We start from the raw sequence: 132,695 nt of genomic DNA, 5'->3' as shown, positions 1-132,695 counted from the left end.
TAATGCATGGCGTTAGGGAAGAAAATGGTAGTATAGTTAGAGAACCAGAGGATATGGTCCGGTTGACAAATGATAATTTCCAAGGTTTATTTAAGGAAAGGGAAATAGATGTAGAGCAGGGAAATGTGTTTTTAGAACACTTGTCCAGGCAGTTGCCGGAGGACATTAGAGAAGTGATGGAGGCCCAGATCTCACTAGAAGAGGTTGAGAGCGCTCTTAGGAGGATGGGAAAAGGGAAGGTGCCTGGGATGGATGGGCTGCCGGCTGAGTTTTATCTCAAGTTTTGGGGTATACTTGGACCAGTGGTTCTCGAAGTCTTGAAGGCTATCCTTGAGACGGGGGTCCCGGGGGGATCAATGGCTGTTGGTGTGCTGTCACTTTTATATAAGAAGGGGGAAGTAACAGACCTTGGCAACTGGCGGCCGTTGACCATGCTGTGTGTAGATTACAAGCTACTTGCAAAGGTTTTGGCAGACCGGTTGCGCACAGCCCTTCCCTACGTCGTCCATGAGGATCAGACGTGCGGGGTAGAGGGCCGCTCTATTAGATGGAACCTACAGTTAATCAGGGACTCTATCGCTTGGGTTGAAGATAGAGGATTGCCTTTAATGGTAGCAGCGCTTGATCAGGCAAAAGCCTTTGATCGCGTGAATAGATCCTTTTTATTCAGAGTGTTAGGTCGATTAGGATTTGGGGAGACGTTCATAGGATGGATTCGTACATTATATGTCGGAGCGGGGTGCCGAGTTAGTGTAAATTGTCACTTGGGTGACGTTTTGACCTCTCGTCTGGGGTCAGGCAGGGGTGCCCACTCTCGGCTCTCCTCTTCGTTCTGTACATGGAGCCTCTGGGGGCTGCCATTAGGGCAGACACAGGGTTGGAAGGCTTGCTGATACCTGGAAGTGGTGGGCTGCGTGTTAAGATGACGCAGTACGCCGACGACACTTCCTTGCTGCTATGCAAGGACTCGTGCCTGACAAGGTTCCTTGCCATCTTTTGGGATTTCATCTGAGCGTCGGGAGCGGTTCTGAACCATGCAAAGTCTTCCGTCAAGTTTTTCGGAAGATGGCGCGGTAGAACGGATGTGCCCGGGGGGTTATCTCTCTGTGAGGGGGCCCTGAGGATTCTCGGGGTCCATTTTGAGACCTCCGGCTCAGCGATGCTAAACTGGAACATGCGTATCGCAGTGGTACAGAGGAAGCTAACAATGTGGAAGGCTAGGTATTTGTCATTTATGGGCAAAGTCCTGGTCCTAAAGGTGGATGTGTTGCCGTCTCTTTTGTTTTTGGCGTACATCTAATCAGTGCCGGCTTGTCTGAGGAGGCCTCTAGTGAGGCTTGTGTTTCAGTTCATGTGGAATGGCAGGTGCGAGTGGGTCGCCAGGGCACGCATGCTCTGTTCCATCGGGGAGGGAGGTAGGGGGGTACCACATTTCCCCCTCAAGCTGGACGCAATTTTTGTTTCTTTCTTGTTAACAGAGCTTGCTCATCCAGTGATACACCCGTCCGGTTACCTCCTGCGGGTGTTCTTCTCGTATAAGGCGAGAAGCGTAATGATGTGGTCTAACACGGGTCCTCGGGCGGAACAGCTGCCGTGGCACTTTGGTCATGCGGCCAAGTGGCTGCGTGCGCACCCTGAGATTGAAGTTGCCCGAGTAGGTTTAGATCACAGGCACCTGTACGAGGAGGTCAGAAAGGCAGGGAGTCCGGCGCCTGTAGTGGGCATCTTGGAAGTTGTCTGGGAGGCGGTTCAGGCACGGGGTCTGGACAACAGGCTCAAGGACCTGAATTGGTTGAGCCTCCATAAGTGCTTGCCGGTACGTTCCATCATGTACCGGTATAGTTTGGTGCAATCCCCCACCTGTCCAAGATCCTCTTGTGGCAGGGAGGAGACTGTGCGCCATGTCTTTTGGGACTGTGCCTTTGCCGGAGTAGTATGGACTAGGGCACAGGTGTGAGTCTCTTCTCATGAGTCTTTTTAAACGGGGGCTTTGGGAAGCCAGGCAGAACATGGTGAAGACAGGGAGAGATTGGGGGTGGAAGGGATAGTGAGGAGGGTGGAAGGAGATTTGAGGGGGAGGATGAAGAGGGAGGAGAGGAAGTGGGGGCAGCATGCTGCTCGGGAGAGGTGGAAGGGGGTTTAGGGCTGGGTGTTATTTAGATTTGTAAGGGGATAGATTAGGGACGGGGAGATAGGGAAAGGTAGTTTGTAGGGTGACGGGGAGGGAAGATGCTCCCCTGAGGTTTTGTTTGGGGTTGTTGTTTAGTTAAATTAAAATACCATTATTGGAGTATGTATGAAAATTATGAGTTGTAAAGAATGAATGGTATTGAAGGTAATAAATTATTTTTTATTAAAAAAAAAGATAGGCTGTATAGGTTTTCACGTTTCGTTTGTTCTTTTGTATATTTAGTTATTTCATGTATAGTTCATTTTTCAGAATATGAGCAACCACCACGCTGCATTTTGGTCCACTTCTCCTTCAACAGACGAACGCCGTTACAGAATCACCCACCACAACAGGACCAAGCGGCGTGGTAACAGGCAACAGCAGCAGCAGGAGCAGCGTGACAAGACTTTCTGGACTTGGGAGGAAATCCTCGATGGGAGAGGACCCTGGGCTAAACCAGGGAGTGTAGCCGCCAAAAGGTGCAGCAGGAGAAGGAATGGACATGGGAGGACGAATTGTTTGGAGAAGGACCCTGGGATCAGCCTGGAGAATATCGCCGCCCCAAAGAAGAACTGGAGGCGGAGAGAGCTGAGAGACGCTGGTATGAGGAGGCAGCGCGGCGACGCGGACGGAAGCCTGAGAGTCAGCCCCAAAAAATTATTGGTGGGGGCTCACAGGGAGTATGGCTACGCCAGGTAGTATACCTGCGCAAACTTCCTGTGCTTACCGGGGGGCTAAAGAGACCGGGCAGGCACCGTGTTATGCTGTGAAGCGCACAGTGTCTCCAGTGCGGTTGCATAGCCCGGTGCGGTACATACCAGCTCCTCGTATTGGCCGGGCTAGAGTGGGCATCGAGCCAGGTAAGATTGGGCAGGCTCGGTGCTCAAGAGCTCCAGTGCGCCTGCACGGTCCGGTCTATCCAGTGCCACCTCCACACACCAGTCATCCGGTGGCAGCTCCCCGCACCAGGCTTTCTGTGCGTGTCCTCGGCCCAGTACCACCAGTGCCAGCACCATGCATCAGGCCTACAGTGCGCATCGCCTCTCCAGCGCTGCCGGAGCCTCCCGCCTGTTCAGCGCTGCCGGAGCCTCCCGCCTGTTCAGCGCTGCCGGAGCCTTTCTCCTCTCCTGCGCTGCCGGAGTCTCGCACCTGTTCAGCGCAGCCAGAGCCTTACTCCTCTACAGCACTGCTGGAGTCTCCTGCCTGTTCAGCGCAGCCAGAGCTGCCAGTCTGCATGGAACAGCCAGAGCTGTCAGTCTGCATGGAGCAGCCAGAGCTGTCAGTCTGCATGGAGCAGCCAGAGCTGTCAGTCTGCAAGGAGCTGGCAGTCTGCAAGGAGCTGGCAGTCTGCAAGGAGCTGCCAGTCTGCAAAGAGCTGCCAGTCTGCAAGGAGCTTCCAGTCTACAAGAAGCCGCCAGAGCTGTCAGTCTACATGGAGCAGCCAGAGCCGCCAGTCAGCATGGAGCAGCCAGATCCGTCAGTCTGCCAGGATCCGCCAGTCAGCCAGACTCTTCCAGATCCGCCAGTCAGCCAGACTCTTCCAGATCCGCCAGTCAGCCAGACTCTTCCAGATCCGCCAGTCAACCAGACTCTTCCAGATCCGCCAGTCAGCCATACTCTTCCAGATCCGCCAGTCAGCCAGACTCTTCCAGATCCGCCAGTCAGCCAGACTCTTCCAGATCCGCCAGTCAACCAGACTCTTCCAGATCCGCCAGTCAACCAGACTCTTCCAGATCCGCCAGCCAGCCAGGATCTGCCGGATCCAACTACCTGCCTGAGCTTCCTCTCAGTGCTGAGCTTCCCTCAGTCCCGAGCTGCCCCTCAGTCCAGTGGGGTTCTGGGTGAGGACTACTTGGCCATGGTCGGTGGCGAGGGTGGACTATCCTAGGACGCGGGGGGGAGGAACTAAGACATTGATAGGGTGGGGTCCACGTCCCGCGCCAGAGCCGCCACCATGGACAGACGCCCACCCGGACCCTCCCTATTATTTTGATGTGCGTCCGGGAGTCCGCACCTTAGGGGGGGGATCTGTCACGCCCTGGTCGAAGTATATTATGTTTGTCTTCATTTATTTGGTCAGGCCAGGGTGTGACATGGGGTTTTTGTGGTGTGTTTTGTCTTGGGGGTGTATAGCATAGTCTATGGCTGCCTGAGGCGGTTCTCAATCAGAGTCAGGTGATTATCGTTGTCTCTGATTGGGAACCATATTTAGGCAGCCATATTCTTTGAGTATTTCGTGGGTGATTGTTCCTGTCTCTGTGTTTGCCACCAGATAGGCTGTATAGGTTATCACGTTCCGTTTGTTGTTTTGTATATTTAGTTATTTCATGTATAGTTCATTTTTCATTAAAGAACATGAGTAACCATCACGCTGCATTTTGGTCCGCTTCTCCTTCAACAGACGAACGCCATTACAAGTGTTCAGTTTGATTATATTAAAAATCATGAACATTTACCATGCTGCACCTTGGTCCTCACCTTCTTCCACCGACGACGTTCGTTACACGAATGTAATCATAAAAATTTAACTGTATGACAATACATTACATATTTCATATAGTTTTACTTTGATAGCCTGGTTTTACCCTAACAAAGTGGTGTTAGGACAGCGTTCATCAAGTGTTGATTATTTGAATCATCTGTGTATTGCTGGGTCAAAAAACTAAATGTGCACCCCTTGGGGTACGACCAAGTTTGGGAAAGGCTGTGTTAGAAACTCCTAGTTTACAGGATGTGACATTTCTTTTTGTGTCCAGCCAGAGTAAGGACAGTTGGAATTTGTATTCCCCCACAATCTGCATTCAGAATGACAGTGAGGGTTTGGGACATTGGCAAAGGAGACTACCTAAACTATTTAAACTGGAACAACCATTTCGGTAATGGGTGCAATACATCTAACTGATTTAATTAGTTTAGAAAAAATATGTTATTTATCTTTGTGTAGAATAAGATGAATGAATCAATCAATCAATCAATGTGCATGCAAAAACACAGATATTAAAAACAATACTAAAAAATCTACCTGCAATAGAGCATGCTGGCAAAAATGATGGGTGTGGTTTTGATGGTAACGTTCTACTCACAGAGTAAAAATTGACACAATCAAACCCTCACCCTCAACACTGGGTATTAACACCAACATTAGGGTAATTGTATACCACTGAGTGTTAATTTCACACTTACAGAGTTAGTTTGAATCCTGAATCAACACTATACATTTTACACTGAAAAATCCACACTAGGTAACACTGGCTAATGTGCTGTGTACCATGCCAAATTTGTCTGTTTCCGGGCGATGCGTTATTGTTTTGTCCAAAGAAAGGTATCCCATACATGTCTGACCAGAATACACAGAATACACATTTCCACAGAATGCTCCATTGACATACAGGATTGAAATAAAAATGCTTCCAGCTCATCAACAGACAGATCCAAGGCAGTGTCTCAGTACAGCCACAGTACAGCCACAGTACAGTCCCTGATGTGCTGTAGCATACCCATATCACATAAAACAACAAAAGCTGGCGTTGCTGATGTGTTCTTTGATCTCTCAGTGATAATCGGCCTGTAGTATTGTCACAGGTTTGTTCTATTCAAACAGTGCCATCCCATGGAGGGGTAGGTTCAAACTGGGAGTCAGATTCAGAAGCATAATCATCGGAGATGTCATGATTAATTTCTTTCTTCATGACTCATTTTCATTCAGATCTTGTAGCAGCGCTAAGGCAGCTTGTACATCCATTCGTCTTCGTCTTCTTGCCATTGTAAATTACGCGCACTCTCACTGTGTACTCAAGTAGGCCAGAGTAGACTGATAAGACTCATTGGATTTGGTGGACTAATATAGGGTACATACCATTTTGAGATTATAATAAAAACATACTTTAGCAATACAATAGACTGGCCCAGGCTGTTCTTCATACACAATTGCCGATTACATAATTATGCATCGTTCGCTTCTCCTCGCTCATCAACTCACCCATTGTCCCTCTTTCTCCCCATCATACTTTTACAATACATGAACAAAAGTATGTGGACGTCTGCTCGTCAAACATCTCATTCCAAAATCATAGGCATTAATATCGAGTTGGTCCCTCCTTTTGCCCCTATAACAGCCTCCACTCTTCTGGGACGGCTTTCCAGAAGATGTTGGAACATTGCTGCAAGGACACAAAAGCGTTAGTGAGGTCGGGCACTGATGTTGGGCAATTAGGTCTGGCTCACAGTCAGTATTCCAATTCATCCCAAAGGGGTTTTATGGAGTTGAGGTCAAGGCTCTGTGCAGGCCAGTAAAGTTATTTTACACCGATCTCGACATACCGCGTCTGTATAGACCTCGCTTTGTGCACAGGGACATTGTCATGCTGAAACAGGAAAGGGCCTTCCCCTAACTGTTGCAAAGTTGGAAGCACAGAATCGTCTAGAATGTCATTGTATGCTGTAGACTTAACATTTCCCTGCGGTGAACTAAGGAGCCTAGCCAATGAATACCAACCCCTCCACCAAACTTTACAGTTGGAACTATGCATTGGGGCTGGTAGTGTTCTCCTGGCATCCGCAAAACCCTGATTAATCCATCTGACTGCCAGATGGTGAAGCGTGATTCACAACTCCAGAGAACGCGTTTCCACTTCTCCAGAGTCCAATGGCGACGAGCTTTACACCACTCCAGCCGACGCTTGGCATTGCACATGGTGATCTTAGGCTTGTGTGTGGCTGCTTGGACATTGAAACCCCTTTTGTGAAGCTCCCGACTAACAGTTCTTATAGTGACGTTCCTTCCAGAGGCAGTTTGGTATTCGAAAGTGAGTGTTGCAACCAAAGACAGATGATTTTTACTCACTATGCGAGTCAGCACTGAGCTGTACCATTCTGTGACTTGTGTGGCCTACCACTCGTTGTTGCCCCTAGACGTTGCCACTACACAATAACAGTACTTACAGTTGATCGGAGCAGCTCTGGCAGGCTATAAATGTGACGAGCTGACTTGTTGGAAAGGTGCTATCCTATGACGGTGCCACATTGAAAGTCACTTAGCTCTTCAGTTAGGCCATTCTGCTGCCAATGGGTGGACCATCCTCCTCATTGAAATTTCATAAAAATAAAAATAGTGAAACATTAAAATGATCCTTTTCAGATAAAACTATACTAAATATATTCATATGTCACCAAATACTTGATTAAAACACACTGTTTTGCAATGAAGGTCTATGGTAACAAAAACAGCACTCTCTGGTGTAGCACCATGGTGTAACCGGAGGACATCTAGCTTCTGTTTTCCTCTGGCTACATTGACTTCAATACAAAACCTAGGATGCTCGTAGGCCTCACCCCCTTACATAGACCTTCATGGTTATTATAACCACTTCCGGAGGATGACCTCCAACCAATCCGTTTTTTAAGTATGTACTGACATGTTTTCCATCTGATCATAGGATTAGGATCAGAGAATTAACCTAGTGTGTCGTATTGGGATTGTGCAGCAGAACATTATTGGGGGGTTCAATGTGTTGAGCATTTTGGGGGGGTTGGAGGATTCTATGTGTTGAGAAGCTTGGTGAGTGTGACAAGTGATATTATTCAATTCAAAATAGTTTCTTCAAATTACAGGAGACAAAGGTGGTAGATTCTAAATTGTATTCTTGGTTTTAGAACTTTATTCTTGTGTCCAGTTAAGGCACATTTATTTAAATTTGCCTTGCTAACTTCAGTAGCAAGTAGCAGTAGCTAGCCAGCGCAGGTGTGCAGTTTGGCAGAATGACCAACGCTACCGAGAATGTTGTGGACTTTTTGTTGAAGAACCCCTTTCATTCTCTGAGGTAAACGGAATTAAAACTGAGGGTTGTGCGAATTAAAACTGAGGGTTGACTTCTGCCTGAGATCAGTTTCATGAAGAATGATGAAAAGATGAAGGAGTTCGTATTGATTGGTATCAAAAGTTAGCTGGTTAACAGGGAGACTTTCATCAATCCGCCTGTACAGGCAGGCAAGTCTGAGCCATGGGCGAATAAAAATAAATAAATGTAACCTTTATTTAACGAGGCAAGTCAGTTAAGAACATTTTGGGATTATTTTTCAAACAGCACCTAGCAACAAATTTAGCTACTCTTAAAATGTATTTGGAACTTTTAGCAACTGATTAAAAGTGACTCAAACACTAAAATGCGCGCATTTTCCCTCTATTTTCCCTCTAGGTCATTAGTATGGTAAAATCCAGAAACTATCATTTCGAAAACAAAACGTTTATTCTTTCAGTGAAATACGGAACCGTTCTGTATTTTATCTAACGGGTGGCATCCGTAAATCTAAATATTCCTGTTACATTGCACAACCTTCAATGTTATGTTATAGTTACATAAAAGTCTGGCAAATTAGTTCGCAAGGAGCCAGGCGTCCCAAAATATTGCATATACCCTGACTCTGCGTGCAATGAATGCAAGAGAAGTAACACAATTTCCCTAGTTAAATACTGCCTGCTAACCTGGATTTCCATTAACTAAATATGCAGGTTTAAAAAAATATGCTTCTGTGTATTGATTTTAAGAAAGGCATTGATGTTTATGGTTAGGTACATTCGTGCAACGATCGTGCTTTTTTCGCAAATGCGCTTTTGTTAACTCATCGCCCGTTTGGCGAAGTTGGCTGTCTTTGTTAGGAAGAAAGTCTTCACACAGTTCGCAACGAGCCAGGCGGCCCAAACTGCTGCATATACCCTGACTTGCACAGAACGCAAGAGAAGTGACACAATTTCCCTAGTTAAAAGAAATTCACGTTCGCAAGCAATATTGACTAAATATGCAGGTTTAAAAATATATACTTGAGTATTGATTTTAAGAAAGGTGTTGATGTTTATGGTTAGGTACATATTGGTGCAACGACAGTGCTTTTTTTGCGAATGCGCTTAACAGGCTTAACAGGCCTTAACAGGTGAATGTGCTTAACAGGCACCACATCGATTATATGCAATGCAAGACAAGCTAAATAAACTAGTAATATCATCAACCATGTGTAGTTAACTGGTGATTATGTTAAAATTGATTGTTTTTTATAATTCTATGCTGCCAATGACTGGAACGAACTGCAAAAATCTCTGAACCTGGAGACTCTTACCTCCCTCACTAGCTTTAAGTACCAGCTGTCAGAGCAGCTCACAGATCACTGCACCTGTGCATAGCTTATCTGTAAATAGCCCATCAAATATACCTCATCCCCATACTGTATTTATTTATCTTGCTCCTTTGCACCCCAGTATCTCAACTTGCACATTCATCCTCTGCAAATCCTACCATTCCCGTGTTTAATTGCTATATTGTAATTACTTTGCCACCATGGCCTATTTATTGCCTTACCTCTTTTATCCTACCTCATTTGCACATGCTGTATATAGATTTTCCTATTGTATTATTGATTGTATGTTTGTTTATTCCATGTGTAACTGTCACGCCCTGGCCATAGTTTACTTTGTATGTTTCTATGTTTTGATTGGTCAGGGTGTGATCTGAGTGGGCATTCTATGTTGGATGTCTTGTTTGTCTATTTCTGTGTTTGGCCTGATATGGTTCTCAATCAGGGGCAGGTGTTAGTCATTGTCTCTGATTGGGAACCACATTTAGGTAGCCTGGGTTTCACTGTGTGTTTGTGGGTGATTGTTCCTGTCTCTGTTTTGCACCAGATAGGGCTGTTTTCGGTTTTCGTACGTTTGTTATTTTGGTTGTTTAATCGTGTATAGTTTCCTTATTTAATAAAATGAATCACAACTACGCTGCATTTTGGTCCGCTCCTCCTTCCCACAACAAAATCCGTGACAGTAACTCTGTGTTGTATGTGTCGAACTGCTTTGCTTTATCTTGGCCAGGTCGCATTTGCAAATGAGAACTTGTTCTCAACTAGCCTACCTGGTTAAATAAAGGTAAAATAAATAAAATAAGATACGTTTAATGCTAGCTAGCATCTTACCTTGGCTCCTTGCTGCACTTACATAACAGGTAGTCAGCCTGCCACGCAGTCTCCTCGTGGAGTGGAATGTAATCGGCCATGATCGGTGTCCAAAAATGCAGATTTACCGATTGTTATGAAAACTTGAAATTGGCCATAATTAATCGGCCATTCAGATTAATCGGTCGACCTCTAGTATACACACACTCAATCACCCTGTTTTGTTTTATAATTATTTTAATTTAAGAAAATGATTCCTCTCTTTTAGATCTGACACCCCTACCAGACTTCACAGCGGCAATTGTCTGCCCCTTTATCCGCTACACTGGCCACGACAGGTGATACAGGTAATTATCGCATGTATGCACACACTCCCACACTTGGGGCTCTATTCAATCACGCCCGCTTTAGCCGACATCCACATAGTGGTTGTTTTGGAGGTGTCTGAGGTGGAACTGTGTTAGAGCTGTCAAATTCACAAGCGGCTCCTGGCATTATACCTAAAGCGGACATTGCCATTGGCCGCACGGAGTCGCATTAACAGAAATCTCATGCAGCCCTGTTTACAGGTTAGGGCACTGGAATTTGAGATGTAATCTACACCTCGATTCGGCTGATTGAAATCCTCATTATCTAGTTGAATGATTTTGAATTTGAGCGGCATTATTTCTTTATAACCTACACTTTCTCATTCTGAACTTGTTACGAGTTGGACGGCTGTAGTTTTGTGACAATGGTCAAGAGCTGCTGCTTACTGATTTGACAGATCCAACGCAGTGTTGGCTATCGCCGGTTAACGCTTGATCTGATTGAATCAAGGCCTTACACTCAGTCAGTCTATTTAGTTGTATGATTGTTGTCAGTTAAGAAAATTGTGCCTCTCTCTTTTAGATCTGCCACCGCCAGCAGTTCAGCTGCAGTCACAGCAGTCCCCTGCTGTGGTATTTAATTTACCGGCTGCACCAGTTCCTACTACACTGGCCGTGGATGGAGAAACTTTTGAGGATTCCCAGATGGATACAGGTACTTCAGAATTATATTACATATGCTCACTCACACCAACAGATGTGCACACAGACATGTTGTTGAGCTGATTACTTACTGTCACTTTGTGCATCTCTCTTTCAGATCTGCCATGCACTCCAACACTGCCCGACAGCCTCACACAGAAGTGCATACACTGGGCCTAGCAAGACTGACAAAGCAGAGATGGGTGGCTGACAAGGAAAAATAAAACATGCACTCACACACATTATCCACAATGTAAATAAGTTGTAATTGCTTGTTTATTTAATGTTTTCTCCATTTTCTTTTAGGATTGGAGATATCTACTCCTTCATAGCCATTCACAATATCTACATAAGTACTCTAAATATCTATCAAATCAAAGTGTGATTGATAATATTGTAAAAGACTATGGCTTAAAATGGTTACAGTTTGAGGAAATTCTGTGTGCTTTTTTCTGAGTTGAAAAACATGTCTCAATCTCACACACAAGACCCAATGTAAATAAATTGCAATAACTTGTATGCTACATTTTATTTGAGGAAAATATCTGAAATAAAGTACATTCACTGTTAAAGTAATGTCTTTGGTTTATTGGATATTTCTCTGAATACAATGTGTGGCCAGAAGGAACTGGACTGTGTAGGTTTTGTCATCTGGAGATGAAAAATAGAGAGATGGGGAGAGCTAGGGAGGGAGGGGAGGAAAAGTGCAGTTTAAAGGTTTATCATTAACTGACACAATTCAATGATGAATACATATTAGAATAATAATACATTGTGTCACGTTGTACAGTGCCACATTTTCCATTCTAGCGGAAAACCAGAGTTTTTTTTTTCATGGAATAGGAACACGTTAATGTTAGGCAAAATTTCTTAAAATCAGTCCCATACACTACATTTTTTACTAAAGAAGGTTTTAAAGTCTCTAGTACAGCCACTATTGAAGGCAATCAAATGCTTCTCAAAGATGCCCTCTGGTTGTCAAACGAGCACTAACTAGCAATAATGGTACCAGTGGTTGGCACCTAAATAACATGCCATAGAATTCTGTGGTACCATGCACGCTGTGCCGCAGTACACTGCAACTTTTAAAGGACGAACCACTGTATGGCCAGGTGGTGTCAGGGGAAGGCCATAAAAATTGTCAAAGGCTCCAGCCATCCTAGTCATTGACTATTCTCTCTGCTACAGCATGGCAAGCAGTACCAGAGCGCCAAGTCTAGGTCCAAGAGGCTCCTAAATAGCTTGTTCCCCCAGACCATAAGACTCCTGAACAGCTAATCAAATGGCTACCCAGACTATTTGCATTGCCCCCCCCCCCCGGCTCTGGAACACCGCTGCTACTCTCTGTTATTATCTATGCATAGTCACTTTAATACATGTACATATTACCTCAATGCAGGTGCAGAGGCAGGTGTCATTAGTTGTCTCTGATTGAGAATCATACTTAGGTAGCCTGGGTTTCACTGTGTGTTTGTGGGTGTTTGTTTCCGTGTCTGTGTTTTTCACCACACGGTACTGTTTTGGGTTTCGGTCATTCCACGTTTATTGTTTTTGTATTCAGTTGTTCATGTGTACTATTTCTTATTAAAAGAAGCATGGACACTTACCACGCCGCATATTGGTCCTCCAATCCTTTTCGCCTCTCCTCTTCGGAGAAAGAGGAGGAAATCCCTTACAGATGCCTCGTGAGGATCAGCCTTCCATTCTGATAGCTAATGTTCAATCGGCTAATGTTCAATCTGTCCTTTATAATAGTCTTGATATGTTAGTCAAAAGAGAGGTCAGGGTCCAGAGTAACACCGAGGTCCTTCACAGTTTTATTTGAGATGACTGTACAACCATCAAGATTAATTGTCAGATCCAACAGAAGATCTCTTTGTTTATTGGGACCTAGAAATAGCATCTCTGTTGTGTTCGTGTTTGAAATTAAAAAATTTGCCACCATCCACTTCCTTATGTCTGAAACACATGCTTTCAGGGAGGGCAATTTTGAGGCTTCACCATGTTTCATCGAAATGACCGAAACCCAAAACATGATCGATGGGGTCAAAAGCAGCACTACGGTCTAGGAGTACGAGGACAGATGGTCTGACACCTTGGTCTGACGCCATTAAATAGATAATTTTACCATCTTCATGAGGGCAGTCTTAGTGCTATGATTAGGTCTAAAACCAGACTGAAGCGTTGCATATACATTGTTTGTCTTCAGGAAGGTAGGTAACATTTTTGATAGGAATGGGAGATTTGATATCGGCCGATAGTTTTTTTGTTTCTGGGTCAACGTTTTTTTTGTTCAAGAGGCTTTATTACTGCCACTTTTAGTGGGTGGTGGATAGGGAGCTGTTTATTATGTTCAAAATAGGAGTGCCAAGCTGCCTTGGAAGCTGCCTTGGATGGATCTAACATTAAGTATATAACTATTTTGAGATGTGAGATATCACAATCTCTTTCAATAATGACAGGAATGGAGGTCTTTATTCCAGTGAGATTGCTAAGGCGAACACGGCCATGTTTAGTTTTGGCCAACCTAGATTGAGGTACAGACATGGTCTCAATGGGTTAGCTGAAATGACTACACTGACTGTGGTAGTGACAGGCTCCTCTAAGCTGGCAGGCTGGCTGGCTAACAGCCTGCTGCCTGACCTGCACCCTGTCTCATTGTGGAGCTAGAGGAATTAGATCACTGTCTATGTTCATAGAAAATATGAGACAACACCTCCAGCTAGGATGGAGTTCGTCTCTCCTCAGCAGGTCAGGTTTGGTCCTGTTTGTGGGTGAGTACTAGAAAGAGGGCAAATTATCTACAAATTCTATAATTTGGGAGAGGCAAAAAACAGTTTTTAACCAGAGTTGTGAGACTCAATCACTCCCCCTAACTGGGAGGGGGCCAGAGACAAATTGGTTGAGCATTCAGACAGCATTTCCTTCCAGAAGCCATGAGAAAATTGTCCGGCTGCGGAGATTGTGCGAGGGGATTTAAATCACCATCTGTACTTATTGGTGGCACAGGCACGGTTTCATCCTTTCCTACACTTAAATTACCCTTGCAGCATCGCTATCCTCACCATAAGGCAATAATAGTTCTCCTGTATATTATGAGTACAGCAACTGCAATTAGATGGCATAATGTTAATGTTACTACTTAGCTTCGGCTGGTGGAGGACCTGTAGAACCATGCCCAGATAAACTGTTGGAGGTGAAAAAGTTGAACGAAAAAAGTAGAGCGAGGGAAAAATAAAAATGTAAAATGGTTATTAAAAATGGGAAAGTAAAAACCGTAAAGTTGGCAGGTAGCAAAGTAACGTTAGCAACAAACCGCACATTAGCACCTAAACAAGTCCACAAGTTGTGACCGGAAGTCGAGCCTCTTAGGGGATAACCTTAGAATACATCTGAGATATCACTGAGGTGTACCACACGGGTTGTAAAAGAAGTCCACCTCCAAAAACAAATGGTTACAATAATCATTCCTTGCCATTTGTAGTCTCAACTACAATGCAACTAGTAAAATGCTCTAATTATATGTTCCGGTGGGATAACATTTTAGAATTAATTGGTAGGGTATGTCACAGATCCCTCTGGAACTTTCATTGCGCACACCTGGCCCCTATTCCCACTGATTGTATTTGTATATATATGTGCCCTTTGTTCTCTGTTGATTATTGTTACAATGTCCGTTGGTGCGTGTGAGTACCTGTGCTGTGTGTTTTGGCTTTTGTGCCATTGTGGATCGCGCAGTTGATTGCTGGTCTTGTCCCGTGTGATAATCATGAGTTTGTGTATTTATTGTCTTTTTTGTTTTGGGTTTCAAACCTGTGTTTTTGTTACGTGTTTGGTCATTGTCCCAGTGCCTTTACACGGCACGCCGTGATTTGGGCTAAATACAAAACCCTATTACGCATTCCTGCGTCTGTCTCCCGACTCCATTATGGCAACATGACAGGGTAGCTGGTTCCCTTGGGTACCAGTACCAATGCCAGCAACAGTCAGTCCAGCCACAATCAGTAAGAAGGTTAGAGACCTAACATTTCTAATTGCCATTTATTACAGCAACAGAGGCAGTAGTCCCTCAGATTGCAACACGTGGAAGGGAATCTCCAAAACACTCTTCTAATGGTTAACAGACATGCCACTAATAAATAGAACACTCCATTCAGGAGGAAAGTTATTAGAAGTCATGAACCATGATCACACCACGTACAACTGGTTCAGTGCTTATAGAGTACTTTCAACGTTAGGTTAGCTTCTCCGTGGATATAGCTATGAGACACAGCTATGAGATAGACTTCTTCATACCTATCGCCACTACAATTGTGTAAGACACATTGACTTGTAGTAAAACCACTACAGGTCCCCTTGGCATATGACTATAGGTCTGCACCAATTCTTACTGACACACGATCATTGACACGAAATTATCTGATGGAGTCAGACTCATTTTGAACAGGTTGCAGCCTGCTAGGATACTTGGTTTTCTTTTCCTTGGCATATGTGCTTGTGTAAATATAAATATGTACAATGGAACATTTATTGGGGATTCATGATAGGATCACTTAAGGCTTCAAGCAAAATACCAGCCTTGGTAAAGTTGAACATGTACCCTGAGACCTTTGACCCTACAGCTACATTAATCACTAGTTTCTCACTAGAGGTTCATAGATCCTCCCAGTAGACAATCTAAAGCTGGTGCCTTACAGCTGTAGACTTATCATGTAGTTATTAACTTAGGACAGTGCCCTAAGCAACACACCACTAAGTAGGATCGTCCTAGATATGGCATTAGACAAAATGCCATGATCGAGTCATTGAGCCAAGAAAGTGGAAGTACATAAAAGAGTCCATTTAGATGATTAAGGTGTGGCAACTATATTTTGTTGGTTTTATTCTTAATTTTATTTAAATTTTCTTTGACACTTAGGAAGTGATTGAGCCACAAACAAGTTCCTCATACAACCACCAGTTAGTGCCAAAACACTGCCAGTTTGGGGAAGAAATGCAATGATGTATTGCGTGAGTGTTGTGCGTTATTAAAGTCTGTCTAACTTACAGAAAACTTTTGACCTCTGTCATTGCCAACAAAGGGTATATAACAAAGTATTGATATAAACTTTTGTTATTGACCAAATACCTATTTTCCACCATAATTTGCAAAACAATTCATAGAAAATCCTACAATGAGATTTTCTGGATTTCTTTTTCTAATTTTGTCTGTCATAGTTGAAGTGTTCCTATGACGAAAATTACAGGCCTCTCTCATCTTTTTAAGTGGGAGAACTTGCACAATTGGTGGCTGACTAAATACTTTTTTTGCCCCACTGTATATATATATATACAGTCATGGCCAAAAGTTTTGAGAATGACACAAATATTAATTTTCACAAAGTCTGCTGCATCAGTTTGTATGATGGCAATTTGCATATACTCCAGAATGTTATGAAGAGTGATCAGAGGAATTGAAATTAATTGCAGTCCCTCTTTGACATGCAAATTAACTGAAACCCCAAAAAACATTTCCAATGCATTTCAGCCCTGCCACAAAAGGACCATTTGACATCATGTCAGTGATTCTCTCGTTAACTTATTTGATATAGGGGGCGCTCTTTTAATTGTTGGATAAAAAAACGTTCCCGTTTTGAACAAGATATTTTGTCACGAAAAGATGCTTGACTATGCATATAATTGAAAGCTTTGGAAAGAAAACAATCTGACGTTTCCAAAACTGCAAAGTTATTGTCTGTGTGTGCCCCAGAACTAATGCTACAGGCGAAACCAAGATTAATCTTATACAGGAAATGCCCCAGATTTTGAATGAGCTGTATTCCAATGTCTCCTTATATGGCTGTGAATGCGCCAGGAATGAGCCTACACTTTCTGTCGTTTCCCCAAGGTGTCTGCAGCATTGTGACGTATTTGTAGGCATATCATTGGAAGATTGACCATAAGAGACTACATTTACCAGGTGACCTCTTGGGGTCCTCCGTCGACATTATTGCGCAATCTCCAGCTGCGTCCACTTTTCCATTAGGTTCAGAGGAGAAAGGCAACTGCCACGAATGATTTATCATCGAATAGATATGTGAAAAACACCTTGAGGATTGATTCTAAACAACGTTTGCCATGTTTCTGTCGATATTATGGAGTTAATTTGGAAAAATGTTCGGCGTTGTAATGACTGAATTTTCGGAGCGATTTCTCCTACACAAATAAACATTTTGGAAGAACTGAACATTTGCTATCTAACTGAGTCTCCTCATTGAAAACATCTGAAGTTCTTCAAAGTACCTAGGTGTCTGGCTAGACTTTAAACTCTCCTTCCAGACTCATATCAAACATCTCCAATCGAAAATCAAATCAAGAGTCGGCTTTCTATTCCGCAACAAAGCCTCCTTCACTCACGCCGCCAAACTTCCCCTAGTAAAACTGACTATCCTATCGATCCTTGACTTCGGCGATGTCATCTACAAATTGCCTCCAACACTCTACTCAGCAAACTGGATGCAGTTTATCACAGTGCCATCCGTTTTGTCACTAAAGCACCTTATACCACCCACCACTGCGACTTGTATGCTCAAGTCGGCTGGCCCTCGCTACATATTCGTTGCCAGACCCACTGGCTCCAGGTCATCTACAAGTCCATGCTAGGTAAAGCTCCGCCTTATCTCAGTTCACTGGTCACGATGGCACGCGCTCCAGCAGGTGTATGTAAATGTATCTCACTGATCATCCCTAAAGCCAACACCTCATTTGGCCGCCTTTCGTTCCAGTACTCTGCTGCCTATGACTGGAACGAATTGCAAAAATGGAGACTTTTATCTCCCTCACCAACTTCAAACATGTGCTATCTGAGCAGCTAACCGATCGCTGCAGCTGTACATAGTCTATTGGTAAATAGCCCACCCTTTTTCACCTACCTCATCCCCACACTGTTTTTATTTATTTACTTTTCTGCTCTTTTGCACACCAGTATCTCTACCTGTACATGACCATCTGATCATTTATCACTCCAGTGCTAATCTGCAAAATTGTAATTATTCGCCTACCTCCTCATGCCTTTTGCACACAATGTGTTAATTGTTTACTCCATGTGTAACTCTGTGTTGTCTGTTCACACTGCTAAGCTTTATCTTGGCCAGGTCGCAGTTGCAAATGAGAACTTGTTCTCAACTAGCCTACCTGGTAAAATAAAGGTGAAATAAAAAAATAAAAAAGGTAAATGATTTTATTTGAATGATTTTCTTGTTTTTGTGAAAATGTTGCCTGCTGAATACTAGGCTTAATGCTATGCTAGCTATGAATACTCTTACACAAATGCTTGTGTAGCTATGGTTGAAAAGCATATTTTGAAAATCTGAGATGACAGTGTTGTTAACAAAAGGCTAAGCTTGTGAGCCAATATATTTATTTAATTTCATTTGCAATTTTCATGAATAGTTAACGTTGCGTTATGCTAATGAGCTTGAGGCTATGATTACGCTCCCGGATACGGGATTGCTCGACGTTAGAGGTTAACACAGGTGTGAGTGTTGACGAGGACATGGCTGGAGATCACTCTGTCATGCTGATTGAGTTTGAATAACAGACAGGAAGCTTCAAAAGGAGAGTGTTGCTTGGAATCATTGTTCTTCCTCTGACAATCATGGTTACCTGCAAGGAAACACATGCCGTCATCATTGCTTTGCACAAAAAGGGTTTCACAGGCAAAGATATTGCTGCTAGTAAGATTGCACCTAAATCAATCATTTATCGGATCATCAAGAACTTCAAGGAGAGCAGTTCAATTGTTGTGAAGAAGGCTTCAGGGCGCCCAATAAAGTCTAGCAAGCGCCAGGACAATCTCCTAAAGTTGATTCAGCTGCGGATCGGGGCACCACCAGTACAGAGCTTGTTCAGGAATGGCAGCAGGCAGGTGTGAGCGCATCTGCACACACAGTGAGGCGAAGACTTTTGGAGGATGGCCTTGTGTCAAGAAGGGCAGCAAAGAAGCCACCTCTTCAGGAAAAACAACAGGGACAGACTGATATTCTGCAAAAGGTACAGGGATTGACTGCTGAGGACTGGAGTAAAGTCATTTTCTTTGATGAATCCCCTTTCCGATTGTTTGGGGCATCCGGAAAAAATCTTGTCCGGAGAAGACAAGGTGAGCGCTACCATCAGTCCTGTGTCATGCCAACAGTAAAGCATCCTGAGACCATTCATGTGTGGAGTTGTTTCTCAGCCAAGGGAGCGGGCTCACTCACAATTTTGCCTAAAAACACAGCCATGAATAAAGAATGGTACCAACACATCCTCAGAGAGCAACTTCTGCCAACCATCCAGGAACAGTTTGGTGATGACAATGCCTTTTCCAGCATGATGGAGCACCTTGCCATAAGGCAAAATTGATAACTAAGTGCCTCTGGGAACAAAACATCAATATTTTGGGTCCATGGTCAGGAAACTCCCCAGACCTTAATCCCATTGAGAACTTGTGGTCATTCCTCAAGAGGCAGGTGAACAAACAAAAAACAACAAATTCTGACACACTCCAAGCATTGATTATGCAAGAATGGGCTGCCATCAGTCAGGATGTGGCCCAGAAGTTAATTGACAGCATGCCAGGGCGGATTGCAGAGGTCTTGAAAAAGAAGGGTCAAAACCGCAAATATTGACTCTGCATCAACTACATGTAATTGTCAATAAAAGCCTTTGACACTTGAAATGAAATGAAATGCTTGTAATTATACTTCAGTATTCCATAGTAACATCTGACAAAAATATCTAAAGACACTGAAGCATGAAACTTTGTGGAAATTAATATTTGTGTCATTCTCAAAACCTTTGGCCAAGACTGTGTATATATACACTGCTCATAAAAATAAAGGGCACAGTAAAATAACACATCCTAGATCTGAATGAATGAAATATTCTTATTAAATACTTTTTTCTTTACATAGTTGAATGTGCTGACCACAGAATCACACCAAAATTATCAATGGAAATCAAATTTATCAACCCATGGAAGTCTGGATTTGGAGTCACACTCAAAATTAAAGTGGAAAACCACACTACAGGCTGGTCCAACTTTGATGTAATGTCCTTAAAAAAGTCTAAATGAGGCTCAGTAGCGTGTGTGGCCTCCACGTGCCTGTATGACCTCCCTACAACGCCTGGGCATGCTCCTGATGAGGTGGCGGATGGTCTCCTGAGGGATCTCCTCCCAGACCTGGACTAAAGCATCCGCCAACTCCTGGACAGTCTGTGGTGGAACGTGGCGTTGGTGGATGGAGCGAGACATGATATCCCAGATGTGCTCAATTGGATTCAGGTCTGGGGAATGGGCGAGCCAGTCCATAGCATCAATGCCTTCCTCTTGCAGGAACTGCTGACACACTCCAGCCACATGAGGTCTAGCATTGTCTTGCGTTAGGAGGAACCCAGGGCCAACCGCACCAGCATATGGTCTCACAAGGGATCTGAGGATCTCATCTTGGTACCTAATGGCAGTCAGGCTACCTCTGGCGAGCGCATGGAGGGCTGTGCGGCCCCCCAAAGAAATGCCACCCCACACCATGACTGACCCACCACAAACCGGTCATGCTGGACGATGTTGCAGGCAGCAGAACATTCTCCACGGCGTCTCCAGACTCTGTCACGTCTGTCACATGTGCTCAGTGTGAACCTGCTTTCATCTGTGAAGAGCACAGGGCACCAGTGGCGAATTTGCCAATCTTGGTGTTCTCTGGCAAATGCCAAACGTCCTGCACGGTGTTGGGCTGTAAGCACAATCCCCACCAGTGGATGTCGGGCCCTCATACCACCCTCATGGAGTCTGTTTCTGACCGTTTGAGCAGACACATGCACATTTGTGGCCTGCTGGAGGTCATTTTGCAGGGTTCTGGCAGTGCTCCTCCTGCTCCTCCTTGCACAAAGGCGGAGGTAGCGGTCCTGCTGCTGGGTTGTTGCCCTCCTACGGCCTCCTCCACGTCTCCTGATGTACTGGCCTGTCTCCTGGTAGCGCCTCCATGCTCTGGACACTACGCTGACAGACACAGCAAACCTTTTCGCCACAGCTCGCATTGATGTCCCATCCTGGATGAGCTACACTACCTGAGACACTTGTGTGGGTTGTAGACTCTGTCTCATGCTACTACTAGAGTGAAATCACCGCCAGCATTCAAAAGTGAACAAAACATCAGCCATGAAGCATAGGAACTGAGAAGTGGTCTGTGGTCACCACCTGCAGAACCACTCCTTTATTGGGGGTGTCTTGCTAATTGCCTATAATTTCCACGTGTTGTCTATTCCATTTGCACAACAGCATGTGAAATTTATTGTCAATCAGTGTTGCTTCCGAAGTGGAGAGTTTGATTTCACAGAAGTGTGATAGTGTTGCTTAAGTGTTCCCTTTATCTTTGATATATATATCGCACACACACACCCGTTCAAAGGTTTGGGGTCACTTAGAAATATCCTTGTTTTTGAAAGAAAAGCACATTTTTAATTAATTGAAATAGCATCAAATTGATCAGAAATACAGTGTAGACATTGTTAATGTTGTAAATGACTAGTGTAGCTGGAAACGGCAGATTTTTTATGGAATATCTACATAGGCGTACAGAGGCCCATTATCAGAAACTGTCACTCCTGTGTTCCAATGGCATGTTGTGTTAGCTAATCCAAGTTCATCATTTTAGAAGGCTAATTGATCATTAGAAAACCCTTTGCAATTATGTTAGCTCAATACAACTGGCCTTCTTTAGACTAGTTGAGTATCTGGAGCATCAGCATTTGTGGGTTCGATTACAGGCTGAAAATGGCCAGAAACAAATAACTTTCTTCTGAAACTCATCAGTCTATTCTTGTTCTGAGAAATAGCTATTCCGTGCGAGAAATTGCCAAGAAACTGAAGATCTCGTACAGAGCTGTGTACTACTCTCTTCACAGAACAGTGCAAATTGGCAGAATAGAAAGAGGAGTGGGAGGCCCCGGTGCACAAACACCGCAAAACACCAGCATCAACGTCAGCAGGGAAGAGGCGACTCCGGGATGCTGGCCTTAAAGGCAGAGTTGCAAAGGAAAAGCCATATTTCAAACTGGCCAATAAAAACAAAAGATTAAGATGTGCAAAATAACACAGACATTATACAGAGGAACTACTGCCTAGAAGGCCAGCATTCTAAAATGGATTAAATGGTTATTTTTCCTCATCAATCTACACACAATACCCTATAATGACAAAGAAAAACATGTTTACATTTTTTTTACAAATAAAAAGCTGAAAAATAACATTTACAGATGTATTCAGACACTTTACTCAGTACTTTGTTGAAGCACCTTTGGCACGTTTCCTCCAGACGTGACGTTTGGCATTCAGGCCAAAATAGTTCATTCTTGGTTTCATCAGACCAGATAATCTTGCTTCTCATGGTCTGAGAGTCTAATAAGTGCCTTTCAGCAAATTCCAAGCGGGCTGTCATGTGCCTTTTATTCAGGAGTGGCTTCCGTCTGGCCACTCTACCATAAAAGGTCTGATGGTGGAGTGCTGCAGAGATGGCTGTCCTTCTGGAAGATTCTACCATCTCCGCAGAGGAACTTTGGAGCTCCTTCAGAGTGAACATAAGGTTCTTGGTCACCTCTCTGACCAAGGCCCTTCTCCCCTGATTGCTCAGTTTGGCCGGGCGGCCAGCTCTAGGAAGACTCTTAGTGGTTCCAGACTTCTTCCGTTTAAGAATGATGGAAGCCACTGTGTTCTTGGGGACCATCAATGCTACAGAAAGGTTTTGGTACCCTTTCGCCAGATCTCTGCCTTGACACAAGGATTGACACAAGGATTGTTTTTGTTCTGACATGCACATTCAACTGTGGGACCTTACAGGTGTGTGCCTTTCCAAATCATATCCAATCAATTGAATTTACCACAGATGGACTCCAATCAAGTTGTAGAAACATCTCAAGGATGATCAATGGAAACAGGATGTACCTGAACTCAATTTTAGTCACATAGCAACGGGTCTGAACACTTATGTATGTACGGTATCTGTTTTTTATTTTATATAAATTTGCGAACATTTCTAAAGACCTGTTTTTGCTTTGTCATTATGGGGTAGTGTGTAGATTGATGAGGAAAAACCTTTATTTATTTATTTTTTGAAAAAGGCTGTAAAGTAACTAAATGTGGGAAAAGGAAAGGGTTTCTGAATACTTTCCAAATGTGCTGTATGTATGTATGTATGTATGTATGTATGTATGTATGTATGTATGTGCAGTATATACACTAAACAGAAATATAAAATCAGCATGCAACAATTTCAAAGATTTTACTGAGATACAGTTCAGCAAAAAAAATAAACCTCCCCTTTTCAGGATGCGGTATTTCAAAGATAATTTGTAAAAATCCAAATAACTTCACAGATCTTCATTGTAAATGGTTTAAACACTGTTTCCCATGCTTGTTCAATGACCCATAAACAATTAATGAACATGCACCTGTGGAGTAGTCATTAAGACACTAACAGCTTACAGATGGTAGGCAATTAAGGTCACAGTTATGAAAACATAGGACACTAAAGAGGCCTTTCTACTGACTCTGAAAAACACCAATGGAAAGATTCCCAGGGTCCCTGCTCATCTGCGTGAACGTGCCTTAGGCATGCTGGAAGGAGGCATGAGGACGAGAGATACTGTGAGATGCCTAAGACAGCGCTACAGGGAGACAGGATGGACAGCTGATCGCCCTCCCAGTGGCAGATCATGTGTAACAACAACTGCACAGGATCGGTACATCCGAACATCACACCTGCTTGACAGGTACAGGATGGCAACAAAAACTGCCCGAGTTACACCAGGAACGCACAATCCCTCCATCAGTGCTCAGACTGTCCGCAATAGGCTGAAAGAGGCTGGACTGGGGGCTTGTAGGCCTGTTGAAAGACAGGTCCTCACAGACATCACCGGCAACAACGTTGCCTATAGGCACAAACCCACTGTCGCTGGACCAGACAGGACTGGCAAAAAAAGAGCTCTTCACTGACAGGTCATGATTTTGTCTCACCAGGGTGATGGTCGGATTCGCGTTTATTGTCAAAGGAATGAGCATTACACCTAGGCCTGTACTCTGGACACAGGATCGATTTGGAGGTGGAGGGTCCGGCATGGTCTGTGACAGCATCATCGGACTGAGCTTGTTGTCTCAGCGCTGTGCGTTACAAGGAAGACATCCTCCTCCCTCATGTGGTACCCTTCTTGCAGGCTCACCCTGACATTACCCTCCAGCATGACAATGCCACCAGCCATACTGCTCGTTCTGTGCGTGATTTCCTACAAGACAGGAATGTCAGTGTTCTGCCATGGCCAGCAACGAGCCTCGATCTCAATCCCAATAAGCACGTCTGGGACCTGTTGGATCAGAAGGTGAGGGCTAGGGCCATTCCCCCCAGAAATGTCCAGGAACTTGCAGGTGCCTTGGTGGAAGAGTGGGGTAACACCTAACAGCAAGAACTGGCAAATCTGGTGCAGTCCATGAGGAGGAGATGCACTGCAGTTGTAATGCAGCTGGTGGCCACACCAGATTCTGACTCTTACTTTTGATTTTGACCCCCCTTTGTTCAGGGACATATTATTCCATTTCTGTTAGTCACATGTCTGTGGAACTTGTTCAGTTTGTGTCTCAGTTGTTGAATCTTGTTATGTTCATACACATATTTACACATGTTAAGTTTGCTGAAAATAAACGCTGTTGACAGTGAGAGGAAGTTTCTTTTTTTGCTGAGTTTAAAAGGAAATCAGTCAATTGAAATAAATTCATTAGTGCCTAATATATGGATTTTATATGCCTGGGAATACAGATATTTAAAAAGAAATGTAGGGGCGTGGATCAGAAAACCTGAGTATCTGGTGTGACCACCATCTAACTCATGAAGCACAACACATCTCCTTCGTATAGAGTTGATCAGGCTTTTGATTGTGGCCTTTGGAATGTTGTCACACTTCTCTTCAATGACTGTGCGAAGTTGCTGGATATAATACAATTGTGTTCATTGTCCGTAGTTTATGCCTGCCCATACCATAACCCCACAACCATGTGGCACTCCGTTCACAACATTGACTTCACACCTCTGCCATGTGTCCGGTACAGTTGAAACTGGAATTAATCCTTGAAGAGAACACTTCTCCAGTATGAGCATTGCCGAGCTGCAGTCAGGTCAAGACCCTGGTGAGGACGACGAGCATGCACATGAGCTTCCCTAAGGCGGTTTCTGACAGTTTGTGCAGAAATTATTTGGTTGTGAAAACCCAGTTTCATCAGCTGTCAGGGTGGCTGGCCTCAGACGATCCCGCTCGTGAAGAAGCCGGATGTGGTGGTCCTGGGCTAGCGCGGTTGGACGTATTGCCAAATTCTCTAAAACAATGCTAGTGGGGTATTATTGTAAAAAAAAAGTACACTCAATTCTCTGGCAATAGCTCTGCTGGACATTCCTGCAGTCAGCATGCCAATTGCACGCTACCTGAAATCTTGAGACATCTGTGGCATTGTGTTATGTGTCAAAACTGCACCTTTTAGAGTGGCCTTTTATTGTCCCCAGCACATCAGCTTCTTGATATGCCACACCTTTCAGTTGGATGAATTATCTTGGCAATGGAGAAATGCTTACAAACAGGGTTTTAACAGGGTAAACACATTTGTTCACAAAAATTGAGAGAAATAAGCATTTTGTTCGTATGGAACATTTCTGGGACCTTTTATTTCAGCTCATGAGACATGGGACCAACACTTCACATTTTGCGTTTATACTTTTGCATAAAGTAAGTAACCCAATCAACATTAGTCATATGTCGAGATCCCTCCGGCGACCACCCCATTATCTCCTCAAATGTATATGATGAAATCATCTGCTCAGACGGTGGTGAGTTTTCGCATACAATAGTTTCCCGCTGAACTACCATTTTGCTTAAAGATATTTTGCTTTGGCATTCTTTGTTTTGGTTGTGAATGTATGGGGGAAAATGAAGAGGCTCTTCATGAATTATCATTTATATCTATTTATTGAGTGCCTATAATCTATGGACTTGGCTAGTTGGCTTCAGCAATGCTAAACAGACAATAATATGCATGGTACAGAAATGTAGGCTACAAACTACAGTATGAATCAGGTCGTTAGGGACAACCATTAAAATAATTTTAATTCAATGACAACACAGTATGAACAGTAATGTACACAGTATGAACCAGTCTGCTAGCCCACAGCCATTTAACACTAGAACTGCTCAGTCAGTATTTTTGACTGCTCATGAAAAAAAGATATACATATTTTACAGACACTCTTAACCAGAGAAATGTACTGGAGCAATTAAGGTTAAGTGGCATGCTCAAGGGCACAGGCAGATGTTTCACCTAGTTGGCTTGGGGATTCAAACCAGCAATCTTTCAGTCATTGGCCTGATGCGCTTAACCACTAAGCTACCTGCCACCCTCTAGGTTAGGATCAGTGAGTACCCAGAGGTTCCTTTCAAACACAAATATTTAGGAGCTATATCCTAATATAATATGAATTGGACATAAAGGGGTTTGCACAATTTCTCTCATATCTTGAGAATTGAGACACCTAGGACCTCAGCTCAGAGTCCCCTGGGGTAAGTGTGATGGTGAAATGCAGAGCACAGTTAAAGACACTGTGGGAAAGGAGGCAATTCAGTCTAATTTGCGCTCCATAGTCAGGCCTTCTGAGCTTTGGCGAGTCTGGAGCATCTTCTGGACCATGTCCTTCCACTAGTCGTCTGAGATCTCCTGAGCCCCGGTCAGATGGCCAGGGCCCATCCAAAATGCATGTAGATGGCAAAGCGTGTTTAAAAAATCGTCAAAGACGGATTATTTTAACCTCAAGCATTTAATAAAGGCATTTATAGCACAGTATTATGGGGAATGGGAATGAGAGCGCTACTTACAGTGGTTGGGAAGAGATCACAGCAGTGATTGAATGAGGGTATGAGGCATGAGTTGAGGTGTTCAGAGGTTCGACTTCAGTGAAGGACAGGGGGTTGAGGTGTTCATAGACTTTAGTGCAGGACAGGCTCATCATGGATGGATGGATGGTGTTTGGAAAGAGCTCAACTCTTCCACTGAGGGCAGAACAGAATTTGACTGAAGGACAAAAAACAATAACACAACACAGTTAGACAAAAGAGCTAGGATTAAAATCATTGATGTGTAATAATATGATTATGTTTGTATGTGTGATTGACTCTACATACAGTAATGAGAGAAAATGTATAAGTGTACTCAGAGTGCTTGGACAGGAAACATTCAACTTGTCAGTGAATGAGCGGGCAAATGAAACGTGGTTTCAGTTCATGTCCGGAGAGAGATGACAACAGTAGCTGAGTGGTCATCATCTCTTAATAAGGATCAGACCCTTTTTTTCCAATTTCTGCCTAAAATGACATACCCAAATCTAACTGCCTGTAGCTCAGAACCTGAACCAAGGATGTGCATATTCTTGATACCATTTGAAAGGAAACACTTTGAAGTTTATGGAAGTCTGGAAATTTGAAATTAATGTAGGAAAATATAACACATTAGATCTGGAAAAGGATAATATAATCATTTTGAAATGATATAGGATTATGGGTGTGAATTTAGATGTTGTCCACAAGATGGCAGCAGTATGTGTGCAAAGTTTCAGACTGATCCAGTGAAGAATTACATCTGCCAGGAGTTTGCCCAAATGTTCTGAATTGGTCAAATTAAACATTTTTAAGTACATAACTATAGAGAACATACAAAAATGATATGGTAATAAAAACATTTATGTTTACAAGTTCCCAGGAATGTCATACATGATGGATCATTAGCTTCCCTACAGAAAAGACACCTACCTTCACACATCTAGATGGCCGGGAGGATGTGTGTGGAGCCAGGGACAGCAGTGGGGTCAAACTGTAGAACCCAGTTGCTACATTTGAATAAAAAAATGTATTTAAAAAAAAAAAAAACAAACTCAAAACTACATTTTATCTCTGGGACCCTCAGGATGACAAATCAAAGCAAGTTACTGAATGCGAGTTGAGGTGAATGTACCATACCAGTTGCCGTGATAAAGTGTTTGTTGTTGTAGACTATCCTCAAACATTGCATTTTTTTTTGCTGTAATAGCTACTGTAAAGAGTAACAAGAATTTAAGCTTTCTGCCCAAATAAGACATCTATTTTTCTTTAAACCAGGCAAGTCAGTTAAGAACAAATTCTTATTTACAATTGCAGCCTATCCCAACCAAAGCTGGGCCAATTGTGCCCCACCCTATGGGAGTCCCAATCACAGCCAGATGTGATGCAGCTTGGATTTGAACCAACTACTGCAGTGACACCTCTTGCATTGAGATGCAGTGTCTTAGACCACTGCTCCACTCAGGAGCCCATAAAGTTGGCTGTTGCTTACAATGTCATTCTAGTCACATTATCTCATATTGAACAACAACTGTCCCGGTTTAGGGACACTGATCCCATAGAGGTTATTAATCAGGGAACAGGAGGGGAGCTAGCTGTAAATACAAATAGCATATACATTCCATTACAGTTGCAACATTGTATGTTTGGGCAACAGGTTTCTCCATGAATATAAACTCAGACGTTTCAGAAATCAAAGTCAAACACAGACTGAGAAATCAAAGTATGCCAAGAAATGTTCCTGAATAAAGCCCTGATCATCCTGATGATAACTGATAACTGCAAGCAGACTGGTTGCACCATAGGTCCCAAAATGGTGGGGCATTTTTTTCACTTATTTTTTCCTTATCTGTTAGCCTAACCAGGAAAAGTCTGGACCCTATAAAGTATGACAGTGATTAATCAGTTGTAAAAAGGTTTTATATGGTCTATGATGGGACCAGTTTTTTCCTAATCAGGTCAAATGGTTTAAAAAAAAAGAAAAAACCTTGTCAAACTGTAGCAACCGTGTACTTTTTCATGTGAATTATATTTATATTAGATTAAGAGGGGAACATCCTCTACCCAGACAGAGACAACAACTGATAGACAATAGAACTCACAGGGCTGAGCTTGCTTTATGCATGTTTGCATCGTGCAGGCCTATGCAACTGAAAGCCTAGTAAAACAAACTCAAATCTGTCATCAATATTATGTTGATTGATTCATTCCAGTTAATAATTTTGGATTGAAAACGTATAGGCAGCCTAGCCAGCCCAAGCTTGAATATAAACCAAATTTGATCACATTGACTATAAATACATAACTTTACCAATGTGTTTACCATGACCAGATGGACAGGGAGTATAGGCTGTATGCAGCTGCTATTATTAGTAGCCTACAGTTGATCAGACTGAAGAATTGTCTCCTTTTAATCCCATTCAGCATGTCAGATCTCTGTTTAGGTGTAGCCTAGACTGCTGCAACATTTCTGTAATTAGTTTTTTCTTGTGTCTGTGCAGAGTGATTATGTGTTATCTCCTTTGCTAAATAAATACAGAAGGAAAGTGACTGCTGGAATGCGGGCAAAAAATTGCCCTGCGTCAACCTCTCTTTAATCTCACTTTTAATGGATGATGCGATGGAAGCTGTCAAATCATTCTCTATTGATTTCGACATTATTGAAAAGAGAGTCGAAAGCTCCATGTTCAGCAAGTAAAGCGTCGCAACGTGCAATTACCTCCGCAATCTCATTGTAGTTGCCCTTGTTAGCGGAACTTTCCCTCTCATCGTGTCCTCTAAAAGCCAATTATTGCATGCCCAAAAATGCAGTGGTGTCGATAAACCGCTTTACAACATCGCTGTTTCTTTCGACTTTCTCATCGTGTGACGTAGTTTGAATTCATAGACCTTCATCCTGTCACGCCTGCTCCCACTCCTCCTCCCTGGCGCGGCGCCAGGCAACCCGTCATCATACACTCATGTTGAAAACAAAAGCGCAGCTGCACTCATTGGCAGTGTTGCCAATTTAGCGACTGAGTCACTATATTTAGCGAGTATTCAGACCCCTATAGCGACACATTTCAAAAAAACGACTAGCGACCAATCTAGCGACTTTTTCTGGTGGTATTGGAGACTTTTGTAGACTCTGACGTGAAAGCACGTATCGTTCTTACTCTGCTCAACTGACTTGCCTAATTAAATAAAGGAGCATAACATTTCTACACCATAATTGTTGTCTAGCCAATACACAAACAGAGATTCAATGACAATACAAATCTCATTGATTTATCAAGACCAGTCCCCATGCTTGTCTCAGAGCAGTGTGAAACAGTGCTAAAATAGTTGTAAGCTATTGCTTCTAACTTCAATATGCGCTTAAATAAATGAGACCAACACCACTTTTAATAGCACATTACTCAACACTAATGAGACTCATGTCGCCTACGGTAGGCCTACAGTACATAAAAAAAAACATGACGTGACTCTCTGCCAATAATTACATATACAGGCTTGGAGGATTCGAAATTAAAACCAAAAGCCGCCTCGTGTCTCCAGCACGGGTATCGAACCTGCATCTTTAGCGCATTTTGCACGACGGGATCACCAATCCACTCCGGACCCCCGTCCACAAAGTATCAAAATACAGAGAGGTGTTGGTAAAGGAATATTGTCCTGCTAATAGCCCCTAATGGGCTATTATAATACTGTACATGGTGTACAGGTCAGGATAACCAAAACATGTATTTATTAAAGACTATCAGAAAGAATGTTGATACTTATTTATTTTGATCCAAAGCCATGAATGAGTGAGTCACTCAGCTTTATGTAGGTGCCGCTATATGACTGTGTCATCAACTTGATAATACAGTATATAATGATATTTTGGAGGTTATTTATTTTTCAAAAAAATGAAAGACAGGGATTGTAATCTGAATAAATGGCCAAATAATATTTGTAAAGGCCAAAACATTTATTTCTGTTTTTAGAGGGAGAGAAACGCTGGGCCAATTGTGCTCTGCCCGTGAAGGCCAAAAAATATAGCCCTGCTTAATAGCCATAATGGCGCTGTACAATGTGACCGTGTGTGTTTGAAAGAGTATTTTTTTATCATTCTTTTATTAACAAAAGCATAAAGATGCCGATGAAGAAATACAGTACTGTACAGTATATGCTTTTATGTTTGGATAATAAAGCATTTAAAGATAATAAAGCATTTAAAGAATATTGAAGATATAAGCCACCTGTATTTGTTTATTAGGCTACTGTGCAGTCTGACAAGTCAACATTGTCACGAGTCTGACCGAGGGTGGCTCCCCTTCCCGGTCGGGTGGCGCTTGGCGGTCGTCGTCGCTGGCCTATTAGCTGCCACTGATTGTCTTTCCTCCCCCTCCTTGTATGTTTATTGTTAGCACCTGTTAGTGAATCATTCGTGCTTTATTAGACAGCTGGCCCGCCTGTTTCTTTGTGCGGGATTAATTATTGTGACCTTCGGTTATGTAGTAGAGGAACGTGTTTGTTCCTGGTCGTGTATTAAGCTGTACTATTTTCGTCCCTGTGTTTGGGGCATTTTGGTTTTGAGCACCCAGTGTTGTGTTAGTGCATTAAAGAGCACAGTATTGCAATCTCTGTTTCCTGTGTCTGACTCCAAACCCACGCCACCCGGAGCGTTACAGAGTCCCACACCATATTGAATGGAGTCAGCAGGAGCAGCAGCCAACACTCTCCCATCGATGGAGGAACGGTTTCTCCACCACACCACCGTCCTCCATCGGATCGGATCGGTGATGGATCAAATGATGGAGAGAATGAACCGATGGGAGAGGAGTGGTCTCCTCTCTCCACCTTCGGCACCCCCGGCTCCGGACTCCCCATCTCCCGACTCCAGCACCCTCCGTCTGACTCTCCCGAAGGCTTATGATGGAGCGGCGGCGGGTTGCCAGGGTTTTTTACTCCAACTGGAGCTATACCTGGCCACCATCAGACCCACTCCCTCGGGAACGGAGAGGGTGAGTGTCCTCATCTCCTGCCTCATGGGTCGTGCTCTGGAGTGGGCGAACGCAGTCTGGAATGGCCCAGACTCAGCGAAGGAGCACTACCCAGAGAACGACTATTTCATCTCAGGCAGGAGAAGAGGAGCGCCCAGGATTACGTGCCAGACCTTGGCAGCAGGATCTCGGTGGAACGACAGGGCCCTTATTGACCACTACAGGTGTAGTCTCCGGGGGGACGTCCGCAGGGAGTTAGCGTGTCGGGACACCGCTCTTTCCCTGGATGAGCTAATCAATATGTCCATCCGATTGGACAATCTACTGGCTGTCAAATCAAATCAAATTTTATTTGTCACATACACATGGTTAGCAGATGTTAATGCGAGTGTAGCGAAATGCTTGCGCTTCCAGTTCCGACAATGCAGTAATAACCAACAAGTAATCTAACTAACAATTCCAAAACTAATATCTTATACACAGTGTAATGGGATAAAGAATATTTACATAAAGATATGAATGAGTGATGGTGCAGAGCAGCATAGGCAAGATACAGTAGATGGCATCAAGTACAGTATATACATATGAGATGAGTATGTAAACAAAGTGGCATAGTTAAAGTGGCTAGTGATACATGTATTACATAAGGATGCAGTAGATGATAGAGTACAGTATATACGTATACATATGAGTTGAATAATGTAGGGTATGTAAACATTATATTAGGTAGCATTGTTTAAAGTGGCTAGTGATATATTTTACATCCTTTCCTATCAATTCCCATTATTGAAGTGGCTGGAGTTGAGTCAGTGTGTTGGCAGCAGCCACTCAATATTAGTGGTTGCTGTTTAACAGTCGGGCGTTCGAAGAGGGTCCTGTGTGTTCCACCACCCAGCCCCTCCGCTCCCATTCCGATGGAGTTGGGAGGGGCTGTGCCGAGGGGTAGCGGAGGAGGAGGCCTCCCCTGCATCAACTGTGATCGGAGAGGACACACGGCCGATCGGTGCTGGGGGGGTCCGTCTGGGAGTAGAGATGGCAGGCGGAACGCGTCTCGATCACCCCAGGTGAGTCAGCATCAAACTCACCCAGAATCCCCTGTTGGCCACATGTTTGTCTTAACTTATTTCCTTCACTTTTTTCCCTCTTCCCAGCATAGGGCGCTAGTCGATTCAGGCACAGCTGGGACCTTTATGGATCGCGGACTCGCCCTTAAGTTAGGAGTTCCGCTGGTGCCGATAGATTCTCCTTTCCCCGTGCACTCCCTAGATAGCCGGCCATTAGGGTCAGGGATGGTCAGGGAGACCACGGTTCCACTGGACATGGTGATGCAGGGGAATCAGAGGGAGCGTATCAGTCTATATATTTTTGATTCGCCTGTGTTTCCAGTGGTGCTAGGGATTCCCTGGCTGGCCCGGCACAATCCTAAAATTTCGTGGAGACAGGGGGATCTCCAGGGGTGGTCAGAGGAGTGTTCTGGAAGGTGTTTGGGAGTTTCCATCGGAGCCACATCGGTGGAAAGTCCAGACCAGGGTTCCACGGTGTGCATTCCCCCCGAGTATCCCGATTTGGCAATCGCTTTCAGTAAAGTGAAAGCGACTAAATTACCACCTTATCGACCGGGAAGGGATTGTACGATAGATCTCCAGGTAAACGCTGCGCTTCCCAAGAGTCATGTGTACCCATTGTCCCAGGAGGAGATGTTGGCGGTGGAGACATATGTCACGGTGTCGCTGGGACAGGGGTACATTCGGCCCTCCATCTCACCCGTCTCCTCGAGATTATTTTTTGTGAAGAAAAAGGAGGGAGGTTTGCGTCCGTGTATTGATTATAGAGGTGTAAACGCCATCACAGTGGGGTATAGTTACCCACTACCTCTCATCGCTACGGCGGTGGAATCATTTCACGGAGCGCAGTTCTTCACAAAACTGGATCTCAGGAGTGCGTATGGTCTGGTGCGTATTCGGGAAGGGAGACGAGTAGGGCCACTACGAGTACCTCGTCATGCCGTATGGTTTAAAGAATGCTCCAGGCGTTTTTCAATCCTTTGTAGATGAGATTCTCAGGGACCTGTGTGGGCAGGGAGTGGTTGTTTATATCGATGACATTCTGATCTACTCGGCCACTCACACCACGCATGTGTCTCTGGTACGCAAGGTGCCTGGTAGACTGCTGGAGCATGACCTATACGTCAAGGCTGAGAAATGCGTGTTCTCTAAACGAGCCGTCTCCTTCCTGGGTTATCGCATTTCCACCTCGGGGTGGTGATGGAGGGTGACCGCATTAGGGCCGTGCGTAATTGGCCGACTCCGACCACGGTAAAAGAGGTGCAGCGGTTTTTGGGTTTTGCTACTACCGGAGGTTTATCCGGGGTTTTGGCCAGGTAGGGGCTCCCATTACCTCACTGCTGAAGGGGGGCCCGGTGCGGTTACAGTGGTCAGCGGCGGCGGACGGAGCTTTCAACAGGTTGAAGGCGCATCTGGACCCCTCTCTAGCATTCATAGTGGAGGTGGATGCCTCCGAGGCTGGCGTGGGTGCCGTGCTATCACAGCGCTCGGGTATGCCACCAAAACTCCGGCCCTGCACTTTCTTCTCAAGGAAGCTCAGCCCAGCGGAGCGTAACTATGATGTGGGGGCCCGGGAGTTGCTAGCGGTGGTCAGAGCTCTGAAGGTGTGGAGACACTGGCTTGAGGGAGCTAAGCACCCCTTTCTCATCTGGACCGACCACTAGAATCTGGAGTATATTTGGGCGGAGCCGGGAGTGTCGTCAGTGAAATGGGACACACATGGGCTCGGGTGTGTCCCAGGATAAATGCACCTCTTCCCCGTTCATTGAGGAGACTCTCTCCATGCAGACACACAGATTTTGGTTGTGGCATTTTTGTGGCTATTTGGTTTGTTTGCGTTGGCACCTTTCAACATCCCTCATTATCACATGTATACACGTGACCACTCACACTACTGACTAAACACGCACCACTGTTAATTGTATTTACTTTACTTCAGTTAATAAACATATTTTGTTATTCTTTATCTCCACGCTATCTCCCTTTTTGTTACGGGCTTCGAGCCTATTCGTGACACTTACAACATCAAATCAAATGTTATTTGTCACATACACGTGTTTATCAGATGTTATTGCAGGTATTGTGAAATGCTTGTATTTCTAGCTCTAACAGTGCAGTAAATTCCACAACAATACACACAAATCTTAAGTAAAGGAATTAAGAATATAGAAATATTGGCCGAGCAATGTCAGATGAGTAATGCAAAATATGTAAAGATTATTAAAGTGGCCAGTGATTACAAGTCTAGGGCAGCAGCCTCTAATGTGATCGTTATTTAACATAATGTAAGTCTGAGGGCCTTGAGATAGAAGCTGTTTTTCAGTCTCTTGGTCCCAGCTTTTGATGCACCTGTACTGACCTCACCTTCTGGATGATAGTGGGGTGAACAGGCAGTGGCTCGGGTGGTTGTTGTCCTTGATCTTTTGGCCTTCCTGTGACACCAGGTGCTGTAGGTGTCCTGTAGGACAGGTAGTTTGCCCCTGGTGAAGCTCTGGGCAGACCAAACCACCCTCTGGAGAGCCCTGTGGTTGCGGGCGGTGCAGTTGCCTTACCAGGCGGAGATACAGCCCGACAGGATGCTCTCAATTGTGCATCTGTAAAAGTTTGTGGGTTTTAGGTGTCAAGCTACATTTCTTCAACCTCCTGAGATTGAAGAGGTGCTGTTGTGCTCTCTTCACCACACTGTCCGTGTGGGTGGACCATTTCAGTTCGTCAGGGATGTGTACGCCGAGGAACTTGAAGCTTTCCACTGTGGTCCCGTCAATGTGGACAGGGGGGTGCTCCCTCTGCTGTTTCCTAAAGTACACGATCAATTCCTTTTGACATTGGGAATTAGTCTTTTTTTGTTGTATTTTATTAGGATCCCCATTAGCTGTTGCAAAAGCAGCAGCTACTCTTCCTGGGGTCCACACAAAACATGAAACATAATGACATAATACAGAGCATCAATAGACAAGAACAGCTCAAAGACAGAACATACATTTTTTTTAAAGGCACACGTATCCTACATGTCAATGCATACACAAACTCTCTAGGTCAAATAGGGGAGAGGCGTTGTGCTGCGAGGTGAAGTCCAGAACCAAATTGCACAGGGTGGGGTTCAGACCCAGGGCCTCAAGCTTAATGATAAGCTTGGAGATTACTATGGTGTTGAATGCTGAGCTTTAGTCAATGAACAGTATTCTTACATAGGTATTCCTCTTGTCCAGATGGGATAGGGCAGTGTGATGGCGATTGCATCGTCTGTGGATCTATTTGGGTAAGCTAATAGTCATTTAGTTCAGTTACCTTTGCTTTCTTGGGTACAGGAAGAATAGTGGACATCTTGAAGCATGTGGAGACAGTAGACTGAGATAGGGAGAGATTGAATATGTCCGTAAACACTCCAGCCAGCTGGTCTGCGCACGCTCTGAGGATGCGGTTAGGGATGCCACCTGGGCCGGCAGCCTTGCGAGGGTTAACATGTTTAAATGTCTTATGGTGGCCACGGAGAAGGAGGCCGTGTCAGTGACGCTGTATTATCCTCTGAGCGAGCAAAGATGTTTAACTTCCCGGAAGCAAGATGTCGTTGTCTGACATGGCTGGTTTCCCCTTTGTTGTCCGTGATTGTCTGAAGAACCTGCCACAAGTTGTGTCTGAGCCATTGAGTTGAGACTCCACTTTGTCTCTGATGTTTTGCCTGTTTGATTGCCTTACGGCGGGAATAACTACACTTTTTGGATTTGTCACCTTGCTATGGTTAAATGCGATGTTTGCGCTTTCAGTTCCGCGCGAATGCTGCCATTTTCATAGTCACAGTGGGTACAACATCTCCTATACACTTCCTGATAACCTTAAATCAGCTTATACACATTGATATTAATCTCGGCTACCCGGAAAATATCCCAGTCCAGGTGATCAAAACATTCTTGAAGCGTGAATTCCGATTGGTCAGAACCAGATTTGAATAATCCTTAGCACGGGTACTTCCTGAAGTGGGTCTGAACCAACACATTATTACATCAAAATAACTTCATACTATGTAACTGATTGAAATACACACAGTGCTTAATGCATTTATTTATTTGTTAAGACCTTTATTTATTTTAGCAGTCCCATTGAGATCAAGGACTCTTTTGCAACTCACAAAAACCCCAATCATGGCAGCATAGAAAATACCTGAAGTAAATACAAATAAATAATAATGAAGAACTACATTCCTCAGTAAGAGGTCCTCAACCAACAGTATGAGTTGCAGATGATGTTGCCATAGTCTAGGACCGGAAGAGAGGTGGTGAGGAGAGGAAACATTCCTTCTCCACTAGCACATCATCAGGCAAATTACATTTCCCTGGATGGGTTCAGAAGGTTCAGATATATTACATGACTATAAGTTAGAGCTACTATAGAGGCACAAACAAAGAATACAAAGCAAGCAACTCATTTCCAAAGCATTTGTCGTCATGTAGTTAACATTACACAAGGCATGCAGAGATGTGGCTCACAAGAGGTTCATGGTCACATAATTTCTCAGTTTAATTACATGTTTTGCATTAGATCAATTAATAACATAGGTCATACTTACATTTGATCATTAACATGGTCTGATGTGTATGACTAATGCATTCTCTTTCACAACTCACTTTTACTGCTTGATTAATAATGTGTTTGAAGTCATACTGTTGTTGGGGCTTACCTGTCAAATGGTAGAAGTAGTTTCCTCTTATACACTGTGGTAAAGCCCTTCAAGCTTCTTCTGGAGATCCCCCGTCTGACGATCCTGAAGTGTGTCTGTCAAACATGACTCCACTGACATTAATGCAATTATCAAGTTGAGACAGAAACTGTCATTTTTCTACCTGTTGGATTCTGGCTTGAAACATACTTATTCCTGTCATCATATTAGAACGTATTTATTACTTTACATGTTAGGTGTCAATGAAGGGTGAATAGGAACTTTGGGTATGGAAAGTTACTGAGTGAGAAAAGGGAAGTGCAGAAAGTTCATATTCTATTCAAACATGTTATTGCTGAATATTAATATTTCTAAGTAATGAGGCAAAGGGTAGCAGTTAGGTTTCAGTTACTGAAAAGGCAGGCCAGTTTCTGTGGAATTAGGACAATGAGGGATGTGGAACTCAACTCAAGATAAGGTCAGCAGTTGGAGAGAAGATACTGCTGGGAGGGGGGGCCATAGGGGGTCCACCCCGAAAACCATCTGACGACAGTCCTATCCCATACACACTTCCACAAGGTTTCTAGACTCAGGCATCTCCCACCTAGTCGGAAGGTATAAATATGTGCTTGTGGGTAGAATAAACTTGGTTTGAGATTTCTGGTTGTCTGTTTCAGTTTTTGCTCTATTTGTTCAGAACCGAACATACCATCAGGCCACTGCTGGACCTCAGTAATCCACTCCTGTAGCACAGCGGTGTTGATGTCGAGCTCTTCCCGCTTTTCGCGAGGCTGGGCTCCTCCAGTCTTTTGACATTCTGAAAAAATGCAATTCAATTAATGAACAACATGGGTGAAGGTGAAGGTTCTACTTTTTCAAGTAATTACACTAAGATATTTGACTTTAATGTATACAGTCATCTTGATATTTTCATACATCAAGATGACTAATAAAATAAAACGCTGAGCAAGGGTTGAAGACATGTAGAAAAAGAATGAGAAAGCAGATACAGGTAAAAAAATAAAAAATAATAATGTTCATCTTTGCCAACATGCGATGTCACGCCCTGACCTTAGAGAGCCTTTTAATGTCTCTATTTGGTTTGGTCAGGGTGTGATTTGGGTGGGCATTCTATGTTTTGTATTTCGTTGTGTTTGGCCGAGTGCGGTTCCCAATCAGAGGCAGCCGTCTATCGTTGTCTCTGTTTGGGAGTCATACTGAGGTAGCCTTTTTTCCCCACCTATGTTGTGGGATCTTGTCCTTGTATTGTTGCTGTTGAGCCCTTCAAGGCTGTACGTTTCGTTGGTTCTCTCTCTCTCTTCTTTTTGTGGTTATCATTAAATAATATGATTAACCTACCCCACGCTGCATCTTGGTCCACTTCTTCAAACGAGTGTTACATGCAATCCATGTTGGTGAACTTCCTCTTATTCCAGCCCATTGACAGTAGTGTAATAATCTCTTTCCGTACTGTTGGAAAAACATCTTCAGTCAGTGATTCTAATAATTTACTACTGTGTGCCTAACCAATCAACATAAAGATTGCAATTACAGTCGTAAGATAAAAAATTAATTATTAACCTTACATAATATCACAGCATCATCAGTTATGCCCAAAAAGTAAATGTCCTTCACTGTCTGCTTCTCCCTTCAGCAGTAACATGTGTCCAAAAAAAATGTCCTGCTTTGGGACAATTTATTTGGTTTCCATTCGGCAATGTTTCTGTTTTTTTCCGGGATGGGGTAGTTAGCCCCACATGGAGGACCATGGACTGCTTCCTACCTAGGACCTGGCCGGCTTGGTTGCACCTGCCGGGAGTATAAACCCCATCCGGCTTAGCGCGCAGGGTCATTGGAGTATGCAAGCCTCTCCACCGTGGCAAGGTGACAGTCCAGGAGGGGCAATTAGGTTTATCTTATTCATTGAAGTGTGCTGGAGCTCAAATATAAAGGACCACTTAATAGTTCAACAATAAGGGAATTATGTTGCAATCCTAAACCTTATTCAGCATTAGTTATGTTATCATAATACAATTACCAGTCTTGGACATGTAATTTGTCGTGACAGCAACTCTGGATATAAAACTATTCACCTGCCAGACTTCTCTCCGGTTGTGTTGCCGGCACCAGGCTGATTGCGGCCTCTCTATTTGTGCTATACTGCCATAATGAACAAATAATAATAATTTATGTATTAATTATATTATTTAAAAAAGCATTAGAATATCCTTTCTGCATAACACAAAAATAGTCAAGGAAAACAATTACCTCACAAGACCATTCATGTGCCTTAGCATGAATAGCGGAGAGGGTGCCTTTTTAGAAGCTCCTCCAACTCTGGGTACACCTGCACAACTATCTGCAAATATGGCCAGTATTTGCAAGCAACAGTGCAGCAGAAAAAGCCCACCGTGCCAGCAGAAGACAGCCTCTTCTGCAAGTACATTGGCATATATCTCGCTTCTGTACATGTTGAGGGCCTTGAGGAGCACGCTGTGTCGGCAAACTGCTATCTCAAGGCCACCCTCTACTTTGGCAGACTATTTTCCTGACGTCTTTGGCCGCTGTCCACTCTGATGTGCCACACACTCCTTTGCTTGGCGTCTACAACATGAAAATCACAGTGAAGTGCAGATATCAACAGATATCAACAAGCTCTAAACTGGGTGACATTAAGCAGTGTTATAGAAACTGGGAATGATTGGTCTTTGTATGGACATGTTTGATGAAGGATGACACATCATCTTGTTTCTCCAGGAAGACATCATAGAAGCCCTTCTCAACATTCACATAGCCTAGAGAAGTGGGTTGCTGGTTTAAATCCCAAACATCTGACCATGTTGCTCCAACCTCTGTGTGTCTGAGGGATTTGGATAACGCAAAGAGACAAATCACTGTCCCACAATTTCTCTTCATGGAAAATGACAATTAATCTTCTAAAAAGATGATCAACGGCAATATAACAAACATATACTTCATAACAAAAAGACCAGCATGCACTTTAAAAAGGTATAATTATACCCTGAACAAAACACAAAAGGTAGTACAAACCCTGAGGCTTTCTGAAAGCAGTATTGCTTGCGATTCCCATCCACTGATATAGCATGCATCAGGACGATGTAGGAGATCGCTTCCACAAAGCTTGTCTATTTCAAACTGCCCGCATGTCCACTCGAGGAATGCTTTCTGGAACGTGTCGGCACATATCTTTCCACTTTAACATGCAAAACAGAGGTATAATAAGGGGAACATTTTATATTATGGACAAATATTAACCACTAATTCATTCATAGTATCATTTGATTAGTATATACACACTTACCCTGTCAAAGTGCTTTGCTCTTCCATCAAGCATTCCCACAAAGGCTTGACAGGAGCATCCTGGGGCCAACACCTTCATGTCTTCAAAAGACTTGAAGTGGTCCACTGTGAAGATGGTCTGGTGAGTCACGGAGCCTGGCCGGTAGCCACTCTTTACAAAATTCATCCAGACCCACTGTCCAATGTCTCAGACACCCGGGTAACATGTTTCAGGAGAAGACCCAAATGCAAACAGTGTCAAAGTAACACAAGTTTACTCGAACAGGGGGCAGGCGAAACGACAGGTTAAAGGGCAGGCAGAGGTCAGTAATTCAGATCAGAGTCCATACGGTACAGAACAGCTGGCAGTCTCGGGGTCAGCGTAGGGAGAGGTCAAAAATCCAGGCTGGTGTGACAAGGTACAGAACGGCAGGCAGGCTCAGGGAAGGCAGAATGGTCAAACCCGGGAAACAGGAACTAGAAAAAGACATGCGCAAGGGGGAAACCGCTGGTAAGCTTGACGAACAAAATTAACTGGCAACAAACAAACAGAGAATACAGATATAAATACACTGGGGATAATGGGGAAGATGGGTGACACCTGGAGGGGGTGGAGACAAGCACAAAGACAGGTGAAACAGATCAGGGTGTGCCACCCGGAGCAGTTCAGAGCAGGAAGGGACAGGTTGTAGCACCCTGAATCAGGAGTAATTATTAGGTAGTAATTAATTACAACCTGCTTGCCACTTGCCACTGTCAGGGTGCAACCACACAACTGTGGCACAGCCATGGGTAAAAGACAAAGTGAAAACCAAAATGTGACACCAAAGAATCCCAAATGGGGCGGCAGGGTAGCCTTGTGGTTAGAGCATTAGACTTGCAACCGGAAGGGTGCAAGTTCACATCCCTGAGCTGACAAGGTACAAATCTGTCGTTCTGCCCCTGAACAGGCAGTTAACACACTGTTCCTAGGCCGTCATTGAAAATAAGAATTTGTTCTTAACTGACTTGCCTAGTTAAATAAAAATATATATTTGGACTGTAAATTCTTGTAGTGGCAGGTAGCCTAGTGGTTACAGCTGGATCAAATCCTCAAGCTGACAAGGTAAAAATATGTTCTTCTGCCCCTGAACAAGGCAATTAACCCACCATTCTGGGGTAGTTGTAATCATTGTAAATAAGAATTTGTTCTTAACTGACTTGCCTAGTTAAATATGGTTCAATCAATACTGATCCATTGAAAATGGTGCAGCATGACTAAAAAGTTGGTATTGCAGAATGTACTATCAGATTTAATTTGAAACACCAAAGCAATAAGCACACCGTGCTCCTGGAAGGCAAGGGACCCCTCATCATCTTGATGAGTTACGGTGGTTGGGGACAAAGGGCGATAAAACCCTTCAAACCGAGATTCCCTGTTGTGCAAAACCTTGGTGCTATGGGTGGCCAAGTCACATGCATCACAGAGAAGATGCCTCGGCAGGAAATCTCTCTACGCCGCACAACCGCATCCTCACTGTTGCAATACTGACACTGGCCCAACACTGTACCTGAGAGAGCATGCCTCACTCTTTTCAACCACCCTTTTATGCACACAAGGTCTGCATCTCTGCCTAAGTCACCTTTGGGGTTACATGACAATCTGGCCCCGTGAAACTCCCCATCAGCTCCTGTAGGTCCTGCATCAGGGAGTCGTGTGGAGATAAAAAATAATAATACTAAAAAAAACATGACAGAACTCTTGAAAAGAATAGCTGTATGAACATTCTTTAAGGTTGGCATGGTATTTGTTTGACATTCTAGGATACTGTAGCTGTATCTTGTGGGGATAGGTGCAGGAACATGGGTACTGCAGGAGGATGGGTACAGGTACTGGAAACTATTACCTAAAAATGGAGTTATATTTCTTCATCAATGCAACTTAAGTATAACTTACTATAACTGTGTTTTTTGGGTGAATAGATGAGAATAGATAGAATAGATTAAAACTCGTTTTTCAACCACTCCAAATGTTCTTGTTAACAAACTATAGTTTTGGCAAGTCGGTTAGGACATCTACTTTGTGCATGACACAAGTAATTTTTCCAACAAATGTTTAAAGACAGATTATTTCACTTTATCACAATTCCAGTGGGTCAGACGTTTACAAACACTAAGTTGACTGTGCCTATAAACAGCTAGGAAAATTCCAGAAAATGATGTCATGGCATTAGAAGCTTCTGATAGGCTAATTGACATAATATGAGTCAATTGGAGGTGTACCTGTGGATGTATTTCAAGGATTACCTTCAAACTTCAAAGTGCCTCTTTGCTTGACTACATGGAAAATCTAAATAAATCAGCCAAGACCTCAGAAAAAAAATTGTAGACCTACACAAATCTGGTTCAACCTTGGGATCAATTTCCAAATGCCTGAAGGTACCACGTTCATCTGTACAAACAATAGTATGCAAGTAGTACACAAGTATAAACACCATGGCACCACGCAGCCGTCATACCGCTCGGGAAAGAGACTTGTTCTGTCTCTTAGAGATGAAGGAGCGGAAGTTCTTTCACAAACCCAGAACAACAGCAAAGGACCTTGTGAAGATGCTGGAGGAAACAGGTACAAAAGTATCTATATCCACAGTAAAACGAGTCCTATATCGACATAACCTGAAAGGCCGCTCAGCAAGGAAGAAGCCACTGCTTCAAAACTGCCATAAAAAAAGCCAGACTACGGTTTGCAACTGCACATGGGGACAAAGATTGTACTTTTTGGAGAAATCTCCTCTGGTCTGATGAAACAAAAATAGAACTGTTTGGTCATAATGACCATCGTTATGTTTGGAGGAAAAAGGGTGAGGCTTGCAAGCCGAAGAATACCATCCCAACCGTGAAGCACAGGGGTAGCACCATCATATTGTGGGGGTGCTTTGCTGCAGGAGGGACTGGTGCACTTCACAAAATAGATGGCATCATGAGGCAGGAAAATTATGTGGATAAATTGAAGCAACATCTCAAGACATCAGTCAGGAAGTTAAACCTTGGTCGCAAATGGGTCTTCCAAACGAACAATGACCCCAAGTATACTTCCAAAGTTGTGGCAAAATGCCTTAAGGACAACAAAGTCAAGGTATAGGAGTGGCCATCACAAAGCTCTGACCTCGCCCTGTGTGCGGGCAAGGAGCCCTACAAACCTGACTCAGTTACACCAGCTCTGTCAGGAGGAATGGGCCAAAATTCACCCAACTTATTGTGGGAACCTTGTGGAAGGCTACCCGAAACATTTGACCCAAGTTAAACAATTTAAAAGCAATGCTACCAAATACTAATTGAGTGTATGTAAACACTACCACTTAACACACCTTGTAACTCTTCTGATGTCAAGTCTCGCACACCCAAATACCTCTCTGCAGCTGCCACCACAACCTCAATTTTCTGCGACTTACAGTCCATCCCTGCAGTACAGTTGATAACCATTGCTATAAATGCTAAGAATCCAATCTTACTGAAATATCCATCACTTGTTGGCCTACACCTCCGTACTGGTACAGATCCACTACTCACACCACTCCTCTCAGGATCCCTCCCCGTTGACCCATCTTCCTCTAATTTCTTCACTGTCTCAGCATATGACAACATCTGCACTACTCTAACCCTGGAAACCTCAACCTGCCTCTTTTACACAGGACATTTCTGATCCCCAGCCCCATGGGCACCCCTACAATTAACACATACCACTACTTTCCTCAATGCTATACATTTCTTTGTCTCATGCCCTTCTGCACAATTCTCACACATAGGAACCTCCCTCCTGCACACTGCTGCCACATGCCTATAAGATTGACACCTGTAACAACTTAATGTATTTAGCACAAAAGCTTGTACAGGATAACTTATATATACACTACTAACATCACTTTGTCAGGCAAAGACTCAACATCAAAACTCAATGACAATGACTTCTGTTTCACCACTCAAGCCACCCTGTCTGCGTCGCACCAAACAACGAGCATCACAAACACCGGGAATCTTCCCCTTCAGTTGGTCAACTTTAAATGTACTGCTACCCCAGTAATCACTCCTTTCAATGGTGCACTTTAATTGGGAGCAAACAAATTCACATTTCTTGCTCTTTTTCCTTTAACGCGGAGCGCCTTCTCCCTCTTACCAGCAGAAACACAAACAATTATCACAAGACCACTTCTGGTTACCTTCACCGATTCCACAGCACCCCTCTGTTTTCACCCACCCTGAAACCACAAATGGATCAGCCAAAGGGCAAGGGTCTTCCAAAAACTTCACTCCTACTGTCACAGACTCCTCTTCATCCTGACCCTCGGTGCAAGCCTCTGGCTCCAAAAACTTCACTACACCTCTGATACTTCGCCCTCATTCACTTCCTTTTCCCCTGCTGTCTTCAGCTTACTCTGTTTACACTTTCTACCATTCTTCTTTAACAATCCGTCTCCCTTTTTTCTCACAATTTTTAACCGACTCAAGCTCACCTTCTTCCTCCCTCTATCTCTTATACCTCCTCTGCCGCTCCTTTTCCCTACATTCCTCCTCCATAATCCAAGTATGCTTCTCCTTATGATAATACTGCACTTCTCCTGACATACATCTTGTTCTTGCCTTCTCAAGGGACGCCATTTAACCTGCTGTCCTGTCACAATATCCGTACAATAAGCACGAACCCCTCGGGATATAGCTCTCAACAGTGCATCGAACTTATAAAGCAGCGGCTTCGTCTTGCTGTTCTTCTTTATCAAAGGCTATCGCGATGCTTTTCCATTTCAAACAATTGCGCTCTTCCAACCACCACATCTCGCTAAATGGGCTTGATACACTTTTACTTTTTCATTGACAGTCTGTCACTCACTGCCAGACACTTTTAAATCATTAAATAAATACTTCAATAATTCACTAAAAAGTATTTCCATGTTTAATATAACTAAATCAAGTTACAGGCTGACTACACCGTTCATGTCGCATGCGCGAGCGTTGCAAAATACATTTGGAAATCTATATTATTCAATTATTGCATCCACACTGCTCGTGCGTGCCAACAAGCATCTGAGTTGCCAAGGGCTAAAATAGAAGTCAGTTCTATTTGTGACGCAGATCGCGCTGCAAGTCCTGCCTCCATCTCCTCATTGGTTTATAGAAGTAGGTACCAACGTGTCATCTCCTCATTGGTTATACCCACATGGGTGACTGAAAGAGAAACGAGGTCAGTGGCGGTAATGCACCTAATTTATGAATGTTGCAATTCTGTATATATCAATGATGTTGCTCTTGCTGCGGGCAATTCCCTGATCCACCTCTACGCAGACGACACCATTCTGTATACTTCTGGCCCTTCCTTGGACACTGTGCTATCTAACCTCCAAATGAGCTTCAATGCCATACAACACTCCTTCCGTGGCCTCCAACTGCTCTTAAACGCTAGTAAAACCAAATGCATGCTTTTCAACCCTTTGCTGCCTGCACCCGCACGCCCGACTAGCATCACCACCCTGGATGGTTCCGACCTAGAATATGTGGACATCTATAAGTACCTAGGTGTCTGGCTAGATTATAAACTCTCCTTCCAGACTCATATCAAACATCTCCAATCTAAAATCAAATCTAGAGTCAGCTTTCTATTTCACAACAAAGCCTCCTTCACTCACGCCGCCAAACTTACCCTAGTAAAACTGACTATCCTACCGATCCTCGACTTCGGCGATGTCATCTACAAAATAGCTTCCAGTACTCTACTCAGCAAACTGGATGCAGTTTATCACAGTGCCATCCGTTTTGTTACTAAAGCACCTTATACCACCCACCACTGCGACCTGTATGCTCTAGTTGGCTGGCCCAACGGTCCTCTACTCCGACAATTAATCCACACATAAAAACGGTCAACCAAGTCATTTCTAGTCATCTCTCCTCCTTCCAGGCTTTTTCATCGTTTAACTTATATGGTGATTGGCATCTAAACTTTCATAGTATTACCACGACAACCGGCAACAGTTCGTCTGTCAATCACCCACGTGGGTACAACCAATTAGGAGATGGCACATGGGTACCTGTTTCTATAAACCAATGAGAAGATGGGAGAGGCAGGACTTGCAGTGCGATCTGCGTCAGAAATAGGAATGACTTCTATTTTAGCCCTTGGCTACACAGACGCTTGTTGGTGCAATAATTGAATAACATAGATTTCTAAATATATTTTGCAATGCTCGTGCATGCGAGCGGTGTGGGCAGCCTATTAGACCACAGCCTGTCGTTTCCAATGGGAACAGATGAGTCATATTGGGCAGAACAAGCAAGCTGGGAGGGCAAAGCCAAGCATGAGCCTATTGGTTCGATCCTGCATACATATTCATATTTCCGTAAGGGAACGCCTTCTCTGTGGAATACGAGTCTGCAATAACTCAATTCGACTTTGCACTCCTAAACAACGTGATTTAAAAAAAACTTTGACAAAGGCTAAAGTCTACAAAACTTAGTCCACTCTGTTCATAACAGATTCTAGCTTTGGGAACATAAAACAACTGTATTGAGATCAAATGTTTCATCGCTGAGAACATTTACAGAATAATCCATCTCGTTCCATCTTCTCCCACTGCCCGCCAGTGGGCTTCCTCTTACTACCATATTTGGTAGTGAGAGGAAACACCAAGAGGATGCTTCATATTTATACATACAGTGAAATATCTGTCTCATTGTTCTATCGGTGATAATACTGTTGGCCAGAGCGAAAAATCACTTCCTGACTACAAGATTAGCCAGTATACGTAACTGATAAAAATACAATAAATTAGAATTATGGTGGCCGAAATACAGAAAATACTAGATTATGTGTCATTTCTTGTCCAATAACGTACCTCATTCTCACTGTAAAATTGCTCGCTAGCTTCAACTAAATAAGCAGTTGTGCTTATTTGTACTAATAGCACAAACTCAGGGCGCATCGAGTTTAAATAGATTCAGAAGGGGCGTGGCATCAGATGTATCTGGCGTTATTGAGTATGATTCGCCCGCCATACGTTTGTGCTATTAGTACATAAAAACATTGTGCTTATTTGTACATACTTAATAATGAGAGACTGGGTTGAAAATAAGGACATTTTCGCTATTACTTCAAAACTACGGCAAGCAGCAGGGGTACATAGCAACGTTATGAAACTGGGCTACACGGCGGATGCAATGAACTAGTTTTTACTCAGAAAAAAGCGTTGTTAAAAATGTGATGTGTCCAGCCGACCAAGAGGGCAGATAACTAATACGGTGCTTGGCTAAGTAATCTATTTTTCCTGCAAGCCACCTAGCTAGCTGACTTTAGTATAACTACTGAAACATATATTGCTGACATACTAATGTGTTACAATGTGGAGGGAAATCGAATAATTGTTCTGTTTGCTGACTTATCTAGCGAACTAAGTTGGCTCAACAACTACCGCCCGGTAGCCATATCTATGACTAAAAATAAAATAGTTTTTATAATTTGAGATCTTCTGTTTCTCGATTGTAAAACCCATTCTCTTTTTAGTCATAGATATGGCTACTAAACAGCAAGCTATAACCAGCCATCTAAACTAGGTTTACCAGGAAACGTTACACATGAGTTGATGTATGACTTGATTTTTCTAGCAAGTTAGCTTGTAAATGTAATATCTGTGCCTATGTATGCATGTAAACTAGTCTACTCTAATGTTGATGTTATACTGGAACAATTCAACTATCGTTCAAACGGTACAATAGACTAATTTATTACATAATGATGTCTTACAGATAATAAATACTGTGTGGTACCTTTCTGGAGTGGATTCCAGAGACAAAAACAGAATTCCTTTGTCTGCATATGTCATTGTAGCAGAACTGTATTCCTGTCGAGGAATTAGACATTGTTTGATTTTAAGCAGATGACTCCTGAGCTGGATGGCAGTTTGATCATGACAACACTCCTCCCACAACTTTACAAGTATTCCCTGAACATTAGTACACTGACCATACTATATGTTTCTTTGTGAGTGGCATTTTAATCATGACCACCAGTTCTCTTAACTACAGTACAAGTTGTTACCCCAGATAATGTGATTTAACCAAAGATTTTTGGTATCCATTATTGGGAGTTACAGAATAGATCATGTTTGGTGTAGCGCAGAGAATTTGACCAACCTTAGAGAGGTGAAGAAAGAGGAGTCTCAAAATGTCTGTGTCCAGTTGCAAGGGTCAGTTTTTAAATTTAGAAAATGCTCCGTTATTAAAATAAAAACAGTTTTTGCATCATGAAGTAATTCAACAATATGTGTGCCGCCATGTTGTCTATTCCAAGTCTTCTCTCACGGATCGAGACAGTTCTCTATCATCACCTGTCTTGATCAATGAGAGAAGACTTGAAATAGACAAGATGTCAGCTAAAATCTTTGGGTAAATCGCATCTGGTGTAACAATCTGTAGCTACAGTACTCTACACTTGGGTGTACACCTCAGACACACTGAACGACACTGTTCATGCTATATTTTTCTGTATGTTACTTTTACCATAACATTTTTGTTGAACACCCAGTTGTCTTGAACTAGCATTAAATAGTGTAAACACCCCTGTATTTTAGATTGACAAATTAACATTATTTGGATATCTGAATGTCTAGCATCTGTTTGATGCTACAGAGCCTTGTACAGCATATAAATATATTCTGTGAATCCCTCAAGGCAGACACATTTAAGATTGATATACAGTGCATTCAGAAAGTATTCATACCCCTTGACTTTTGCGTTACAGCCTTAGTAAATCCCCCCCTCCAATCTACACACTACCCAATAAAGACAAAGAAAAAACAGGTTTTAGGAAATTTTAGCAAATGTATTCAAAATAAAAACTGAAAATATTACATTTACATAAGAATTGAGACTTTTTACTCAGTACTTTGTTGAAGCACCTATGGCAGTGATTACAGCCTTGAATATGACGCTACAAGCTTGGCACACCTGTATTTGGGGAGTTTATCCCATTCTTCTCTGCAGATCCTTTCAGGTTGGATGGGGAGCGTCGCTACACAGTTATTTTCAAGTCTCTCCAGAAATTTTAGGTCGGGTTAAAGTCTGGGCTCTGGCTGGGCCACTCAAGAACATTCATTGTACCGAAGCCACTCCTGCGTTGTCATGGCTGTGTGCTCAGGTTCGTTGTCCTGTTGGAAGGTGAACCTTTGCCCCAGTCTAAAGTCCTAAGCACTTTAGACCAAGTTTTCATAAAGGATCTCTTTGTACTTTGCTCCGTTCATCTTTCCCTTGATCCTGACTAGTCTCCCAGTTCCTGCCGCTGAAAAACATCCCCACAGCAAGATGCTGCCACCACCATGCTTCATCGTAGGAATGGTGCCAGGTTTCTTCCAGGTGTGACACTTGGCATTCAGGCCAAAGACTTCATTCTTGGTTTCATCAGACCCGAGGATCTTTTTTTCTCATGGTCTGAGAGACTTTGGGTGCCTTTTGATAAACTCCAAGCAGGCTGTCATGTGCCTTTCACTGAGCAGTGGATTCGATCAGGCCACTCTACAATAAAGGCCTGACTGGTGGAGTGCTGCAGGGATGGTTGTCCTTCTGGAAGGTTCTCCCATCTCCACAGAGAAACTCTGGAACTCAGTCAGAGTGACCATCGGGTTCTTGGTCACCTCCCTGACCAAGGCCCTTCTCCCCCGATTGCTCAGTTTGGCTGGGCGGCCAGCTCTAGGAAGAGTCTTGGGGGTTCCAAACTTCTTCCATTGAAGAATGATGGCCAGTGTGTTGTTGGGACCTTCAATGCCGCAGAATTTATTTGGTAACCTTCCCCAGATCTTTTTTTTAGTTAACCTTTATTTAACTAGGCAAGTCAGTTAAGAATTAATTCTTATTTTACAATGACGACCTGCCCCAGCCATATTTTTTTTTAAATGGATTATCTACACAGGTGTACAAAGGTACAAATGCCCATTATCAGCAATCATCACTCCTGTGTTCCAATGGCATGTTGTGTTAGCTAATCCAAGTTTATCATTTTAAAAGCCTAATTGATCATTGGAAAACCCTTTTGTAATTATGTTAGCACAGCTGAAAACTGTTCTGATTAAAGAAGCAATAAAACTGGCCTTCTTTAGTTGAGTATCTGGAGCATAAGAATTTGTGGGTTCAATTACAGGCTCAAAATGGCCAGGATAAGCACAAATTTCCAGCAGTGCTAACTAACATGATAAACTTGGATTAGCTAACACAATGTGCCATTGGAACACAGGAATGATAGTTGCTGATAATGGGCCTCTGTACGCCTATGTATATATTCCATAAAAAATAAGCCGTTTCCAGCTACAATAGTCATTTACAACATTAACAATGTCTTTCTAATCAATTGGATGTTATTAATGGTAAAAGAAAGTGATTTTCTTTCAAAAACAAGGACATTTTTAAGTGACCCCAAACTTTTGAACGGTAGTGTGTGTGTGTGTGCATATAATATATATATATATATTAAAAAAAAAAATCTATTTCATGTAGGTTCTAAATCAGGGCTCTCCAACCCTGTTCCTGGAGAGCTACAGTCCTGTATGTTTTCACTCCAGCCCTAATCTAGCACATCTGATTCTAATAATTAGCTGGTTCATAACCTGGTTCAGTTTATTTACAAAACCCTTGTTCTACATGGTCTTATGCTGAGCTACACTGGCTGTATTTACACAGGCAGCCCCATTATGATATTTTTTCCACTAATTGGTCTTAATCACAAGATTTTTTCACATCAGATCTTATTCAGAACTGATCTGATTGGTCAAAAGACCAATTAGTGAAATATCAGAATTGGGCTGTCTGTGTAAACACAGCCATAGTCCTTTATCTGGCTTTGGTACACTGGCAATGGTGTTGGCATGGTGGGCTGGGGAAGCTGAGATTCTTTGTGCTTATGGCGAATGGTCTTGTACTATCTGTGATGAACAGCCAGCTGGATAAGACTGCCGAAAGTGGTGTAGGGCTTCATAACCACCAACTGTTTGGTTATCTTGCAGAAGATTTGCTGGTACTGCATGTCTCCTGGAAAGACATGATTGTGGTGTTAGCGTTTTATACTTTTTGTGGAAGGGATGTAGGGCCGCATGCCTTTGTTGGTAAAGGTGTTAACCGAATGGGACAGGCTAGCGTATTGTTTCGGGACAATTTGGAACTTTGGGAGCTGCTTTTGAGAGAAAAGATCAGTCAACAAAGTGAATGGGCTGGGGGGCTCAAGAAGGTGTGAAAAGTCTTAGGGGAGCAGTTCTTACACAGTATGAATTGCTGTGAATGGGAGATTTAAGAAATGGCACTTCTCAATCGCTCTGATACACAATACATGTACTGTCTAAGCACAACCCTGCACTACCAAAACCCTCTTCCTCATCTCAAAGTACTGTCTGTGAAGCTCCCCAATCCATTGACTTTGACAGATAATTGTCAATAGTAGCCCTTTGAAGGGTATTTTTGTAGACATGTCTTTTGTATTTAGTTTTGAGAATTCACAGAGAGAAGAATGAGTTGATTGTGTCATCACTGTTGTAGTCTTGATTTCATTATCCCTCGCTAGCTTTTGTCACACAATCTTGTTGTGCTCCATAACCACAATGTGCGTCCACTCCCTCTTGCTCGTGTACCCAAAATGCTGCCGCTTTGGGGTATTTTTCATAATAAGGGCACTACTTTCAGAAATGGAAAGGGTAAAGCCAAAGCAGTGTCTGTATTCTTGGAACTTATATTTGAACATGTTGGGTGGGACAGACATTCAAAAATGAAATGTAGCTATTTATTTCCTACTTATAACATTTATTTACTATTTGGTATTATCAGAGTGGAAGAGGGGCCCAACTCGATGGAAAATATGTCTCCCTCCAGCAGGTGGCGGTTTTTCTTTGTTTTGCCCACCAAGCAAGGAGTTTTTGTATGGAGGTCAATGAGTGTTGATTTTGGCCAACAAAAACATATGGCTAATTTTCTGAGTGAGGTTTATTTGATCGAATAGAAGTGTCGTAATGTTACAGTTGTTACGAGTATGCTGATATAAGTAGGCCACGTGACATCTCGGCAACTTTGAGAAAAAACACTATATCAACATTGTCTCGAGATGGCTATTCGTGTAATGAAGCAAGTAGCATAGCGTCACTCTCCATTAAATACCGACAGTTGATGTCAACAACCCTTATCGATATTAAAAAATATGACAATAATTAGATATATCCATCCAATCCAAAGAAAGGATAGGCGGAGCTGGACAGCCCGCGGTGCCGCTTTGTGGACAACTACTAACATTGTTAGGGCACGGTATATCCCATGGCATTTATGAGTGTTTGTAAATTAAATCTTGAGTGCCAGAGTGCGCTCTGGGAGTTCATAAATTCAGTGTTGTCAGATGATCGTTTCGTAAATTCAGAGCGTTTCGCGTTCAGCGCGCACACGCGACGCTCTTGCAGAAAGGAGAGTTGATTCGAGCGTTCTGACCTCACAACGACAGCCAAGCACCCAAGCTAATTGGCTAGCTACTTTCAGATACAAATAAGAGTCCACCTCACTCTGAACATTTTACTCACCCTACCAAGTAGAGCTGATTAGGCTGTTTTCGTGTTATCCAGAGCGTTGGTGACTGTAACTGTGCTTTTGGAAACAATATAATTACGCATTTTGCCAACGTTTACTGACACCGGCCATATTCAACTGGTGTTGAGCATTCCTAAATTCAGCAGTTATACTGTGGTCTGGCGAGAGCGCTCTGAAATCGAAGTAGATAGCCAGAGTGAATTTATGAACGCACCCTATGTCTCCCATTGTTCCAACCATAAGGGTTCCAACAAATTTAGAGTACCATCTGCTGGTCTCATGTCAAAATGCAAGGAAGCTGTTGTACAATATTAAAATGGTAATATATATATATATATATACATTTGATTTCCAGGGCTATCTGACATGTAGGCTATTCAATTAATTAAATAAGTATCTATTTTCACAGGGTTAGTAGGGGAATTGGACATAACATTTAGCTGGCAAGGTAAAAATCTGTCATTCTGCCCCTGAACAAGGCAGTTAACCCACTGTTCTGAGGCTGTCATTGAAAATAAGAATTTGTTCTTAACTGACATGCCTAGTTAAATAAAGGTAAAATAAATAAAATAAAAATTGTAAGTACAACAAAGATGAGGCCTGGTAAAAAATGACTACAAATGATACATTTTAAGTTTGAGAAATAACATATTTGTTCACCTACAAAACAAAGGCTTTGAACAATATCTGCCCAACAGTCTGGGTGAATAGGTATCTGGATTTTTAGACTATACACATATTAAATTGTAGAGTTTGAATGGAAGTATCAATTTTAAATCTATGAGCTTTTTTTTTTTGTTTATTATGATATGTTCATTTGTAACGAACAAAACAGAAACAATATGGTTTGCTAGGCCGAAACAGAACCGGTGAATGGAGGACAGAAAAAAACAGATTGCGCGTGTGCTTGAGAGATGTGAGTGAGGGGAGGGAGAAAAGAGAGCGAGCCAGCCGCCTTCAAACATGGCGTCTTCATAGGAAAATAACAAAAAATATATTAAAAAAAGAGGCCTACTTCTACGGTCTTCATTGATTTTCGGAATTTAGATTATGGTTTCCAGACCTCGCGATATCGTCGTTATCACTATTTTCTAATGTAAAAAGAGAAGGCAGCATAGCAGGCTTTATAAATAGTAATTCCGTTTTATTTAGATGCGTCGACAGGGCTAGCTAGCATCTGCTAATGTAGCCCACAACAATTTTAGGGTGGGAAGGTATTTTGCATGCTAAAAAAATTCACGATAATATGATATCTTATCGTTTGATACATTTTGCAACAATCGTGAGATATCGATGGTAATTTTTATAAATCTCGGAATATGTTCAGTAGATAAAATAAAGGGGTTGAGACACGGCAGGAAAGAACGCGTTTGATCAAATGTTTCTCTGCAACTTATCGATGATTGACAAATACAAAAGTGTTATCATGATCATGCATAACTTCGTTGCAAATTGGCAATTGTGGAAATGATATTTGGAGAAAGTGTAGGAAAGGACAGACTGATTTGAGGTGGTTAGAGTACACCCCCAGACCCCCCTTTTTTCATCCAGATTTCTTCCCCCCTTCATTTCTCTTTCAATATGCTGTTTTCCATGGCCAAGGACTTGTTTATGACAAGGGGGAAATAGTCTAAAGTCGATCACGGGAAGACGGATACCCCACTTCTGTCATAATTTCTTTCGTCCTTGTCACACACCTCGTAAATTCAAAATGGATAGAAATTACCCGGGAACAGGGTTCGGTGATTTGGGCGCAGGATGGAGTTACGAAAGATCCGCGAAAGCAAGGTAAGCCTCTGATTTAGTCCATATAATGTTTACACACTAGCTAATATATTACATTATCGTTGCTTTTTTTTGTAATCGATTGGGCGTTAATTTGGTACATTGACGTCGAAATGTATCCTGCTTATTGGCAGCATCGCGATGTTGTTACTATTATAAACAGCAGGGAATGGAACAAGCGGGGTGGAAAGACTAGCAAGTAGAACTCTTAACAATGCGATTGACAGACAAGATGCGTGGTTTTAGGTATACAGACAGGGAACGGGAGCAAAATGGGATGGGTTGGAACTAGCTGCTCTTAGCAACGCAGGTGTATTTACATACACTAGCGTTGCTTTCAATTATATTGGGTTGCGCCAAACAGTCCACGGGAAGGCAGAAATTTAATACAATTCCATTTCAATTTACTGTGCCGGTGGACAGGGAATTTGGTCATTACGACGGGGAAATCTGAGAAAATATATTTGCTCGTATTATTAAACAGACATTCCAAACGTGGATCTGTTGTAGGGTCACTTCCTATATGATTACCTCATATCAAAATAAAAGTCCTGTACGTGCGCAATGTGTACAAAAAAATATTAACTTGTGTGGGACGTTTATTTTGAATAGCTTGATGCCCAATTTGTATCTAACCAGTTTTCTTCTGTGACATTGCATGATACCATGTTTCACATAGTAAGAGATCCCTCAGCCTGTGAAGTATCAAAAGTTTACAATTAACATTTTTGAGTGGCAAGTAATTACCATTAGGGAGATTACCTAAAAACACACCACTTCGACACAGTTATGACCGGAAGTGACATTTTCATAGCAGATTAGAAGAGCATTTTCGCTAACCTTAACCTTTCCTAATTCTCCTAGGGTTAGCGAAAATGCTCTTTTAATCTGCTATCAAAAGTTACTTCTGGTCGTAGCTTGCTTTTAGGGAGTCACAGCACGAGGTGCCAGTGGTCGAATGTTGGCAACTCTTATGCTATGAAGTATGATAATGAGAGTCAACACATTGACTCCTTAAATAACACCACAACTTTAGGTTATTGTGTAAATTACAATGCATTACACCCAGTCTTGCTAGTGACCAAAATACGTTAGTTAAGTCTTTATTTACATTTCTCTTATCAGTGTTTTCAACATATTGCCATCAATCTGATAGACCATATGACAGGAACAGGAAAAGGACAAAGCATCAACTGAATGTTAAATGTGTTTCCTGTCAGGTATTTTAATTGTCTGTACTGTCTACTTGTTGAATGTTTGTGAAGACTTGATTTGTAGTTGTTTGTAATGTCTTGTTAATTGGTGTTGGACCCCAGGAAGATGAGCTACCGTTACAATGTTATCTAATGGGCATCCTAAATAAAAATTACCAAAAAATTATAATAATCCATAGGGATCTCTACTATGATTTGGATTGCTAGCAAGGCAACCTAATGACTAGGGCTGACCCCATTTAGTGGACTGGTCAATTGTTTGGTCAATAAGATGTTGGTTGGCAGGGTAGCCTAGTGGTTAGAGCGTTGGACTAGCAGCTGAAAGGTTGCATGTTCAAATCCCCGAGCTGACAAGGTACAAATTTGTCATTCTGCCCACTGAACAGGCAGTTAACCCACTGTTCCTAGGTCATCATTGAAAATAAGAATTTGTTTTTAACTGACTTAAATAAAGGTAAAAAAATATATATATATACAGTTCTGAAACAGTATATACAGTTCTGAAACACATCAATGCACTGTTGTATTGGTGCCTTTTTCTAGACCATGTTGCTTTGTGCATAATAGCAAAGTTAACCAGCATGTTGGTATTGAGAACAATGTGGTGGAGGTGGCAGCAGCAGAGTTAGGCAATGAGAAAACAGCCCTTTGCTTAATTTTCTAAGAAAAGTGAGAAGAGAGGAAACCACAATTTAATTAGGTCTATAATCAATAGCCTAACTGTTAAATGTGCCTTATTTTATAAATCATCCATATACACTACCGTTCAAAATTTTGGGGTCACTTCCTTGTTTTTTAAAGAAAAGCAAAAAACGTCCATTTAAAAGGACATCAAATTGATCAGAAAAGTTGATAGTCATCACGAGGTCTTGTTGCGTTGACCATATTTACCGTCAGTCATGACTGCAGTAAAGTTCTACATGACCGCTGAGTCATGGTAGTCTCCTCTTATGCACTCTGGACAAACATTAGTAGCACCCAACTCGCCTGGTACTCAGGCCTCTCTTGTCTTTCTAACCAGTCTGACATAAATGCAATTAAAAATCACATATAACACTTATCATCAAAACAGTATGTGTTTTTAAAACTCACCTCACTGTGATTGATTAATTTAAAGAAAGAAGTTAAACAACAGGTTGCAACTGAGTGGAAAACATGGTCGTTATGGATGTTGTTTCAAAGCCTAACACAAGAAATGGACAGCACTTTCTAAGGTGAAGGTTAATTTAAAACACCCATATGCATGCATATTAGAGCTGTTCTGAACAAAAATAGTAAAAACTCAGGGACAACTAGAAAAAGCTCAAACCAAGTTTATTCACCCACTGGGTCATACAGCTACAAAGACAGTTTTACACAAGCACATATATTTATACCCTCCTACTAGGTGCAGTCAACTCCTTACACATCTAGACAGCCAATACATCTCTGTTGCTAGTCAGGGACTTAATTGGTTCCTCTCACTAGCGATGTTAGTGCTGACTAGTTTCTATGGAGTGAAGCTGGCCCCTTCCCAACGAGGTGGATGTTTTTACTGACCCACATTGGCAAATGAAACAGTTGTCCTTGACAACAGTTTGCCCCGGCAACAAAACTGCCCACATAGACTGTGAACAAGCGATGCGGTGGCATTCTCTCTTTGTGTCGCCACCATGCTCGATGCTATGTACAAGGACCGCTACTTCGATGCAGACAAGAAAAAGGGTTTATGTGAAATGTTACATGCACAACTGGACAAGATGGAAACGGACACAGCGACAGTGCACACCGAGGAAGAGGCCACGAAATGACCATGGTGGTGGCAGCATCATGCTGTTGGGATGTTTTTCAGTGGCAGGGACTGGGAGACCAGTCAGGATTGAGGGAAAGATTAACGGTGCAAAGTACAGAGAGATACTTGATAAACATCTGCTCAGGACCTCAGACTGGGGCGAAGGTTCACCTTCCAACAGGATAACGACCCTAAGCACACAGCCAAGACAACACAGGAGTGGCTTCGGGACAAGTCTCTAAATGTCCTTGAGTGGCCCAGCTATAGCCTGTAATTGAACCCGATCGAACATCTCTTGTGAGACCTCAAAATAGCTGTGCAGTGACACTCCCCATCCAACCTGACGGAGCTTGAGGATTCTCAAAGAAGAATGTGAGAAACTCCCCAAAATACAGGTGTGCAAAGCTTGTAGCGTCATACCCAAGAAGACTCGAGGTTGTAATCGCTGTCAAAGGTTTTTAACCCCGTTCAGCTAGCGGAACCCCCTCGCCAACAGCCAATGAAATTGCAGGGCGCCAAATACAAATCAACAGAGATCTCAAAAAATCTAATTTCTCAAACATACAAGTATTAGGCACCATTTTAAAGATAATATTCCTGTTAATCCAGCCATTTCAAACATGCTTTACAGCAAAAGCTCCACAAACGATTGTTGGGTCACCACCAAGTCACAGAAAAACCCAGCCATTTTTCCAGCCAAAGAGAGGAGTCACAAAAAGCAGAAATATAGATAAAATTAATCACTAACCTTTGATGATCTTCATCAGATGACACTCATAGGACTTCATATTACACAATACATGTATGTTTTGTTCGATAAAGTGCATATTTGTATCCAAAAGTCTAATTTTACATTGGTGTGTTATGTTCAGTAGTTCAAAACATGCTGTGATTTTGCAGAGAGCCACATCTATTCACAGAAATACTCATTATAAATGTTGATGAAAATTCAAGTTTTATGCATGGAACTTTAGATACACTTCTCCTTAATGCAACCGCTGTGTCAGATTTCAAAAAAACTTAACGGAAAAAGCATAATCTGAGTACGCCGCTCAGAGCCCAAACCAGCCAAAGAAATATCCGCCATATTGCGCAGTCAACATTAGTCAGAAATAGCATTATAAATATTCACTTACCTTTGATGATCTTCATCAGAATGCACTCCCAGGAATTGCAGTCCCACAATAAATGTTTGTTTTGTTCAATATTGTCCATCATTTATGTCCAAATAGCTTCTTTTGTTAGGGCGTTTTGTAAGCAAATCCAAACGCGCGTTCAGGTCCGGCTGAACGTCGGACGAAAAGTTCAAAAAGTTATATTACAGGTCATAGAACTAAGTACATAATCAATCTTTAGGATGTTTTTAACCTAAATCTTCAATAATGTTCCAACCGGAGAATTCCATTGTCTGTTAAAAAGCAATGGAACGAGCGCAACCTCATGTGAAATGCGCGTGACTGAGATCGAGGCTGCCCCCAGGCCCCTTAGTCAAACAGCTCTCATTCGCTCCCCCTTCACAGTAGAAGCCTGAAACAACGTTCTAAAGACGGTTGACATATAGTGGAAGCCTTAGGAAGTGCAAAATGACCAATATCCCACTGTGTATTCGATAGGGGCCGAGTTCAAAAACTACACTTCCTGTTTGGATTTTTTTCTCAGGTTTTTGCCTGCCATATGAGTTCTGTTATACTCAGAGACATCATTCAACCAGTTTTAGTGTTGCACATCCTAAGGCTTCCACTAGATGTCAACCGTCTTTAGAAACATGTTTGAGGCTTCTACTGTAAAGGAGAGGCTCATAAGGGCTGTTTGAGTCAGTGGTCTGGCAGAGTGCCACGGGCTCATGACGCGCGGTCATGAGAGAGTTAGCTCTCGTTCCATTGCTTTTCTACAGCCAAAGGAATTGTCTGGTTGGAACATTATTGAACATTTATGTTAATTTAATCTTCTGCTGAAGATCATCAAAATGCTATTTCTGACTAATGTAGACTACACAACATGGCGGATCTTTCTTTGGCTGATTTGGGCTCTGAGCGCCGTACTCAGATTATTGCATGGTGTGCTTTTTCCGTAAAAAAAAAAATGAAATCTGACACAGCGGTTGCATTAAGGAGAAGTTTATCTAAAGTTCCATGTATAATAGTCGTATCTTTTATCAATGTTTATTATGAGTATTTCTGTGAATTGATGTCGCTCTCTGCAAAATCACCGCATGTTTTGGAACTATTGAACATAACACGCCAATGTAAAATGAGATTTCTTTTGGATATAAATATGCACTTTATCGAACAAAACACATATATTGTGTAACATGAAGTCCTATGAGTGTCATTTGATGAAGATCATCAAAGGTTAGTGATTAATTTTCTCTATTTGTGCTTTTTGTGACTCCTCTCTTTGGCTGAAAAAATGGCTGAGTTTTTCTTTGGCTTGGTGGTGACCTAACAATCGTTTGTGGAGATTTCGCTGTAAAGCCTTTTTGACATCAGACACTGGCTGGATTAATGAAAATTTTATCTTTAAAATGGTGTAAAATACTTGTATGCTTGAGGAATTTTTATTTATAAGATTTTTGTTGTTTTGAATTGGCGCCCTGCACTTTCACTGGCTGTTGGCGGGGTAGGACGCTACTGTCCCAAATATCCCAGAGAGGTTTCTAACACACACACATGGACGCAGCGGACGAAGGCACTGCATCTCCGTGCAAGAGACATCGCTACAGTCCCTGTTTTGAATCCAGGTTGTATCACATCCGGTCGTGATTGGGAGTCCCATAGAGCAGTGCACAATTGGCCCAGCGTCATCCGGTTTTGGCCGGGGTAGGCAGTCATTGTAAATAAGAAGAATTTGTTCTTAACTGACTTGCCTAGTTAATTAATGGTTACACACACACACACTGAGCAAAAAGTTATTTTGTTGGCATTTACGTATGTCCCCATTACCAGTAAAACACATTCAAACCTATGTCTTTCACTTACTTGCTGTGCTGTTTTGTTGTTCATTTGTCCAGGATTTCTCATACTATGGAACGCTATTTGGGTCTTTGACGTGTATCTTTTTTGACCCTCAAATTATCTTTTTGACCAATCAGGGCCTGAATATGACTGCACGTCACATAATTGAATAATTGAACACATTTTTTTTAACGTAGTTATTACACATTGATTACACCATCACTCGTATTTAATATGTCACAACAATTCATCGATGCGTATGCTATGACACTGGTAAGGTTGTCTCACCCACCTACAGTGCTGGTCATAAAAAAAGCTAGCAAGCTCATGGATGCAAACATTGTTCTTCCCCAAAAACAGCAAAATGACATCTGTTTCACAAGCTATACAGTTAGCTAGCTAACGTGTCATCTAAAATAACCCTAATTTATAAGACAGTTCTTATTTGATTAATTGTGGTCGGAGCCATCTGTGATGCTAGCCACATTTAAGGATTAGCCGAACAGTGGACTTTGCGGTTAGCCTTCAAAATTAAAGTACGTCATTGACAGTGATGCAAATGAATTACAAACAGTAGAATTATGGCATAATTGAATAGATCATACTAAACAAGGTTGGAATGTTTTATATAAAATCAACAATTTGACAATCTGTTGAAATCACACTGGATGTATTAGACTTTAGAATTGCATTGGGGGCATACTTTTTTCACTGTACAGCCTTACCTACGGATTGTGGATCAATGACACCCAGTGTCAGTGACACCCAGAGAACATTAGGGTCGTAGCTCTTTTTGCGGCACTCCAAAACAACTGTAAATTGAGCCACATTTGTCAACCTATATGTATTGAACACTATTCCCAAGAAAAAACAATACTGCGTGGATGTTTTGGAGTCTGATAACTCTGAGGAGGATGTTGGGGAAAAATATATTGTGTATTGATTAGACCGTTACCACATTTCATTGATCCCCAATCCTTAGGTAAAGCTGTACAGTGCAATATGAATGTCAATACACACAATAGGCTGACTGGGGAGGTGATTTGTCACAGTCCCACAATAAGAGCACCAACGCTAATATTTGTGTAAACTCTTCACAGTGGGTGTCACCGAGTAGACTCATACCCCATTTCATTGCTTCACATTCCAACCCTGTTTAGTGTGTACCGGCGAAAGCCAACATCACCCACAACGGAGAACGGTTGATTGTCAAGGGCAATGAATTCCATTGTCTTGGCGTTAGTTTATTTCGCCTTTTGAGTTGTCTCGCTGAAATACTCTTACTCTTTCAAATGACTGCTCGACTTGTTGACTGCTCGATCCACACGGGAGACATTGTGGGATAGGTTAGGAATGTTGTGTTGCACGTGCAGCTCAATTTTACATGGCGTAATTACATCATGTACCTACACTACCATTCAAAAGTTTGGGGTCAATTTCCTTGTTTTGTCCAATTGAAATAACATCAAATTGATCAGAAATACTGTGTCGACATTGTTAATGTTGTAAATTACTATTGAAGCTGAAATTGTTTTTTTGTAGAATATATACAGTCGTACAGAGGCCCATTATCAGTAACCATCACTCCTGTGTTCCAATGGCACGTTGTGTTAGCTAATCCAAGTTTATCATTTTAAAAGGATAATTGATCATTAAACTCTTTTGCAATTATGTTAGCACAGCTGAAAACTGTTGTTCTGATTAAAGAAGCAATACAACTGGCTTTCTTTCGACTAGTTGAGTATCTGGAGCATCAGCATTTGTGGGTTCGATAACAGGCTCAAAATGGCCAGAAACAAAGACCTTTCTTCTGAAACTCGTCAATCTATTCTTGTTCTGAGAAATGAAGGCTAATACATGCGGGAAATTGCAAAGAAACTGAAGATCTCGTACAACGCTGTGTACTACTCCCTTCACAGAACAGCGCAAACTGTCTCAAACCAGAATAGAAAGAGGAGTGGGAGGCCCCGGTGCACAACTGAGCAAGAGGACAAGTACATTAGAGTGTGTAGTTTGAGAAACAGACTCCTCACAAGTCCTCAACAGGCAGCTTCATTAAATAGTACCCGCAAAACCCGTCTCAACGTCAGCAGTGAAGAGGTGACTCCAGGATGCTGGCCTTCTAGGTAGAGTTGCAAAGAAAAAGCCATATCTCAGACAGGCCAATAAAAAGAAAAGATTAAGATGGGCAAAAGAAGACAGACACTGGACAGAGGAAGATGGGGGAAAAAGTGTTATGGAAAGACAAAAATCTAAGTTCGAGATGTTCGGATCACAAAGAAGAACATTCGTGAGACGCAGAACAAATTAAAAGATGCTGGAGTAGTGCTTGACGCCATCTGTCATGCATGGTGGAGGCAATGTAATGGCCTGGGGGTGCTTTGGTGGTGGTAAAGTGGAAGATTTGTACATGGTAGACGGAATCTTGAAGAAGGAAGGCTATCACTCCATTATGCAACACCATGCCATACCCTGTGGACGGCGCTTAATTGCAGCCAATTTCCTCCTACAACAGGACAATGACCAAATCACAGTTCCAAACTACGCAACAACTCTTCAGGGAAGAAGCAGTCAGCTGGTATTCTGTCTATAATGGAGTGGCCAGCACAGTCACCGAATTTCAACCCTATTGAGCTGTTGTGGGAGCAGCTTGACCGCATGGTAAGAAGTGCCCATCAAGCCAATCCAACTTGTGGGAGGTGCTTCAGGAAGCATGGGGTGAAATCTCTTCAGATTACCTAAACAAATTGACAACTAGAATGTCAAAGGTCTGCACGGCTGTAATTGCTGCAAATTGAGGATTCTTTGACGAAAGAAAAGTTTGAAGGACACTTATTTCAGTTAAAAATCATTATAAACTTGTCGAACGTCTTGACTATTTCCTATTGATTTTGCAAATACTTTTATGTATGTTTTCATGGAAAACAAGGACATTTTTAAGTGACCCCAAACTTTTTAACGATAGTGGGTGTCATTTACGTCATGTACCTGCGTTTATATGTATGCACGTCAGCTTTGACATTGGTTTTGCACGTAGGCATTAAACTAGACATCGGGCCGATACCGATGTTGGTATTTTTAGCTAATATCGGCTGATTACGATATGTTCACAGATATATTGTGTATCCCTAAGTAATATGCAGTTGGTCCCCACTTTGCTTCTATAACAGCCTCCACTATTTTTGGAAGACTCTCCACTAGATGTTGGATCATTGCTGAAGGGACTTGCTTCCATTCAGCCATGAGCATTAGTGAGGTCGGCCACTGATGTTAGGCGACTTAGGCCTTGCTCGCAGTCGGTGTAACAATTCATCCCAAAGGTGTTTAATGGGGTAGATGTCAGGGCTCTGTGCAGGCCAGTCAAGATCTTCCACGCCGATCCCTGCCAACCATTTCTGTATAGACCTCGCTTTGTGAACAGGGGCATTATCGTGCTGAAACAGGAAAGGGCCTTCTCTCAACTCTTGCCACAAAGTTGGAAGCACAGAATTGTCATTGTATGATGTAGTGTTAATATTTCCCTTCACTGTAACTAAGGGGCCTAGCCTGAACCATGAAAAACAGCTCCAGACCATTATTCCTCCTCCACCAAACTTTACAGTTGGTACTGTGCATTGGGGAAGGTAACGTTTTCCTGGCATCTGCCAAACCCAGATTCGTCAAGTCAGACTGCCAGATAGTGAAGTGTGATTCATCACTCTAGAGAAGGCGTTTCCACTGTTCCAGAGTTCAACGGCAGCAAGCTTTACACCACTCCAGCCGACGCTTGGCATTGCGTATGGTGATCTTAAGCTTGTGTGCAGCTGCTCGGCCATGGAAACACCATTTCATGAAGCTCCCGACAAACCGTTGTGTTGACGTTGCTTCCAGAGGCAGTTTTGAACTCGGTAGTGAGTGTTGCTATCAAGGAGAGACAATTTTAGGTGCTACACGCATCAGCACTCTGTGGTCCCATTCTGTGAGCTTGTGTGTGCCTACCACTTCGCGGCTGGCACGTTGATGGTGCCATCATAGGAAAGTCACTTATCTCTTCAGTAAAGCCATGGAGATTGCATGGCAGTGTGCTCGATGTTATACACCTGACAGCAACGGGTGTGCTGAAATAGCCAATTTCACTAATTTGAAGGGGTGTCCACGTACGTTTGTGTTAATATATAGTGTACATTTTATACACTAGACTCCAATATTGCTTGTTCTAATATTTCTTAATTCCATTCTTTTACTTTAAGATTTGTGTATATTAGATACTACTGCACTGTTGGAGCTTGGAACAAGTGTTTCACCACACCCGCAATAACATCTGCTAAATATGTGTATGGGTCCAATAAAATTTGATTTTAATGCACAGAGATACCGTGACGTGCCATTCATCACCTCATGTTTCAGCATGACAATGCACAGCCCTATTTCGCAAGGATCTGTATACAATTTCTGTAAGCTGAAAATGACCAATTCTTCCATGGCTTGCATTGTCACCAGACATGTCATGTCATGTCATGACCCCAGGAAGAGTAGCTGTTACCTTGGCAGCAGCTAATGGGCATCCATAACAAATACAAATCAACAGCCTGATCAACTCTATGCAAAGGCAAATGGTGGTAACACCAGATACTGACTGGTTTAATGATCCATGTGCCTACCTTTTTTTTAAGGCATCTTTGACCAACAGACGCATATCTGTATTCCCAGTCATGTGAAATCCATAGATTACGGCCTAATGAATTTATTTCAACTGACTGATTTCCTTCTGTGAATAGTAACACAGTAAACATTTGAAATTGTGGCATGTTGCGTTTTTATATTTTTATGTTTGTTCTAGCTTATAGGCTGGATGTTTTAACAAGAATTGCGCCATTCTATCGATCTACTTTAATTCTTGAAATGTTCTTGTTTAGCCCACACTTAAAATTAGTTATTATGCATCGTAATAATAATTATAACATCCCTAGGAGGTGGTACAGGCATAAAGTAGTGTTGGTCAAATATCAAATATAGGAATTGTGAATAAAGAAGTCTACAACAGGCTTTAAGATCTTTTTGATGTTGTTGACAAAGCTAATTGATTATCTTGTTACTGATTTTGTATGATCCATAGCCACATTTTTTTACAATGCCAAGAATGGTGACCTAAAAGTAATTATGCCATATTCATTTTTATTAGGATGGAGATGCACTCTAAGTTGACTGATGTATCTGAATCACTTTTAATACGATTGCAAGGTTTTCTGAACAGAGTGTTGTACTTTGTCAGGACAAACAATCCACTTAGTATTTACATAGTCGTTGAATACATTTGAATTTCACAGCCTCTCCCTAAGATCACCCGTTGGAAAATTTTAATATGAAAATGGACTTGAACGGTTAAATTAATTACCTCTTCTCCTCTTCCCCAGTCTCGTCTATGGGAGCTCCAGATCATCACACCCTGAGTCGGAGCTTCTCCATCGACAAGCCTACGGCACTCCTCACCCTCTGCAGGGCTATGCCACCAATCACCACCCGGGCAGCTCTGGCCAAGGAGGTGCTTGGGGTGCAGGACGGAGTTTGGGTGAGAGACATGTCACACACCTTACTATTTTGTCGCCACTTGCCACAGTACAGGGCTTTCGGAATTATATATGACAGGCCATGCTTTTGGTAGTAAGGTTGCAGCCACTGACAAATGCATTTCACCGAATTCTATTGGAGGCTTTCTCTATGGAAGCCACTTGTGTGGGGGGGGGGAAACGGTATTTGTTTTTACAGAGTAACATAAAGGGCCACATTTTATTTATAACATCTGTTAGGCCTACGCATTATGGTGAAATGGACACTCCTTGACCTATTCAGTACAGTTATACAATTCTATAACATAGGTATAGCTGTCTTTTGTTAATGCCCTGTGCCCGTTTTCCTGATAAAGGTGGAACTTAGGCTTACAAGTGTTTTAACGATGCATCATTCCTACGATGTCTGAAGATGTAACATGCATTTCCCAGATCACCCCGCAGAGAGAACGTTCGCTAAGTACGTTGCTGGATACTGCGTCGATACTGATAGGATCGAAAGAAAGCAGCACTGCTCTCGGATCAGCTTTCTCCATTCAAATCTTACCTTAAAGTGGCAGTGCATTTAATGAGATTTTCCTGTTTTTTATATATTTTTAATGGTATTTCCAAACTAACACTGAAATTGTGAAAATTATGATTAATAACCTTTTTGTGTCAGAGCTGTTTGCAAAAATGGCTTGGAATTTCTGTCTGTTCAGGTGGGAAGTTTTTGGGCCGCCACATAACATCATACAGCGATCTGATTCTAATAGACCAATTCATTTGTTATTTGCATATCCTCCTACACTGCTGTTGGCCCCGCCCGGTCATATTGACATTCCATTCCTCAATGTTGGCACCGTGCAGAGATAATTCCTACTTCAAAGGAAGAGAAATTGTGCAGTAGCTGGCTGCAAGGCAGTAAATGTTTCTTTGTACTGTCTTCCACCTGAAAAGTCAATTTGTCTGATTTGGCCAGAGAAGTTCAATCCATTGTTATGAGCACACTTTACATTGGACTGCATTGCAAATCAGTCTATGTACAGTTCATTGGGAAAGTATTCAAACCCCATGAATCTTTCCACATTTTGTTACAGCCATATTCTAAAATGAATAATATATATTTTTCTCATCAATCTCCTCACCATACCCCATAATGACAAAACAAATACAGGTTTTTAGAAAATAAATACAATCACATTTACATAAGTATTCAGACTTGGGGCTCCCAAGTGGTGCAGTGGTCTAAGATATTGCATCTCAGTGCTAGCGGCGTCACTACAGACTACCTGTATCACAATCCAGGCTTTATCACAACCGGCCGTGACTGGGAGTCCCATAGGGCGGCGCACAATTGGCCCAGCGTCGTCAGAGTTTGGCCGGTGTAGGCCGTCATTTTAAATAAGAATTTGTCCTTAACTGTCTTGCCTAGTTAAAAACAAAAATACCTTTTACTCTACTTTATTGAAGCACCCATGGCAGTGATTACAGCCTCAAGTTTTCTTTGGCACACCTGTATTTAGGGAGTCTCCCATTCTCTGCAGATCCTTTCAAGCTGCCAGGTTGGATTACCATGTGCTTAGGGTCGTTGTCCTGTCGGAAGGTGAACGTTCACCCCAGTCTTAGTTCCCAAGCGCTCTGGAGCAGGTTTTTATGAAGGATCTCTGTACTTTGCTCCATTCATCTTTGCCTCGATCCTGCCTAGTCTCCCAGTCCCTGCCGATGAAAACCATCCACACAGCATGATGCTGCTGCCACCATGCTTCACCATAGGGATGATGCCAGGTTTCCTCCAGACTCGACACTTAGGCCAAAGAGTTCTATCTTGGTTTCATCACACCAGAGAATCTTTTTTCTCATGGTCAGAATCCTTTAGGTGCCTTTTGGCAAACTCCAAGCGGGCTGTCATGTGCCTTTTTACTGAGGATTGGCTTCAGTCTGGCCACTTTCCAAATCGTGTCCAATCAATTGAATTTACCACAGGTGGACTCCAATGAAGTTGTAGCAATATCTCAAGGATGACCAATGAAAACCGGATGCACCTGAGCTCAATTTCGAGTCTCATAGCAAAGGGTCTGAATACTTATTTAAATAATGTATTTCTCTCTACAAAAATGTCTAAAAACCTGTTTTCACTTTGTCATTGAGTGTAGATTGATGAGGTGAACAATTAATTTAATACATTTTAGAATAATGGATTTGCCAGCCGCTTGTTCCTCCACTCCCATGCATCTTGCACCTGGCAGCGGCAGCAACCATTCAAGAAGTGTCTAGCTAGAAGACTAACTATTATTAAAAGGACATGCTAATCACGGATTGCACGTTTCGTTTTGAATGTTCTTTTGAAGACTGAAAGCTAACTTTAGCATCGCTAACCTCAGCTTTTTTTTTACAAACTTGGCTAGCTAATGGTAACATTGTCATCTCTCTAAAGTAAATTTAATGGCATCATAATGATGGAATAGTTGTTTCCTATTCATTATTTGACTACTTTAGCATTCTCATCCTGTTTCCATGTCACTATAGTGTAATTTAGGCGAAACAGTCATTAGCTAGCAGCAGCAAAACTGGCTAGTTAGCTAGCTATGTTTTAGCAGCAACATCATCAATGCTAAATTGACAACTTGACGAAAAGTTAATTTACAGTTGCTGTAACTTAGTTATAACTTGTTTACTACTACAGTACCAGTCAGAAGTTTGACATACCTACTCATTCTGTTTTTTTGTGTTGATTTTTTCTGTTTTCTACATTGTATAATAATAGTGAAGACATCAAAACTATGAAGTAACACATTGAATCATGTAGTAACCAGAAAAGTGTTAACCTGTTGAAACTCTAGGGGCGCAATTTCATTTTTGGATGAAAAACGTTCCCGTTTTAAACAAGATATTTTGTCACAAAAAGATGCTCGACTATGCATATAATTGGTAGCTTTGGAAAGAAAACACTCTGACGTTTCCAGAACTGCAAAGATATTTTCTGTGCGTGCCCTAGAACGTGAGCTTCAGGCAAAACCAAGATGAGACGGCATCCAGGAAATGAGCAGGATTTTTGAGGCTCTGTTTTCCATTGTCTCCTTATATGGCTGTGAATGCGAGAGGAGTAAGTCTGCCCTTTCTGTCGTTTCCCCAAGGTGTCTGCAGCATTGTGACATATTTGTAGGCATATCATTGGAAGATTGACCATAAGAGACCACATTTACCAGGTGTCCGCCCGGTGTCCTGCGCCGAAATTGTTGCTCAAAAGTCAGCTGCAAGTATTTTTCCATGGAATTTAGAGAATAATGCAGGCTTCCACGAACGATATATCAATTAAGAGATATGTGAAAAAACACCTTGAGGATTGATTCCAAACAACGTTTGCCATGTTTCGGTCGATATTATGGAGTTAATTCGGAAAAAGTTTGACGTTGTAGGTGACTGAATTTTCGGTTCGTTTCGGTAGCCAAATGTGATGTACAAAACGGAGAGATTTCTCCTAACACACAGACGCTTTCAGGAAAAACTGCGCATTTGGTATGTAACTGAGTCTCCTCATTGAAAACATCCGAAGCTCTTCAAAGGTAAATTATTTTATTTATTTGGTTATCTGGTTTTTGTGAAAATGTTGCGTGCTAAATGCTACTCAAAATGCTAAGCTAGCTTAGCATACTCTTACACAAATTAGTCATTTGCTATGGTTCAAAAGCATATTTTAAAAATCTGAGATGACAGTGTTGTTAAGAAAAGGCTAAGCTTGAGAGCAGGCGCATTATTTTCATTTTATTTGCGATTTTCAGAAATCGTTAACGTTGCGTTATGCTAATGAGCCTGAGGCTTTAGTCACGATCCCGGATCCGGGATGGGGAGTTTCAAGAAGTTAAACAAATCAAAATATATTTGAGATTCTTCCAAGTAGCGCTTTGCGTTGATGACAGCTTTTTCTCTCAACCAGCTTCGTGAGGTAGTCACCTGGGATGCATTTAAATTAACAGGAGTGCCTTGTTAAAAGTTAATTTGTGGGATTTCTTTCCTTAATAGGTTTGAGCCAACCAGTTGTGTTATGACAAGATAGGGATGGTATACAGAAGATAGCCCTATTTGGTAAAAGACCAAGTCCATATTTTGGAAAGAACAGCTCAAATACAGTTGAAGTCGGAAGTTTAGATACACTTAGGTTGGAGTTATTAAAACTCGTTTTTCAACCACCCCACAAATTTCTTGTTAACAAACTATAGTTTTAACAAGTCGGTTAGGACATCTACTTTGTGCACAACACAAGTAATTGTTCCAACAACTGTTTATAGACTTGTTGGAATCTGTTTACAGATTATTTCACTTATAATTCACTGTACCACAATTCCAGTGGGTCAGAAGGTTACATACTGTAAGGTGACTGTGCCTTTAAAATGTAATGGCTTTCGAAGCAAATTTACATAATTTGAGTCAATTGGAGGTGTACCTGTGGATGTATTTCAAGGCCTACCTTGACCTTGCTTGACATCATGGGAAAAGAATTCAGCCAAGACCTCAGACAAAATTATAGACCTTCACAAGTCTGGTTCATCCTTGGAAGCATTTTCCAAATGCCTGAAGGTACCACGTTCATCTGTACAAACAATAGTACGTAAGTATGAACACCATGGGACCACGCAGCCGTCATACCGCTCAGGAAGGAGCGGAGTTCTGTCTCAATCCCAGAACAACAGCAAAGGACCCTGTGAAGATGCTGGCGGAAACAGGTACAGAAGTATCTATATCCACATTACAACGAGTCCTATATCAACATAACCTGAAAGGCCACTCAGCAAGGAAGAAGCCACTGCTCCAAAACCGCCATAAAAAAGCCAGACTACGGTTTGCAACTGCACATGGGGAGAAAGATTGTACTTTTTGGAGAAATGTCCTCTACTCTGATGAAAGAAAAATAGAACTGTTTGGCCATAATGACCATCGTTATGTTTGGAGGAAAAATGGGGAAGCTTACAAGCCGAAGAACACCATCCCAGAACCAGGAACACATCGACAACAGCCACCCTCGAAGCATCGTTACCCATGGCATCCATAAGTCTAAATATTCCTGTTACATTGCACAACCTTCAATGTTATGTCATAATTACGTAAGATTCTGGCAAATTAGTTTGCAACGAGCCAGGTGGCCCAAACTGCTGCATATACCCGGACTCTGTTGCAAGAGAAGTGACACAATTTACCTAGTTAAGAGAAATGCATGTTAGCAGGCAATATTAACTAAATATGCAGGTTTAAAAATATGTACTTGTGTATTGATTTTAAGAAAGGCATTGATGTTTATGGTTAGGTACACATTAGAGCAACGACAGTCCTTTTTCGCGAATGCACACCGCATCGATTTAAGCTAGATGAACTAGTAATATCATCAACCATGTGTAGTTAACTAGTGATTATGATTTATTTATTGTTTTTTATAAGATAAGTTTAATGCTAACTAGCAACTTACCTTGGCTTCTTACTGCATTCGCATAACAGGCAGGCTCCTCGTGGAGTGCAATGTAAAGCAGGTGGTTAGAGCGTTGGACTAGTTAACCGTAAGGTTGCAAGATTGAATCCCCGAGCTGAGGTAAAATCTATTGTTCTGCTCCTGAACAAGGCAGTTAACCCACCGTTCCTAGGCCGTCATTGAAAATAAGAATGTGTTCTTAACTGACTTGCCTAGTTAAATAAAGGTGTAAAAAAAATATATATATATATATAATCGGTGTCCAAAAAATACAAATTTCCGATTGTTATGAAAACTTGAACTCGGCCATTCCGATTAATCGGTGGACCTCTAATTCCTACCGCAAGCTTTGAAGCTTTTCACCTGGATCATCGCAGCTAGCTAGCTGCTTACCGAGTGGCCACTCCTGGCTAACGTCTCTGTCCCGGTGCAAGAACCAATTAGCCTGAAGCTAGCCCTGCTAGGCCCATCTCCCAGCTAGCCGAAGAGGTCCATCAGCCACTCCTTGGGCTATAATACCTATTTTGCCAATCGGCCTGGACCCCCGCCGACCCATCATGACTGGACTACCGACGTAATTTGCCCGAGAGGGTTTATCAACTGGCTCCTCCTCCGTTGTCCCCTGAATACACATCTGCTAGCCCCGGCCCGCTAGCTGCCTAAATTGCCTTGTCTCCGGCTCGATCCACTTACTGGACCCCTATGATCACTCAGCTACACATGCCTCTCCCTAATGTCAATATGCCTTGTTCATTGCTGTCTTGGGTAGTAATTATTACCTTATTTCACTGTAGAGCCTCTAGCCCTGCTCAATACGCCTTAGTTAACCCTTTAGTTCCACCTCCCACACATGCGGTGACCTCACCTGGTTTTAATTATGTTTCTAGGGACATTATCCCTCTCATTGTCACTCAGTACATAGGTTTACCTCCACTATATTCACATCCTACCATACCTTTGTCTGTACATTATGCCTTGAATCTTTTCTCCCGTGCACAGAAACCTGCTCCTTTTACTCTCTGTTCCGAACGACGACCAGTTCTTATAGCCTTTAGCCGTACCCTTATCCTACTCCTCCGATGATGATGTGGAGGTTGCAAGTGACAAGCTCCACTCCCATTCCCCAGGCGTTCTCATTTATTGACTTCTGTAACCGTAAAAGCTTTGGTTACATGCATGTTAACATTGGAAGCCTCCTCCCTAAGTTTGTTTTATTCACTGCCTTAGCACACTCTGCCAACCCAGATGTCCTAGCCGTGTCTGAATCCTGGCTTAGGAATACCAACAAAACCCCTGAAATTTCCATCCCTAACGATAACATTTTCTGACAAGATAGAACTGCTAAAGGGGGAAGTGTTGCAATCTACTGCAGAGAGAGCCTGCAGAGTGCTGTCTTACTATTCAGGTCTGTGCCCAAATTCAAGCTCCTACTTTTAAAAATTCACCTTTCCAGAAACAAGTCTCTCACTCACCGTTACCGCTTGCTATAAACCACCTTCTGCACCCAGCTGTGCCCTGGACACCATATGTGAATTGATTGCTCCCCATTTTCTTCAGAGCTCGTGCTGTTAGGTGACCTAAACTGGGACATGCTTAACACCCTAACCATCCTACAATCTAAGCTAGATGCCCGCAATCTCACTCAAATTATCAAGGAACCTACCAGGTACAACCCCCAAATCCATAAACATGGGCACCCTCATAGATATCATCCTAACCAACTTGCCCTCCAAATACCTCTGCTGTCTTCAACCAGGATCTCAGCAATCACTGCCTCATTGCCTGTGTCCGTAATGGGTCTGCGGTCAAATGACCACCGCTCATCGCTGTCAAACGCTCCCTAAATCACTTCAGCGAGCAGGCCTTTCTAATCGACCTGGCCCGGGTATCCTGGAAGGACATGGAATGAGGTTAATCAGATATTGATATTCTTTAAAAGTGCTTTCCTCACCATCTTAAATAAGCATTCCCCATTCAAAAAATGTTGAACCGGAAACAGATATAGCCCCTGGTTCACTCCAGACCTGACCGTCCTAGACGCACAAAGCACAAAAATATTCTGTGGCGTACTGCATTAGCTTCGATTAGGCCCCGCAATATACAACTTTTCAGGAAAGTTAGGAACCAATATACACAGGCAGTTAGGATAGCGAAGGCTAGCTTTTTCAAACATAAATTTGTGTCCTGTAGCACAAACTCCAAAAAGTTCTGGCTGTAATCATTCCCATAGGTGCTTCAACAAAGTAAAGGGTAAGGGTCTAAAGTAAAGGGTCTAGAGTAAAGGGTCTAAATACGTATGTAAATGTGTTTATTTTATTTTATTAATTTTTAAGAAAAATACATTTTAGAATAAGGCTATAATGTAACAATGTGGAAAAGGTGAAGGGGCCAGACGACTTTCCAAATGCACTGTATATTGGGGTAAAAAATTAGACCGTAGCCTTCAATTAGCAAAATGGAACATGAAAGTGTTTTTATATGATTTTAAATACAGTGCCTTGCGAAAGTATTCGGCCCCCTTGAACTTTGCGACCTTTTGCCACATTTCAGGCTTCAAACATAAAGATATAAAACTTTATTTTTTTGTGAAGAATCAACAACAAGTGGGTCACAATCATGAAGTGGAACGACATTTATTGGATATTTCAAACTTTTTTAACAAATCAAAAACTGAAAAATTGGGCGTGCAAAATTATTCAGCCCCGTTAAGTTAATACTTTGTAGCGCCACCTTTTGCTGCGATTACAGCTGTAAGTCGCTTGGGGTATGTCTCTATCTGTTTTGCACATCAAGAGACTGAAATTCTTTCCCATTCCTCCTTGCAAAACAGCTCGAGCTCAGTGAGGTTGGATGGAGAGCATTTGTGAACAGCAGTTTTCAGTTCTTTCCACAGATTCTCGATTGGATTCAGGTCTGGACTTTGACTTGGCCATTCTAACACCTGGATATGTTTATTTTTGAACCATTCCATTGTAGCTTTATGTTTTGGATCATTGTCTTGTTGGAAGACAAATCTCCGTCCAAGTCTCAGGTCTTTTGCAGACTCCATCAGGTTTTCTTCCAGAATGGTCCTGTATTTGGCTCCATCCATCTTCCCATCAATTTTAACCATCTTCCCTGTCCCTGCTGAAGAAAAGCAGGCCCAAACCATGATGCTGCCACCACCATGTTTGACAGTGGGTATGGTGTGTTCAGGGTGATGAGCTGTGTTGCTTTTACGCCAAACATAACGTTTTGCATTGTTGCCAAAAAGTTCAATTTTGGTTTCATCTGACCAGAGCACCTTCTTCCATATGTTTGGTGTGTCTCCCAGGTGGCTTGTCGCAAACTTTAAACAACACTTTTTATGGATATCTTTGAGAAATGGCTTTCTTCTTGCCACTCTTCCATAAAGGCCAGATTTGTGCAATATACGACTGATTGTTGTCCTATGGACAGAGTCTCCCACCTCAGCTGTAGATCTCTGCAGTTCATCCAGAGTGGTCATGGGCCTCTTGGCTGCATCTCTGATCAGTCTTCTCCTTGTATGAGCTGAAAGTTTAGAGGGACGGCCAGGTCTTGGTAGATTTGCAGGGGTCTGATACTCCTTCCATTTCAATATTATCACTTGCACAGTGCTCCTTGGGATGTTTAAAGCTTGGGAAATCATTTTGTATCCAAATCCGGCTTTAAACTTCTTCACAACAGTATCTCGGACCTGCTTGGTGTGTTCCTTGTTCTTCATGATGCTCTCTGCGCTTTTAACGGACCTCTGAGAATATCACAGTGCAGGTGCATTTATACGGAGACTTGATTACACACAGGTGGATTGTATTTATCATCATTAGTCATTTAGGTCAACATTGGATCATTCAGAGATCCTCACTGAACTTCTGGAGAGAGTTTGCTGCACTGAAAGTAAAGGGGCTGAATAATTTTGCACGCCCAATTTTTCAGTTTTTGATTTGTTAAAAAAGTTTGAAATATCCAATAAATGTCGTTCCACTTTATGATTGTGTCCCACTTGGTGTTGATTCTTCACAAAAAAATACAGTTTTATATCTTTGTTTGAAGCCTGAAATGTGGCAAAAGGTCGCAAAGTTCAGGGGGGCCGAATACTTTCTCAAGGCACTGTATATAGGCCTATATGCCTACTGTATTTTTTTTATTTTGCGGTCATCTCGTTTTTTTATTTGAAGCATGTTTTTATCCTTTAAATTCATGCTCAAGTTATCAGCGGTGACAGAGAACATGTTGATCCTGTGTTTTAGCGGAGATCTTCTTTGTATAAAGTGATGAGGAAAGGTGGCAAAAAAGCATCTAAACAACGCACTTAGCTCTTCTAAGAATGGTCTGTGGCAGTCGTTAAATAATAAGCGTTTTCAACTCCAACTTCAGTCACAATGGTTTTGGGAAAAGAGCTCTTTCTTTTAACTATGCTTCTTTGACAGTTCTAATGATATACTTAGCCTTAAGATGCTTTTGAGAAAGCGGGTCCTGTTGAGTTTGCTGTCTAATAAGGACATGGTCATCACGGTTTACTCATGGTTGTATTTGTCTCATCAGGACTCTCTGGACTATTTGACACAGGTCTGCACCACGCCAGCCCCTCTGGCCCAGATGCCTCAGTCATGAATCTGATCTCTGCTCTTGAGTCCCAGCGGGGTCCCCAGCCTCAACCCTCCGCCTCCTCCCTGCTTTCCCAGTTCCGCGCTCCGTCCTGGCAGACAGGTAGGCATGTGACCAGGCATGTGACCAGACCTGTGTTGTCAATGTGTTGACATTCAAAACGGGGTTGCAAAAGTCAATATGACATTTCCAACGCCAAACAATGTCGAATTGTTATTCCTCTCTTATGTCGGCATTGTCGCGCCTCGCCTTATTCTGAACGGTGATTACTGTCAGTGATTTGCATTGAGGTTTTGTTGGTGTCATTTGGATATTGGTTTGTCTTATCTGTTTAAATTTTACAGGAGGGGAGTGGGTTACAATTTATTTACTCATGCTTGTCAGTTTTTTCAGTTGACGGGTGTTGAATAATCGTCCTCTTGTCTCTTTATCTGACCCTGACAGCGATGCACACCCCTGCCCCTGCCGAGCTCTTCATCTCCGGCTCGGGCTCCTTCCCCTCTTCCTCTGCCCTCTCGGCCTATCAGCACCCAGCCTCCTTCTCCAGCCGCTCCTTCCCCACCCTCCAGGACACTCCCACGTTCAGCCCTACCTCCAATGGACTCCTCTCCCCCCACGACCCTCTGCTACACATTAAGGGTCCCGCCCAGTCCAGCCTGGGCTTCGACCGCCTCCTGTCCTCTCAGGGCGCCGCCGCAGCCTACCGTGGTGCCCAGGACTCCACAGGCGCCGCCTCCTCGGCCCAAGCTTCGTCGGCGCTACACATCCAGTCCCACCAGTTCAACCTGCTGTCCTCCCAGCTGCAGGACCAGTCCTCCCAGTTGTACAACGCCTCAGTGTTCTCCTCAGCCCAAGCTCAGGCTCAGGCCCAATCTAACTCGGTCCAGGAGAGGGCTGTGCCCCGGCAGGACAGCGTAATCAAGCACTACCAGCGGCCCACGCCGTCCCAGTCACAGCTCTCCTCCTCGGCAGCCCACTCCCTACAGCAGTACCTCAGCTGCGGAGGAGCCGGGTACCAGCAGATAGCCCACCCCCGGCATGCCGGCCTCTCCTGCAGCCCCCTGGGTGACCAGAGTCCCTCCTCGGACCACAAGGCCTCTTCCCGGACAGAACAGGTTTATCGGCCAATCATCCAGCCCCCTTACTCGTCCTCCTCCTCTTCAGCAGTGGGGAAGGGCGCCAAGAGCAACTCTAGCAGCGGCTACTCCTCGGCCAGCTCTGTGTCCTCCTCCCGCACCCCTCACACGCCCCCTTCTGCATCCTCCACTTCTTCGACCTCTTCTTCTTCCTCCTCTGCCTCGGGAGCCCACCCGTCCAACTCCATTCCCCCCTCCAGCTCTAGCTCGGGCCCCTCTAGACAGCAGCCTCCCACCCAGAGCGCTCCCCCAGCTCCCCAGCAGCAACAGCCTCCTCCAACCTCATCCTCGTCTGCCCAGCAGCCCTTACCCAAGCACAGGCTCTCGAGCTACAGCTCACCCGCACCCCTTGTGAAACCTCCCACCGCTGCCCTCGCAGGCCAAACCCCGCCGCAACCGCAGACCCAGTCATACTCACCCAGTCAGCCCCCTCTCTCCCACATCCCCCAGTCATATGGCGGCTTCAGCTCCCCTCAGGCCCAAGACCTGAGCTCATCCGGGGTAAGAAAAGGCTATGGGAGCCTGGGAGGGCAAAGCCAGTCGTACTCTGCGGATGTGGTATACGGGACTGACTCTGCTTACGGTTCCCTCCCCTCCTCTCTCGGCGGAGAGGGAAGTCCGTCAATAGGTTACGGCCCGGGCCACTCCCCCGCCCTTTTACGGTCGGGTGGGCCGTCTGGGGGTGGAACCTCAGGAGGCGGTGGTGGTAGTAGCAGCTCAGGAGGTGGGACTTCCGGCTCAGGAGGAGGAGGAGGAGGATCCACGAGCAGTATGGTAAATGAGAGAGGAGGTGGCGGAGGAGGGTCTTACCATATCCCTGAGTCGATCCCCTCCCCGTCGGCCAACTCTGGGATCATCCGTCCAGGGTTGCACTCCCCTGCCCCTGCCTGCCCCACCAAGACCCCAGGAGGAACGGGCTCCAACAAATACATCTCCTCTGTCCTTTCCCCCACCTTCATGTCCTCCTCTCAGGGCTACCCTGACACCAGAGGTCCTCGGCCCCAGTCCTTCCACCCCAACTCCAGCAAGACCAAATCTGACCCCAGCAGCATGCTAGGTGTGGGATCTCAGAGGTCTCAAGAGGACGTGGATGACGACTTCTTGATCCAGCACCTTTTCCAAGCCCAGGCCAGTCCAGCGTCCCAGGAGTCTCATCACCACTCCCAGCAGCAACAATCTCAACAGACGGCCCAACAGCAGGCACCTCCACAGCCCGTCTCCTCCACCACAGATGACGGCAAAGGGCTGTCGTCCTATGAGCTGGGAAAGAGCTCTGAGGAGAGGTGCCACCTCCAGAGCGTTATCCGCACTCACAGCGCCACCTCCAGCACCGAATCGGGCGGGGGGGTTACTGGCCTAGACAGGCAGCTGGAGATGTCTCTCAAGAAACAGCAGCAACAACAACAGAGGAATGACAGACGAGGTGGTGGCAGGATTGGAGGAAGAGGAAGTGCTGAGCAAAGTCACCCCCTCCTCCACCACTCTCTGGGATCAGTGGTGCACTACGGCCGGGGCGACCCATACTCCCTGGGCCCCCAACACACCTCCCACCCGCAGCAACAGCACACTGCCTCCCATGCCCACCTTCAATCCCTCACTCAAATGGACCCACAGAAGAAGCCACAAGAGCGCTCGGAGCTGGTGTACCCACGCAAGACCCCCGAGGTCCAGCAGCAACAACACTCTCAGTCTCAAGCCTCAGCCACCCTCATGGATTCCCCCACACACCAGTCCCGCCAAACGCCCCACCTGCTCCAGTCTGTACTGTCCCACACCACCCGCAACAAGATGGAACCCCATCAGCAGCAGCAGCATTCGGTGAGCCAACAACAAGCTATGATGGATGGAGCCGGAGGGCGAATGGGCCCGAATAAACACCAGACTCCGACCCAGCAGGCTTCCCAGCTTCAGCTACAACTCCAGTCCCAGGCTTTGGAGGCCGCAGTGGCGGCCACTCACTACAGCCACGGACCTCCTCAGCAGGACCAGAGCCAGTCCAAGCAACAACAGCAGAGCTCGGTGGTGTCCTCCCTGGACATGCTGGAGTGCTCGCTCTCCCAGACCTCCAGTACGGATGGAGGGGGAGTGGAGGGGAGGAGAGGAGGAGGGAGTGGTGGAGGGAGCGGAGAGTGCCGCATGCAACAAGAGCAGCAGAGGCTCTCGTCCCACCACCCTCAACACTCAGAGGTCCACTCATTACTCTCTGAGCCTGACATGGGCTTATCCGCCTCCTCGCAAGTGCACCACCTCCCCCAGCACCATCAACAACAGCAACACCCCAACTCACACCACCAGCAAAGCCACTCAGGGCACCACTCCCAAGGCCATGCTCACCCCCTGCCCAACCACTTGCCCCCTCCCTCAGCTTCCACACACTCACAGCAACAGAAGTCCCAGTCCCACCCTTCCCAGCTCACCCTGGGCCAGCAGGTCCAATTGGACCAGCAACAGCGCTCTGAGCAGCACCCGTTTGACACGGTCAGCCCTGTGGAGAAAAGCGGCGGCCAGAGCCAGAACCACTTCGTCCCACTCACCTCCATCTGCTTCCCAGATTCGCTCCTGCAAGACGAGGACCGCTCCTTCTTCCCTGGCATGGAGGACATGTTCTGCTCGGACGACTACTCCAAGTCGAGCTGCACCGGAGGAACCGCAGGCCCAATGCAGGGGGAGATGAACAAAGAGGGACCAGGAGATGACCATGAGGAGGCCATGAAGGCTAATTCAGGTGGAGGAAGTGGAGGGGGAAGCGGAAGAGCCAGCTACGACATGCATGGCCACCACGGCGGCGACCAGGGCTACGTGCAGTACTGCCACGGTCTCTCCGAGTCAGGCAGCAGCACCATGGACCTGGACTCCCTTAAGACCCACGAGCTGCCCTCCACCGTCAATACGGAGCAGCTGGGCCTGATCCAGTTGCAGGGCCCCGGAGGCATGGGTGTCACTGGCCCGGGGAAATTGTCCTCGAGTCCAGGCGGGGGCGCTGGCGGTACTGGTATCAGTCCTGGAGGCCTCACCTCACCCATCTTCTGCTCTTCGCGCCCCAAGAAGCTACTCAAGTCGAGCTCGTTCCATCTGCTCAAGGAGCGCCGGGACCCCAACACGCTGCCCAAGAAGAGCTACGCGCAGGAGTACGAGTTTGAGGATGACGAGGACAAGGACAACCAGCCGGCAGACATCCGCCTGAACAGCCGCCGGCTCCCCGACCTCCTCCCTGACCTGGTCTCTAGTTGCCGTAAGACAGGAGTTGGGGCTGGAGGAGGAGGCACGCTCAGCCCCCTCATGGGAGACCTTAACTTCTACCACACGACAGGCTACCCCCCTCGGCCCCCCTCCCCAGCTCATGACGCAGGACATGGTCAAGAAGAGGGGCCGTAAGCCCACCAAGCAAAAGAGAGATGGGCCTCCCAGGCCCAGGGGTAGGCCTCGCATTCGCCCGCAGCCAGAGCAGCACACGCCCTGCGAAATGTTGACCGGTGAGATGGGAGGAGGAACCGGAGTAGGAGGGGGGAATGGAGGAGGAATGGAGGGTAAACTGGGCAGGGATCGTGGTGGTGGATGCCGGGTGAGGAGAAATGACATGTTTATGGAGATGACTAGGAAGGACCACATGCAGCAACACCACCATCAGCAACAACAGCATCAGCTCCACCACCAGGCTCCACAGCATCAGGAGCCCATACCACCTCTCAAGGTGAGTGATTGAATTGAACTTTATTAATCCCCAGGGGGAAATATAGATGTCATAGCAGGCCTATACTTAAAGGGACATTACACTTTCAAATCAAAGATTGTCAAACAGTTTCAGATCTCTAAAGTAGTCGAATGTCAAGATTTAACCACTTCCCATAAATCTGGATCTACACAACTGATGACATGGGATTCAAATGCATCATGACATCTGACAGCATTTCATTTTGGAGTGGAATGTTCCTTTAAAGTGGCGGGCATAGCAAAAGTTTACTGTACTCTGTACTCTTGGCGTTTTAACAAAACTTTTCCCGTTTTTTTCCTGTCGTAGATCAAACTGCCCATCGGCTCCATGTCCTCTTCCGACGACCTGCTGAGGATAGACTCTCTGTCTGGTACAGACCCCGCTCTGTCGGACGGCTCGGTGGGCTCGGCACCCTCCCTTGGCCTGAGTCCCGGACCCCCGTGCGGAGGGACAGACTCCAACAGGACCCAGAACAAGAGCAAGCAGAACAGCCAGATGCTGAGTGATGGAGTGGACGGAGAGGGGATGGATGGAAGGGTAAAGGACTCTTATATTTGTTTGTCCACTGAATCAGTTTAAATTGTTTTATCCTTTGTGTTGTATGTGACAATATTACCCTTCTTAGTTGGTAAAATGAAGAGTGGAAAGCAGTATTTCCACTCTAATCTATTCCCGACCCGCTCCCTCTCTGTCTCGCTCTCAGGTGGATGAGAAGGATTCGGAATCCAAGGCGGGCTTCATGGCCTCCTTCATGGACTTCCTCAAGTCGGGAAAGAGACCTCAGGGCTTGGAAATGCCTGTGGGAATGGAATCAGGACAAGGTGACACCTCACCTCTCAAATGTGGCGGTCTCTGTCCCTTGTCCCCAGTGCCGACTCCATTCGGGGAGGGTGAGGGCAACGGCGGCCTGGCCCTGGTTGGCTGCCCCAGCCCCTGCAAGCGCACCCTGGATGACGAGCTGAAGAGGAACCTGGAGACGCTGCCCTCGTTCTCCTCGGATGAGGAGGATTCGGTGGGCAAGAACCAGGACTTGCAGAAGAGCATCTCCTCAGCCATCTCGGCTCTCTACGATACACCGCAGCTGGCCTTCCAGCCGCCCCCTCCTCCTCCCCCACCTCAGTCCCAACACCAACCCAGGCAGGCCCAGCACACATCGACCCCTCTGCAGCCCCCCACCCTCAGCCCCCAGACCCCCTCACACACCCCTCACACCCAGCTCCAGGCGGCCGAGCCGGCTGTACTACAGCGAGAGGACCGGGAGATGGAGGAGAATGATGATGATGAGGAGGAGAGGAAGATGGGAGGAGGGGGTAATGAGAGTGAAGTGAAGGTTATGGAAGAGGAGGCGCCAGAGTTTGAAACACTTGGTGCACACAAATTAGAAGGTAAGGGAAATACTGGGCCGATACATATCATATTGATGATATTTTGTTGTCGCTGATTGCCAATGCCAGTATGGCAAAAGGAGAAAAAAAACATGTCCTTGCGAGGTGAAGGGATCAACTGAGATTGCAAATGAAAACTTTGTCATATTTGGATGACAAGTTTTTAATAAAAGTTGCACAGTGCAGCATAAAATGTGGCAAGCGACCACTTAGTAGTAGTTTCCCACATATTTACTATTTTGGCTCAGATGTAATAGTATAAAATATTGTACCATAATATCTGAGCCCCTTGACTTTTTCCGTATTTTGTTGTGTTCTAAATTGGATTAAATTGTTGTTTTTCTCAGCAATCTACACACAATACCTCATAATGACAAAGCCCCAGAATACCCTAGACATTTTTGCAAATGTATTGAAAATAAAAAACAATCACATTTACCTAATTATTCAGACCCTTTACTCAGTACTTTGTTGAAGCACCTTTGGCATCGATTACAGCCTTGAGTCTTCTTGGGTATGATGCTACAAGCTTGGCACAGCTGTATTTGGCGAGTTTCTCCCATTGTTCTCTGCAGATCCTCTCAAGCTCTGTCAGGTTGGATGGGGAGCGTCGCTGCACAGCTATGTTCAGGTCTCTCCAGAGATGTTCGATCGGGTTCAAGTCCGGGCTCTGGGTGACATTTAATCCTCGTAAAAATCCCTGTCTTAGGTCAGTTAGGATCACCAATTTATTTTAAGAATGTGAAATGTCAGAATAATAGTAGAGAGAATGATTTATTTCAGCTTTTATTTCTTTCATCACATTCCCAGTGGGTCAGAAGTTTACATACACTCAATTAGTATTTGGTAGCATTGCCTTTAAATTGTTTAACTTGGGTCAACTGTTTTGGATAGCCTTCCACAAGCTTCCCACAATAAGTTGGGTGAATTTTAGCCCATTCCTCCTGACAGAGCTGGTGTAACTGAGTCAGGTTTGTAGGCCTCCTTGCTCGCACACGCTTTTTCAGTTCTGCCCACTAATGTTCAATAGGACTTAGGTCAGGGCGTTGTGATGGCCACTCCAATACCTTGACTTTGTTGTCCTTAAGGCATTTTGCCACAACTTTGGATGTATGCTTGGTGTCATTGTCCATTTGGAAGACCCATTTGCGACCAAGCTTTAATTTCCTGACTGATGTCTTGAGATGTTGCTTCAATTTATCCACATAATTTTCCTGCCTCATGATGCCATCTATTTTGTGAAGTGCACCAGTCCCTCCTGCAGCAAAGCACCCTCACAACATGATGCTGCCTCCCCCGTGCTTCACAGTTGGGATGGTGTTCTTCAACTTGCAAGCTTTTCCGTTTTCCCTCCAAATATAACGATGGTCATTATGACAAAGCAGTTCTATTTTTGTTTCATCAGACCAGAGGACATTTCTCCAAAAGTACGATCTTTGTCCCCATGTGCAGTTGCAAACCATAGTCTGGCTTTTTTATGGCTGTTTTGGAGCAATGGCTTCTTCCTTGCTGAGCGGCCATTCAGGTTATGTCAACATAGGACTCGTTTTACCCTGGATATAGATACTTTTGTACCTGTTTCGTCCAGCATCTTCACAAGGTAATTTGCTGTTGTTCTGGGATTGATTTGCACTATTCACACCAAAGTACATTCATCTCTAGGAGACAGAACGCGTCTCCTTCCTGAGCGGTATGGCGACTGCGTGGTCCCATGGTGTTTATACTTGCGTACAGATGAACGTGGTACCTTCAGGCGTTTGGAAATTGCTCCCAATGATGAACAAGACTTGTGGAGGTCTACAATTCTTTTTCTGAGGTCTTGGCTGATTTCTTTTGATTTTCCCATGATGTCAAGCAGAGAGGCAATGAGTTTGAAGGTAGGCCTTGAAATACATCCACAGGTACACCTCCAATTGACTCAAATTATGTAAATTAGCCTGTCAGAAGTTTCTAAAGCCATTTTCTGAAATTTTCCAAGCTGTTTAAAGGCAAAGTCAACTTTAGTGTATGTAAACTTCTGACCCACTGGAATTGTGATACAATTGTTGGAAAATTTACTTGTCATGCACAAAGTAGATGTCCTAACCGACTTGCCAAAGCTATAGTTTGTTAACAAACATTTGTGGAGTGGTTGAAAAACTAGTTTTAATGACTCCATCCTAAGTGTATGTAAACTTCCGACTTCAACTGTATGTGTATAAGTTTTTTTTATATTTAATAGATTTGCAAACAAGAACCTAAGAACCTGTTTTCACAGTGTCATTAAGGGGTATTGTGTGTAGATTGAGGAATAATAAAAAATAAAAAATCTATTTCAGAATAAGGCTGTAACGTAACAAAATGAGGAAAATGTCAAGGGGTCTGGATATTTTCCGAATGCACTGTATATAGTGAATATAAATAAATTTCAAAGATTATACTGAATTACAATTCATTAGTCAATAAAAATGAATTCCTTAGTCCTTAATCTATGGATTTCTCATGACTGCGAGTACAGATACGCATCTGTTGGTCACAAATACCTTAAAAGGGTCGGGGTGTGGATCAGAAAACTAGTCAGTATCGGGTGTGACCACCATTTGCCTCATGCAGCGCGACACATCTCCTTCAGATAGAGTTAATCAGGCTGTTGATTGTGGCTTGTGGAATGTTGTCCCACTCTTCAATTGCTGTGCGAAGTTGCTGGGTATCAGCAGGAACTGGAATACGCCGTCGTACATGTCGATCCAGAGCATCCCAAACGTGCTCAATGGGTGACATGTCTAGTGAATATGCAGTTCATGGAAGAACTGGGAAATTTTCAGCTTCCAGGAATTGTGTACAGATTCTTGCGACACGCGGCCGCACATTATCATGCTGAAAAATGAGGTGATGGTGGCGGGTGAATGGCAGGATCTCATCATGGTATCTCTGTGTGTTGAAATTGCCATTGATAAATTTAAATTGTGTTTGTTGTCCGTAGCTTATGCTTGCCCACACCATAACCCCACCACCACCATGGGCACTCTGTTCACAACGTTGACATCAGCAAACCGCTCTCCCACACGACGCCATACACATGGTCTGCAGTTTGAGCCGGTTGGACGTACTGCTAAATTTCAAACGGCTTATGGTAGAGAAATTAACATTCAACAGCTCTTGTGGACATTCCTGCAGTCAGCATGCCAATTGCACTCTCCATCAAATCTTGAGATGTGGGGTTGTGTGACAAAATTGCACATTTTAGAGTGGCCTTTTATTGTCCCCAACACATGATGCACCTGTATAATCATCATGCTGTTTAATCAGATTCTTGAAATGCCACACCTTTTAGCTGAATGGATTATCTTGACAAAAGAGAAATACTCACTAACATGGATGTAAACACATTTAGGCACACTTTACATCTTGTGTTTATGTTTTTGTTCAGTGTAGATAATATATCTATTTTTGGAACCAGGAAAAAACGTTCCCCTTCTCATATCTTACAAGACTTTTCTTCATATTCTTGTTGGTTCAGCTCATGCCCCATTTTTCTTCTAATTTATTTTCAGGAGTTAGCTCATGACAAATAATCATTTTAGCCTGTGGCTGTGCTGTTGCTGTAAAATTCTGTCCTTGAATTGCACACAAAGTAAAGAACTGAGCAATAGAAACGTTATGATGATAGTTCTAAAAGTTTGAACTGAATGATATTAAAGGCCCACAACTGTGATCTTTACAGCTGTTTTGGTTCATTTAAATTATACCGTATATACCTATTGATTCTTGAAGAAAATTACATGAGCACTTCTCTCCATTTTCCAGCTTCCCTCCCAGAGTCCCAGGAGGCACCAGTCGCACCCCCACCTCCCTCCGCCTCCCCTGCTCAATCCTTCTCTCCCTCTCCCCCGCCTTCCCCCTTACCTCCCCTCTCTCTTCCTTCATCACCCCTGCCGCCACAAGAAGAAGCACAACAGCAGAAGTCCCAACCTCTGAGCCCCCTCCCTCCTTTCAATCCCTCCCCTCTTCATCCTGCTCACGCAACCCTCCCTCTCTATCCCTCCCCTCTTCATCCTGCTTCTGCCACTCTCCCTCTCTCCTCCCCGCTTCCTCAGTCATCCCCGGCCACGGATATCCCCAAGTACTCACCGGAGCCCCGCGCGTCCCCGGAAGACGCCCCTGCCTCTCAGGTTACCTCGCTGCACGTGGCTCAGAAGCAGGAGGATGCCGCCATCGCCGGAGAGAGCGAGGAGGATGAGAGTGAGAGCGGAGGTGAAGGCATTTTCCGAGAGAGGGACGAGTTTGTGGTGCGTGTGGAAGACATTGCAACTATGAAGGTATTTGTGTGTTTGCGTGTATGTGTGAGTAAAAAATACATCACTAATCAACAGTTTGTCAAAATAGTCCATCTGTTCCGTTAAGTGTGTGAGAGTATGTGTGTGTTCATATATGGTAGGTGTGTGTTCAGTATGTGATGTATTGACTCCCTCACCCCTCAAACCCTAGCTGGCCCTGAAGACCGGTCGAGAGCCTCCCCCCATCTGGAGGGTGCAGAAAGCCCTGCTGCAGAAGTTCAGCCCTGAGATCAAGGACGGAGAGAGGCAGTTCTGTGCCACCAGCAACGTGAGTCAGTCCGTCTGTCCACCAAACACATGACTGTCACTGCTCAATGTTAACACAGCATGTATGTTACTGTCTATCAACAGGGCACGCAACGGAAAATGTTTTAAAACATTTTGTTAAAATTAAATTAAAATTCTCTACCTGATTCAGTACCCTTTCCTCCATTTAGTGCCTAATGAACACGACCCTGATGATGTCTGTCTATGTGTGGTTGTTTGTTGCATTACAGGTCGTCTTAGTTCTCAGAAGAGTGCTTATATCATATTAATGTGATTCCTGATATCTAAAATGCCCAAACTGTTTCTAGATCAGCACTCGTACTACTTTGCCTTTTTAGATTCTAACAAATGGACAGTGTGGTCCTGGTCCTAGATCAACACTCCTAAAGTGAGACACTTTATGACTGTGGAACCTGATAAACTGTGCAGCACAACTGCAATAAAGATTAACCTGGGACAGGCCCATTGATTTGTGTGGATCCCAAGATAGGTACTTATTGAACAGCTACTTATCAGGTATCCAAATAAACAAAATGGCTACTCTTTCTCTTCCTCAGTATCTGGGCTATTTTGGAGATGCCAAGAGGCGGTACCAGCGCCTGTACGTCAAGTTCCTGGAGAACGTTAACAAGAAGGACTACGTGAGAGTGTGCTCTCGACGACCCTGGCACAGACCATCTGGACTGAGGTACCCATTAGGGGATTTATTCAATTCTAATCTAGACATGTCCAGTGTTTTTTTTTTTTTTTTTATGCCTTCACTTCTCAAAGTTATTCTTCCACATTGTCATTGAACAATCCATAAGACAGTACTGTCTGAAAGATATGCTTGGAAGGTTTATTACTTGCACCTCTAAAATATACATTTCGGAGAGTGCTGTCCTGTTGAATGTCCATGGACAATGTTTAAGAGGAAAATACTAGCCTAAAGAGCTAACATGGTGTTTGCACTTTGATCTAGCCATCCAGAGTGTTCCAGAAAATCTGAAGTAGCCAGCATACTGAAAAATGTAGCAAGCTAGAGGGTGCGAGGGCATAACCCCCCACAAAATGAGGGTTAGTAGTCAGCTATTTTGCTGGCAGAGGGTGCTTATGGAACTGGCCATCTGAAATATTGTTCCGTTCTCTTTATTCAAATCTCCACTCGTCTTCAACAGGCGACAGGCTCTCCCCAAAATAGTGTCCCCGCCTCCCACCACCCTGACCCCGCCTCGAGCCGAGAGGGAGCAGCGAGTGGCACCGCCGCGTGAGCCAGTGCAACGCGAACCGAGGGAGAGAACAAGGGCAAAGAACGAACAGCGAGAAAAGGCGACCACGGGGTTGAAAGAGAAGGAGAGGAGGGTGCAACTATCTCAGCCTGAGAAACGGGCCGCCGCGGTGGCAATGATGGAACGAAGGAAGGGGAAAGAGGAGAAGAAAGGAGGAGTGGAGAAAGAGAAGATGGAGTGCCCTCCCAAGTCGAAGCCAGCCAAGATCAAGGCAGAGCCTCCTCTGAAAAAGAGGAAGAAGTGGCTGAAGGAGGTCCCCTCTTCATCTGATTCAGACTCGTCCGAGGAGGCAGCCAGTGAGGATGAGAGTGAGAAACCATTTTCTGCCTATAGGGCCAGTTTCCCAGACATGGATTAAGCCAAGTCCAGGACTAAAAAGCATTATTAATGGAGATTCTCATTTGAAATAGCTTTTTAGTCCAAGACTAGGCATAAACTGTGTCCATGAAAGTAGCCCATAATGTTTTTGATACTTTGTGAACCCATTTTGTACTGATTTATTGATAGCTACACCATACATACTATATAGTGCACTACTTTTGACCAGAGCCCCGTGGGCCCTGGTCAAAAAGTAGTGCACTATAAAGGGAATAGGGTGCCAATTGGAATGTAGCCCATATCTGTTTAGCCTATAAGTATGTGTTTGTGCATTCAAACTGGGTGGAGGGATTATGAGATGTTCGGGGGAGTAATAGGTTGTGTCTGCCCTCAATGAATGGAATAGAATGACTCAGGAGGGGAGACAAAAAGAAAATGTGTCAGGAATGTATTTGGCAATTAGGTAGAGATGCTGTGTGTGTAGTGTTGTCACGATAGGAACACACAATGCAGACTACACTATTTTTTTCCTTTATGAATTGTACTGTATGTTACATAATTGTGTGCAAAAGCATGGAAATGCCTTATTATTATTTTACTTTGAGTTACTTTGAGTTACAACATAAGATTACATTACGCCTGAGTATTAACATTACGCCTGAGTATTTTGATACAGGTGGTTTGCCAGCCCTATGTATGTGTTTGTGTGTGTGTTGTGTCTAAACCCTGTATGTGTGTGTAACCTCTGTGCAGTGCCAGTGCGAGGTGGGGTGAACAACCGGGCCATGCGCGAGATGTTCAGGAGCTATGTGGAGATGCTGGTCAGCACGGCCCTGGACCCCGACATGATCCAAGCCCTGGAGGATACAGACGGTGAGAGCCCAGAACACACACACACACACACACACATGACCCTGGACCTCGACATGATCCAAACCCTGGAGGCCAGTCAATTTCAAGGAATATACTTTTTTTTTTTTTTTTTTGATTCGGAATAATAAATTAAAATGTGGCACTGACTCAACCATGGCTTGATGATTTACCATTGTCTCAATGAAGAGTTTGACGAGCTTGTGTGACATGCACGTACAGATACAATTCAGCTAGAGTTAGCGGTTGGTGGTCAAGAAATATCCACCTCGTAGTACGGATGAAGCCTGTGCTGTAATGTACACCTAACTAAAGCTGGCTAGTTAGAAAACCCTGAGTGTAGATCTAGCTTCCTTCGTTGTACTGCACCTTCCCATTTACGCCATTGAAGTTCAAGGACGACCGCAGTACTACAGGCATTGTTTGCAGAAAACAGGATCTGCTTCGTGGTCAATCTTCGTGTAAATAATTAAAAAAATTCAAAGATGATTTTTGTACCAAAAATGGATTCTAATACACAAGATGTATAGTATGTCCTTGAACTGATTTATTTAAAAAATGGCTCCCAGAAGAAGTTAATAATAGTTGCTAATGGAAGCCTGCAGTACCCCAGTCAACTTGAGTTACTCAAAGAGAAGGGGCAGCACTGAGCAAGTCTGCAACGTCACTTCCTGGAGTAGCTCAAACTGCGCATGTTATGTCTCCATGAGACGCCATCTTAACAGTTTTCATTTGGCTTCAATGCGCGATTGAGTCTTCAAATAGGAATGAATGGTGTCACATGATCGATGGTTTTGTCCATTCATATACTGAACAAAAATATAAATGCAACAATTTCAACAATTTTACTGAGTTACAGTTCATATAAGGAAATCAATTGAAGAACCCGAATGTGGAGGTCGTGGACTGGCGTGGTTAGACTTGGTCTGTGTTTGTGAGGCCGGTTGGACGTACTGCAAAAATGGTCTGAAACGATGTTGGAGGCAGCTTATGGTAGAGAAATGCAATTCTCTGGCAACAACTCTGATGGACATTCCTGCAGTCAGCATGCCAATTGCACGCTCCCTCAACTTGAGACATCTGTGGCACTGTGCAGTTTTGTCACATGACACATTTTAGTGGCCTTTTATTGTCCCCAGCACAAGGTGCACCTGTGTAATGACCATGCTGTTTACTCAGCTTCTTAATATGCCACACCTGTCAGGTGGATGTATTATCTTGGCAAAGGAGAAATGCTCACTAAATGATGATGAAAACAAATTTGTGCACAAAATTTGAGAGAAATAACCTTTTTTTGCATATGGACATTTCTGGGATCTTTTATTTAATCTCATGAAACATGGGATCAACATTTTACATATTTTTGTTGTGTTTGTGTATATAGTCATTAGTCATTGCAAGAGATTTTGTGTGGGCCCAATAAGCATTTTGGGGAAACAGTGTTTCACAGTACTATCATTCCACTATTACTGTAGACATATATAAAGGATGTTTTCTGAAATTACAATGCAAAAATATTACATAGTTCCTTTAATCAAATGTTATTTTGTGTTAAATAGTGATATTCTAATGCATATCACAGTACACATTTAGTAATGACAGGATGCATTTGAAACTTCACAAGCAGTAAAACTTTTCTATGACTTAATATGTTTACATTTTTGGATAAGAGTGGGGGAAAATGGCTTGTGCATTGATAAGCACACGAAAGACGACACTTCTAATAGCCTAGTTCCCACCATAGCCAGCTGTATTTGCAGGATAACCTTTAATTTTGATTTCGGCAAAAATGTAAATGTGGCATGGATTACTATTTCAGCGTTGTCTCAATGAAGACTTTGGCGTTCGACTATCCACTTTCAACACGAATGCGCAGTTACAAGCTGGCTCGAGTTAATGGTGGTTGCATGATACATTTCCACCTTCGTAACATGGATGAAGCCTGAGCTGGAATTTTGAAGCTAACTGAAGCTGGCTAGGTTTAGAAAATCATGAAAAGATCTAACCATCGTCATAGAACACCCCTCTGGACCCAACATGACACAACACACACACACGTACTCGGCCCTGGAGGACACTGACAGTGAGAGCAGAACACACTCACTCACACAGCCCCGGACCCCGACATGATCCAAACCCTGGAGGACACAGAAGTTGAGTGCAGAACACACTCATTCACAAACACACACACACTACCAATATTTTGTAAGAACAGCTGTATCTAACATACAATGCACACCAGTTGACCTGGGTCATATTCATTAGACAGCAAATGGAAGAAATTGGACTGAAACAGGGTGGGACTCTTTGGAAGTTGTTCAATAGGAAATGCTGATTTGCATTTTCTGTTACAAAACATTAAACTTTTTCCATGATGTGTCCTAATGAACAGGGCCCTGATCAGGAGTGTGAAAAGTTACAGAATGTCCAGATAGACATATATTGTGTAGAATATATAAGATTATCTATCATGATAAAATTGGGAATCATGTCTGATATATTTATAACATTCAGAATGTTTCACCTCACTGAATTATACCCCAGTAGCATCTAGGGAGTTGGAGTTAGGATTCATCCCTAAGGGAGGCAGAAAGACTAACTTACCCGCCATTTTTTGGGACAAATCCCAACTTTACTGTGCCCCTTGGGGCAGAGAAATGTTCGCAAATCTGAAGGAATGGACATACAGTTGAAGTCGGAAGTTTACATTCACCTTAGCCAAATACATTTAAACTGTTTTTCTCAATTCCTGACATTTAATCCTAGTAAAAATTCCCTTTCTTTAGGTCAGTTAGGATCACCACTTTATTTTAAGAATGTGAAATGACAGAATAATAGGAGCGTGATTTATTTCAGCTTTTATTTATTTCATCACATTCCCAGTGGGTCAGAAGTTTACATACACTCAATTAGTATTTGGTAGCATTGCCTTTAAATTGTTTACTTTGGGTCAAATGTTTTGGGAAGCCTTCCACAAGCTTCCCACAGTAAGTGAATTTTGGCTCATTTCTGCTGACAGAGCTGGTGTAACTGAGTCAGGTTTGTAGGCCTTCTTGCGTGCACACACTTTTTCAGTTCTGCCCACAGGTTTTCTATAGGACTGAGCTCATGGCTTTGTGATGGCCACTCCAATACCTTGACTTTGTTGTCCTTAAGCCATTTTGCCACAACTTTGGAAGTATGCTTGGTGTCATTGTCCATTTGGAAGACCCATTTGCGACCAAGCTTTAACTTCCTGACTGATGTCTTGAGATGTTGCTTCAATATAGCCACATAATTTTCCTGCCTCATGATGCCATCTATTTTGTGAAGTGCACCAGTCCCTCCTGCAGCAAAGCACCCCCACAACATGATGCTGCCACCCCCGTGCTTCAAAGTTTGGATGGTGTTCTTCGGCTTGCAAGTCTCCCCCTTTTTCCTCCAAACATAACGATGGTAGTTATGGCCAAACAGTTATATTTTTGTTTCATCAGACCAGAGGACATTTCTCCAAAAAGCACAATCTTTGCCCCCATGTGCAGTTGCAAACCGTAGTCTGGCTTTTCTATGGCGGTTTTGGAGCAGTGGCTTATTCCTTGCTGAGCGGCCATTCAGGTTATGTCGACATAGGACTTGTTTTACTGTGGATATAGATACTTTTTTACCCGTTTCATCCAGCATCTTCACAATTTCATTTTCTGTTCTGGGCTTGATTTGCACTTTTCACAACAAAGTACGCGCATTTCTAGGAGACAGAACTGCGTTACTTCCTGAGCGGTATGATGGCTGTGTAGTCCCATGGTGTTTGTACTTGCGTACTATTGTTTGTACAGATGAACGTGGTATCTTCAGGCATTTGGAAATTGCTCCCAATGACGAACCAGACTTGTGGAGGTCTACAATTTTTTTTCTGATGTCTTGGCTGATTTCTTTTGATTTTCCCATGATGTCAAGCAAAGAGGCACTGAGTTTGAAGGTAGGCCTTGAAATACATCCACAGGTACACCTCCAATTGACTCAAATGATGTCAATTAGCCTATCGGAAGCTTCTAAAACCATGACGGAGTTTTCTGGAATTTTCCAAGCTGTTTAAAGGCACAGTCAACTTAGTGTATATAAACTTCTGACCCACTGGAATTGTGATACAATGAGAAATAATCTGCCTGTAAACAATTGTTGGAAAAATTACCTGTCATGCACAAAGTAGATGTCTTAACCAACTTGCCAAAGCTATAGTTTGTCAACAAGAAACTTGAGGAGTAGTTGAAAAATGGGTTTAATGACTCCCAACTTAAGTTTATGTAATTTTCCGACTTCAACTGTAGTTCTTGCATTATGCCAATGCTTTGTGAGAAAGTACAAGTTGCCTCATGGTTATCCCAAGTTGAGGACTTGGCCCTAAATCATTCTGATTAGGAGTTCGATGTATTTGATAGAAAGGGTCACTGTTGCATGATTTACACAATTGGTCCAGGCCACGCTGAACTTGGTTGGCCTGGTTATGCATTCACCTTTAATTGCAGGAACAAGGTTATTAGAAAGTGTCTGATTCAGCAGTTGCTTTGTGCTCATTTGTGAAAAGCAGCTAGTGTGGTCATGTCAGTTGTAATATGTCAGTAAAGAGTTTTGTAAGGGCCCAACGCTTAACGTTAAATTGAACTTAAACTGTACTGTTCTGAATGACCAGTTGAAGAAAGTTGTGGTTCTGGTGGCTGAGAGATCAATTGTTTGGTATTTTGAGATTTCAAATGGTCAAACCCCTATTGATCAGGCTACACCATGCCACACACACCAAACGAGAGCAAACATACCTTTAGGAATGTTGAAGAGCAGTGCACACTGTTGTAGGATAGTGTGTCATTCAGTACAAACCGTTGAGGATTGTATTAAAATATTTCATCAACTGAATATGCCCCTGGTTAGCCTCCCCAAGGTTTGGAATGATTGAGAGCCGTGTGAAACATATCCATTTAATAATGTTTTGCTCTCCATTGGTTCCCTCAGATGAGCTGTACCTCCCCGGGATGAGGAAGATTGACGGCATCATTGTGGAACAGAAGAGGAGGCTGATGAGGAAAGTTAACATGGGTACTCAGCACCAGGTAACCTGCTTTGAATGTACTCTGTGTGTATATATACAGTACCAGTCAAATGTTTGGACACACTTACTAATTTCAAGGTTTTTCTTTATTTTTACTATTTTTCTACATTGTAGAATAATATTGAAGACATCAAAACTATGAAATATCACATATGAAATCATGTAACCAAAAAAGCGTTAAACAAATCAAAATATATTTGAGATTCTTCAAGGTAGCCACCCTTAGTCTTTTTTCCCACCTTTATTTAACCAGGTAGGCAAGTTGAGAACAAGTTCTCATTTACAGTTGCGACCTGGCCAAGATAAAGCAAAGCAGTTCGAAACATACAACAACACAGAGTTACACATGGAGTAAAACAAACATACAGTCAATATACAGTAGAAAAAGAAGTATATATACAATGTGAGCAAATGAGGTGAGATAAGGGAGGTAAAGGCAAAAAAAAAGGCCATGGTGACGAAGTAAATACAATATAGCAAGTTAAACACTGGCTGACTTGGTAGATTTGCAGTGGAAGAATGTGCAAAGTAGAGATAGAAATAATGGGGTGCAAAGGTGCCTTGATAACAGCTTTGTACACTCTTGGCATTCTCTCAACCAGCTTCACTTGGAATTATTTTCCAACATTCTTGAAGGAGTTCTCACATTTGCTGAGTGCTTGTTGGCTGCTTTTCCTTCACTCTGTAGTCCAACTCATCCCAAACCATCTCAATTGGGGTGAGGTCGGGTGATTGTGGATGCCAGGTCATCTGATTTAGCACTCCATCACTCTCCTTATTGGTCAAATAGCCCTACCACAGCCTGGAGGTGTGTTGGGTCATTGTCCTGTTGAAAAACAAATGATAGTCCCACTAAGCGCAATCCAGACGGGTTGGCGTGTCGCTGCAGAAATCTGTGGTAGCCATGCTATTTAAGTGTGCCTTGAATTCTAAATAAATCACAGACTAAGCACCATCACACCACCACCTCCATGCTTCATGGTTGGAACCACACATTCGGAGATCATCCGTTAACCTACTCTGCATCTCACAAAGGCAAGTTGGTTGGAACCAAAAATCTCAAATTTGGACTCATCAGACCAAAAGACAGATTTCCACCAGTTTTATGTCCATTGCTCGTGCTTCTTGGCCCATGCAAGTCTCTTCTTTTATTGGTGTCCTTTAGTAGTGGTTTCTTTGCAGAAATGTCACCATGAAGGCCTGATTCATGCAGTTTCCTCTGAACAGTTGATGTTGAGATGTGTCTGAACTCTGTGGAGCATTTACTTGGGCTGCAATCAACTCTAATGAACTTTTCTGCAGCAGATATAAGTCTAGGTCTTCCTTTCCTGTGGCGGTCCTCATGGGGGTCAATTTCATCATAGCACTTGGTTTTTTCAATTGCACTTGAAGAAACTTTAAAAGTTCTTGAAATTTTCCGGATTGACGGACCTTCATGTCTTAAAGTAATGATGGACTATCATTTTTCTTTGCTTATTTCAGCTGTTCTTGCCATAATATGGACTTAGACCTATTTGGTAAAAGACCATCTTCTGTATTAGAGGTCCACCGATTAATCAGCATGGCCGATTTCAAGTTGTCATAACAATCGGTCATCTGCATTTTTGGGCGCCGATTACATTGCATTCCACTAGGAAACTGCGTGGCAGGCTTGACCACCTGTTACGCGAGTGCAGCAAGGAGCCAAGATAAGTTGCTAGCTTGCATTAAACTGATCTTATGAAAAAATAATCAATCTTCATATTATCACTATTTAACTACACATGGTTGATGATATTACTAGTTTATCTAGCTTGTCCTGCGTTGCATATAATCAATGCGGTGCCTGTTAATTTATCATTCAATCACAGCCTACTTCGCCAAACGGGTGATGATTTCACAAAGCATATTTGTTGCAGGAATGTACCTAACCATAAACATCAATGCCTCTCTTAAAATCAATACACAAGTGTATATATTTTTTTAAACCTGCATATTTAGTTAAAAGAAATTCATGTTAGCAGGCAATATTAACTAGGGAAATTGTGCCGCTTCTCTTGCGTTCATTTCACGCAGAGTCAGGGTATATGAAACAGTTTGGGCTTGCCTGGCTCGTTGCAAACTAATTTGCCAGAATTTTACATAATTATGACCGAACATTGAAGGTTGTGCAATGTAACAGCAATATTTAGACTTAGGGTTGCCACCCGTTCAATAAAATACGGAACGGTTCTGCATTTCACTGAAAGAATAAACGTTTTGTTTTAAAAATTATGGTTTCCAGATTTGACCATATTAATGACCAAAGGCTCGTATTTCTGTGTTTATTCTATTATAATTATGCCTATGATTTGATAGAGCAGTCTGACTGAGCGGTGGTAGGCAGCTGCAGACTCATAAGCATTCATTCCAACTTTCCTGCATTTGCCAGCAGCTCTTAGCAATGCTTGAGGCACAGAGATGTTAATGACTTCAAGCCTTTCAACTCCTGAGATTAGGCTGGCAATACTAAAGTGGCTATAAGAACATCTAATAGTCAAAGGTATATGAAATACAAATGGTATAGAGAGAAATAGTCGATGCATCATGATTCCTATAGTAACTACAACCTAAAACTTCTTAACTGGGAATATTGAAGAACTGGGAATATTGAACCACCAGCTTTCATATGTTCTGAGCAAGGAACTTCAACATTAGCTTTCTTACATGACACATATTGCACTTTTACTTTCTTCTCCAACACTGTGTTTTTGCATTATTTAAACCCAGTTCAGCATGTTTCATTATTTGAGACACTCCCCCTCCACTCAATATTTTTGTTAAACAGAAAACCCAGACATATGGCAGCAGATCCACAAGGTCTGCCATGAGAGGTGACTGTATAGTTCCCCTAAGGAAAAGCACCTTTAGTAAATCTGCATTCTCTGTGAGAGCTTCCCATGTCTGGAATACACTGCCATCAGACACACATAACTGCACCACATATCACACTTTCACAAAATGCTTGAAGACATGGCTGAAGGTCAATCAGATTTGTGAACATGGTCCCTAGCTGTGTGTTGCCGCTTTCCATGTTGTCTGTTGTCTGTAGCTTGTGAGGTGTGGAAACACTTTGTTGCTTTTATGAATTTTGTCTTGCTGCTTTTTGCTCTATGTTGCTCTGTCTGTATGTTACGTCTTGCTTGTCCTATGTTGCTATGTCTTGCTTGTTCTATGTTGCTATTGTCTATATTGTAATTGTTTTTAATAACCTGCCCAGGGACTGCGGTTGAAAATTAGCCGGCTGGCTAAAACCGGCACTTTTACTGAAACGTTGATTAATGTGCATTGTCCCTGTAAAAATAAAAATAAACTCAACTCAAACTCAACTAACCGACTTCCCAAAACTATTTTTTGTTAACGGGAAATGTGTGGAGTGGTTGAAAAATGAGTTTGTGACTCTAACCTAAGTGTATGTGAACTTCTGTATAAAAATTGGCCGATTAAATCGGTATCGGCTTTTTTTGTTCCTCCAATAATCGGTGTCGGCGTTGAAAATTCACAGTATGTCCACCTCTATTCTGTATACCCACCCCTACCTTGTCACAACACAACTTATTGGCTCAAACACATTTAGAAGGAAAGAAATTCCACAAATTAACTTAACTGGGCACACCTGTTAATTAAAATGCATTCCAGGTTACCTTATGAAGCTGGTTGAGAGAATGCCAAGTGTGCAAAGCTATCATCCAGGCAAAAGGTGGCTACTTTGAAGAATCTCAAATATGAAATACATTTTGATTTAACAATTTTTTTGTTACATGACTCCATATGTGTTATTTCATAGTTTTGATGTCTTCATTTTTATTCTACAATGTAGAAAATTAAGAAAACCCTGGAATGAGTTGGTTTCCAAACTTTTGACTGGTACTGTGTATATACAGTGCATTCGGAAAGTATTCATACCCCTTGACTTTTTCCATGTTTGGTTACGTTACAGCCGTCTTCTAAAATGTATTTAATCGTTTTCCCCCTAATCAATCTACACACAATACCCCATAATGACAAAGCATGAACAGGTTATTCTATTTTTTTATTTTATAAAAAATAAACTGAAATCACATAAGTATTCAGTCTCTTTACTCAGTACTTTGTTGAAGCACCTTTGGCAGCGATTACAGCCTTGAGACTTTGGGTATGACCGTACAAGCTTGGCACACCTGTATTTGGGTAGTTTCTCCCATTCTTCTCTACAGATCCTCGCAATCTCTGTCAGGTTGGATGGGGAGCATCCCTGCACACCTATTTTCAGGTCTCTCCATAGATGTTCGATGGGGTTCAAGTCCTGACTCTGGCTGGGCCACTCAAGTACATTGAGGGACTTGTCCCGAAGCCACTTCTGCTGGGTTTTTTTTTATTGTGTGTGTGCTTAAGGTTGTTGTCCTGTTGGAAGCTAAATCTTCACCCCAGTCTGAGATCCTGAGCTCTCTGGCGCAGGTTTTCATCAAGGATCTATCTGTACTTTTCTCAGTTCATCTTTCCCTCTATCCTGACTAGTCTCCCAGTCCCTGCCTCTGAAAAACATTGGGCCGTCGTGCCTTTTTCTGAGCAGTGGTTTCCGTCTGGCCACTCTACCAAGACCTGATTGGTTGCCTGCTGCAGAGATGGTTGTCCTTCTGGAAGGTTCTCCCATCCCCACATAGGAACTCTGTCAGAGTGACCATTGGGTTCTTGGTCACCTCCCTGACCAAGGCCCATCTCTCCCGGTTGCTCAGTTTGGCCGGGTGGCAAGCTTTAGGAAGTCTCGATGGTCCTGAACTTCTTCCATTTTAGAATAATGGAGGCTACTGTGTTCTTGAGACCTTCAATGCTGCAGAAATGTTTTGGTACCCTTCCCCAGATCTGTGCCTCTACACAATCCTGTCTCGGAGCTCTATGGACAATCCCTTTTGACCTCATGGCTTGGTTTTTGCTCTGATATGCACTCTCAACTATGGGACCTTTATGTAAACTAGAGGTCGACCAATTATGATTTTTCAATGCCGATACCGATTAGTGGAGGACCAAAAAAAGCCTCTGCGTGCAATGAACGCAAGAAAAGTGTTACAATTTCCCTAGTTTAATTTTGTTTGCTAACATGAATTTCTTTTAACTAAATATGCAGGTTTAAAAATATGTACTTCTGTGTATTGATTTTAAGAAAGTCATTGATGTTTATGGTTAGGTACATTTGTGCAACAATTATGCTTTTTTCGCAAATGCGCTTTTGTTAAATCATCCCCCATTTGGCAAAGTTGGCTGTCTTTGTTAGGAAGAAATAGTGAAATAGTCTTCACAGTTCGCAGCAAGCCAGGCGGCCCAAATTGCTGCATATACCCTGACTCTGTTGCACAGAACGCAAGAGAGGTGACACAATTTCCCTAGTTAAAAGAAATTTATGTTAGCAGGCAATATTAACTAAATATGCTGGTTTAAAAATATATACTTGTGTATTGAATTTAAGAAAGGCGTCGATGTTTATGGTTAGGTACACATTGGTGCAACAACAGTGCTTTTTTTCGCGAATGCGCTTGTTAAATCACCCATTTGGCGAAGTAGGCTAGGATTCAATGATAAATTAACAGGCACCGCATCGATTATATGCAACGCAGGACAAGCTAGATAAACTAGTAATATCATCAACCATGTGCAGTTAACTAGTGATTATGTTAAGATTGTTTTTTATAAGATACGTTTAATGCTTGCTAGCAACTTACCTTGGCTCCTTGCTGCACTCGCATAACAGGTAGTCAGCCTGCCACGCAGTCTCCTCGTGAAGTGCAATGTAATAGGCCATGATCGGTGTCCAAAAATGCCGATTAACGATTATGAAAACTTGAAATCGGCCCTAATTAATCGACCATTTCGATTAATCGGTCGACCTCTAATATAGACAGGTGTGTGCCTTTCCAAATTATGTCCAATCATTTTAATTTACCACAGGTGGACTCCAATCAAGTTGTAGAAACATTTCAAAGATGACCACAGGATGTACCTGAGCTCAATTTCGAGTCTTATAGCTGAATACTTAAGGTATTTCTGTTTTGGATCTTTTTATAAATTTGAAAACATTTCAAAAACCTGTTTTCGCTTTGTGTTTATGGGGTATTGTGTGTAGAATGATGAGGAAAAACATTTTATTCATTTTAGAATAGTGTTTTTGTAAAATGGTTAAATTAAAATATCAATCTACACACAATACCCCATAAAGAGAAAACAGGTTTTTGAAATGTTTGCAAAAGTATTAAAAATCAAAAACAGAAATGTTATTTACATATGTAGTCAGACCTTTTGCTATGAGATTAGGTGTGTGTGTGTCTTATATATGCACACGCACACTGAGTGTACAAAACATTAGGAACACCTAGTTGCACCCCAATTTCCCCTCAGAACAGCCTTAATTCGTCGGGGCATGGACTACAAGCTGTCAAGCATTCCGCAGGGATGCTGGCCCATGTTGACTCCAATGCTTTCCGCAGTTGTCAAGTTGTCTGGATGTCCTTTTTGAGGGTGAAAAACCCAGCGTTGCAGTTCTTGACACACCCTTATACCGGGTGTGCCTAGCACCTACTACCATACCCCGTTCAAGGGCAATTAAATCATTTTGCTTGCCCATTCACCCTCTGAATGGCACACATACACAATCAATGTCTCAATTGCCTCAATGCTTAAACATTATTCTTTAATTCTTTTCATCAACACTGATTTTAAAGTAGATTAATTAAGTGACATCAATAATTTTATCTTTATTTAACTAGGCAAGTCAGTTAAGAACAAGTTCTTATTTTCAATGACGGCCTAGTGGGTTTACTGTCTGTTCAGGGGCAGGATGACACATTTGTACCTTGTCAGCTCGGCAGTGTGAACTTGCAACCTTCTGGTTACTAGTCCAACGCTCTAACCACTCGGCTACCCTGCCGCCCCAATAAGGGATCATAGCTTTCTCCTGGTCAGTCTGTCATGGAAAGATCATGTGTTCCTAATGTATTCTTCACTCTGTGTATGCTTCTCTGGCCATCTGTTGTATGTATTTGTTTGCAGGATTCTCATGAATTTACATTTTTACTTTTTTTTCTAGAATATTATGTTTCTATTTAACCTCAAACGTTCTAGCCTTTTCAATATTCAAGGTCTACCTTCTTTCATTCTGTCCTTCTTATTTCTCTCTCTCTACCCGTTTAGGATGCCCTGCACACGTACCCTCAGATGGCGGGGGACCCCCTGGACTCAGGAACTGTGAGGGTGCGGTTCAGTGGGGAGGGCTACAACCGCAAGACTCTCAACAGAATCAAGAAGAGCCTGCCCAAACCACAGGTGTGTGTTTTGTTGGTAATTCTGTGTGTATGTTTGAGGGGGGGGTTGGTTGTCCATCTCTTATAAGTTGATAAAGTGTGTGTGTGTTCCCATGTCGTGCTGTTGAACCTTGATTAGATGTGGGGGGGGGGGGGGGTCCATATGTTTTTATACTATTAGATTAACCTCTCTGTCTTCCGCCAGGACCTTAAACTGTCAACAGAGTCATGTCGGATCTACAGCCTCTATCACTCCCTGCATCATTATAAATATCATACTTTCTTACATTGTAAGAAAGAGGTAAGGACATCCAACCTGTATTTTATACTATTGTAATAGGTATTTAAATATGTTGCGATATTTAAATAGCATCGAGAACAGTTCTTTAAAAAAATATATATATTTACCCAGCAGAAATATTAGTCCATCTTGTTTTGATTCCCGAACCACTGCTTAAAGACACAAGCTTATATTGTTCCAATCAACACACAAGAGTTGTAATATATAGTGTTTTATATGTCCCATGCTGACATTGGCAATGAAGTATGAATTTAATTTAGTTGACTATCAACAATAGTTGATAGGAATTCTAAATATTTTGTTTATATTCATATTGTGTTTCCCCAGCATACATCAAATATTGTTTATTCCTTGGGTAGATACACCATAGCCTAGACATGATCTTCTATTTTTCAAATAGACATACTATTACCATAGTCAAAACATATATTGTGCTTATATTCTGTCTTCCCTGGCAGACCAACACTATAGAGCAGGCAGCTGAGGACCCTGGGCAGGAGGAGGTGGTGCAGCAGTGTATGGCCAACCATGGCTGGCTGGACACCCTCTTCAACTCCTTCATCGAGCTGCTCACACTCAGCACCAAGGCCTGAGGGACAGACCAAGGGGAAAGAATACAGAAAGAAAGAGGGAAATCCAAAGAACATAAGGCACAGAAACTAGGGCCCCAGAAACAGAGGTTGGTGAACGAGTGGAAACGAGGGAATAGAGTTGTATAGAGGCCCCATCCCACCTGGAGTCGTGTGGGTCTGAGGGAAAACTTGAAAGGCCACTCTAGGAACAAGAGGGTTGGTAGGTGTGACCTTGGAGAGTGACCTCTCCTTAGTTGCTCAATTACTAAAATATAGAATTACTTGACCTTGAGAATGGATGATGACCCCACAGGTGCTGGGATCGTTCCTGATGGGCCAAGAGAGGAGGCTGACCAATCAGGAGACAAAGACTGACATTAGGGTCACAGAGAAAAGACCAGGCAGATGGATGAGGTATTGCACCAAGTTACAGAGGATTGTCATACTGACATTGTGAAACGGTGTCAGTCCCAAACAGTTCAGAGAGAATCTATTACTGTTTCGTTTTTACATAAATTATCTTTTAAAGACTAATGGCTTTTAACGAGTGGACATGGGCGAGAATGCTTTTTAAAACGTTGTGTTAGAGGAGTGCAGTGAGCAGTGTGACTATATGGGAACGGATGGAACATAAAGGTGTTAATTCTCGCTCGCTCTATGCGACAGTAGTCGGCAGTACCGGCGCGCTATGTGGTAGTATATAAACACATTTGTATTATTTATGAGGTTTTTAATATAAACTCTCACAAGCGCTGGGATGCCGCCTTAGCGTTTTAAGTAACATTTTTCACAGGTTATACATAAAATCATACACCCACATATCCGAGCTGTCTTCCTTTTTTTCTATACAAAAGATTTGAGGACGAGACGAAAACATGTTATCAACTATGTCTGTAAAAGGGGAGAATGGGAGAGTATATTTGAAATGTAGACATTGTAGATCATTAGTTCATTCATCAGAATCATGCAGGTTAAAAATGAAAGAAACTAATATCCAGGGTGCGGGAACCATATCCAGTTCCCTTATACACGAGTGGTTATAAATAAGTAATATTTAAAAAGGAAATAGTAATTTCAATTTTATTAGTTTGATATTTGGGCATATTACTATGTTTCCAAAAAAAAGTCAATCAAATTTTCCTTCAATAGAAATCTTTGTGTAAATATTGTACAGTTCTTGACACATTGTTTTCTTCTGTACATTAACCCTGTATTTGAAAAACAAATAAAACCGGCAAAGAACAATTTGTTGTTGAAATCAATGTCTATGAAATGCAACAACTCCTCCACTATGCTGATCCTCAACACTGGAGCATAACAAGGGTGTCTGCTCAGCCCCCTCCTGTACTCCTTGTTCGCCCATGGCTGCGTGTCCACGCATGTCTCCAATTCAATCATCAAGATTGCAGACAACAACAGTGGTAGGCCTGTTTAACAACAACGATGAGACAGCCTACAGGGAGGAGGTGAAGGCCCTGGCAGTGGTGCCAGGAAATTAACCCCTCCATCAACATCAACAAAACGAAGGAGCTGCTTGTGGGACTTCAAGAGACAGCAGGGAGCAGGTGAAAAGGTTTAAGTTCCTCAGCGTACACGTCACTGACATCCTGAACTAGTCCATCCACACAGACCGCGTGGTGAAGAAGTTGTAACAACAGCACCTCTTCAACCTCAGGAGGCCTGTTCACCCCACTACCTTCTAGAACACAGGTGTCAAACCCTTTCTACGGAGGGCAGAGTGTCTGCGGGTTTTCGCTCCCTTGTACTTGATTGATTGAATTAAGTTCACTGAATAGTAAGGGAACTCCTTACCTGGTTGTCTAGGTCTTACTTGAAAGTAAAATACAAAAACCAGCAGACATTAAGCCCTGGTCTAGAAGGCATAGATAGTACAGGTGCATCAAAGCTGGGACTGAGACTGAAAAACAGCTTCTATGCTCTAACACTCAGACATCAGTTACAAAAGAAGCATGTGTTGAGTGAGTCCACCAGATCAGAGGCAGTAGGGATGACCAGGGATGTTATCTTGTAAGTGTGTGAATTAGACAGTTTTCCTGTCCTGCTAAGCGTTCCAAATGTAATGAGTACTTTTGGGTGTCATGGAAAATGTATGGTGTAAAAAGTACATGATTGTCTTTAGAAATGTAGTGAAGTAAAAGTTGTCAAAAATATAAATAGTAAAGTACAGATACCCCCCAAAAATAATTAAGTAAAAATAGTTGAAAGTACTACTTGAAAATACTTTACACCCTGTAAATAGTCACTAATAGCCAGCCTACGCCCAGTACCCTGCCCTGAACTTAGTCACTGTTACTAGACAGTTACAACCTGGTACTCTACCCTGCACCTTTAGAGACTGCTGACCAATATACTGCACATAGTCATTGAGCACTAGTCACTTTCATGTTTACATACTGTTGTTTTACCCACTTCACATGTATTTTACTGTATTCTAGTCATGGCTCATCCTGTACAACTACTGCTGTACACACTTTAAATTCCTATACTGTCCATATACTCTATATACACACACACCCATCATATATATGTATATTCCAGAATCATTGCTTGTTCAGGTATTTGCTTAAAATGTCTGATTTAATTTTGGGGATTTGTGTGTATTGTTCGCTATTACTGCACCTATGATACCATCTGCAAAATATATTTAGGCGACCAATAAAATGTGATTTGATTTTGAAATAGTGTGACTACGCCACCTAGTGGTATTGGATAGATCACATAAAGGAAGTTACCTCAGAGCAGTTTGTGACGTATAAACTGGAAAACGAAACTGAAGACACTGGATTTCCCAAGAAAGCATTCGCTTTACAGAGAGAGATACATCTGTTTGAATTTGATGCGAGTTTCTGTAGTCACGGTCGACACACTTCACATTTTTTGCATAATATATCTTAAGGATAATTACCAGACGGAGCTTTACTTTAATCCAGACAGTACTGATTCGTGAACTTCGGCACACTGTCCGAAGACGAGGTAAGATAACCTTCAAATGTGCAATTCTTTGCTAGCACTATAGCGTTACTCAATCTAATGCAAATGTCAATTACCTGTGTGTGTGGGAAAGTGACACAATCAAATCGAAGTCTGTTATTACACGCTACAATCTCTGGGAATGATTTATTGCGGTCCTGAACTAGCAAAGAGTATTTAGGATTACCCATAACATGCACAATGAATACATTTATGATACAGATACATTTGAGTTGCATTTCTTTGAAATCCATAATCTACGATGATACACAGCCTAAACCAGAATCCTAACAGTTTTAAAATACATGGATAGATCCATAGATGTGTCATTTGTGTTGCATTGCTCAAATTATTTTTTACACAAAGTATACAACCCGTTTTATAATTTCCAATGTTTATGTACCTAATGTGTCTAATTTGAATACGCGTGTATTTTTGTAATATGATGACCCCTATGACTGTTACTATAACTTTTATTCATTCTATCGCTTTTATAATTTGCAGTCTGTGAATGTAAATGCATGTCTGGTTTTTTCATCTTCAAAAAATAAATCTGTGATCTACAGAAAGATACTGACTATACTGACCACAATTTATTGTATACATATTGTTCCCAGTTTACACAGGCTGTCACAATGCTCTTCTTTAACTCTTTTAGATTAAGACATGTCTCAATCCAAACCGCTCCTCATCCCTTGGCTGCGCGAACAGATAAATAGTGGCCGGTATCCCGGGGTTACCTGGACCAATCCGGAGCAAACAGAGTTCTGCATCCCTTGGAAACATGCTTTGAGGCAGGATTCCTGCAGCGATGATGTACTTATTTTCAAGGTAAAGTCAATCTCGCTCCTCACTTAAAAAATAAAGAACAGTGTTATGCACCATTTACTGCTCCCAAAACATAAAGCAAAGTTCCTCCCAAAAACTTTATTTTGGTACAGTATTTGTTTCATTAGTCCATTGTTTATAGTCCCAAAATGTGTTGCATGTCAGCAATCAAGTTTTCAAGATAAATAACTTTAAAAAATACGATATGATACGGTATGATACAGCCCCCACTTCTCCTTAGGCATGGGCTGAGGTTAGCAATGGTAGGGTTCAAGGTGACCACTCCATTTGGAAGAGAAACTTCCGTTCTGCCCTCCGAGCCAAGGGGTTCAAATTGCTCCTTGACAACAAAAATGATGCAGCCAACCCCAACAAACTGTTCCAGTGGCCAGATGAGGCACCCACAGGAGGTAAAGCACCAACCAAAAAAATACAAAGGAAAACAATTCAATGTTTGGTTTATTATTAAAACAATGACATATGGGTGTGACATAGGAGTTAAATATGAGTCAAACGTTCTCTTTAATATTCAGTAAATGGCCAAGAGATAAACATTTACTAAAAGTTGCAAAAATATTACATGTCAAAATGGAGACATATGTTAGTAGCAGAACTTCAGTTCTGAAACAACATGAAATGACACTCAATCATTTTGTTTTCAAACTTGTGCATCTCTAAAGGATCTCAGCACCCAGAACATGATCTGAATCAAGATCCCAGTCCATTACAAGAAGTGAGTGTGTTTATAAGTATTCTCACTTGTGAATGGAATGCAGTACCTGTACTGTAAAATCTTTTTTAAACACCACTTCTTTTTCCCCAACTCTACTCTTTTAGAGTCATGGTCTACCATCTTTTAATGACTTTTACCTTGTAGCAGAAGAAACTGTATACACAGGTAATGCAGATAAAAGTTTGACAATTTGACGACAATCTTTCAAGAAATTGATGATATTTAATGCAATCTAAAAGTAGGGTAAATGTACATTTATGAAATGTACTATGTCTCTTTTGTTCTCATGTTATGTCTTCACTCATCTTTTCCACAACTACTCACCAGCGGAGGGGATCTCAACCACTATCAACCAGGATATACTTCAGAAATGTCTGCAAGGGTTGAACATTGAACCAACAGGTGGGAATCAACCATTCCAACCATTCCAGCAACAGGCCAATCGTGAGCTACCAGTAGTTATGAAAAATATATTTCACAGCAGTTGCGTCGGTGCAATGATTCTATACACTATACTTGATTGTTTCGTCACCTAAACTGAAATTAGGTGAACTCTTAGAATTTTATCAACCAGGAAATAATGGAGTTGTTTCAGCATAGTGCATCTTTTAAGACTTTTTCTGGACTAGGAAGCCCTAGGACTAGGCTTAATCTGTGTCCGGGAAACCGGCCCATAATGATTATCATAATATAGGCTATTATCCAAGTCTTTCTCTTCACTCTTCCAACCTCTTCTGCCGAAGCTATTCAGTGTTATGAACTCCCCGGCGAGGAACTGCAATATCCAATGGAGGGCACGATTGGAGGTCATGTTTTGCTAGGGCATCAGCAGTATCCGGTTGTAATGGAGGATGCTGTGGGTGGAGCTGTGTTGCCCCCGCAACCAGTGTATCCAATGGATGGAGCCGTCGGTGGTGCCCATGAACAGCAGGTGGTGGAGCAGTTAACAAATGAATTGTCCAGAACCATGGTGGGCGAAAATTTTAGTAAGTTATGAATATTATTAGATTTCTACTTGTGGGTGCTAGGATTGAAGTTAATGCCAATTGGTTTCTCTTCACACAGTAGTTGGTGTCAATAGTCTATCTTTGAAAAACATAATTATAAATTATAATGTGGGCGTGCCAATGTTAATAGTTTAAATGCTTATAGGGCTGCTCAAGATTTTGTTCAGCATGCATTGTTCATGTAGAACACAATCTGTGTTCTACATGAACAAGTTGAACATCCTTCTTCCCTCCATTTCAAAATGGTTTTATTTGCTACTGGAACAAACCTGTTTTGTTATGGGAGTGCCACTCTCGTTGGGTTACCCATGATTTCAATGTTGTATATGGTCATGCACAGAACACTATCTTTCCCCAGGTTTAGTTGTTCCTCTCATCTTGACAACAATCTATTATTTTCCTTTCTTCCCCTAGAAACTCACTTCAGGGTTTCTGTGTACTACCGGGGAGTGAAGATGCCTGAGCAACTGGTTGAGAACGAGGCAGGGTTCAGATTAGTCTACAGGTAAAATGGCATATAGCACAGCTAGGCTACATGTTTGTAATTTTTGTTGTTGTCTATTGTGTGTTTGGTTATGAACCCAGGACGATTAGCCCTGATGGACTAATTGGTAGCTCTGTCTCTACTAGACCTGAACTTACACAACCGCTTCTGGACCCAAATTCTGGCCTGAATCTGGTCTCTCTGCCCAGTCCACCACCTGTCCGGGACGAAACTCAGGCCAAACTGACCCAAGATATCCTGGCTCTCCTGGGAGAGGGCCTGGAGGTGGGTGCCTCCGGGTCCATCATCTACGGACTCCGTAAGGGTGAAATTAAGGCCTTCTGGAGCCTTGACAAGTTTGACAATAGCAGGAGGCCCCAGGGAGTGTCCAAATGCCCGGAACCACTATATCAGGTCAAGGACTTCTATGGAGGTGAAAGAGGAAAATATATACTGAGACTGATTTATTTTTTTAGAAAGGAGGCATGATAAAAATGTTTAAAAAAAATAATTTCAGAGAAACTTATTAAAGGGGAAGTTCAGTATTTACTAAATGTAAGATGGTTCCTCAACCTTAAAGTAGTCTATGGGCCAGGAGAAAGTGTAGTCCGTGTTTCGGATTCACCCACTATAAACTTCAGCTAACTTTAGCCACCGCCAGCTAAAGATCAATGGGAGTGATGGGAGCAACCTTGCAATCTTCTAAACAGATTGGCTGCGTGACCAGATTATCTGGACACCTCTTCCCGATAGCTAAACAGCCGTCCCTACCTTCTGCGCATATGCAACATCACAAACAATTTTTCTAGTAGCTCCTCTGCTCCCTCCGCTGCTGCTTCCGGCGCTCTTCCTGTTCTCATCCAATTATTTTCACTGCTGTAACTATAAATGACATGATTGACATGTTGTAAAAACTCAACAGCGCACGCGACTATAGGCAAAATATGTGCTTTGTTTGAAACAAAACACAGATAGGCAACAGTTTAACACCATCTGCTAAAAAAATTGGTCACGAAACAACACTACGTAATTCAAGAAAATCTAAATGCATATTCTCATAAAACTGAATGAGATTATATGGTTGCCATGCAGATGCTACATGGAGATTTCACCGGTAAAACGTAAATAATTATCGCTCACGATTGACAATGAGAAAGGGGAAGGGGGAGCAGCGACTGTAGTTTTTGTTAGCCTAAAGTAACATGTGCCGAACGGGATACGGTTGTTTAGCTCTGGAAAAGTCACCCCCCCCGGGCGGGAAACCGTTCCCGGTTGCTGCTATACATTGATCTTAAATTCGCTGAAGTTTTCAGTGAAGAAAACCCAAACACAGATTAAGTCCAAATCACACGGGCAGTGTTTCATAAAAAATAATTATGCGCATGAATGAGTGTGTTTACGCTGGAAATAGAATGGATGGGAGTATAACAAATAGCCGTGAGCATCAACTGCGTCAAGAGCTGAATTGTGTTTCGGAATTATATATCACATTGTCAATGTCATTCCTTGTCGGTATCACTGTTGCTGCCAGACAAGTCAATTGATACATTTCAATGTGCATGGTTATTGAGTGCCTTGGTTCAAATTAATCATATCTGGTCTAGAGTTTGTGTGGGTTGTTTGTAGAAAGGGAATTCAAGGAATTGTTCCTACTTCCCTACTTCGCTACAGTTTAAGTCAGAAGTGTACATACACTTTGGTTGGAGTCATTAAAACTCGTTTTTCAACCACTGCACAAAATTATTGTTAACAAACTGTAGTTTTGGCAATTCGGTTAGGACATGTACTTTGTGCATGACACACATTTTTCCAGCAATTGTTTAAAGACAGATTAAATTATTTATAATTCACTGTTTCACAATTCCAGTGGGTCAGAAGTTTACATACACTAAGTTGACTGTGCCTTTAAACAGCTTGGAAAATTTCAGAAAATGATGTCATGGCTTTACAAGCTTCTGATTAGGCTAATTGACATCATTTGAGTCAATTGGAGGTGTACCTGTGGATGTATTTCAAGGCCTACCTTCAAACTCAGTGCCTCTTTGCTTGACATCATGGGAAAATCAAAAGAAATCAGCCAAGACCTCAGAAAACAAAATTGTCAACCTCCACAAGTCTGGTTCATCCTTGGGAGCAATTTCGAAATGCCTGTACAAGCAATAGTATGCAAGTATAAACACCATGGGACCATGCAGCTGTCATATCACTCAGAAAGGAGACGCATTCTGTCTCCTAGAGATGAATGTACTTTGGTGCGAAAAGTGCAAATCAATCCCAGAACAACAGCAAAGGACCTTGTGAAGATACTGGAGGAAACGGGTACAAAAGCATCTATATGCACAGTAAAACGAGTCCTATATCGACATAACCTGAAAGGCCGCTCAGCAAGGAAGGAGCCACTGCTCCGAAACCGCCATAAAAAAGCCAGACTACGGTTTGCAACTGCACATGGGGACAAAGATCTTAGTTTTTGGAGAAATGTCCTCTGGTCTGATGAAACAAAAATATAACTGTTTGGCCATAATGACCATCATTATATTTGGAGGAAAAAGGGGGAGGCTTGCAAGCTGAAGAACACCATCCCAACTGTGAAGCACGGTGGTAGCAGCATCATGTTGTGGGGGTGCTTTGCTGAAGGAGAGACTGGTGCACTTCACAAAATAGATGGCATCATGAGGTTGGAAAATTATGTGGAATTTTCACGACATCAGTCAGGATGTTAAAACTTGGTCGCAAATGGGTCTTCCAAAAGGACAATGACCCCAAGCACTCTTCCAAAGTTGTGTCAAAATGGCTTAAGGACAACAAAGTCAAGGTATTGGAGTGGCCACCACAAATCCCTGACCTTAATCCCATAGAACATTTTTGGGAAGAACTGAAAAAGCATGTGCGAGCAAGGAGGCCTACAAACCTGACTCAGTTACACCAGCTCTGTCAGTAGGAATGGGCCAAAATTCACCCAACTTATTATGGGAAGCTTGTGGAAGGCTACCCAAAACGTTTGACCCAAGTTAAACAATTTCAAGGCAATGCTACCAAATACTAATTGAGTGTATGTAAACTTCTGACCCACTGTGAATGTGATGAAATAAATAAAAGCTGAAATAAATCATTCTCTACTATTATTCTGACATTTCACATGCTTAATATATCCTGACCTAAGACAGGGAATTTTTACTCTGATTAATTGTCAGGAATTGTGAAGTACTGAGTTAAAATCTATTTGGCTAAGGACTTCAACGTTAAGTAAAGTTCTATGGTTAAAAATTATTTTGGTCTGTAGGCTATGGTTTAGGCCTATCTGACAAATAGTCTACAGATTTGAAAACAATGCAGCAGCCTACCTATGTTAATTTTGATCATGGGGATGTATGTAGCCCAGGCTACTGCTGGAAAACTTGAGGAATGCGGCAGCTCCGAGTTTCAAGAGAGAGTACAACTGTTTAGAATTACTTTTCATGACAATGCAGGTGAACACAATGCTGTGTATTTGAATTAATGCTCGTGATTCTCTCACTTGCAAATTCACACTATCGACGGACGTCCCCTGTGTGATTTTGGCTTTACCCTTTCTCCTGGCCCATAGACAACTTTCACGGTTGGAAACTTTTTTTGTTTTCTTTTTTTTCTTTAACTTTTAATCAACTACGCAAGTCAGTTAAGAACACATTCTTATTTACAATGACGGCCTAACCCGGACGACTCTGTGCCGCTGCGTCACCCGGGAGCCCTGTTAGGAACATCTAATAATAAGTTGTAAAATACTGAACTTCCCCTTTTATAGGTTTGAGAGGGAGTGATTCAGTCTTTCAGGTAGATGTGTAGTTCTCTGGCATTGACCTTCAAATACCTTCACCCTCTTTCATTCTTTCTCCAGGGCTGTTGAAGTTCATAAAAAATGAAGGAAAATGTCCCCCCTTTTCTCTATTCTTCTGTCTGGGAGAGAAGTGGCCAGACCCGGGCAACAGACCCTGGGAGAAGAAACTGGTCATGGTCGAGGTAAGACACACACAGTCATAAGCAGGCCTTGTGAACTTGGCATAATTTTGTTTAGTAATACATCATTTTTGTTATCTTGCCTTCCTCTTCTGCTCGAGGTTCACCTACGCTTGTTAGTTACCTACGATGTGCACTATTAGCGGTAGTGACAAGCAGAATGGTTTCTGTTTTCTCACAGACATGATTCAAACAGTTTTAGAAACTAGTGAAAACGAGTGTTTTCTATCCAAATCTACGAATAATATGCATATCTTATATTCTTGGCATGAGTAGCAGGAAGTTTAAATTGGGCACTCTATTTATCCAAAAGTGAAAATTCTTCCCCCTCGTCCCAAGAGGTTTTAACCAAGGTTGTCGTCTTGCCTATTTGTCTCTTTCTCTATTGCATCAAAAGGTTAAGTCTCCTCCATTTATATCTCACTGGGTTGGGGTTTTTTAGTCTTCAAATATCCACTATTTCTAATGTGTCCATAATATTTGTGATTTCATTAAGGGCACGGTGGTGATAGTTTTTGGAGTGATTTCCTTTATGGTCCATGAGGTACTTAGCACTGTGTTATAGACTCTTGCAACAAATGATTAAATCATTATGGTTTGTAAGTTCAATAAAATGGTATAAATATTTTAGATGATGTATGGATCATCCTGATTTGGATCATATAGATTAATGAGCCAAATCTATTTTTTGTCCACTTTCGTACTCAAAAAGATCCACCTTCCTTGCGAATCATTCCTAATTATTTGTACATTCAGATCGACATTTTTGATAATTAATATCATCACACCTTTTGAGTTCCTTTGTCCATGACATAATATTATTTCACCACACCATTCCTTTTTCCACACAACTTCATCTAAGGATGTGGAGTGAGTTTCCTGTAAACAGTATATGTTATATTCCTTTTCCTTTAGCCACGTTTATAACCTGCTAAACCATTACAATCATAACTGGCTATACTTATTTCACCCCTTACCATAACTCAATACTATTCTCAGTCTAAATTGACCATAATTAGTGCTTGTGAAGTTACTGCCATAAGAGGTATTTTGACGGTCAAAATTAGAGCCTTCAAATGTCTTATTTAGAATTCAAGAAATAGGTTCTAGCGATATTTGTTTTATTCCCTTGCCTGATGCCTTGCTCAAACAATTATTGCCTGATGGTCTTCCCTGATGTTTTCCCGAATTTACCAGTACCTTTTTGATGCAATGTTTGTTTTTTGTTTTTACACCTTTTAAAATATCCAAGTCATTTGACAATTTTTCTTATTAGCCTTATAAACATAGGGGCGGCAGGGTAGTCTAGTAGTTAGAGTGTTGGACTAGTAACTGGAAGGTTGCAAGTTCAAATCCCAGAGCTGATAAGGTACAAATCTGTCGTTCTGCCTCTGAACAGGCAGTTAAACCACTGTTCCTAGGCCGTCATTGAAAATAAGAGTTTGTTCTTAACTGACTTGCCTAGTTAAATAAAGGTAAAATAAATAGAAACCTGGTTGCTGTTTGTATCTGCGCTAGAAAGGTTAAAAAGGCAAAAAAATGTATTGGTCGATATCGCAAATTGTTTTACTCATATACACTACATGACCAAAAGTTATGTTGACACTTGCTCGTCGGACATCTCATTCCAAAATCATGGGCATTAATATAGAGTTGGTCCCCCCTTTGCTGCTATAACGGCCTCTTCTCTTCTGGGAAGGCTAACCACTAGATGTTGGAACATTGCTGCAGGGACTTTCTTCCATTCAGCCAAAAGAGCATTACTGAGGTCGGGGCACTGATGTTGGGCAATTAGGCCTGGCTCATGGCCAGCGTTCCAATTCATCCCAAAAGTATTCAGTGGGGTTGAGGTCAGTGCTCTGTGCAGGCCAGTCAAGTTCTTCCACACTAATTACGACAGACCATTTCTGTATGGACCTCGCTTTGTGCATGGGGGCATTGTCATGCTGAATAGAAAAGGGCCTTCTCCAAACTGTTGCAACAAATTTGGAACACAGAATTGTCTAGAATGTCATTGTATGCTGTATCGTTAAGATTTCCCTTCACTGGAACTAAAGGGCCCAGCCCTAGACCATTATTCCTCCTCCATCAAACTTTACCGTTGGCACTATGCATTCGGGCAGGTAGTGTTCTCCTGGCATCCGCCAAAACCAGATTCATCAGTCGGACTGCCAGATGGTGAAGTGTGATTCATCACTCCAAAGAATGCTTTTCCACTGCTCCGAGTCCAATGGCGGTGAGCTTTACACCACTCCAGCCGACGCTTGGCATTGCGCATTGTGGTCTTAGGCTTGTGTGCGGATGCTCGGCCATGGAAACCCACTTCATGAAGCTCTGCCGACGAACAGTTATTGTGATGAAGTTGCTTCCAGAGGCAGTTTGAAACTTAGTAGTGAGTGTTGCAACCGAGGACAGAATATTTATACGGTGTTAGGTTCTAATTATTGTAGTAAGAACTCAACAGACACTGCGAAAGCTTAAACCAACTTTATTCTTCCCAGAGGATCAAAGAGCTGAATCGACAAATACGTGATTCCACCCGTGGTAGTATACGTACCCCACTTTGGGTTGAGTCTCCTCCTTATCGCTAAACATTGCATCATTATTGCTAGGCAGGGAGCTGAGTGACATGGGCAATAAACGGTTCCTCCCCTTATCAGTACTGCCACATGTGACCGTTTTCCCTGCACCCATCCCCTCCCAAGTTTAAGTACGGCACCTTTCATGTCTCTATTATAACTAATGATTAATAGTTAAATCTCAGAAATCCAAACCCATCAACGTGCTACACGTTTCAGCACTCGGCGGTCGCGTACTGTGAGTCCGCCTCTGCACACACTCCATTAGGTGTTTGGAAGTGAGATTCTGTTTTGTTTTTCTTCTGCATGTTTTTTTTTTTAACTCATACGCTTTCTATCAGGTGGTGTTAACCGCTCTGGAGCTACTGAAGTCAATGGCGGTGGAAGGTGGTGCCTCCTCTCTGCAGTCTGTGGAACTGCAGCTGTCCTTGCAGGAGTCCCTGCAGGAGATGATGGACTTTTGCCAAAGAGGGACTGATCCACCTACTGTAAAATACTGAGTATCCATTCTGTCATAACGTTTACTATTTTGTATGACCATATTTGATCAACTGTTCAGAACCAAAACAACCATATGTGAGGGGGAATGGGTTAAATAAGCATTTAAGTTTAATGTCTAATAGGGAACCTTACTCTGTTTTGGGTTTTTTCAATGATACTGTAATCAAGGCATGCAGGGTTCTAAATTGCAACTATTTTGGTCACATATGCTCCTTAATATTTTGCTGTGCGACCTGGATTTTTTATTTGGGAGCACCAGTGTGCTGGTGCTGATTGCACACGTAGACTACAGAAACACCGCTAACCAAACAACAGTCTATGTATTGCTGTTGGTTGCTACACTCAAAATGTAAACTTCTTAGATTTGTCCTGACCTCAAAGGTGCCCTCATGATGTGGTTTAATTTAGGACAAAATGGAATTAGCCAACAAAAATGCCCAAACTATGTAGAAGCCTAATATTCTACTCATGTAGTTTCAATGACAGGTATTTGTAATAATTTTAGCTTTTTATAATAAACGTGTTTACAGGGTTACCTATTCGTTTCTAGGGCACAACATGTGCTTCAGAAGTTGTTTGATTTCATATAGGCTATATCCACTTTTCTGGTGCTCTTAAATGTTATGTTGTGCTCCTAACTTTTTCAAATTGTGAGCACCAGTTCAGGATTATTAATTGAGGATAAATATCAAATCAAGCACAGTTATTATCCATCTAAACTGGAGAGGTAATGCATAGGCATGGCATCTATTTCACTTAAGTCTTAATAAATAATAACTGTAATATGGTACGATGGATTTCACACCTTTATTTAAAGGTCAACTGGCCAATGTGTATGTATGAGATTGAATGCATCACTCATCATAACTATCTCATCTCGTTTTCAAAACCACTCTTTCATAAGACAAGACTTAACTGTATGCTGCAGTGAGACTAATTCAGACTACAATAAATAAAAAATACCTTTAAAATGTGTTTTAATCTACATCACTTTCTTCACTCTGTCATTGTAGCTGACCAAAAATACAATTTATGGAATATTGATATATTTGCACACAGCTTCCCTTCAGCATTCACTCCCTGCCTGGATAATGTTGTCCCTGTGGACCAATGAGAAGAAACCATGATCGAGAACAGTTTTCAAAAACAGTAGTGCTGACAGTAGGCACTTGTAGATTTGAGAGGATTGGTAAAGCATTATGATAAAAGGCTGGGTTGAGATGTCGCTATATTGCTTACACCTGTCCAATCCTCTCAGATCTATAAGCATGGTAGGGAGTAGGGTCAAGGGATCGATTTTGGGATTCAGAAAGTATGTCCAAGAAAAATGTGGCTGACTTGACTGAAAGGTAGACAAAATGAAGCTGCTGGGTAGGGTATAGACCTGTGTAATGGTGTACTACAGTGCCTTCATAAAGTATTCACACCCCTTGACTTTTTTCACATTTTGTTGTTAGAAAGTGGGATTATAAAGTATGTCATTTTTTTGTCAAATATCTAGACAAAATATTCTGTCAAAGTGCAAGAAAATTCAAACATTTAAAAATGGAAAATAAAACTATCTTGATTTAGATAAGTATTCAACCCCTGAGTCAATACATGTTTGAATCACTCTGATAGCGATTACAGCTGTGAGTCTTTCTGTGTAAGTTTCTTCACCTTCAACTTTTGAAGACCTAGATTGTTCAATATTTAGTTGTTGATCGTTGCTAGACAGCCATTTTCATGTCTTGCCATATATTTTCAAGCCAAATTTAAGTCAACTGTAGCCAGGCCACTCACGAACATTCAGTGTTGTCGTGGTAAGGAACTCCAGTGTACATTTGGCCTTGTTTTAGGACAAAAATGTGTTTCTTTGCAAATGTTTTGCAGTATTACTTTAGTGCCTTTATTGCATTTTTTTGAATATTTCTATTTACAGGCTTCCTTTTCACTCTGTCAATTAGTTTGTATTGTGGAGTAACTACAATGTTGTTGATCCATCTTCAGTTTTCTCTTATCACAGCCATTAACTCTCTAGAGATGCTACTCCTCTTGCACTGTTTAAACTAGAAAGGCCATTCAAACTTTAAAACATGTGAACTGATCTGGATTAGATTGCTTGCATACAACCTTTTGATACTATTTATACTTAAAAGTATGAATACTTTCTGAAGGGATGTAAACACTTATTGCAAGCAGTGAGTCCATGCAACTTATTATGTAACTTATTAAGCACTCCTGAACTTATTTAGGCTTGCCATAACAAAAGGGTTGAATACTTAGAGTCAAGACATTTGTGTTTCATTTAAAAAATTTGAAAACATCATGGGTACTGTGTGTAGATCAATGACACGAAATCACAACATCTCTATACTGTATCCAGTGAACCGTATATCTCTATGGGCCACTCTTATTCTGTTCAGAATGCTTTGCTTATACGTGGAGCCAAGAGATGGTATTGGCCAGGTGATGAGCGGTGCATGGTTTCCTCCAGACGTGATGCTTGGCATCCAGGCCAAATAGTTCAATCTTTCATCATACCAGAAAATCTTGTATTTCATGGTCTGAGAGATAGGTGCCTTTTGGGCTGTCGTGCCTTTTACTGAGGAGTGGTTCCGCCTGGTCACTCTACCATAAAGGCCTGATTGATGGAGTGCTGCAGAGATGGTTGTCCTTCTGGAACAGGCCTGGGCAATTATTGTCCATGGAGGGCCACATTAGAATATATTTTTGCCTTCGCTGGCCAGAATCATATTACAGGATTATACATCATATGTATGACTGTTGACAGATATATCTACCGTAAATCACATCCCGATATGCTACTTATTGAACTTTAACATGCACAGAAAAAGACATCCATGTTCTCCTTTTAGTAGGTATTTTCATTATTAAACATGCAATGAACTACATGAAGGGAAATGTACACTGTGCATTCGGCACCATGGACAGAACTCTTGTTAATGGATATGCACAAAAACACAAAGAGAGAGAGCTCAACATTACATTTAAACTACTCAATCAGTGTGAGGACTGAAGTCTCATGTTATATTTCATCACTGAAAATGTCTGTTCAGACACATAGTTTAACCCAAACCATACAAACATCTTCTGAGCATGACTCCTAATCTTTGGAAATCCTCAAAGCAACGAGAAAACTAACCGTTCATGGCACGCAGCAAATTTAATCAAATCAAATGTTATTTGTCACATGCTGAAATTAACAACCTTACAGTGAAATGCTTACTTACAAGCCCTTAAATAACCAACAATGCAGTTAAGAAAAATACCAAAATAAGATAATAATTAAAGAGCCAGCAAGCAGTAAGATAACAATAGCGAAGTTATATACAGGGGGTACCAGTACAGAGTTAATGTGTTGAGGTAATATGTACATGTAGGTATTAAAGTGACTATGCATAAAAAAATAGATAATAACAGAGTAGCAGCAGCATAAAAGAGGTGGTGGTGAGGGGGCAATGCAAATGCAAATAATTTGATTAGATGCCCTATGGCTTGAGGGTAGAAGACTTGGCACTCTGGTACTGATTGTCGTGCGGTAGCAGAGAGAACAGTCTATGACTAGGGGGGCTGGAGTCTTTGACAATTTTTAGAGCCTTCCTCTGACACCGCCTGGTATAGAGGTCCTGGATGGTAGGAAGCTTGGCCCTGGTGATGTACTCTCTGTAGTGCCTTGCTGTCGGAGGCTGAGCAGTTGCCATACCAGACAGTGATGCAACCCGCCAGGATGCTCTCTGGTGCAACTGTAGAACCGTTTGAGGATCTGAGGACCCATGCCAAATCTTTTCAGGCTCCAGCGATGTATACTTCTCCCTCTGGTCATCTGATAGGGAACAGACTAGATGTGTCGGAAGGTGGGTAAGATTGTTGGCTTCTCAATTTTCCCTTGAGGGCTTTGACAAGGCTGTTCATCTGATGTGCAAATAGGCCCTTCCCTTGTAGTTTGGAATTCAGTTCATTCATTAGGGCCATTGGTGAAGGCAAAATCAGCCAACCATTCTTTCTTGCAGTTGAGGGAAATCCACATATTTTCCTTTCATTTGCAAATACTCGACAATCTCTGACTTCAGGTCCCACACCCTTTTAAGCACCTTCCCCAAACTCATCTCACGTGTGTGGTAGGCGAGATCTGTATGATCTGACTGCCTCTTCCAACAGTGAGACAAACTGCCTGTGGTTTAAAGATTTTGCTCTTATGAAGTTTACCAGTTCAGTGACTATATCCACAACATGGCCAATTTTCAGAACACATTTACAGTGCACCTCTTGATGAATAATGCCATGCAGGAAAATCATTTTCTGATCTGGGTTCAGCTCAGCTGCTTGATCTTGTGTCCTTTTCAAAAGGCCAACGTTTTTTCCTGTCAAGTTTGGGCACCTTCAGTGGTCACACTGGATAACTTCAAAACTCACTCCCAGCTTTGCCACACACTTATGAACCTCCTCCAATAAATCTTTCCCTGTGGTTGTTCTCTTCATTGACTGCACTGAAGTTAGCTCCTCTGTAATTTCAAAGCCAGACTGAATATCAACAACTGCGCCATGCCATGTGCATCACTGCTCTCATCCAGGGCCAAGGAGAAATAGGTGAAATCCTTTACCTTGTCTTTCAACTGTTGTTCCATATTCTCTGCGATGTCCCCAACACGCCATGTCACTGTTTGTCTTGACAGGGAAACATTTTCAAACAGATCTTTCTTGTCGGAGCAAAGTTTTGCTGAAGAATCAGTGAAACATTCTTTAATGAAATCGCCCTCAGTGAATGGCTTGCTAAGTTTAGCAATTTTGTGGGACAGTAGATAGCTAGCTCTTACAATTCCGTCATTTGCTGAATGCAGTTTTGTGAAAAGTCCTTGCTGCGTTTGCAACTGAGAAAAAAACTCTTGATGCACTTGCCCTCTTCTCAGCAGACATACATTCCTATATTTTTCTGCATGCTTCGTCTGGAAATGTCGGGACAAGTTTTAGTCTTTCAAGACAGCGATGCTCTCTTTGCACACTAAGCACACATCTTTCCCTGGGTATTGTGTGTAAATTGATTTAATAAATTTTTGAATAATGCTGTAACATAACAAAATGTGGAAAAAGTCCAGGGGTCTGAATATTTACCGACTGCACTGTATATCCTCCAAACACTGAGTTTTGAGGGCATTATCATTTTAATGCGTGTTACCAACATATTGAAATAATGATTTACATAAATGTTATTTTGATTCATTTATTTATGCTATTTCATCCTTCCACAACATATACTCCCGCCACAAATCTAGCGTTCCTACCCAAGCCGGCTGGTCTTTCGTTCTATCGGACTTGTGAGGCATCTGTTTCTCAAACTACACACTCTAATGTACTTGTCCTCTTGCTCAGTTGTGCACCGGGGCCTCCCTCTCCTCTTTGTTTTCTGGTTAGAGCCAGTTTGCGCTGTTCTGTGAAGGGAGTACTACACAGCGCTGTATGAGATCTTCAGTTTCTTGGCAATTTCTCGCATGGGATAGCCTTCATTTCTCAGAACAAGAATAGACTGACAAGTTTCAGAAGAAAGGACTTTGTTTCTGGCCATTTTGAGCCTGTTATCGAACCCACAAATGCTGATGCTCCAAATACCAACTAGTCTAAAGAAGGCCCATTTGCTGTTTCCAGCTGCAATAGTCATTTACAACATTAACAATGTCTACACTGTATTTCCTATCAATTTAATGTTATTTTAATGGACAAAAAATGTGCCTTTCTTTAAAAAGCAAGGACATTTCTAAGTGACCACAAACCTTTGAACGGTAGTGTACGTACGTTCAGAAAGTTCAGACCCCTTCCCTTTTCCACATTTTGTTCTGTTACAACGTTTCTTCATCAATCTATACACAATACCCCATGTGAAGATAAAACGAAAACAGGTTTTTAGCAATGTTTGCAAATTCATAAAAAAGAAACAGAAATACCTTATTTACATAAGTATTCAGACCCTTTGCTATGAGACTCAATTCAGCTTCGGTGCATCCTGTTTCCATTGATCATCCTTGAGCTGTTTCTGAAACTTGATTGGAGTTAACCTGTGATTGGACATTATTTTGAAAGGCACACACCTGTCAATGTCAGGCCCCACATTTGACAGTGCATGTCTGTGCAAAAACCAAGCCACGAGGTTGAAGGAATTGTCCGTAGAGCTCCAAGACAAGATTGTGTTGAGGCACAGATCTGGGGAAGGGTAACAATATGTTTTTGCAGCAACGAAGGTCCCCAAGAACTCAGTGGCCTCATTCATTCTTAAATGGAGGAGGTATGGAACCACTGACCTTTCCTAGAGCTGGCCAAACTGAGCAATCGGGGGAGAAGGGCCTTGGTCAGGGAAGTGAGCAAGAACTCGATGGTGACTCTGACAGAGCTCCAGAGTCGCTCTGTGGAGATGGGAGAACCTTCCAGAAGGGCAACCATCTCCGAAGAACTCCACTAATCAGGCATTTATGGTAGAGTGGCCAGACGGAAGCCACGCCTTAGTAAACATGACAGCATGTTTGGAGTTTGCCAAAAGGCACCTAAACGACTCTGACCATAAGAAACAAGATTGTTTCTGATGAAACCAAGATTGAAATCTTTGGCCTGAATGCCAAGCATCACGTCTGGAGGAAACCTGACACTATCCCTATGGTGAAGCATGGTGGTGGTAGCATCATGCTGTAGGGATGATTTTCAGTGGCAGGGGCTGGGAGACAAGTCAGGATCAAAGGAAAAATGAACAGAGCAAAGTAGAGAGAGAACCTTGACAAAAACCTGTTCCAGAGTGCTCAGGATCTCAGACTGGGGCGAAGGTTCACCTTCCAACAGGAGAACGACCCTCAAGTCTCTAAATGTTCTTGAGTGGCCCAGCCAGAGCCCCAACATGAACTCGAACATCTCTGGAGAGACCTGAGAATAGCTGTGCAGCGACGCTCCCCATCCATCCTGACAGAGCTTGAGAGGATATGCAGAGAATCTGAGAAACTCCCCAAATACAGGTGTACCAAGCTTTATTATTATTATTTCACCTTTATTTAACCAGGTAGGCCAGTTGACAACAAGTTCTCATTTTACAACTACAACCTGGCCGAGATAGTGTCATACCCAAGAAGACTCAATACTGTAATCGCTGCAAGTATTGAGGAAAGGGTCTGAATACTTATGGAAATGTGATATTTCAGTTTTAGTTTTAATACATTTACAACATTTCTAAAAACCTGATTTTGTCAATGTGGGGTATTGTGTATACATTGAGAGAAAACAACTTTTTAATCCATTTTAGAATAAGTCTAACGTAACCAAGTGTAGAAAAATTCTAGTGGTCTGAATACTTTCAGAATGCACTGTATTGCTTAGTATGTTTAGGTTTACAAGAAACCTCTCTTGCTGATGCAAGAAGTTGGAGAAAGGATCTGGCAGAATCTCTGAAAACAGCAGACATTGGCCTTACGTGTGAATAAACCTGCATAGAAAACTTTAACGAGTTTCAGTTTGGACAGTAGAAACATTGTTATTTTTTGGGGGCCGAGGCTGAATTTATTTTTAATATTTACCTAGATAGCCACTACAGGCGCATATTTTGGTCCGCTAATACAGGACTAGTAAAGGCCGAGTGAATATTTTGGGGTTATTCCGATTTTTTTCAAAGGGTGCTTGCAGCACCCTCAGCACCCCTACTTCCCGCGGCTATGTTTGGGACCTTTAACTGTTGGGAGGAAATATCCATAAATGTCGGGATCCACAGCCACACTGTTTTTTACATTGCATGTTTTTATTTCACATCATGCTTTCAATAATCTCACCAGAAAAAAACATAACTAGCCAACATTAACACTTTGATGAAATCGATTAATTTTAAGTTAGTACTGTAGGATCAATATATGTTTGTTCTTTACTGTCTGGAACCCAACTTGATACTTCAGGAGGAGGAACCGAAGTGGTGGACCTGGTTTCAAGGACAGAAAAGTAATTTCTACATTTGCGGCTTAATTCTTTTTTTTTCACCTTTGCCAAACCATTCTCCAATGACCCTCTAAGGATCGGATTTTGTTTTTACATTTTCACATAAAATGACACCCAAATCAAAGTGCCTCAGCTCAGTGCCTGAAGCAAGGATATGCATATTCTTGATACTATTTGGAAGGAAATACTTTGAAGTTTGTGGAAATGTAAAATGAATGTAGGATAATATAACACATTAGATCTGGTCAAAGAAAATACAAAGAAAAAACAGCTCCCATCTTTGAAATGCAAGAGAGAGGCCATGATGTATTATTCCAGCCCAGGCACAATTTTGCCACTGGATGGCAGCAGTGTATGTGCAAAGTGTTAGACAGATCCAATGAACATCTGTTCAAATTGTTGTATCACGACTGCCCGTCGTTCATAATTGTGCACACTCCTCAAACAATAGCATGGTATTATTTCACTGTAATAGCTACTGTAAATTATACAGTGCAGTTAGATTAACAAGAATACTATCTTCCGGCGCCGACAGAGATGGCCGCCTCGCTTCTCGTTCCTAGGAAACTATGCAGTTATTTGTTTTTTTTACGTGTTATTTCTTACATTAGTACCCCAGGTCATCTTAGGTTTCATTACATACAGTCGAGAAGAACTACTGTATATAAGATCAGCGTCAACTCACCATCAGTACGACCAAGAAGATGTTTTTCGCGACGCGGATCCTGTGTTCTGCCTTACAAACAGGACAACGGAATGGATCGCATGCAGCGACCCAAAAAAAACGACTCCGAAAAAGAGGGAAACGAGGTGGTCTTCTGGTCAGACTACGGAGACGGGCACATCGTGCCCCACTTCCTAGCATTCTTCTTGCCAATGTCCAGTCTCTTGACAACAAGGTTGATGAAATCCGAGCAAGGGTAGCATTCCAGAGAGACATCAGAGACTGTAACGTTCTGTGCTTCATGGAAACATGGCTCACTGGAGAGACGCTATCCGAAGCGGTGCAGCCAACGGGTTTCTCCACGCATCGCGCCGACAGAAACAAACACCTTTCTGGTAAGAAGAGGGGTGGGGGTGTATGCCTTATGGCTAACGAGGCATGGTGCGATGAAAGAAACATACAGGAACTCAAATCCTTCTGTTCACCTGATTTAGAATTCCTCACAATCAAATGTAGACCGCATTATCTACCAAGAGAATTCTCTTCGATTATAATCACAGCCGTATATATCCCCCCCCAAGCAGACACATCGTTGGCTCCGAACGAACTTTATTTAACTCTTTGTAAACTGGAAACCATTTATCCGGAGGCTGCATTCATTGTTGCTGGAGATTTTAACAAGGCTAATCTGAAAACCAGACTCCCTAAATTTTATCAGCATATCGATTGCGCAACCAGGGGTGGAAAAACCTTGGATCACTGTTACTCTAACTTCCGCGACGCATATAAGGCCCTGCCCCGCCCCCCCTTTCGGAAAAGCTGACCACGACTCCATTTTGCTGATACCTGCCTACAGACAAAAATTTAAAAAAGAAGCTCCCACGCTGAGGTCTGTCCAACGCTGGTCCGACCAAGCTGACTCCACACTCCAAGACTGCTTCCATCACGTGGACTGGGACATGTTTCGTATTGCGTCAGATAACAACATTGACGAATACACTGATTCGGTGTGCGAGTTCATTAGAACGTGCGTTGAAGATGTCGTTCCCATAGCAACGATTAAAACATTCCCTAACCAGAAACCGTGGATTGATGGCAGCATTCGCGTGAAACTGAAAGCGCGAACCACTGCTTTCAATCAGGGCAAGGTGTCTGGTAACATGACTGAATACCAACAGTGTAGCTATTCCCTCCGTAAGGCTATCAAACAAGCTAAGCGTCAGTACAGAGACATAGTAGAATCTCAATTCAACGGCTCAGACACAAGAGGCATGTGGCAGGGTCTACAGTCAATCACGGACTACAGGAAGAAATCCAGCCCAGTCACGGACCAGGATGTCTTGCTCCCAGGCAGACTAAATAACTTTTTTGCCCGCTTTGAGGACAATACAGTGCCACTGACACGGCCTGCAACGGAAACATGCGGTCTCTCCTTCACTGCAGCCGAGGTGAGTAAAACATTTAAACGTGTTAACCCTCGCAAGGCTGCAGGCCCAGACGGCATCCCCAGCCGCGCCCTCAGAGCATGCGCTGACTAGCTGGCTGGTGTGTTTACGGACATATTCAATCAATCCCTATACCAGTCTGCTGTTCCCACATGCTTCAAGAGGGCCACCATTGTTCCTGTTCCCAAGAAAGCTAAGGTAACTGAGCTAAACGACTACCGCCCCATAGCACTCACTTCCGTCATCATGAAGTGCTTTGAGAGACTAGTCAAGGACCATATCACCTCCACCCTACTTGACACCCTAGACCCACTCCAATTTGCTTACCGCCCAAATAGGTCCACAGACAATGCAATCTCAACCACACTGCACACTGCCCTAACCCATCTGGACAAGAGGAATACCTATGTGAGAATGCTGTTCATCGACTACAGCTCGGCATTCAACACCATAGTACCCTCCAAGCTCGTCATCAAGCTCGAGACCCTGGGTCTCGACCCCGCCCTGTGCAACTGGGTACTGGACTTCCTGACGGGCCGCCCCCAGGTGGTGAGGGTAGGTAACAACATCTCCTCCCCGCTGATCCTCAACACTGGGGCCCCACAAGGGTGCGTTCTGAGCCCTCTCCTGTACTCCCTGTTCACCCACGACTGCGTGGCCACGCACGCCTCCAACTCAATCATCAAGTTTGCGGACGACACAACAGTGGTAGGCTTGATTACCAACAACGACGAGACGGCCTACAGGGAGGAGGTGAGGGCCCTCGGAGTGTGGTGTCAGGAAAATAACCTCACACTCAACGTCAACAAAACTAAGGAGATGATTGTGGACTTCAGGAAACAGCAGAGGGAACACCCCCTATCCACATCGATGGAACAGTAGTGGAGAGAGTAGCAAGTTTTAAGTTCCTCGGCATACACATCACAGACAAACTGAATTGGTCCACTCACACAGACAGCATCGTGAAGAAGGCGCAGCAGCGCCTCTTCAACCTCAGGAGGCTGAAGAAATTCGGCTTGTCACCAAAAGCACTCACAAACTTCTACAGATGCACAATTGAGAGCATCCTGGCGGGCTGTATCACCGCCTGGTACGGCAACTGCTCCGCCCTCAACCGTAAGGCTCTCCAGAGGGTAGTGAGGTCTGCACAACGCATCACCAGGGGGCAAACTACCTGCCCTCCAGGACACCTACACCACCCGATGTTACAGGAAGGCCATAAAGATCATCAAGGACATCAACCACCCGAGCCACTGCCTGTTCACCCCGCTATCATCCAGAAGGCGAGGTCAGTACAGGTGCATCAAAGCTGGGACCGAGAGACTGAAAAACAGCTTCTATCTCAAGGCCATCAGACTGTTAAACAGCCACCACTAACATTGAGTGGCTGCTGCCAACACACTGACACTGACTCAACTCCAGCCACTTTAATAATGGGAATTGATGGGAAATGATGTAAATATATCACTAGCCACTTTAAACAATGCTACCTTATATAATGTTACTTACCCTACATTATTCTTCTCATATGCATACGTATATACTGTACTCTATATCATCGACTGCATCCTTATGTAATACATGTATCACTAGCCACTTTAACTATGCCACTTTGTTTACATACTCATCTCATATGTATATACTGTACTCGATACCATCTACTGTATCTTGCCTATGCTGCTCTGTACCATCACTCATTCATATATCCTTATGTACACATTCTTTATCCCCTTACACTGTGTATAAGACAGTAGTTTAGAAATTGTTAGTTAGATTACTTGTTGGTTATTACTGCATTGTCGGAACTAGAAGCACAAGCATTTCGCTACACTCGCATTAACATCTGCTAACCATGTGTATGTGACAAATAAAATTTGATTTTGATTTGATTTGAATTTAAGCTTTCTGCCCCTATCAGATATGTCTATGTCGTGGGGCATTTTTTGTTACTTACAACCTCATGTTATTCACACGTTAGCTCAACCATCCCGGGGATACAACCTGATGCTAATCACATTAGCCTACGTTAGCTCAACCATCCCGTGGGGGACCAATCCCATAGAAGTTAAGAACAATTTATTTTACAATGACAGCCTACCCCGGACAAACCCTCGTTTAATCCGGACAATGCTGGGCCAGGTGAGAATAATGAAAATCTTTGTACCATTGTTGGAGTTTTATATGCATATTAGGATAACATTATCTAAACTGTAATACTAACTAACTGTAACACAGTTTTGTTTTTCATTTCAGGGGGTCAAGCAATGGCGACAAGGTTGTCAAGGCATATTTTGAAACTTAATAACAAAATCAAGCATTAACAACAAGCATTAATAAAACTGAATAACCTGAATAGGCGTGCCATACCATTCTCCAATGTCCCTCAACTGCTGACTTTCAAGGTGACAATCAATCTGGAAGGTGATGTCTGGAGAGTTTGTTTAACCTCAAACAAAAACAAGCTTTTCTTGCTATGAGAAAGCTTGAATGTAGACCTTACCACATTGTTCATTAATGTTTATTTAAATAATCAGAATGTTCTTGCTTGTCTTTGTCCTGGAAAAATGTTTGGATTTCTTTATACTGTAATTGTAAATAACATTTATCAAATGAATGTTGTTATCACTCTCTCCTTGGTGAGGATCACAGGACAACAGATAGCCCAGACCCCCTCTCTCCCATAAACGGATCGAGTTCAACAGAGAGACAGACATCCACACCTAAATATATACATTGCAAATATTTTCCAATGAGCAGTCGTTCATGTGCAAAGTATGCCTATTCCCATGAGCATAGCTTTCCATGTATGTACGATAAGTCCACTCTGTCTCTCCCGCTCTTTTTCTTTCCCCACCCCCTTTCCATTGTGCAACAAGCCGTCATATCGGGTTAGTCCACTAGGGAATTTTCATTGCATTATGTTAGTAATCAATATAACCTATACCACGTGTTTGTAATTGTCTGATTTAGTTAGTAAATAAACAAATAAGCCAATTTGTGTATCGCTGATTCATCACTTAGGCTAGAGTTTGTGCAGATATCCAAGGATTATGCGACGTTTCTGAAAAGACCGGAATCAGAAAATGATTGATTGATGACTGGTATGATATTAATACATTCTTGAGTTAATTCGGGAAACGGTAACTCACGAAACTTTTCCCGTGATGCCCCAAATTACTAATTAATTAATTGTTACATGATTAATTTAATTGAGTAATAATTAAACGTAGGAGGTAATTATTCAATGAATAGCAGTCATCACATTAATGATAGTCATGTCATGACAATGTGTCAACAATGAATGTGTCTGGTTGCTTATGTTTTTCACTTTGGATGTACCAGAGTAAAAAGTATTATCAATGTAATGGATATGAAACAAGAAGCATTTGTCTTGTGTTTACCAAGGTAATGTATTTCCATTGCCACTTTTTATTGACATAATATATCTATTAATATGTGTAGACTTTTACTGAACCAAAAATAGAACCCCAGGTGTTCTTCAATTAACCAAAATTGGATCCATATTGAAGCCTGTATGGTGCCATTCATTAATTATTGCTACTACTACAAAATATTATAGCATATTAAACCGGGTGGTTCGAGACTTGAGTGCTGAAAGCTGTGGTATATCAGACCGTATACCATGAGTATGAACAAAAATGTATTTTTACTGTTCTAATTATACTGGTAACCAGTTTATAAGAGCAATAAGGTACCTTGGGATTTGTAGTATATGGCCAATATACCACACCCCCTCATGCCTTATTGCTTAATTATAGCATAAACATATGTAATAATAAACAAAAGAATACCAGTATAGTTTCAAGATTGTCATATGAAAAAAATGTAATCAGCAGCAGCCGAAAGAGTAGATCCCCTGCCTCTGATATAGTTGCTGTCAGACTCTGGAGCAAAACAAAGTGTGTTGAATTAAAATGATTAACTATTGAATCACCAAAACGTATTGTAAAATAATTGTCTGTCTAGGCCTATACCGGTGAATAGGCTGATTTGACTTATGTCTAAACTCAGCAAAAAAGAAACATCCGCGCACTGTCAACTGCGTTTATTTTCAGTAAACTTGTAAATATTTGTATGAACATAACAAGATTCAACAACTGAGACATACAGTGGGGCAAAAAAGTATTTAGTCAGCCACCAATTGTGCAAGTTCTCCCACTTAAAAAGATGAGAGAGCCCTGTAATTTTCATCATAGGTACACTTCAACTATGACAGACAAAATGAGAAAAAAAAATACAGAAAATCACATTGTAGGATTTTTAATTAATTTATTTGCAAATTATGGTGGAAAATAAGTATTTGGTCAATAACAAAAGTTTCTCAATACTTTGTCATTGCCAACAAAGGGTATATAACAGAGGTCAAAGGTTTTCACAAGGTTTTCACACACTGTTGCTGGTATTTTGGCCAATTCCTCCATGCAGATCTCCTCTAGAGCAGTGATGTTTTGGGGTTGTTGCTGGGAAACACGGACTTTCAACTCCCTCCAAAGATTTTCTATGGGGTTGAGATCTGGAGACTGGCTAGGCCACTCCAGGACCTTGAAATGCTTCTTACGAAGCCCCTCCTTCGTTGCCCGGGCGGTGTGTTTGGGATCATTGTCATGCTGAAAGACCCAGCCACGTTTCATCTTCAATGCCCTTGCTTATGGAAGGAGGTTTTCACTCAAAATCTCACGATACATGGCCCTATTCATTCTTTCCTTTACACGGATCAGTCGTCCTGGTCCCTTTGTAGAAAAACAACCCCAAAGCATGAGGTTTCCACCCCCATGCTTCACAGTAGGTATGGGTGTTCTTTGGATGCAACTCAGGATTCTTTGTCCTCCAAACACGACGAGTTGAGTTTTTACCAAAAAGTTATATTTTGGTTTCATCTGACATTCTCCCAATCTTCTTCTGGTTCATCCAAATGCTCTCTAGCAAACTTCAGATGGGCCTGGACATGTACTGGGGGACACGTCTGGCACTGCAGGATTTGAGTCCCTGGCGGCGTAGTGTGTTACTGATGGTAGGCTTTGTTACTTTGGTCCCAGCTCTCTGCAGGTCATTCACTAGGTCCCCCCGTGTGGTTCTGGAATTTTTGCTCACCGTGATCATTTTGACCCCACGGGGTGAGATCTTGCGTGGAGCCCCAGATCGAGGGAGATTATCAGTGGTCTTGATTGTCTTCCATTTCCTAATAATTGCTCCCACAGTTGATTTCTTCAAACCAAGCTGCTTACCTTTTGCAGATTCAGTCTTCCCAGCCTGCTGCAGGTCTACAATTTTGTTTCTGGTGTCCTTCGACAGCTCTTTGGTCTTGGCCATAGTGGAGTTTGGAGTGTGACTGAGGTTGTGGACAGGTGTCTTTTATAATGATAATAAGTTCAAACAGGTGCCATTAATACAGGTAACGAGTGGAGGACAGAGGAGCCTCTTAAAGAAGAAGTTACAGGTCTGTGAGAGCCAGAAATCTTGCTTGTTTGTCGGTGACCAAATAATTATTTTCCACCATAATTTGCAAATAAATAAATTAAAATCCTACAGTGATTTTCTGGAAAATGTTTTCTCATTTTGTCTGTTGGTGTACCTATGATGAAAAATACAGGCCTCATCTTTTTAAGTGGGAGAACTTGCACAATTGGTGGCTGACTAAATACTTTTTTGCCCCACTGTAAACTGAACAAGTTCCACAGACATGTGACTAACAGAAATGGAATAATGTGTCCCTGAACAAAGGAGAGGTAAAAATCAAAAGTTACAACAGTCGGTATCTGGTGTGGCCACCAGCTGCATGAAGTACTGCAGTGCATCTCCTCCTCATGGACTGCACCAGATTTGCCAGTTCTTGCTGTGAGATGTTACCCCACTCTTCCACCAAAGGCACCTGCAAGTTCCCAGACACTTCTGGGGGGAATTGCCCTAGCCCTCACCCTCCGATCCAAAAGGTCCCAGATGTGCTCAATGGGATTGTGATCCGGGTTCGTTGCTGACCATGGCAGAACACTGACATTCCTGTCTTGCAGGAAATCACACACAGAACGAGCAGTATGGCTGGTGGCATTGTCATGCTGGAGGGTCATGTCAGGAT

General features: G+C 42.7%; 2 protein-coding genes across 2 annotated transcripts; both read left to right on the top strand.

Moving 5' to 3' along the window:
• The first annotated feature begins 54,500 nt into the window (after positions 1-54,500).
• Positions 54,501-104,662, top strand: LOC135504737 (proline-rich protein 12-like). Its single transcript, XM_064923558.1, is given in 16 exon segments — positions 54,501-55,373; positions 66,703-66,857; positions 76,841-77,005; positions 77,348-81,372; positions 81,374-81,730; positions 82,058-82,288; positions 82,455-83,136; positions 86,923-87,434; positions 87,604-87,720; positions 88,277-88,407; positions 88,877-89,295; positions 90,059-90,178; positions 95,159-95,256; positions 102,435-102,566; positions 102,750-102,845; positions 103,304-104,662. Coding segments are annotated over 16 exon segments (7,452 nt in total). The 5' UTR covers positions 54,501-55,296; the 3' UTR covers positions 103,439-104,662.
• A 1,537-nt stretch (positions 104,663-106,199) lies between these two features.
• On the top strand, positions 106,200-117,511 carry irf3 (interferon regulatory factor 3). The gene is made up of 11 exons (XM_064923557.1): positions 106,200-106,411; positions 107,067-107,239; positions 107,478-107,646; positions 107,917-107,969; positions 108,074-108,134; positions 108,297-108,371; positions 108,713-108,955; positions 109,391-109,481; positions 109,607-109,893; positions 113,338-113,459; positions 116,377-117,511. The coding sequence occupies exons 2-11, from the start codon at positions 107,075-107,077 to the stop codon at positions 116,533-116,535; spliced, it is 1,425 nt and encodes a 474-aa protein (XP_064779629.1). The 5' UTR covers positions 106,200-106,411; positions 107,067-107,074; the 3' UTR covers positions 116,536-117,511.
• The last annotated feature ends 15,184 nt before the right edge of the window (positions 117,512-132,695 follow it).

Source organism: Oncorhynchus masou, chromosome 18, assembly GCF_036934945.1.
Source record: "Oncorhynchus masou masou isolate Uvic2021 chromosome 18, UVic_Omas_1.1, whole genome shotgun sequence".
Lineage (NCBI taxonomy): Eukaryota > Metazoa > Chordata > Actinopteri > Salmoniformes > Salmonidae > Oncorhynchus > Oncorhynchus masou.
This window is presented reverse-complemented; position numbering and strand designations above follow the sequence as displayed.

Bases quoted from the DNA above. Each gene is read 5' to 3' on its own strand.
- irf3 (XM_064923557.1), top strand. From the start codon at position 107,075: ATGTCTCAATCCAAACCGCTCCTCATCCCTTGGCTGCGCGAACAGATA. The intron at 108,135-108,296 runs GTAATGCAGATA...ACTACTCACCAG, and splicing joins AGAAGAAACTGTATACACAG to CGGAGGGGATCTCAACCACT. The intron at 108,372-108,712 runs GTGGGAATCAAC...CTTCTGCCGAAG, and splicing joins GTTGAACATTGAACCAACAG to CTATTCAGTGTTATGAACTC.